Source organism: Haliotis rufescens, unplaced genomic scaffold (assembly GCF_023055435.1).
Source record: "Haliotis rufescens isolate VD_foot unplaced genomic scaffold, xgHalRufe1.0.p SCAF_3, whole genome shotgun sequence".
NCBI lineage: Eukaryota > Metazoa > Mollusca > Gastropoda > Lepetellida > Haliotidae > Haliotis > Haliotis rufescens.
In genome coordinates, this window is record NW_025964001.1 from 65,809,345 (window position 1) to 65,953,523 (window position 144,179).

Below are 144,179 nucleotides of genomic sequence, written 5' to 3' on the forward strand. Positions count from 1 at the left end.
GTATGCGGCAATGAAAAGAAAAAAATTTCATTTACTGCCCTACCCTAACCAACATCTCAGAAAACTCGTCATTAAATGGATTCAGATGTTTGGAAGAAAACAAGTATTACGAGGCCCAATGTTCTTACAGGCTGTTTTGCCTGGATTAAATCATCCAGAACTAACAGATGGATATGGAGGGGATGAGAGGGGCAGAATATATGGGGAGGAAAATCATTTATAAGAGGGGAGCAGAGCTAGCACAAGACAGCACAAGAAATTATTATCTCAGGAAGATTCTAGGACCTTTAAGAATAATCTTCAAAGAATCTCCAGTTAGTCTGTTCACTTGAATGGCTTTGTAGAAATAACAAATTTAAAAAGATTTAAGAATTAATGGGCAGAGTCAGTGATCGTTTATGACTTTAGCAGAGCCCAGCTGTAAGGCCTACTTGATGTGGAGGGCTCTGAGCACATTGGGGGCTGGTTGAGAACGCTGATAATTATCTTAAGCAAGGGTAATCATTATCTGAAAAGGCCATCATCTTTAAGGGTTTCAGTATGGCCGCAATTTTGAAGACGCATATTAAATTATTTCATGAATATTTGCTTCTTTTTCATGATGATTTTATAACTTGTCACAAATTGAATGTTTGAGAATATTTGACGCTGCTCTTTTATGCCGTAATTACATCACTTTGAATTAACAGCTGATACCGATAGACAGACAACAGAACAGAGATATCATCAACTCACAAATGATGAACAGGCCAAAGTGTACGATAAAGTTCTTTTCTAGTCAAATGCCATGTTTATCTCATCATGCAAATTAGGAGAAAATATTCCTCACTGCCAATGTTGTGCGCATTATCATACTGGGGCCCCCGCTAATATGGAGATTTATAACTGACAAAATAAAAACACTCTATCTATTTATCAGGTGCTTGTGTCACTCAAATAAAGAGAAAACAGCACAATATAAACTTCAAAATAACACTGTATACACTCATTTGTGTATAGTAGCAATTTTAAATTTGTTTAAATGTAGTCTGGATTGTCTGGTCCAGATCAAATATTGACAGAACACAGTCATTTAGCTGGAATATTGCTGAGTGCAGCGATAAACAACAACAAACAAACAAAAAATGAAATACTAAAAACTACTTGTGATAAAGTGCAAATGATAACATGATAATTGACACAGCATACGAATATTAAGAAATTACAAATTTACAAATGAAACAAAATATGCTTTGTTACACTGATGAAATAAGAAATGAAAAAACACCATTAACATATTTTTCAAAAATACAACTAATAATTAATCAACATTTAATTTCAACAGAGAAGCAAGACATTAAATATGGGCTGGAGGTGGAACTCGAATATGCCATTAACAATTTCCGGAAAAAAATACCAGAATTTACGAGGATCCTGAATTCCGCAACTGTGAGGAAAGCACTTAAAACTTCCACAAGGATATCTGGAATACCAAGATGTGACCCTTTTACAAAGCCTGGTCAAAGGGAGACAACTCTCTGAAGCCACTTTTTCAAGCCCAATGCCTATCTCTATGGATAAGCTGCCAGATGTCCTCGTCACTTGGGCTGTCTGTATCATCTGGTATCGCATCCTTGTGTGATGATATCACTGTTATCGCCCAGGAACAATGGGAGCCGGCTACTCACACAAGAGAGGTGTCTCGTCAATCACTCATCCTATATACACCGAGCGTGGTCAATACTGCTCTTGTTTGTAACCTCCATCCGAATCTGTTATCACTGAACTGGGATATGTATGTAGATAAATCTGGCATACACAAGAAGATTGTAGAAGGTGGAAATGATTGTCACGGAGATGGAGAGAAACAGTTTAGAAACGCGATTAGTTTCAGCAACAGTGATTGGATGAAGCTGGTTTTAGGGCAACTGAAATGGGGTTTAACATTGCTGTTGTAGTTTATGGCACTTATATAGCGACATGCATATAGCTGTTTGTATTAATCTGGAGTAATGCTATAGTGCTCTCCCAATGAGATACCATGCCGCTGTTTAACATGGATATCCCGCTCACACACAGTATACTGACTCTGATTGACCAGTCCTTGTTTTAGCCCCTTAAGGCAGAGCGCCAGGCAGGGTAACAACAAGTACCATCTTTTGATGTCTTTTGACATGGCGTGCCTGGGGATTGAACCCGGACCTTCTGCTCTCTGGGCAGACGCTCTAGTAGACACTAGACAAAGCCCAAAGATTTTTTGCAAAGAGCATCCTATATTTGAGACAGATTGCAAAATTTGCTGCATGACATGGAAACAAAAACAATAACAAACGAAGAACAAGCATTTAATACTCACATCCCCCGCCAGTTATGTGCAAGACATTAGCTCTCCGGAAACGAGAACTACCGCCATTTTCAGTCTAAGTCAGAGTTGTTGCCATGGAAAATCAAAAAAGAAATTCACAAATCCCAAACTATCAAAAGGCACCAGTTTACAACTGGACTTATCTGTGTGCCAAGTTTGGTGAAGAAATATTCTACAGTTTTCAAGACCTGCTCCAAAGTCAAAGTCATAGCCATGGAAACTCAAAAGAGACATTTTTCAAAAATTCTAAATTATCAAAAGGCACCAGTTCACTACTTGACCTATCTATGTGCCAAGTTTGGTTAAGATATCTCTCATGGTTTTTGAATTCTGCTCCGGAAACGAAACATGACGGACGGATGGACAAACGGAAGGATAGACTGACAGCACCCATTCCTATATTGCCCTTCCACTTTGTGGTGGGGGATAACAATGGAACTAATATTGAAAGTCGATGTACACGATATGGTCAAAATACTAACATTGTAGACCCGTGAAGATGCGGGGTAGAATAGGTCTTCAGCAACCCATGCTTGCCGTAAAAGGTGACTATACTTGTCGTAAGAGGCGACTAATGGGATCGGGTGGTCAGACTCACTGACTTGGTTTGATGCATGTCATCGTATCTCAGTTGTGTAGATCGATGCTCATGATGTCCATCACTGCATTGTCTGGTCCAGATTCACTTATGTACAGACCGCTGTCATATAGCTGGAATATTGGTGAGTGCGGCGTTAAACAACAAACCAACCAACTAACCAACATTGTAGACGTATCATATCATGCAAAATTGAATAAACAGTACAGATAACGTTGGTGCAGTTTGGAACATTATTTGACATTGTGAAAAGGAATTTACTTCAATTGGCATATTTTTGAAAGGACCATAGTCATTATTTAGCTTTTCAAATACTTAATTTCTGTCAATTCCAATTTTTTTTCGACGTAAAACATAATATATTTCATCATCTATAGTGGCACATCCTGTACATAAATGTTCATTTTGTGTGTTTGTGATCCGCTTTAAGAGAAAGTCTTCTGTTCTCGTCTGTATGTGGGCCCTAACATTGCATGAATCTGCCATACTGGCCCAGGAAAACTGATGGTGGGACACCTGTAAGTCAAAGATCTAGCACAAGCAAGGCCAAACATTTTCCTTTAATAAACTTACTTCTAAAGTCTTTTGTCATGAAGTCAATTTTCCATCTTCTGTCGTTCACAACATTTGGAATATTTAGTAGCGGCATGTTTATTGTATTCTGGAATTAGAGAATGTGGCCGTGTTGTACAATGTTGATAGTTGTATAGCCTTGCTCCAAGGCTGTACTGAAAGAAAAGTCCATGGATGTGTAGTAATTCTATCCTCCTAATAGGCCAGTCTAGATATGTGGACAGTCTAAGGATTCCAGTCTCTTATAGGGACAACATGTTCTTATTATTTACATAATCTAAAAACTTATGATTTAAACTAATAATTATTGCCTTAGAGACTTGTGCAAGTCTAACAGTTGTAAACAAATTGGAAGAAGGTGTTGATGAAAGTAAACGACGTTGTTTTTGCAATCAGTTTTGATAATAGAACAGTTGCCATTTTCATCTGTTTTCTGGGACAGATCTTTTGGGTTGGACAAAGATGCAAGGATCTTTTGCAACATGTGAAACAAATTTATCAGTAATCTGAGTTGAAGGAAATTACAATTTTACCAGTTATCTGAAATTATGGCCTTGTGTGCCCCCAAATGCCATAAAACAGTTTCCTGCTTCCAGAAGAGCAGTCATCAGTCAATCAGGCTGCTGTGACAGATAGTTCTCTCCACAACTCCAACATGGGGGATTCCAGCTAGAAGGGGATTCCCCAACAACCATCCCTGTCTGACAACTTCCCGAATCACTCTCTTGAAGACAACCTTCAGCTTCATGTCACTTATCAAATCTGTACAAGTTTATATCTTGTCTTCCAGGTTCAACCTGTTCACCAGGGCAAAGCCAGCATGATTCTGGGCCAGGAATACTAGCATACCCCCCCAAACCAAACATCTCCCCCCCAAAATCCATCCCTACTCCTGTATCTGTTCCTATCCCCCTTACCTTACCACCCCCTTTTCAATCCGTGGCTTATCTCACACAAGACATTTTTATAGACATTTTCATGGAGTGATTCACCACTGCCCTCACAAACTGCCTTCCCCCCACCAAACCCAGCGCCTATTTATGCTGGCTGAGAGTACGGGACTCTCCACGTTCTACGGTTCAGAGCTATGGCAGTTCTAAACAGGCAGGTAATTGAAGATAATCTGCCCAACTTGACACCTGGAGCACACCGAGTACCCACAGCTTCATAAATATTCATAAACATTGGTCGTAAAGATTGAAAAGCCTCTTTTAAGACTGAGTTAATCAAGAACGACTTGATAAATATGTTTTTGATGAAAACAAGACTTCTAGGTGTAAGTGTGCACGTCTTGTCAAATTAGGAGTGAAATGAAAAGCCCTAAGAACTGTTCTGGTTAATTTATACATGTACATCTAATGTTCAATTAAACATACATGTATGTAAGTCAAGTTGTTCCATCAAAAGATCTGATTATATAAACAAAGTATTGACATTAATAAAGTCCAACTTAACCGACTAAAAGTAAATTGTAATTACCAACTTGCTTCAAGGGTTCATTGAGTGGAAACTGTCAGTTTCTGAAAAATACTGGATGAACGACTGTACATACCAAGGCTCCAAGGGAGATGGAAGCTACACATAAAGGCTCCAAGGGAGATGGGAAGCTACATACCAAGGCTCCAAGGGAGATGGAAGCTACATACCAAGGCTCCAAGGGAGATGGAAGCTACATACCAAGGCTCCAAGGGAGGTGGAAGCTACACACCAAGGCTCCAAGGGAGATGGAAGCTACAGACCAAGGCTCCAAGGTAGATGGAAGCTACACACCAAGGATCCAAGGGAGGTGGAAGCTACACACCAAGGCTCCAAGGAAGATGGAAGCTACATACCTAGGCTCCAAGGGAGGTGGAAGCTACATATCAAGGCTCCAAGGGAGATGGAAGCTACATATCAAGGCTCCAAGGGAGATGGGAAGCTACATTTCAAGGCTCCAAGGGAGATGGAAGCTACAGACCTAGGCTCCAAGGGAGATGGGAAGCTACATTTCAAGGCTCCAAGGGAGATGGAAGCTACACACCAAGGCTCCAAGGGAGATGGAAGCTACATACCTAGGCTCCAAGGGAGGTGGAAGCTACACACCAAGGCTCCAAGGGAGATGGAAGCTACACACCAAGGCTCCAAGGGAGATGGGAAGCTACATTTCAAGGCTCCAAGGGAGATGGAAGCTACATACCTAGGCTCCAAGGGAGGTGGAAGCTACACACCAAGGCTCCAAGGGAGATGGAAGCTACATACAAAGGCTCCAAGGGAGGTGGAAGCTACATACCAAGGCTCCAAGGGAGATGAAAGCTACAGACCTAGGCTCCAAGGTAGTTGGAAGCTACAGACATAGGCTCCAAGGGAGATTGGAAGCTACAGACCTAGGCTCCAAGGGAGATGGGAAGCTACAGACCTAGGCTCCAAGACAGATGGAAGCTACAGACCAAAACTCCAAGGTAGATGGAAGCTACAGACATAGGCTCCAAGGTAGATGGAAGCTACAGACCTAGGCTCCAAGAGAGATGGAAGCTACATACCTAGGCTCCAAGAGAGATGGAAGCTACAGACCAAGGCTCCAAGGTAGATGGAAGCTACAGACCAAGGCTCCAAGGGAGATGGAAGCTACAGACCAAGGCTCCATGGTAGATGGGAAGCTACAGACCTAGGCTCCAAGGGAGATGGAAGCTACAGACCTAGGCTCCAAGGTAGATGGAAGCTACAGACATAGGCTCCAAGGTAGATGGAAGCTACAGACCAAGGCTCCAAGGTAGATGGGAAGCTACAGACCTAGGCTCCAAGGGAGATGTATGCATCATACCAAGGCTCCACGGGAGATGGAAGCTACAGACCTAGGCTCCAAGGTAGATGGAAGCTACAGACATAGGCTCCAAGGTAGATGGAAGCTACAGACCAAGGCTCCAAGGTAGATGGGAAGCTACAGACCTAGGCTCCAAGGGAGATGGATGCATCATACCAAGGCTCCAAGGGAGATGGAAGCTACAGACCTATGCGCCAAGGGAGATGGAAGCTACATACAAAGGCTCCAAGGTAGATGGAAGCTATATACCAAGGCTCCAAGGTAGATGGAAGCTACACACCAAGGCTCCAAGGTAGATGGGAAGCTACAGACCTAGGCTCCAAGGGAGATGGAAGCTACAGACCTAGGCTCCAAGGGAGATGGAAGCTACAGACATAGGCTCCAAGGGAGATGGAAGCTACATACCAAGGCTCCAAGGTAGATGGAAGCTACAGACATAGGCTCCAAGGTAGATGGAAACTACAGACCAAGGTTCCAAGGTAGATGGGAAGCTACAGACCTAGGCTCCAAGGGAGATGGAAGCTACATACCAAGGCTCCAAGGGAGATGGAAGCTACAGACCTGTGCGCCAAGGTAGATGGAAGCTACATACAAAGGCTCCAAGGGAGATGAAAGCTACAGACCTAGGCTCCAAGGGAGATGGAAGCTACAGACCAAGGCTCCAAGGTAGATGGGAAGCTACAGACCTAGGCTCCAAGGGAGATGGAAGCTACATACCAAGGCTCCAAGGGAGATGGAAGCTACACACCAAGGCTCCAAGGGAGATGGAAGCTACACACCAAGGCTCCAAGGGAGATGGAAGCTACAGTCTATGCTCCAAGGGAGATGGAAGCTACAGTATATGCTCCAAGGTAGATGGGAAGCTACAGACCTAGGCTCCAGGGGGATGGCGGGTACAGTCTATGCTCCAAGGGAGGTGGAAGCTACAGTCTATGCTCCAAGGGAGATGGAAGCTACAGTCTATGCTCAAAGGGAGATGGAAGCTTCAGTCTATGCTCCAAGGGAGATGGGAAGCTCAGTCTATGCTCCAAGGGAGATGGAAGCTACAGACCAAGGTTCCAAGAGAGATGGAAGCTACAGTCTATGCTCCAAGGGAGATGGAAAGCTATACTCCTGTGCTCTGGCACAAGAGAATATATGATTAATGTTCTCATTAACGCTTCTGTGGCCGGCCTTATGTTTAAAACTGTAGCACATGTCACTGACTGACGTCTCTTGGGGAAAATGTGCAATATTCACAAACAATATTTTCGTTAATAAGTACCAACTTTCTTGCAGAATGACTAACAACAGTGTCTTTAATTTGCCAACGGAATGTTACATTGATACTTTTAGGTTATTAACACTCGCTCACCGTTCACCGTTCACCGTACAGCCTGTGTTACCGCCAAGAATGTGGTTGCGCATGCTGCGCACGACTTGCACGTGCAGCATACTTAAAGCGTCACAAGTCAGTCGATTGGAATGTGTTAATTCAACAACCACTTTGCACTCACGTTTATTGCGTGCCTACCTTGTTTACACATCAGCGTAAATAATTCTGACTTTTTACTGTAAACTGCCCTCGACTGTCGAACTTCTTGAAAGCGTTTGTTCACAACTACTCCGCATAGAATATATGAAATAAGTTTATCGAAGCATTTTACATGTTCCATTCACACTTCTACTCAAACACTGTCTTACTTTGAGTTCCCGAGAGGAATCAAGGTGGCCCGACATCAAGCGAAAAAAAACCCACAAAATACGTTTTCATTCTAAAAGATTTTCCATGCAACTAGTTCTATCTTCTGAATGCCTGAACACGGCTCCGTGGCTTACAAAAGGGCACAGCTGATAAATTGCCGTTTTAATTCACTCAATCATAGACCAACATCTGAAAAGAACAAATCTTACAGAAAAAAAACCAACAGTTGTTAAAGTATCTTATTAAATATAATAAACTGGAGCCCAGAAACTCTTGTTATTTTCAGATACTGCAGTAATCTAGACATGCCCATAATAATTGACTTGCATGGGTTGTTTTGGATATATGTATTTCAGGGTCTGTATGAAGATTAACTCATTCACAAGGAATCAGTCGGTCGCGGCATGCACTTTCAAAGTTGCTTTAATTTTCCTCCAAAATTCAATTTGAGCCATTTCGAACACGAAGTCGGAATAATTCCGCAAACCGGAGGAAAATGCAGACTGTACGTTTCAGAATGTTGCCTATTTCTTAAATACTACAGTCAAAGGAGGAACAGACGGCATCAATACCTACTTAAAGAGGGGCTGTGATCCAAGGTCATGTTAACGGTTGCCGAACCATTGCGGTGCGTCTGTCGAGAGCGGTAGGTCGATGGATCGGCTCCGGTCGCGTCATGTCAAAAGGCGTTAAAAGATGATACTTGTTGTCACCTAGTCTGTATCCCAGAGCCAAGAGAAGAAAACAAGAAAGGAATCCAACTCAAGTCTAGCATTGTTCTCGGCTCCATTTGGATTTGATTTTATACTTTGTTGATGTATATTTTAAAATATGATAACTTGTTTTTCAGGGACCAAATGCTTGTATAGTTGCTTCACTGCCTGGTGTTACAAGCATGAAAGGCATAACGGGGCTAAAACAAGGCGTGGTCGGCTCAGAGTCAGAATACTGCGTCTGGGTAGGGTATATATGTTAAACTGACACAGAGTATATCAGTGGCGAGCAGAAAAACCCCGCATAAGTCCAGACAGGTGTACAACAAACACACGCACAGGAACACGTTTGGGGGATTGCCGACCCGTGAAGATCCGGGGTAGAAGAGGTCTTCAGCAACCCATGCTTGCCGTAAAAGGCGACTATGTTTTTCATAAGAGGCGACTTACGGGATCGGGTGGTCAGGCTCGCTGACGTTGTTGATGCATGTCATCGTATCCCAATTACGTAGATCGATGCTCATGATGTCAATCACTGGATTGTCTGGTCCAGACTTGATGATTTACAGACCGCCGTCATATAGCTGGAATATTGCCGAGTGAGGCGTTAAACAACAAACAATAATCAAATCCCAAGAAAACCTATAACAGATCTGACCGTGGTTGGTGACTCACAACGACAGATTTAATCAAATATGAGTCACACGTAGGAAAACACATGCCCCGTAAAGAAGGAACAAGGAGTGAGTGAGTGAGTTGGGTTTAACGCCGCTTTGAACAGTATTCCAGTTATATCACGGCGTGTCAGCTTAATGTGGGAGGAAAGCTCGAAGTGATGCAGGTCTAAGACGTTTACCACTTCCGTGAAACCCACGAGCACGGGTATGGTGCTGACAAACCTAGAAACATAATTGGGGCGAACCGGGATTCGAACCCACAATCATAGGTTTCTGGCGTGCCCAAGGGACGCAACTCTGCACAGCGAATCGCGGCGCCTTAGACGACTGGGCCACCCGTGCTCCCAGGAACAAGGACAGGGGTCAAATTAATCGCGTGGAAACGTGTAGTTACGTAGAGTGAAATAACGTGTGCGTTTTTTTGGTTTAACGCGGTAGTCAGAAATACTGGATGGCGGCGCCTGGAAATAATCGAGTCTAGACCAGACAATCCAGTGGGTGATATTATGAGCAACGATCTACGTTGGCACGCCATCAACCAAGTCATCCTGCCTGACCACCCGATCCATTAATTTTCCCTGCGTCCATCAAAGGCTTGGAAGAACCAGGGTGCCCTTGAACAAAACAACCTTAGCGCTACGACTGTCGTAAGTCTGTTAAGGTATGGGAGTTACGATCACCTTAGAGCTAAGATCCCTTTGTACAACGGCATCCTGTTTTAATCCAGAATCCCGCCTGGTTCAGTGAAATAATAGACAGATAAGCAGCAATGTGTTAATTCGTAGTTAATCTTCTAATATATATGTCAGGGGGTATATTGCACAAATACTATTGTTCTCTCTGTACTAAACTGTCCTAAAACAATTTATGAACCGTCCAAAAGAATGGTCAGGTCTTGTTGCCAGGACTGTATTTCGCATGTTTAAGCTGAGACCAGCATAAGGGCCCAAATTAGATGAGATAAATTCATGCATTTATGTTGTGTATATATACCATGTTCTCATCTCTGTACCACATAAATGCTTTATTTTTGTACCAGGTCCTAAGTGGACGTTTTTGTACGATAAAAAAAGAAGAAGAAAAATAATCAATACAATATCAACACTAAGTGTACCCTGCCAGCCACCTCATGATATACATAAATGTTTCTATACTGTAAATGAGTGAGTGAGTATGGTTTTGCGCCGCTTTTAGCAATATTCCAGCAATATCAGGGCGGGGGACACAAGAAATGGGCTTCACACATTGTACCCATGTCGGGAATCGAACCCGGGTCTTCGGCGTGACGATCGAACGCTCTAATCGCTAGGCTACCTGACCGCCCCCTATACTGTAAATGAAAATGATATGTAATACCTCTATATAAACTGGGCGGCAAAAGAAAGTATAGGTCGAGTTCCATGATCGATAAAAAAAATAACAAGAAGAGGTTTTGTTGTTAATTATAATATAATCTAGGGAGGGGTAACAAATGATTGATCAATCACAGTTTGAATGAAATTGTGCAATCACAGGTAATGTAAGCTCAAGGTAAACACGGGTGGGGTAAGAAATTTCATTTTCGAAAGTTATCTGAAATGTCACCAAAAAATTGTCAGACACACAACAAGTTCATTGTCGACACAGTTGCCTTCAATAGCGTGTATAACCTCCAGCTGCCTCAATGCATGCTGTGATACGCCGCCTCATCGATGACGTCAGTCTTCTGATGACGTGGACTGGAATCCGTTGCCACTCGTCTCTCAGGGCCTGCTGCAATTCTTGTCTGTTGATGGGAGGCTGATGGCGTGCTCTAATCTGTCTGTCAAGATGGTCCCACAGATGTTCAATTGGATTCATATCGGGTGAGTGGGCAGGCCAGGGCAAAACGTCAACGTTCGGTTAAGAAAGATCCGAGTCAGTCTTGCAGTATGGGGCCTGGCATTGTCGTGTTGAAACAATGTCCCCTGCTGTTGGTTTTGTAAGAACGGAAGCAAAACTGGCTGCAAAACTTGGTCTCTGTACTGCACAGCGTTCAGGTTTCCCTGTATAATCACCAAATCAGTCTTCTGATCTCCACAAATACCGCTCCACGACATGACACCTCTCCCGCCGAATGGATGGACCTCTCGAATACACGCCGGAGCCCAACGTTCCCCTCTGCGTCGATAAACTCGTTCTCTGCCGTCATTTCGAAACAAGTTAAACCGACTTTCATCAGTAAACAGCACTCGACGCCGATTTCTCACTTGCCAGCGTCGAACCTGCCTCGCCCATCGCAGTCTCAGGCGTCGATGTTGAGCAGTCAGTACCATTCCTCGGAAAGGATGATACGCTCGGATTCCAGCAGCACAAAGTCGTCGTAGTTCTGTACGTTGGCTAATGGGATGTCCCAACGCTGTTGCTGCCGTCGCCGTCGCCGTTACGAATCTGTTTCGCAGGTGAATGAGCCGCATCTGACCGTCTTCCAGTGGTGTTGTCACTCGGGGTCGTCCGGATCTAGGCCTGTCCTGTGTCCTCCCTGTCTGCTTGTACCGTTGAATCAGCCTGGCTACTGTCAATGGTGTACAACCAAACCTTCTGGCAATTTGGACCTGTGTTGCCCCCATTTCGGCCATACCGATGGCTCTCTCTCTGCTCCTGTGACAGTCGGGGCATTTCTTTTGTGTGCTTTCATCACGTGTGGGGTGGTTATACCCTGCAGACGAACGCATTTATACAGCTAACATGCACGTGCAGTTTATGGCGGGAAACCTGTTTCACCATTGTTTTTGTCACCGCACGAGTTCGGGTGAGTTGTTTTTTGGCACCTGTCCCTGGGCAGTCATATTCCCAATACCCACTTTCCACTAGTCATCGCTGTTTTTAGGAAAATTACAAATTGCAAACCTATACTTTCTTTTCCCGCTTAGTTTATAATGTACATTATGTATATCTACGGATGTCCATAGTTATGTTTCTTCCCAAATGCAGATAGTTTGTACCCTGCCCTACGAGGCTGTTCTGTACATTAAAAATTCCTGTTTCTTGATTCTTGTCCAGTGCTTTTTCGTTTTTCGTGGAACAGCCCCTCTTGAAACTGGGAAGGATGGGTTTGGGGGCGCACCTACCGCCGGTGACTGGATAGGCTGACATTTAGTCCCAGAAATAAAGTTATCTTATTTAAAAATATAAATCTACAAAATAAGACCCTGGGTCGTGGTTGTGAAGATTGTGGGATTTTCCCACTCATCCTAATAATGTCCTTCCTTTTAAGCAATTTTGATTGTCACATCTTCATACATTTGCTACTTCTGAGAATATTTCACAATACCCGACTGTTTATCAGGAGTGAAATTATTTATCAGGCCATACTGCGAGGCATTATCTGTGATGGGTCCTGTAGCCAATGTTGGGTCATCTGGCCTGGCTACCCTGTGCCGGCCATTGTTTGTGTTGGGTCATCTGGCCTGGCTACCCTGTGCCGGCTATTGTTTGTGTTGGGTCGTGTGGCCTGGCTACCCTGTGCCAGCCATTGTTTGTGTTGGGTCATGTGGCCTGGCTACCCTGTGCCGGCTATTGTTTGTGTTGGGTCGTGTGGCCTGGCTACCCTGTGCCAGCCATTGTTTGTGTTGGGTCGTGTGGCCTGGCTACCCTGTGCCAGCCATTGTTTGTGTTGGGTCATCTGGCCTGGCTACCCTGTGCCGGCTATTGTTTGTGTTGGGTCGTGTGGCCTGGCTACCCTGTGCCAGCCATTGTTTGTGTTGGGTCGTGTGGCCTGGCTACCCTGTGCCAGCCATTGTTTGTGTTGGGTCATGTGGCCAGGCCTCCCTGTGCCGGCTATTGTTTGTGTTGGGTCATCTGGCCTGGCTACCCTGTGCTGGACATTGTTTGTGTTGGGTCATCTGGCCAGGCTACCCTGTGCTGGCCATTGTTTGTGTTGGGTCATGTGGCCTGGCTACCCTGTGCCGGCCATTGTTTGTGTTGGGTCATCTGGCCAGGCCTCCCTGTGCCAGCCATTGTTTGTGTTGGGTCATGTGGCCTGGCTACCCTGTGCCGGCTATTGTTTGTGTTGGGTCATCTGGCCTGGCTACCCTGTGATGGACATTGTTTGTGTTGGGTCATCTGGCCAGGCCTCCCTGTGCCGGCCATTGTTTGTGTTGGGTCGTGTGGCCTGGCTACCCTGTGCCGGCCATTGTTTGTGTTGGGTCATCTGGCCTGGCTACCCTGTGCCGGCCATTGTTTGTGTTGGGTCATGTGGCCAGGCCTCCCTGTGCCGGCCATTGTTTGTGTTGGGTCGTGTGGCCTGGCTACCCTGTGCTGGACATTGTTTGTGTTGGGTCATGTGGCCTGGCTACCCTGTGCCAGCCATTGTTTGTGTTGGGTCATGTGGCCAGGCCTCCCTGTGCTGGACATTGTTTGTGTTGGGTCGTGTGGCCTGGCTACCCTGTGCCGGCCATTGTTTGTGTTGGGTCGTGTGGCCTGGCTACCCTGTGCCAGCCATTGTTTGTGTTGGGTCATGTGGCCAGGCTACCCTGTGCTGGACATTGTTTGTGTTGGGTCATCTGGCCTGGCTACCCTGTGCTGGACATTGTTTGTGTTGGGTCATCTGGCCTGGCTACCCTGTGCTGGACATTGTTTGTGTTGGGTCATCTGGCCTGGCTACCCTGTGCCGGCCATTGTTTGTGTTGGGTCATGTGGCCAGGCTACCCTGTGCTGGACATTGTTTGTGTTGGGTCATCTGGCCTGGCTACCCTGTGCCGGCCATTGTTTGTGTTGGGTCATCTGGCCTGGCTACCCTGTGCTGGACATTGTTTGTGTTGGGTCATGTGGCCTGGCTACCCTGTGCCAGCCATTGTTTGTGTTGGGTCGTGTGGCCTGGCTACCCTGTGCCAGCCATTGTTTGTGTTGGGTCGTGTGGCCTGGCTACCCTGTGCCAGCCATTGTTTGTGTTGGGTCGTGTGGCCTGGCTACCCTGTGCCAGCCATTGTTTGTGTTGGGTCATGTGGCCAGGCTACCCTGTGCTGGACATTGTTTGTGTTGGGTCATCTGGCCTGGCTACCCTGTGCTGGACATTGTTTGTGTTGGGTCATCTGGCCTGGCTACCCTGTGCTGGACATTGTTTGTGTTGGGTCATCTGGCCTGGCTACCCTGTGCCGGCTATTGTTTGTGTTGGGTCATCTGGCCTGGCTACCCTGTGCTGGACATTGTTTGTGTTGGGTCATCTGGCCTGGCTACCCTGTGCTGGACATTGTTTGTGTTGGGTCATCTGGCCTGGCTACCCTGTGCCGGCCATTGTTTGTGTTGGGTCATGTGGCCTGGCTACCCTGTGCCGGCCATTGTTTGTGTTGGGTCATCTGGCCTGGCTACCCTGTGCTGGACATTGTTTGTGTTGGGTCATCTGGCCTGGCTACCCTGTGCCGGCTATTGTTTGTGTTGGGTCTTGTGGCCTGGCTACCCTGTGCCGGCTATTGTTTGTGTTGGGTCATGTGGCCTGGCTACCCTGTGCTGGACATTGTTTGTGTTGGGTCATGTGGCCTGGCTACCCTGTGCCAGCCATTGTTTGTGTTGGGTCATGTGGCCAGGCCTCCCTGTGCTGGACATTGTTTGTGTTGGGTCATCTGGCCTGGCTACCCTGTGCTGGACATTGTTTGTGTTGGGTCATGTGGCCAGGCCTCCCTGTGCTGGACATTGTTTGTGTTGGGTCATGTGGCCAGGCCTCCCTGTGCTGGACATTGTTTGTGTTGGGTCGTGTGGCCTGGCTACCCTGTGCTGGACATTGTTTGTGTTGGGTCATGTGGCCAGGCCTCCCTGTGCTGGACATTGTTTGTGTTGGGTCGTGTGGCCTGGCTACCCTGTGCCGGCTATTGTTTGTGTTGGGTCTTGTGGCCTGGCTACCCTGTGCCAGCCATTGTTTGTGTTGGGTCATCTGGCCTGGCTACCCTGTGCCGGCCATTGTTTGTGTTGGGTCATGTGGCCAGGCTACCCTGTGCTGGACATTGTTTGTGTTGGGTCGTGTGGCCTGGCTACCCTGTGCCGGCCATTGTTTGTGTTGGGTCATGTGGCCAGGCCTCCCTGTGCCAGCCATTGTTTGTGTTGGGTCATCTGGCCTGGCTACCCTGTGCTGGACATTGTTTGTGTTGGGTCGTGTGGCCTGGCTACCCTGTGCCGGCCATTGTTTGTGTTGGGTCATGTGGCCAGGCCTCCCTGTGCCAGCCATTGTTTGTGTTGGGTCATCTGGCCTGGCTACCCTGTGCCGGACATTGTTTGTGTTGGGTCATGTGGCCAGGCTACCCTGTGCCGGCCATTGTTTGTGTTGGGTCATGTGGCCAGGCCTCCCTGTGCTGGCCACTGTGTTGGGTCATGTGGCCTGGCTACCCTGTGCCGGCCATTGTTTGTGTTGGGTCATGTGGCCAGGCCTCCCTGTGCTGGCCACTGTGTTGGGTCATCTGGCCTGGCTACCCTGTGCTGGCCACTGTGTTGGGTCATGTGGCCTGGCTACCCTGTGCCGGCCATTGTTTGTGTTGGGTCTTGTGGCCTGGCTACCCTGTGCCGGCTATTGTTTGTGTTGGGTCATGTGGCCAGGCCTCCCTGTGCCAGCCATTGTTTGTGTTGGGTCATGTGGCCTGGCTACCCTGTGCTGGACATTGTTTGTGTTGGGTCATGTGGCCTGGCTACCCTGTGCCAGCCATTGTTTGTGTTGGGTCATGTGGCCTGGCTACCCTGTGCCGGCCATTGTTTGTGTTGGGTCTTGTGGCCTGGCTACCCTGTGCCGGCTATTGTTTGTGTTGGGTCATGTGGCCAGGCCTCCCTGTGCCAGCCATTGTTTGTGTTGGGTCATGTGGCCTGGCTACCCTGTGCCGGCCATTGTTTGTGTTGGGTCTTGTGGCCTGGCTACCCTGTGCCGGCTATTGTTTGTGTTGGGTCATGTGGCCAGGCCTCCCTGTGCCAGCCATTGTTTGTGTTGGGTCATGTGGCCTGGCTACCCTGTGCTGGACATTGTTTGTGTTGGGTCATGTGGCCTGGCTACCCTGTGCCAGCCATTGTTTGTGTTGGGTCATGTGGCCTGGCTACCCTGTGCCGGCCATTGTTTGTGTTGGGTCTTGTGGCCTGGCTACCCTGTGCCGGCTATTGTTTGTGTTGGGTCATGTGGCCAGGCCTCCCTGTGCCAGCCATTGTTTGTGTTGGGTCATGTGGCCTGGCTACCCTGTGCCAGCCATTGTTTGTGTTGGGTCATGTGGCCTGGCTACCCTGTGCCCGCTATTGTTTGTGTTGGGTCATGTGGCCTGGCTACCCTGTGCCGGCCATTGTTTGTGTTGGGTCTTGTGGCCTGGCTACCCTGTGCCGGCTATTGTTTGTGTTGGGTCATGTGGCCAGGCCTCCCTGTGCCAGCCATTGTTTGTGTTGGGTCATGTGGCCTGGCTACCCTGTGCCGGACATTGTTTGTGTTGGGTCATGTGGCCAGGCTACCCTGTGCTGGACATTGTTTGTGTTGGGTCATGTGGCCTGGCTACCCTGTGCCGGCCATTGTTTGTGTTGGGTCATGTGGCCTGGCTACCCTGTGCCGGCTATTGTTTGTGTTGGGTCGTGTGGCCTGGCTACCCTGTGCCGGCCATTGTTTGTGTTGGGTCGTGTGGCCTGGCTACCCTGTGCCAGCCATTGTTTGTGTTGGGTCGTGTGGCCTGGCTACCCTGTGCCCGCTATTGTTTGTGTTGGGTCGTGTGGCCTGGCTACCCTGTGCCGGCCATTGTTTGTGTTGGGTCGTGTGGCCTGGCTACCCTGTGCCGGCCATTGTTTGTGTTGGGTCTTGTGGCCTGGCTACCCTGTGCCGGCTATTGTTTGTGTTGGGTCATGTGGCCAGGCCTCCCTGTGCCAGCCATTGTTTGTGTTGGGTCGTGTGGCCTGGCTACCCTGTGCCGGCTATTGTCATATTGATTCGTGTAGCCAAGCTGGATGTCTTGTCCGATTGGTTGACAAGGTACCTGATAGTAGAATATTACATGCTCATTACATCAGTCACTGGTTAATCTGGTCCACACTCCATTATCTACCAGTACATCATTCCTGTATTTGTAGGAATGAGTTAATCTGAGTTACCACTTTATCTATGTAACAGACACAAAACAGTCTGTTTCTTGTTCAACGCTGAAATCATCAATATTCCAGCCATTTGATGGCTGCCTTTAAACAATTGAGTCTGGATCAGACAATCCAGTGATTGATATTATGAGCAACAATCCATGTCATTAGTGTACTCTGACACACCATAACCAAGTCACAAAAGCATGACAACCTCATCCATTCAGTTGCCTCTTGTTACCAGCATATGGTGCTGGGACTTTAATAACCTGCAATCCTTCTGCAGTTGTGGACATGCTTGTCGGTCTTGTCAGTGACAAATGCATAAACAGTTGGAAAAAATAATTTAATCTCAAAACACTGAAGTACAATATTGAAACACACCATACTATTACGACACCACTTTTCAACACCAACAGTTCACAGTGAGTTCTGAAGCCATGGCTATCATGGACATCCGGGTCTGTCCAACTTTCTGATAACATGTTGCTTCACGAAAGCCCTGACAAGGTTGTACTTGCGCTCATCTGGAAAATGTGTAGCTAAACCATTTTTATTTCTTGTTCCAATATGTTTCTAGGCCAATTTGCCCAAGTGCAGGGCCTCAAACAGTACAGTAGTCCGATCCCAAGACCAGATAGGGCAACCAACCTGTTGCATGCCTGTGAGTGGGATGTATTGCATTGTCAATGTGGCAGTTTCAGACTTGAGACGCCTGTATGGGAAGTGAGGATCTGACTCGGATGTGTTGCATGCTGGGATCTGTTCCATGGTAGTGGCCGGCACCATCATCTGTAAACACAAGCATTTGTATCAGTGTGGACAAAGTCCCGACTCCCTGTACACTGTCCCACCTCCCTGTACAATGTCCCACCTCCCTGTACAATGTCCTACCTCCCTGTACAATGTCCTACCTCTTTGTACAATGTCCCACTGTGCTGTACAATGTCCCACCTGCCTGTACAATGTCCTACCTCCCTGTACAATGTCCTACCTCCCTGTACAATGTCCCACCTCCCTGTACACTGTCCTAACTCCCTGTACAATGTCCTACCTCCCTGTACAATGTCCTAACTCCCTGTACAATGTCCCACCTCCCTGTACAATGTCCTAACTCCCTGTACACTGTCCTAACTCCCTGTACAATGTCCTACCTCCCTGTACAATGTCCTACCTCCCTGTACACTGTCCTAACTCCCTGTACAATGTCCTACCTGCCTGTACAATGTCCTACCTCCCTGTACAATGTCCTACCTGCCTGTACAATGTCCTACCTCCCTGTACAATGTCCTACCTGCCTGTACAATGTCCTACCTCCCTGTACAATGTCCTACCTCCCTGTACAATGTCCTACCTGCCTGTACAATGTCCTACCTCCCTGTACAATGTCCTAACTCCCTGTACAATGTCCTACCTCCCTGTACAATGTCCTACCTCCCTGTACAATGTCCTACCTCTTTGTACAATATGTCACTGTGCTGTACAATGTCTTACCTCCCTGTACAATGTCCTACCTCCCTGTACAATGTCCTACCTCCCTGTACAATGTCCTAACTCCCTGTACAATGTCCTACCTGCCTGTACAATGTCCTACCTCCCTGTACACTGTCCCACCTCCCTGTACAATGTCCTACCTCCCTGTACAATGTCCTACCTGCCTGTACAATGTCCTACCTCCCTGTACAATGTCCTACCTCCCTGTACACTGTCCTACCTCCCTGTACAATGTCCTACCTCCCTGTACAATGTCCTACCTCCCTGTACAATGTCCTACCTCCCTGTACACTGTCCCACCTCCCTGTACACTGTCCTACCTCCCTGTACAATGTCCTACCTCTTTGTACAATATGTCACTGTGCTGTACAATGTCCTACCTCCCTGTACAATGTCCTACCTCCCTGTACAATGTCCTACCTCCCTGTACAATGTCCTACCTCCCTGTACACTGTCCCACCTCCCTGTACACTGTCCTACCTCCCTGTACAATGTCCTACCTCTTTGTACAATGTGTCACTGTGCTGTACAATGTCCTACCTCCCTGTACAATGTCCTACCTCCCTGTACAATGTCCTACCTCCCTGTACAATGTCCTAACTCCCTGTACAATGTCCTACCTGCCTGTACAATGTCCTACCTCCCTGTACACTGTCCCACCTCCCTGTACAATGTCCCACCTCCCTGTACAATGTCCTACCTCCCTGTACAATGTCCTAACTCCCTGTACAATGTCCTACCTCCCTGTACAATGTCCTACCTCCCTGTACAATGTCCTACCTCCCTGTACACTGTCCCACCTCCCTGTACAATGTCCTACCTCCCTGTACAATGTCCTAACTCCCTGTACAATGTCCTACCTCCCTGTACAATGTCCTACCTCCCTGTACACTGTCCTACCTCCCTGTACAATGTCCTACCTCCCTGTACAATGTCCTACCTCCCTGTACACTGTCCTAACTCCCTGTACAATGTCCTACCTCCCTGTACACTGTCCCACCTCCCTGTACAATGTCCTACCTGCCTGTACAATGTCCCACCTCCCTGTACAATGTCCTACCTGCCTGTACAATGTCCTACCTCCCTGTACAATGTCCCACCTCCCTGTACAATGTCCTACCTCCCTGTACAATGTCCTACCTCTTTGTACAATGTGTCACTGTGCTGTACAATGTCCCACCTCCCTGTACAATGTCCTACCTCTTTGTACAATGTGTCACTGTGCTGTACAATGTCCTACCTCCCTGTACAATGCCCTACCTCTTTGTACAATGTGTCACTGTGCTGTACAATGTCCTACCTCCCTGTACAATGTCCTACCTGCCTGTACAATGTCCCACCTCCCTGTACAATGTCCTACCTCCCTGTACAATGTCCCACCTCCCTGTACAATGTCCTACCTCCCTGTACAATGTCCTACCTGCCTGTACAATGTCCTACCTCCCTGTACACTGTCCTACCTCCCTGTACACTGTCCCACCTCCCTGTACAATGTCCTACCTCCCTGTACAATGTCCTACCTCTTTGTACAATGTGTCACTGTGCTGTACAATGTCCTACCTCCCTGTACAATGTCCTACCTCCCTGTACAATGTCCTACCTCCCTGTACACTGTCCCACCTCCCTGTACACTGTCCTAACTCCCTGTACAATGTCCTACCTCCCTGTACAATGTCCTACCTCCCTGTACAATGTCCTACCTCTTTGTACAATGTGTCACTGTGCTGTACAATGTCCTACCTCCCTGTACAATGTCCTACCTCCCTGTACAATGTCCCACCTCCCTGTACAATGTCCTACCTCCCTGTACAATGTCCTACCTCTTTGTACAATGTGTCACTGTGCTGTACAATGTCCTACCTCCCTGTACAATGTCCTACCTCCCTGTACAATGTCCTACCTCCCTGTACAATGTCCCACCTCCCTGTACAATGTCCTACCTCCCTGTACAATGTCCTACCTGCCTGTACAATGTCCTACCTCCCTGTACACTGTCCTACCTCCCTGTACACTGTCCCACCTCCCTGTACAATGTCCTACCTCCCTGTACAATGTCCTACCTCTTTGTACAATGTGTCACTGTGCTGTACAATGTCCTACCTCCCTGTACAATGTCCTACCTCCCTGTACAATGTCCTACCTCCCTGTACACTGTCCCACCTCCCTGTACACTGTCCTAACTCCCTGTACAATGTCCTACCTCCCTGTACAATGTCCTACCTCCCTGTACAATGTCCTACCTCTTTGTACAATGTGTCACTGTGCTGTACAATGTCCTACCTCCCTGTACAATGTCCTACCTCCCTGTACAATGTCCCACCTCCCTGTACAATGTCCTACCTCCCTGTACAATGTCCTACCTCTTTGTACAATGTGTCACTGTGCTGTACAATGTCCTACCTCCCTGTACAATGTCCTACCTCCCTGTACAATGTCCTACCTCTTTGTACAATGTGTCACTGTGTTGTACAATGTCCTACCTTCCTGTACGATGCCCTGCTTCTGCACTGTGTAGGTGAAAGATGTGAAGGGGGCAACAGGCGACTTGGCTACCAGCACCTGCAACATACATCAGCAGTGCTTCACAGGAATCACAGTACTTGAATGTTACTTGTTTGTATGCTGCCACAAACATACACTACATAGAATTATAGAAAATAAGTATATGCTATTTTTCAGTGGTTATTGTTTTAAGATATCCATGAAACAAAATGTCTGACGTACCTGTCTCCTGTCAGCATCTAGGTACTGCAGGATGAGTCTGGTGTTGACGCTGTGACTCCAGGTGTTGCCAAGTGCGGCCGTCACGTAGCCTCCATCTCCCTCGGCTGTCACGCTGCTACTGCCATCTGGAAGAAAACAGGAGCTTAACTTACAAAACCAATCATATTTTAATTTTCAGCCATTTCAAACTTCACTAGGTTGCTGACACAACTTAGATATTTCAGTTAACAAAGATACTCTGAAATAACGAAACGCAAAAGTTGAAGAATCGTTTTTATCTGACAGTGTTGCTGACATCCATACAAAATTAATAGCAAAAATGAATTGAGTTGGTTATTTCTGCATGGATTGGGATCTATTTATGTGGAAAGAACGAGGTACTGCAGAAATTTGTGAAAAGATGGAAAAACGCAAAAACACAACCACATGAGTGCCTTGAGCCGAAACACATCAACATGACACGCACATGTAACATCACTTGTAGGGCTATTAAAATGATGGGTTTTCATTTGTATGCCATTACAATCTAACGCCATCGCCTGACTGTAAACTGGAGAATCTGCTTCGCCTGTAGCCAGGTTTTTCCATGTAGCACCAAGCACCATCACATGGTTATCAGACATACGGGACAACACGTGACCTTTCCCGATCCGGGCAACCAGGTATCACGACTAGAGCACAGGACAGATAAATACGGCTTCTTCACTTATGTGAAAGAACCACCACGGCCACCTCTACAGTTATGACAATACTAGGATTGTGTAGGATATCAGCCCAGACTGTGAGGGACCATTTACCTGCGGAAGGTATTCTCGCTACACGACCAGTTCGAGGTGTCATTTTGATGGGTCTGCATCGTCGGCTGCGACGTCTATGGTGTCAATTATGGCCAGATTTGAGATGGAGAGTTTGGTCCTGGTGACAAGTTGCGTTTTATGCTTTGTTGTGTGGATGGTAGACGTCCTTTCTATTATGCAACAAACGAACCTCATTTTCCGATGCCTGACCTCACAAGGCAAAACTAACAACGCCTGTTTCAGGAATCACAACATCCAGGTCCTGCCATGATTCTCCAGGTCATGAAAGCTTTTACTCTATTAAGAGTGAAGGCCATTTTACCACCTTAAGGTGAGGTGAGGTGAGGTGAGGTGAGGTGAGGTGAGGTGAGGTGAGGTGAGGTGAGGTGTAACACTGCGTCCAAGATTATTGCACTAATATGCACACTTGTGTGTGTGGCTGCTTGTACTAGTTGCTGATGCTCATTTATAGTGCTAGCCCACTGAGATACCATGCCGCAGTTTAACATGAATACCCCACTCAGACACAGTATACTGACTCCGAGCCGACCAGTCCTTGTTTAAGCCCCTTAATGCCAAGTGCCAGACAGGGTAACAACAAGTACCATCTTTTAACATCTTTGGTATGACGCGGTCGGAGATTGAAACCCGGACCTTCCGCTCTCCGGGTGGTTGCTCTACCACTAGACCACGAAGCGGTCACCACCTTAAGGCAAGCATTGAGTACTAGAATCACCTCAGGATTCTACCCTATTCCTCCAGAGCCCTTGTTTAGAAAAGATCATATTCTACCTGTAATACTTACCATTATCACAGTCCCCCACTGCATCTGGTCGGCCGTATCGTGTTGTAATCTGATTGGTGACCACAATCTGAAAACACCAATTAAGTAAACTTATTATTGAGTTACGTGACCTTGTGAAACTGTACACAGTAGAACCTCACTTGTACAGACCCTGTGAAACTGTACACAGTAGAACCTCACTTGTACAGACCCTGTAAGCCTGTACACAGTACAACCTCACTTGTACAGACCCTGTGAAACTGTACACAGTAGAACCTCACTTGTACAGACCCTGTGAAACTGTACACAGTAGAACCTCACATGTACAGACCCTGTAAGCCTGTACACAGTACAACCTCACTTGTACAGACCCTGTGAAACTTTACACAGTAGAACCTCACTTGTACAGACCCTGTGAAACTGTACACAGTAGAACCTCACATGTACAGACCCTGTTAAACTGTACACAGTAGAACCTCACTTGTACAGACCCTGTAAGCCTGTACACAGTAGAACCTCACATGTACAGACTGTGAAACTGTACACAGTACAACCTCACTTGTACAGACCCTGTGAAACTGTACACAGTAGAACCTCACTTGTACAGACTGTGAGAAACTGTACACAGTAGAACCTCACTTGTACAGACCCTGTCAAACTGTACACAGAACCTCACTTGTACAGACCCTCTGAAACTGTACACAGTAGAACCTCACATGTACAGACCCTGTGAAACTGTACACAGTAGAACCTCACATGTACAGACCCTGTGAAACTGTACACAGTAGAACCTCACTTGTACAGACCCTGTAAGCCTGTACACAGTAGAACCTCACATGTACAGACCGTGAAACTGTACACAGTAGAACCTCACTTGTACAGACCCTGTGAAACTGGCAACAACCATGTCTCATAAAGACTTCTAATACATCTATTCTGATCAGATACTTCTTTGCTTTTTCTGGAAAGTACATTGTGATACTCTCTACAGGATGGAAACCAATGAAATTATTGTCTGCAGTTTTAGCTCCAAAAGCTTGACAAGTGAATTCACTATGGTTACCAAATAAAATTCAAAGAGCTCATTCAAAGATTGAATCAAATAAAATTCATCAAATTTTAATGATATATATACTACTCAAGTTAAAGAAGAACCACAAATGGGAGGCTGTGTGTTGCAACACCCACCAGCCACTACGGATTAACTGACAAAAATCAGGTCTTCTTAGCTTCTTTGGAATATCATATGTGTAGTATATACAGAGCTCCAGATAACTTTTTGAGCATTTCAGTTCTTACTCTAGGGTTTCGATTTTAATTGGGTAATTACATTTTTCATTGGGTAACCAATATTTTTTCATAACTCTTTTGGGTTTTTTCCTAAAATTAGTGAACATTTTAAGATTTAAAAACAAATGAAATAATGTTTTAGATGTATATAACTGTTCTAAATATACAGGCTTGACTCGCAAAGTAAATTAGCTCTTAACTGTGTTTTGGAAATTAGCATGCTGAAAAAGCTTCATTGGGTATTTACGCAAGCTGTTTTTATACATTTGATTTTTTCATTTAATGCATGCATTTCTGTACGCAAGTTAATTGAAAGTAATCAGGTTTTGAATATTTGGGGGGGTGGGGGGGGTGGGGGGAGTATTTTAAGCAAATATGCTGCTTATCTGTAGCTCTGATATATGTCCATGACAGAAGCAGAGGATTTTGTCTGACTACACAGGACCTGGTCAGATCAACTCACTGTTACCTGGATCGTGACCAAATAGATTTTAACATCATAATTTTCAGGCAACTGAGGTTGAACGTTAGGCAAGTCATTTGCTACTTTTGAGTAAACCTTTTCAGGATTCTGTAATCTGTTTCCAGAAATAATGATGGAGACAAGTAATGATATGTAGGGATAATTACATCAGGTGTGTCAGACAGGTTTTATGAAACAAGTGTTAAAATGTTATTTTCATAATGAGTTCCCTTCATAAACTGACTTATTATACCTCCATGTCAGAATGATGAGATCTGAGAATAAAACCCTTATACCCCTCCATGAACAAGACAGGCTGCATGTGGATTTTTGATAGGCAGAATAAATCCCTTATACCCCGCCATGAATAAGTCAGGCTGCACATGAATTTTTTAGAGGCAGAAGAAATCCCTTATAACCGCACTTGTACAGACCCTGTGAAACTGTACACAGTAGAACCTCACTTGTACAGACCCTGTGAAACTGGCAACAACCATGACGCATAAAGGCTTCTAATACTTCTATTCTGATCAGATACTTCTTTGCTATACCCCGCCATGAATAAGTCAGGCTGCACATGAATTTTTTTACATGCGAGTCAATGAAAGTCATGTGACATAGCATGTGATGTCGGTAAGATAAAATTTGTTGCAGCAGAATCACTTGGGGTACTTGGGGTTTTACTTGCCCCCTGCTCGTAGTATAAAACCTAACATGGGTGGCATACCCCGAGTGATCCTGCTACATCTAATAATATCTACCACGTCAAAAATATAAATATATTTAAAAAATTTCAAAACCTCCAGGAAACTGTTAATAAAGCTGATGTGAAGACAATAAACATAGATCTCCGCACAGCTCCAGCTATCTTGAAACAAACACCAGCCATAATTTTATCTCTGAAAATCCAAGATAATACATCCTTCAAGAGTTTCCGATTTCATCATAATTCCCACATAAACCTTGCAATCACTCTGCGATAATGTCCTTCAACAAACACACCAGTGAAAGCCCTAATGGGGGATTCTCTCAAGCCCTGACAAAATCTTCTGTGACTGTGAGTTCAATTAAAGATGTAATATGATGCTAGAAAAACTAACACAAGTTCTCCCCGAGAGGTGATAAATACTGGATCTAGTGATTGGGGAATCTTTTGTTTCCAATAAAAGAAGGCAAACTCCTATCCGAAATGCCAGTGATTGCGTTAACCAGAGATGACATAAATATTTATCTCACAGCTTTGAATTTCCACCCTTTTATTTGAAGCAGATGGGGAATTTAAATGTAACACAGCTACACATTCTTAATAGGTTTGGTTTCTTTCTTTTGTGTTTCTGTAGATACCGCCAGACTTTTAGTTTTTTCTATTCTTTTCTTTTTTTCACCTTTTAAAGAAATATGACTGTGAGGCTATGGTGAATGGTCAACATTATTCCATCTATATGGCAGTCGGTAAATAATCAAGTTTGGACATGACAATCCAGTGATTAACATCATGAGCATCGACCTATGCAATTGGGACTACATGACATGCATTAACCAAGTCAGGGAGCCTGACCACCCGACCCCGCTAGTCGCCTCTTACCAAAATGATGTTGAAAGATGTTGAAAGAACCAATTTTAACCCTTGGTGGTGTTGGGGCTTGTGTGTGTGTGATAAATGGAACATCTACCATACTAAGTGTAAATCAGTGCCCCAGCTGGTTTAAACTTCATCAAAACGCTGACAAATATAAAGTATTTCTTCACTATTATAGCTGGCAGTCTCCATTTCAATAACATATGCAAAGAATGAATCCAATAACTCGCACCTCCCGAACACACACACAAGAGGGAAAGAAATGTACCTTGGATTTTTAAAATTACTTTCTCAATTCATATTGGAAACAGGGCGTGCCACCAGTCTAAATGGTATTCAGATCACAAATGAGTTGAGACTGGTGGTTTAGATGGGGGTGCTTAGAGGAAGGCAGTTTAGATGCAAGTGCTTTAGAGGGAGGCAGTTTAGATGGAGGTGCTTAGAGGAAGGCAGTTTAGATAGAGGTGCTTAAGAGGAAGGCATTTTAGATGGAGGTGTTTTAGATGAAGGCAGTTTAGATAGGGGTGCTAAAAAGGAAGGTGGTTTAGGTGGAAGGGCTTTCAAGGAAGATGGTTTAGATGGAGGTGCTGAAGAGGGAGGCAGTTCAGTGTTAGAAATTGGCACTAGTACTGTAGTCCTTGCCAAACTGCCCAATAGTTGAGCTATCATAAGGAATGTAGACATTTGCCCTTTTTAACGGTTTTGCTATATGTTATCATTATAAGGACCTGTGGACTAAAATTGTTTGTTTCTAACGCTAGATGGAGGTGCTTTCAAGGAAGACGGTTAGGAAAGGTGCTTCAGAAGAAGGTGGTAAGAGGGAGGTGCATTAGAGGAAGGCAGTTTAGAGGGAGGTGCATCAGAGGAAGGCAGTTTAGATATAGGTGCATCAGAGGAAGACCGTTTAGAGGGAGGTGCTCAAGAGGAAGACCGTTTAGATGGAGGTGCTCAAGAGGAAGACCGTTTAGATGGAGGTGCATCAGAGGAAGACCGTTTAGAGGGAGGTGCTCAAGAGGAAGACCGTTTAGATCGAGGTGCTCAAGAGGAAGACCGTTTAGGTGGAGGTGCTCAAGAGGAAGACCGTTTAGATGGAGGTGCTCAAGAGGAAGACCGTTTAGATAGAGGTGCTTTTGAGAAAGGTGACATGGATAATAATCTAATGATTATTGTCACTGGCATAACCCATTTTCTTATTTTCAAAAGCAAATTTTGAACCACACTTCAACCTCCTGTTGCCGTGACATGGTCTCAAGCCTCCTCCCCCAGAAGCATCCCACTTCAGTAGAAGACGTGGGACACACTACAAAGGCTGCTCGGATGCAGAACATGTGGCCCTGTCTCCCACGCTATAAATGTGCTCACAAGCCACCACAGGTTCCTACTTGAAACCGTTTGAAACAGAAGTCGTCTTCACAGAGTGAAGGCGAAGACTTCCAAAACACTGGAAACATGGACATACTTGATGTTTATTTAAAACCAACCTTTGAGATGGTATGTAACTATCTGCAAACAGAAGTATCCCATTCCGGAATCAGCAAGAGGTGTCGGGAAAAGGATTTTAATGAAGGTGATGTTGACAGGCAATCTACAATACCACGCCCTTGTTTCCTTAGGATCTAAACATTTAACTATTGCTCCTTTCATCATATGTAACAAGTGCCTTTGAGAAAAACACTATTGAATTTTGTATGGTTTTATCTCCAAATTGCATGTCCTCACAAAAATGTGAAGAGGTCTTTTAATGATAAGAAGACCTTTGAGAGTATTAAATCTTACGATATCTTGTTTCTCCTATGTTTGGATAGAAGTAGTTTTCAAGAACATACTTTACATTTCAAGTCGCCTCATAAGGATATGGGTTAAACACAAAAAAACAATAGTTCATTTAGCTAAGAAAGCAATAATAGTTTGTTTGTTGATACAAAATACATCTACACTTAAAAAAACAATGACAAATAATTCAAAGTTTTTTGCTCCATTTGTGTGACCTAGTATTTAAAAAGCAACCAACTTCTATCGCCCAATACTGTCACCACCTTCTACCATCAAGTACTGCCACCACCTACCACCATCCAGTACTGCCACCAACTTCTACCACCCAGTACTGCCACCACCATCTACCACCCAGTACTGCCACCACCATCTACCACCCAGTACTGCCACCACCCAGTACTGCCACCACCTTCTACCACCCAGTACTGCCACCACCATCTACCACCCAGTACTGCCACCACCATCTACCACCCATGCCAGTACTGCCACATCCATCTACCACCCAGTACTGCCACCACCTACCACCACCACCTTCTACCACCCAGTACTGCCACCACCTACCACCAAGTACTGCCACCATCTTCTACCACCCAGTACTGCTACCACCATCTACCACCAAGTACTGCCACCACCATCTACCACCAAGTACTGCCACCACCCAGTACTGCCACCACCTACCACCAAGTACTGCCACCACCTACCACCAAGTACTGCCACCACCTACCACCACCCAGTACTGCTACCACCATCTACCACAAAGTACTGCCACCACCTTCTACCACCCAGTACTGCCACCACCTACCACCAAGTACTGCCACCATCTTCTACCACCCAGTACTGCTACCACCATCTACCACCCAGTACTGCTACCACCCAGTACTGCCACCACCATCTACCACCCAGTACTGCCACACCATCTACCACCCAGTACTGCCACCACCATCTACCACCAAGTACTGCCACACCATCTACCACCCAGTACTGCCACCACCATCTACCACCCAGTACTGCCACCACCATCTACCACCCAGTACTGCCACACCATCTACCACCCAGTACTGCCACCACCATCTACCACCAAGTACTGCCACCACCATCTACCACCCAGTACTGCCACCACCATCTACCACCCAGTACTGCCACCACCTACCACCACCCAGTACTGGCACCACCTTCTACCACCCAGTACTGCCACCACCTACCACCACCTTCTACCATCCAGTACTGCCACCACCTTCTACCACCCAGAACTGCCACCACCTTCTACCACCCAGTACTGCCACCACCTTCTACCAAAAGTACTACTACTCAGTACTGCCACCACCTTCTACCACCCAGCACTGCACCACCTTCTACCACCCAGTACTGCCACCACCATCTACCATCCAGTACTGCCACCACCTTCTACCACCCAGTACTGGCACCGCCTTCTACCACCCAGTACTGCCACCACCATCTACCATCCAGTACTGCCACCACCTTCTACCACCCAGTACTGGCACCACCTTCTACCACCCAGTACTGCCACCACCTTCTACCACCCAGCACTGCACCACCTTCTACCACCCAGTACTGCCACCACCATCTACCATCCAGTACTGCCACCACCTTCTACCACCCAGTACTGCCACCACCTTCTACCAAAAGTACTACTACTCAGTACTGCCACCACCTTCTACCACCCAGCACTGCACCACTTTCTACCACCCAGTACTGCCACCACCATCTACCATCCAGTACTGCCACCACCTTCTACCACCCTGTGCTGCCACCACCTACCACCACCTTCTACCATCCAGTACTGCCACCACCTTCTACCATCCAGTACTGCCACCACCTTCTACCATCCAGTACTGCCACCACCTTCTACCACCCAGTACTGCCACCACCATCTACCATCCAGTACTGCCACCACCTTCTACCACCCTGTGCTGCCACCACCTACCACCACCTTCTACCATCCAGTACTGCCACCACCTTCTACCACCCAGTACTGCCACCACCTACCACCACCTTCTACCACCCAGTACTGCCACCACCTTCTACCACCCAGTACTGCCACCACCTACCACCACCTTCTACCACCCAGTACTGCCACCACCTACCACCACCATCTACCACCCAGTACCACCACCACCTTCTTCTTCCACCATTACACCACCTCTACCGCCCCCCACCCTGAGAACAACAGTACAACTGAAGGAGCCATATCTCACAAGCATGCCTTTGATACTGGATATGTCAAACATTCAGGTGTTGGCATTCATCACCAATGGCTGGTGTCTGTCAAGACCTCCACCTCCGGGGACTGTACTAATTTGTTAGTAAACACACAAGCCTGGTCCCTTGTCCCTGTCTTGGAGGAACCACAACCTGCTTGGGCTCCCTGTAACACAGACAGCTACTCATAGGAAGTCATCTGTGTGGTGGTGGTCGCCTGGACTCAAATTAATCCACAGGCCAAACACATGTGCTACACACTTGAAGGATCTAAACACTCCCTCCAACATGGCACATTAGCAAAAAGGACTTTACATTCGACAATCAGTGTACCACTTCTTTGTCAAGAGTCAAGAAGATTGTCAAGAAGAGAATACAAATTTTAATGTACAGAGCACCTTTGTTGGGCAGGGTACAAACTATCTACATTCAGGATTAATATAATTACAGACATGAAAGGTAGATATACGTAATGTACATTATATATAGAGATATTACATATCATTTTAATTCACGGCACATGAACATTTATACATATATCATAAGGTGGCTGGCAGCGTAAACTTTGTGTAGATACTGTATTGATAGAGCTGAGGAACATTTGAAAGCAATGGTGACTGATATTCAATTACAATCTCATTAAAATCAGACCTTAGTTCTTACTGCCGCTAAACAAAGATCTGAGGACATCCCATTATGGGTCACGTCAGACCGACCGACAAATTCTCACTTAAAAATTTAAAACCCGAACAAAAAAACATTCTGGAATGGCTAATACATGGTCTAGATTGTATAGATTCAGTCGTTTACCCCGTAATTATCGTTCAGAATACCACATTTTAAAGTTTTTCGAGGTTTCATGATTAGAAATCACATTCCGAATGTCACTTTCATGATCTGGTAAGCGACGCTCTGATTGGTCGGATGAAAATTTGGAAGACGTAGAAATACCTTTGTGATTGAGTGATTGATTGATTAGCTAGGGAAATCTTTAGCTCTATCATACTCTCATTACCAAATAACAACTTAAAAGTAAAATCTAACTTTGAACCCATCTTTCAAATGATGTACAAAGAACACGTATGTATGTTTTGCTGTCCATAAGTTTGCTTAACATGCCTTAATGCCATGTATACCGTATTTTCTTGAGTATAGTGCGCACCCCCTCTAGCAGTTTCAGTATCTTGGAAAAATAATAATCAAATATTATGTGCAGAAAAAATTACACCATACCCCTTCAGCGAATTCCGGTAAACGAACGGGTGATAAGAAACTTGCATGGTCAGTACAAATTTGAAATCTGAGATAAAAAATCACCAGATATGAATCCATTCATATTTGTAGGTGTTGCACTCACTATCACCATATCACACATGTGGCCATCTTGAGGAACAGCTTTCTTGTACCAGCTTGTCAGCAGGTCGAGTGAAATGATCATAACATGCAGATATTTCCAAAAGATACATGGAACGTACTTCCAGGTTGAGCTCGAGATAAGCTTGTATTTGCATTAAATATGCATTAAATAAACTGAATTATACAGACAAATCAAATCCTAGAATATCAAATATGCAACAAAAACTATGAACAGGCTATTCAAATAAAATTAAAGCACAGATTACAACTACATGTATTAGATAAAACGACTGTATATTACAAGTGTTAGATTAAATGATCGTGTATCAGCCGATCGCCAATTCACTTACCGACAGTAACATTCGGAAAAGCTTCTGCGACAAACATACTGACAGATGCCACATTGAAAACCACACCATGCCTAGTCAATTTACATGTATCTAAAAAATTAACTGATTGGTAATAAAAACAATAGCACCTTTCTTACAATGTTAGGTTTTGAAAACAAAAAATGGCTTCCCGAGAGGGAGCCGCAAGCAGAAGCAGACGGGTATACTTCTATTCACATAGTTTTAAATGATTTACAGGGATTGTTACGAACAGGTTTTAAGTTAAAATACCCAAATGTCAAGAAACAGGTGGGTAAAAAATAAATAAATACCCTCTAAAACTTGTGGATACCCATTCAAAATCAAACCCCTGGGTAAGATACCCAAATAACCAAAAGCTTATCTATAGCTCTGTCCAGGAGTATACTGTTGTCTTGAACACCTCACCTGGTCTCCATCATCAAATATATACAATTTCTTCAAAACATATTTGTTTAAAAGTATAAAGGGTGAACAGTATTTGAGTTGCATCCCATCAGCTTTATACAAGCTGATAACCAATCACACTATCTATTTTGCAACAGTATGGCTCATTAAGAAATATAATTTAACAAAAAACGTATTGCAATGATGTTGATGTCAACTACAAAACTAAAAAAACATAAATTTGACAAACTTAAATTCAAAGCAAACAAAAATACAGGAATTGTCTGAAGAATGGGACAATGATTAATCATTTACGGACAATGATTAATAATTTTCGGACAATGATTAATAATTTTCGGACAATGATTAATAATTTACGGACAATGGTTAATAATTTACGGACAATGATTAATAATTTACAGACAATGATTAATAATTTTCGGACAATTATTAATAATTTTCAAAACTCAAGAATAACAAAACATGTTTGAAAAAATTATCTTGACATACAAAATGCCTATTTTCAGTTCAAGAAGATAAATAGCACACGATTTGACAAAGAATTTAAAATCTCTCCCAAAGCTCTTCAGCAAGACTTGTAATTAAGCGTGAATGATTAAAAGATTGATGTATGTGCATCTGTAACCGAGTTCGACACAGGTGCGGAGGATAACGATAGTGTGTTTACATGGGAGTACTGATTTATTTAGCATAAAATAAAGCTGTTTTTTCCCTCTTCAAATGATCAACCACAGTCTAAATCTTTTTACACATTTTAAATTTGCTAAGGAGCATATGTTGTGAGGCTAATTGGTAACGCAACATACAGATCTTCTTGTAAGTACTTCATCATCTTGAAAACATTTTCTTCTTGAAACCAAACTCTTTGAATTACAAAATCATGATTTTTTTGTTGGTCATTTCAACAACCCCTGTGAAGATCCAGGTTAGAATTGGTCTTCAGGGACCCATGCTTGATGTAAGAGGGCTTTAACAGGATCATGGTCTGCCTCGATGACTTAGTTGATTGCGTAGATCGATGCTCATGATGTCAATCACTGGATTGTCTGGTCTAGATTGTATTTTTTACATACCATTGTCATATAGCTGGAATATAGCTGAGTGCCGTGTTAAACAAAAATCATCATTTCCAAAGCAGTTTTCCAAAGGGATTTTGTTTTTTTTAAATCAAATCTAACTTCAATATCAAACAAAATGATGTGCTAGATTTGAGGAAGTCCAGCAAGTGACTTGAACCCAGTCCTAATAATTTAACTTAAATAAAGTTCATTCAATCAATCATTATAAGTACTGAGTCCCTATTTGCCCATTGCCTAGGGAGACATGGGACAATTTTAGTTAGTGACTGGTAATTTTAGTAATGAAATACGCCCAAATCTTCAAAATTGGCCAGCATGGAAAGAGACATAGAACTCTGAACTGTCAATAAAAAAATTAAACTTTGTATGTCCCTTATTTTGTATTTTTCACCCAACTAACAATACATTTCACCTTTATGAACCATTTTTTTTAAATTAATTTTTTTCTACCATTTATGATTTTGCGTAAAAACATCCAAGGTAATTAAACAAAAAGCCTAAACATGATTCAATGTCAAAAGAAAAACGTGTCTTTCGATCCAACCTGCTTCCCAGACTACATAATTACAATTGTCAGCAAACAAATTTTGACAAACGTTCCACAAAAAACATGCTGCATGTCTAATTTGTCAATATAGCAAAGCAACTGTTGCTAAAACTCAAATAAGTTCAAGATGACAAAAACAGCTGTCACTCTCAATCTTTGTAGTCTATCAGAGCCAAATGATTGCTCCCCAGCCCAGTGAGACATTGTAGCCCATTCAAGTGAATCTTTAATGCACTGATAGGCATCTATGGCTAATCTTCCTTGCTAACAGTTGTCTTCGGGGATCGCATGACTCGTGAAAAAAACGGCAATAACAATCACAAGCCAAGTCAACATCTGCTAACGTTACATTTAACACGGGACTTTGTTTTTCACCTCTACATTTAAAGATTGGTTGATAACTTCAAAAACAAAGACAGGACTTTGTTCCAAAATTTTAACTGTTAAAGTGACAAAATAGATTTGCTGAAATTTGACCCAAAGGCAACAGTCTGGCTCAGACTGATGGTTTTAGGAGGAAACATGATTAATAGGGTGCTCCAATGCCAGCATTCTAACATTTCATAATATTGAAGAAAGATTGGTGACTTTTCATCAAAAGCACATGAGGTCTCAATGTTAAGCATTGTTGAATGTGATCAAATCTGAGATTTTGAGAATTTGATCATGTTTTGAAAATGTAGGGCTCATTAATAAACATCATGGGGACCTTTTGATGTGTCAAACTTGCACATGCCAACCTCCACGAACAGGTAATACCGTATTCGATGTAATAAGCACCCAGGGCGCTCTCAAAATTAGAAATAGGGGGCTCTTATTATCATTTTGGTGAAGAAAAAAAACAGAGTTAAAAGATAAATTTCATGGTTTATGCTGACAGCCTGAAATGTTTATATACGACAGATATATTTTTCCAGAATTCAATTGCCCATGATTAAGGGTGCATATAACACACGAGTGCGTATTATACGCGAAAAAATAAGTCTTGTGTACATTGATCAATCGGAAGGGGTGCCAATTGGGATTGTTCACTAGCGAATATATTAGCAAATATCGCCGTGGGCGCTTATTAGAGGGGGGCGCTTATTACGTCGAATACGGTACTGGGAGTTTCACATTTCATCATCGGATGGATGGTCGTGGATTTATGATCGATTGCAGCTTTAAAATCCTGTCTGCTATGGGACGTTTGTGTTTCTAGAAAGTAATATTCAATAATATTACCATAAGGCCCTGGATGTAGGTGAAATTATTGTCAGTAATTCTCACTGAGTATTATAACAACTGTTTCATTGACTTCACTGTTTGTGAAGAGGTCCACAGCAAGGAGACATCACATGAACCCCTCTGTTGCAAATAATGGAAGATGACGTCCTCCATTGCACACGGACTCATGAAAGACGATATATGTGACGGCGTTACAAAATAGAGTAACTGACTTCATGTCAACATTGAGATCAGGAAACCTACATGTTTTTAATTTTCTAAAAAAAAGGGTATGGCTAACAGTCAAGTCTCAAGTACAACATAAATAATGTTAATTAATCAATCAATTCATGATTGATTCAATCATTGGAGGTGCAGTTATTCGTATGTATCATTTGTTAAAACTGTCTGGCTTGCAAGAACCCTTCTATTTTGGGGATGTAAGGCACACATAAGACTTCTGATTCCCAATATGTTTTACAGATCAACGTGCCACTCTTTATCCCCAAAGTGACATAGATCGATATTCTCTTACTTGATAAAAATTTGCCGGTATATTTTTTTTTCCAACAGAAAAAGGCAAGTGTTCCTGCCATGAGAGCTTTAAACATACCTGGCACATCTTTCTAAAGTTATTGATAAGCAGTGTCAAAATTATAACAAGAAAATCAGTGCAAATTCAAAGGTAACTATTTCGTGATTTGATACCTCTGAAAAAAGAATTAATTTTTCTAAAGTAGGAGGGAGATTGCAAATGTAAAACAGTACCGAATCCCCCTGGTTTATTAACATTTTTTGCCATATTTGTATTTATCAGAATATTCCCAGTCCCCCACACAAAGATAAAACAGGAAACAACACCCTAAAAAAATATATAACATTTCCACCAAATGCTGTCACTCCTGCCTGTCGTTTGATACCTTTCACATAGGTAGTAAACTAACCGCAGCTATCAGGCTAATGGTGAATCCTGTTGCAGAATGTACAGAGATACAACTCACATATCTTAAAGAACTTAAGTTTTCAAACCAGCATGCCGTCTTCAAAACGATACCCCATATACACCAGATCCTCCATACAGCCCTCTGTTGAAACAATCACTGGAATAACTAAGCTAATCACAATAACTACACTTACCACAATATTTTTATCAGATAATGCAAAATGGAATTCTGTACCCTTGACATTTACATAGCAAGGTGTTACACTCAACAATATCTAAGGTTACATCGTATAAAATAAGAGTGTTTCCGATAAGAGCAATGTAAACACTTAAATGGACAATTCCACAGAAAAGTGCTCGCAAGCTGAATGATCGCATCTTTGATAGAAGCATCAGTTTAGCACCGTTTCTTTTCTCTCATTTTATCTGTTGTTTATCTATTTACATTTTATTCCCCTATATACAACAACACCCTCTAAGAAAATATAAATTGCAAAGCTGAAAAAATGTGGAATGGGATCCAAGGCCTACACCCTAGCACTTGATTTAAGATTGATAAGAACAGATTGAAGCTCTTATCACAAAAGAAGCGTTGGAATCACACGGAAATAATAAACATTTCCATTACCCACTATCCTGGGGTTATTTCCACGGAGATTGTTAAGGTACCGGAGACAATACATCAGCTCCTTATCCTTCCGAGAGGTATCTCATGTTAGATGGCTGTAGATTCGGCCCCCATGCTGATATTTTCAATAATATTTGGCTAGATTAGCCTGTAGGTGGTGTGCCAAGTTTCAACTTGTTGAGTGATTAACAGATGTCTCCTTAAATGGCGGATGGGAAGAAATTATCCATCGGTTTGAAGTTACTCCATGGCACGTTTAGGAAGTTTAATTGGACTCTATGTTCCTCGGTAAACAAACACACATTAGCCTATGATGCTGCTCATAATGAACTCTTTTGGAGTTACTGCTTCAACACGATGTCCTCTCTTGGAGTTATGCCTCAACACGATGTCGTCTTGAGAGATTCCTTAAAATGTAGAATAAATATGAACTCCAAAATAATGGTCAGGTCTTGTTGCCATTTTAAGGCGACCCCCCAGCCCCCTCCCACATGGATTGTACATTTCTACTTTGACTAACGAACAAACATGGATTGTACATTTCTACTTAAACTAGCGAACAAACATGGATTGTACATTTCTACTTTGACTAACGAACAAACATGGATTGTACATTTCTACTTAAACTAGCGAACAAACATGGATTGTACATTTCTACTTTGACTAACGAACAAACATGGATTGTACATTTCTACTTAAACTAGCGAACAAACATGGATCGTACATTTCTACTTTCACTAACGAACAAACATGGATCGTACATTTCTACTTTAACAAGCGAACAAACATGGATTGTACATTTCTACTTTAACTAACGAACAAACATGGATCTACATTTCTACTTTAACAAGCGAACAAACATGGATTGTACATTTCTACTTAAACTAGCGAACAAACATGGATTATACATTTTTACTTTAACTAACGAACAAACATGGATCGTACATTTCTACTTTAACTAGCTAACAAACATGGATTGTACATTTCTACTTTAACTAACGAACAAACATGGATCTACATTTCTACTTTAACAAGCGAACAAACATGGATTGTACATTTCTACTTAAACTAGCGAACAAACATGGATCGTACATTTCTACTTTAACTAACGAACAAACATGGATCGTACATTTCTACTTTAACTAGCGAACAAACATGGATTGTATATTTCTACTTTAACAAACGAACAAACATGGATCGTACATTTCTACTTTAACTAACGAACAAACATGTATTGTACATTTCTACTTTAACAAACGAACAAACATGGATTGTACATTTCTACTTTAACAAACGAACAAACATGGATCGTACATTTCTACTTAAACTAACGAACAAACATGTATTGTATATTTCTACTTTAACAAACGAACAAACATGGATCGTACATTTCTCCTTTAACAAACGAACAAACATGGATTGTACATTTCTACTTTAACTAACGAACAAACATGGATTGTACATTTCTACTTTAACAAGCGAACAAACATGGATCTACATTTCTACGTTAACTAACGAGCAAACATGGATCGTACATTTCTACTTTGACTAACGAACAAACATGGATCGTACATTTCTACTTTAACTAACGAACAAACATGGATCGTACATTTCTACGTTAACAAACGAACAAACCTGGATCTACATTTCTCCTTTAACTAACAAACAAACCTGGATCTACATTTCTACTTTAACTAACTAACGAACAAACCTGGATCTACATTTCTCCTTTAACAAGCGAACAAACATGGATCTACATTTCTACTTTAACTAACAAACAAACCTGGATCTACATTTTTACTTTAACTAACGAACAAACATGGATCTACATTTCTACTTTAACTAACAAACTAACCTGGATCTACATTTTTACTTTAACTAGCGAACAAACATGGATCTACATTTCTACTTTAACTGGCAAACAAACATGGATTGTACATTTCTACTTTAACTAACTAACGAACAAACCTGGATCTACATTTCTCCTTTAACAAGCGAACAAACATGGATCTACATTTCTACTTTAACTAACAAACAAACCTGGATCTCCTTTTTTACTTTAACTAACAAACAAACCTGGATCTACATTTCTACTTTGACTAACAAACAAACCTGGATCTACATTTTTACTTTAACTAGCAAACAAACATGGATTGTACATTTCTACTTTAACTAACTAACGAACAAACCTGGATCTACATTTCTCCTTTAACAAGCGAACAAACATGGATCTACATTTCTACTTTAACTAACAAACAAACCTGGATCTCCTTTTTTACTTTAACTAACAAACAAACCTGGATCTACATTTCTACTTTGACTAACAAACAAACCTGGATCTACATTTCTCCTTTAACTAGCAAACAAACATGGATCTACATTTCTACTTTAACTAACAAACAAACCTGGATCTACATTTCTACTTTCACTAACGAACAAACATGGATTGTACATTTCTCCTTTAACAAGCGAACAAACATGGATCTACATTTCTACTTTAACTAACAAACAAACCTGGATCTACATTTCTACTTTAACTAACGAACAAACCTGGATCTACATTTCTACTTTAACTAACAAACAAACATGGATCTACATTTCTACTTTAACTAACAAACAAACCTGGATCTACATTTCTACTTTCACTAACAAACAAACATGGATCTACATTTCTACTTTAACTAACGAACAAACCTGGATCTACATTTCTACTTTAACTAACGAACAAACATGGATCGTACATATCTACTTTAACTAACAAACAAACATGGATTGTACATTTCTACTTTAACTAGCGAACAAACATGGATCGTACATTTCTACTTTAACTAACAAACAAACCTGGATCTACATTTCTACTTTCACTAACGAACAAACATGGATCTACATTTCTCCTTTAACAAGCGAACAAACATGGATCTACATTTCTACTTTAACTAACAAACAAACCTGGATCTACATTTCTACTTTAACTAACGAACAAACATGGATCTACATTTCTACTTTAACTAACAAACAAACATGGATTGTACATTTCTACTTTAACTAGCAAACAAACATGGATCGTACATTTCTACTTTAACTAACGAACAAACCTGGATCTACATTTCTACTTTAACTAACAAACAAACCTGGATCTACATTTCTACTTTAACTAACAAACAAACATGGATCTACATTTCTACTTTAACTAACAAACAAACCTGGATTGTACATTTCTACTTTAACAAACGAACAAACATGGATTGTACATTTCTACTTTAACTAACGAACAAACATGGATTGTACATTTCTACTTTAACAAACGAACAAACATGGATTGTACATTTCTACTTTAACTAACGAACAAATATGGATTGTACATTTCTACTTTAACAAACAAACAAACATGGATTGTACATTTCTCCTTTAACTAACGAACAAACATGGATCTACATTTCTACTTTAACTAGCGAACAAACATGGATCATACACTTCTACTTTAACGAAAAAACATGCATTGTACATTTCTACTTTAACTAACAAACAAACATGGATCTACATTTCTCCTTTAACTAACGAACAAACATGGATCTACATTTCTACTTTAACTAACAAACAAACATGGATCGTACATTTCTACTTTAACTAACAAACAAACATGGATCTACATTTCTACTTTAACTAACAAACAAACATGGATCTACATTTCTACTTTAACTAACAAACAAACATGGATCTACATTTCAACTTTAACTATCGAACAAACATGGATCATGTTGTCATTCATTATGTTATGTATTCAGTATTCAGACCCTCTGGAATGTGACAGCCTACCCTTGACAATGTCTATTCTATTTTCCTGTCCAGAGAGAACTGCAGCCTAGATGTGTTTGTGAGACTGAACCCAGTGACTACATCGTGTTAACAAAGGCGCTAACAGCATCTAATAGACGGCACATTCTGCACTGGCAAAGCATACACTGATCCCTCTTCATGATCAAAACCTGCATGCATGCTAAAATCCTCAACAAAACGCCTCATTTAGCCTAAATGTCCCTCCTTTTCCAAGCCAGCCCTTGCAGAGGTTCTTCCTTTCCTATCGCCATCAGTGCTAATTATCTCGTTAGCGGGCTGAGCTGGCCGAAGATGCTGTGGCTGGTGTAGTCAGTAGACCTCTTGCCCTCACAAGTGCTGGCATTTTTTCCCACACTTTGATGCGTTAGGCGAGGAGCATGTTTACACTGCTGCTTTAAAGTGGTGTGCAGGAAAACAGTGGAGCAAGCACATGGACAGTGGGGAGGAAGAACAGGAGGGGAAGGAGGAAGAGAGGAGAGGAAGAAGATTGGGAAGAAAGGAGAGAATGAGGGGTACGTGAAGAAGAGCAGGAGAGGAATGAGGAAGAAGATTGGGAAGAAAGAAGAGAATGAGGGGTATGTGAGGAAGAACGGGAGAGTAAGGAGGAAGAGAGGCGAGGAGAGGATGAGGTGTGAGTGAGAAAAGAAGAGATAATAAGGGAAGGTTGGTTGTTTGGTTTGTTTGGTAGTTTAACGCCGCACTCAGCAATATTCCAGCTATAAGACGGCAGTCTGTAAATAATGGAGTCTGGACCAGACAACCAGTGATTGACATCATGAGCATCGATCAACGCTATTGGGATCGATGACATGCTTCAACCAAGTCAGCAAGCCTGACCACCCGATCCTGTATTAGGGAAGGAGATAGAGAGAAGAGGAATGGACAAAATGAAGGAGAAAAAAGCTGACAGAGGAATGAGATCTACGAGGGGATGGCAAGAGGAAACAAAGGAAGGGAAAGAGGAAAAGCTTAAGGAAAGGATGATAAGAGGACAAAGAAGAAACGTTATGAAAGGAAGAAGAGAGGATGAGAAAATATGGAGAAACGAGAGGGTTAAGGAAATGAGAAAAGAGATGAACAGAGAAACTGAAGGAGAAAAGAGGAAGAGCAAAAATGGGAGGAAGAATAGAGCAAATGAAGAAGGGGGATGTCAAGAGTCTCTGAAACTAATGTAAATCTTGAAATTAACGCAAGCGTGAATTAAATGCGAAAAATGAGAATGGTCTTTGCTTGCATTATTAAACATCGCATTTATATCAACAATAAGACAGTTTGGGTAGCAGAAATACCAACTTAGACATACGTTGAAAAGAAACAACTATGTATTCCACATCACTGTTTATTGAGCAGCACTTGTAACAAGTATATAAACAATGTCATTCAAACACTGATTACATCCTGTGAATTGTCACTGCTGGGGTCAAGACAAAAGTTCTACTCACTTATGTCATCACTGATCACACCTGCAAGTCCAGACAGATGCCATCCACGCACACAGTGCGTCAAAGGCCGACACGAGCCAGCACGAATGTATTGTTTTAGCAGAAGTACTCTACTCAGCACTAAGAAGCGGTGCTATTTGGTGTGTGATTGGATTAATGTAAGATTGGATTAAGGTGAGGATTCGCCTGTAAACCTGACACAGGACATTGTCTTTAGATATAAATCCACTGATGCTTGAGAGGAGGGGGTGCCGCATTCATATTGAGTCGCATTTTTGGCTAGGGGCAAGCGGAGACGCATTAATTTCACGATTTACAGTATATAAGTTGGATAGAAATGAATAACTGAAACAAATAAATCGAAAAGGAGCCCAAGTCAGATGGGAGATTCAGAACCTGAACCTGAGGAAATTCCAGACTTGCTTTACTCTGGGTTTTTGCATTACAGAAAGGGCTGGGCAGAAGGGAAAATAATATGGTTCAGGGACTGTGCGACAGGCTATGTCAGGAGGAGCCAGGAGATATAGCTCAGTTGGTTGCAAAGGGTGGAGAAGGTTTGGGGGAGTCAGAGGTGTGTTATAAGGACGAGGATGAGGCCATCAATGACTGCAGTATGGAGCGCACAGAGTTGTATGATCCCTGAAAACTCACTTGTACCCAGATGACGTCAATCAGTGCTCACACAATCAACCACAGTCCCTGGCCCAGATCACATCTAGCAACCAGCTTGTCCTCTCCCATATTGCCACATTCATGATTTTTCTTACACTATTTCAGGGCACCGAAAACCTTTTAGTTGCAAATAAACTCTTGACATTGGTAGAATGATCATTATCTCTAAAGTTCATATTTCCCAAAAGAAAAGCTGGAACATATTTTGATAAATTGGAACAAGACAAAGAAATAACCTTTTTCATATTTAACTCAATATATGTGTCCTCCTCAGGCTTCTGCTATGACAACAAACATCTCCACACTTCTCTGACTAAGCCTCTTGGCGTCATAAGGGGCACCACAAAAACAACCCAATCCAACATCTCGCATATTTAAAGAATTTTGCTCACCAATGCCAAATGACAAAACAAGTGATACTGCCTAATTAAAAAGTCAAACCACCAATGCATCACAGTCAAATAATCGAAGGAAAGAGCAATTTTTTCATTAAGCTTGTTTCAAATATTTCGGAAGAATGTTGTCGGAACAAAGACCTTGGAGAAAATGACATAAAACGATATTTCCCTAACTTTTCAGACATGTTTTTCCCTAATATCTCAAATTCATCACTATTTTTTTTATTCTCTTTCAAATTCTTTCACTCCCTAAATGATAATTTCTTTATGCTATTACTAACATTTTTTTGGTATCACCCAGGGCAATAAATAAGTTTTTAGTTTCTCCCAAATTCCTCTAATTTGGAGTGGAACATTTGACAGGCTTCACAGCTGTTCTAGCAGTAACACTGCAGGAAAGAAATAGGTATGCTTTGGGGGGGGGGGGAGAGGGAAAAGGTGGGTATTCCCACAGCCTCAACCATTGTAGAATTCAACTAAAGGTTCCACCCTTTGATAGCTATTTTGTCAGTTTGTCATTTATATCAATAGAAATATTCTGAAAATTTATAGGTTTTTTTACAGCACATGTACATTTGACATTTTGACTCCACAATAATGACTGTGTTTGTTAAAACAAAGAACAAAGCTATCTACGCCAGCGACATTCTGGAACAATGCCAGTATCCCACGCGAAGGAGAGACCTGTAGAATTGTCCTCTAATGTCTCTGTTAAAGCAAGACATAGGACTTTGAGAATACTACTTTCATATTTGCTGCAGTGAAAATTTATCAAAATATTATGGGTAGGTAGCGCCAGACAGCGCCATCTTTAACGTCTTTTGGTTCTACTGTTTGTCTTTAGAGGCAACTAAACTGGATAGGATGTCTGGTTGGGTGACTTGCTGTGTCATCGTATCCTGATAGTGTGGGACAAAGCTCATAATATCAACCATTGGTTTGTCTGATCCAGGTTCTTATTGCAAATTGTCTTGATTGCGCAAAATGGCAAACAAATAAACTCAAAGACTGTCAATCTCTACAGCTGTCCTCCAAGTCATAATTCTGCATGTTCCCGAGGCAAGAGAGTTAACTGACTATAAATCCAGTTTCCACCCTTGCCGAACTAGGCTGGTATTATGGAGCTACATAGTCCTATGCATAGTCCTATGCATAGTCCAATCAAAATCGCGCAACGAAATCAAAATTCAGTCAGTAAACTACTGTGCAGATTTCAGTCGATTCAGTCGACCGCCAACTCGTTGTCAACAGATATTTTCCAATTCTTTTCATGTTTTTTATCAAGGTGCTCACGTGATTTTGATGCACTTTGCGACGCAAGTAAGACTATCGAGTGAGTGAGTGAGTGAGTGAGTGAGTGAGTGAGTGAGTGAGTGAGTGAGTGAGGACAATAGCATGAGCAATGATCCGCGCCGTAAGGGTATAATGACCCGCAATCTGCCAGGTCACACATCTTAACCATCCATTCCTCCAATTACTCCCAGCACTGGTTACTCAGGAGCTAGTATTCTGCCATCAATTTTTACACATTGTGTGTGACCATGTTTGTTTGATTGTTGTTTAACGCTGCACTCAGCAATATTCCAGCTGTATGGCGGCAGTTAAATAATTGAATCTGAACCAGGCCATCCAGTGATTAATATCACGAGCATCGATCCACGCAATTTGGATCGATGAAATGCATCAACCAAGTCAGCGAGCCTGACCACCCGATCCCGTTAGTCGCCTCTTACGACAAGCATAGTCGCCTTTTACAGCAAGAATGGGTTGCTGAAGATCTATTGTACTCCGGATATTCACGGGTCGTGTGTGACCATGTGTGACCGACCATGTAATGGATTTACTTAATGTTTTTTACATAAAAGGCACAAACATATTGAAGTCCATTCTTATACATAAAATGTCAACAATAATAACTTCACAGATTACTTATGTAATCATTAACACAAAAAAAACCTGAAGACAACAACACAAAATCAGTGACAATGTACAGAACAATAATGCCCCACCCATTCTATCATCAGTATCTCAGAAAGCAGCAGTCGGCTTGGCTTAAATCTTTTTTCAGTTAATGGAATCATAGCTTCACAGTCAATTGCTTGAATAGCCAATCAAACGCCACGGAATCACTTGCAAGTTATTTATTTTCATGTGGTCTCAAATATAACATTAAAAAATATTTCAAAGTTACAAACTGAGAAATGTTTACTGCTGCTGAAATAAATGTGCCGACCATGCACAAAATAGCATCTTTAGCGACATGAATTCAATTAAGAACGCACTGAAATATTCAATTTTTTATCATGATACCATGTCACACCATTTACACAAACCAATCTTAATTTTTTTTAGTATTGTGGATTCACTGGAACCCCTGTCAAAAGTTGAGAGGTATACACATAAATCTATCAAACATTGAGTCATGTGGATATAAATCTAAGTTCTGAGACAGCCACGTACACGTTTTATGCGGCACCATTTAGCTAATGCAACCCTTCAATTATTGCCAATAAAAGCTCGCCGTGTTCCCACCCTCAGTAACCTACACCGCACCACTGGCAGCACACTGCTCGCAACAGCAGCGACAACTGCACTGCGCACCTACATGTGGGAGTAATCGACAAGCTCTGTTGTATGTCACAGTGCAAGTGCACCGGGCGGGAGTCTGTGGGTCCCCTTGGTGTAAACCCAACACCGGGCAGAGGCACACACATAAACAAGACCCCCAGAAACTTAATCACCAGGTTTGAAGAGCCTCCTGAGAATTAGGAAAGGGAATTATGAGAGATTTGGTACAGTGTCAGTTGCACTCTTTTTTGGGGTATGGGAATGGGGTTGGGGATTGGGTGGGGTGATGGTGTGGGGTGGGGTGGGGGTTTAGGGTGGGATCATGGAGGGAGGAGGTGATGGGGTGGGGTCCTAGAGGGTGGAGGTGAAGGGGTGGGGTGATGGAGGGTGGAGGTGAAGGGGTGGGGTCCTGGAGGGTGGAGGTGCTGGTGTGGGGTCCTGGAGGGTGGAGGTGCTGGGGTGGGGTGATGGAGGGTGGAGGTGCTGGTGTGGGGTCCTGGAGGGTGGAGGTGAAGGGGTGGGGTCCTGGAGGGTGGAGGTGAAGGGGTGGGGTCCTGGAGGGTGGAGGCTCTGGTGTGGGGTCCTGGAGGGTGGAGGTGCTGGGGTGGGGTGATGGAGGGTGGAGGTGAAGGGGTGGGGTGATGGAGGGTGGAGGTGAAGGGGTGGGGTGATGGAGGGTGGAGGTGAAGGGGTGAGGTGATGGAGGGTGGAGGTGCTGGGGTGGGGACATGGAGGGTGGAGGTGAAGTGGTGGGGACATGGAGGGTGGAGGTGAAGGGGTGGGGTCCTGGAGGGTGAAGGTGCTGGGGTGGGGTCCTGGAGGGTGGAGGTGCTGGGGTGGGGACATGGAGGGTGGAGGTGCTGGGGTGGGGCCATGGTGGGTGGAGGTGCTGGGGTGGGGTCCTGGAGGGTGGAGGTGCTGGTGTGGGGTCCTGGAGGGTGGAGGTGCTGGTGTGGGGTCCTGGAGGGTGGAGGTGCTGGGGTGGGGCCATGGTGGGTGGAGGTGCTGGGGTGGGGTCATGGAGGGTGGAGGTGCTGGTGTGGGGTCCTGGAGGGTGGAGGTGGGGTCCTGGAGGGTGGAGGTGCTGGGGTGGGGTCCTGGAGGGTGGAGGTGCTGGGGTGGGGTCCTGGAGGGTTGAGCTGCTGGGGTGGGGTGATGGAGGGTGTAGGTGCTGGGGTGGGGTCCTGGAGGGTGGAGGTGCTGGGGTGGGGTCCTGGAGGGTGGAGGTGCTGGGGTGGGGTCCTGGAGGGTGGAGGTGCTAGGGTGGGGTCCTGGAGGGTGGAGGTGCTGGGAGGGGTAACGAAGGGTGGCGGTGCTGGGGTGGGGCCCTGGAGGGTGGAGGTGCTTGGGTGGGGTCCTGGAGGGTGGCGGTGCTGGGGTGGGGTCCTGGAGGGTGGAGGTGCTGGGAGCGGTCACGAAGGGTAGAGGTGCTGGGAGGGGTCACGAAGGGTGGAGATGCTGGGTCGGGGTTCTTGAGGGTGGAGATGCTAGGGTGGAGTGATGAAGGGTGGAGGTGAAGGGGTGGGGTCCTGGAGGGTGGAGATGCTAGGGTGGAGTGATGGAGGGTGGAGGTGAAGGGGTGGGGTCACGAAGGGTGGAGGTGCTGGGGTGGGGCCGTGGTGGTGAGAGATAGGTTGATGGGATGAAACTTGCTTCAAAGTGCACTGACCTGATTCTCCACTGCAATATTCAAGAAGATAATTAACTTTGTGCTTTAAGTGCTTAATGTGTGCATCCAATGATAAAAACCATCCAAGAAAATAATTTTGATTCCCCCTTGCAATATGGTTTGATATTTAAACAAAGGTCCCTTTCATATTCCACAATTAAAGATCATTGGACTCTTAATACATTAATTACCATAAACACCACAACAAAAAATTCAATGAGTGTGTGAAAATGGAGGAACTGGAGAAGTAAAGATTTCAGTCAAAAAGAAATTCCACGAACTAACAATGTACAACTGGAAATATTTTAATATAAGAATTATAATGTTTGGGGGGAGAGAAGGAGACTTACAAAATGAAACGTCTGATACCCCTGATGGTAATCAATGATCCTCCTCATTAATGGCAATTACTGATTCTTTTAACACCAATGCTTAAAAGACACGAGTGAAGGGTATTGGCCAGAGTTTCGTGATAATGATTCATGTATTGCAATAAGTACAACACATTGCAGCATTATTTCATCTGGAACTTTGTGACGACTTGAACTGGACTGCATTTTCAGAGGATCATTAAATTTATGCCCTCCCCCCACTAATTTCATAAAAGAGTGACAGTGTTTTTGCACACACGCAATTGGGATACGATGACATGCATCAACCAACTCAGCAAGCCTGACCACCCGATCCAGCTAGTCGCCTCTTACGACAAGCTTTGTCGCCTTTTATGGCAAGCATGGGTTACGGAAGACCTATTCTACCCAAGATCTTCACGGGTCCCCCTCAAATAAAGTTAATGTGGTATAACTGAAATACTGTTCAAAGCAGCGTATAACCAAACTCACTCACTCATTCAATCACTCAAAGAACTTCACATTCCTGTGGTGTTTCTTGTTCTGAACTTAGCCGAGGAAATATTTTCAAACTCTTGATGTTTGTTTTCTGCCCGAGTTCGTACTACAGACAAGAGGGATGACATGAGAGAAAACCACTTGTGTGACATTCAGTCAGGTGACTTGAGAATAACCAGAAAACAAAACATGTCTGAATATATTTGTTCTTGAAAGGGCTGAGGTGTGTACAACAGGTAAAAAGGGGAAGTTACCTGGTGCAAGTTAATTATAGGTATTACGCCTGCAATGTCTAACTACCGCCATCGCTACAAGTAGTCCCAGATTCACCTGCACCGCAGTCGGTGGGGACAGCCTGCGTCATTACAATCACAATCAGCAGTTGAAGTTACAAATGTAGGTCAATGGTCCTTGACAGAAACCTACTGTTAAAAATAGTTCCATGCACTGTAGCGCACCTGGCTGTAGTCAACAGTTTGAACTGTCAACAAGATGGCCACTTCAAAGTTCCTCTCAGCATTAATATTAAAATATTTTCTAAATCTAAAGCATCAACCAAGTCAGCGAGCCTGACCACCCGATCCCGTCAGTCGCCTCTTACGACAAGCATAGTCGCCTTTTACAGCAAGCATGGGTTGCTGAAGACCGATTCTACACCGGATCTTCACAGGTCTTTGGTGTGCTTGGTGTTTTTTAGTGTGAAATAAATCCATACATTTTTTAGTCACCTGCCACTTTGCTATGGTCACAATACATGCATAATGGACATTACGTACAGGAAGTTGGTCATGGATAGTTTCACATTTTCAATCACAGGAATCAGTTGCTAATTTCTGAATTCATAATTTCAACTTGTCAATTACTGTATGAAAACTTTGCCAACAAGATGAAAAGATGCATGATTTTGAAAATGTAATATGCTGGTATTTTCCAAAGGTACCAGTATTGTGATACGTACTCATTAATTTGTGTCAAATTGTCGCATTCCAGTAATACCGCGCATCTCCAAAAGATACACAGTGTTACTTCATGCCAAAATAACTGTCAATAGATATATCTGAAACTGATTGTCTATTTCATCTCAGCAATTATTTTTCAGTACTATCACCCCAGAAAACAAAAACAACCATTAAACTCAAAACAAATTTACTTAATCCACACTTGACAAATGTCACGCGTAAAATGATCCAGCCAAATCGTGACCTTATCACTGAGTGATGTTATTACAGGGGAAAAATGTCTACCTGATAAAAATACATATGTTGAACATGATCAGAACTCTTCCTAATTAGCAATCAAGGAAACAGTCTTTGTTGTTATGGGGTAAATTCTGTTGTCACATATCTTGGTATTCAACAGACACAGGTGGAGGGGTTGTGTCAACAGTGTTTTGGTGATATTTTGTATGTGAATAAAGTTTCATCTAAATTCAATCCAAATCCTGAAAACTTTCCAGTTTGAATTACATCTGAGCATTGTCTGAACAGTTTCTTAAAATTGTATTTTATTTTTAAAAATTCAAATTTTAATATTTATTTATCAATGAGGATTGATTATTGCAAAAACTGGGAAAATATTTTTTTGAGTTAGTGAATTTCTTCCCACCCAATCCACCCAATCATGCAGGGGACACACTGTACCACACAATCCTCAATAGCAGCCTTTACATCAGCCATTGGGAACCTATTCTGCCTCACAAAAGGAGTCATGTACAAAACATTCTCAGAAAATAAATAAACCAAAAATAAATCAGGTACACAAAGTTAGTTGTTGTTTTTACCCAACCCGTCAGAAAACCTCTGTTCACGATACATTTTCTGGCTTCACATAATTTACGAAAATCAGCAAACAAAACGAATATTGCAAAGGAAATAACATTTAATTTATGACACATTCCCCTTACATATAAAATCAGTTTTTCTCAAAATATCAGCAGCTTGTGTCACCTTCATTTTCCATTGGTTTCTAATTAGAAGACCTTATCACATCCCTGTTCAGCAATCTGCGGCAGAAGGCTAAAGGGGAGATAACTCTTTACTGTCAATGCTTTGAAATCCACACCACTCCCGCCAACCAGTCACAACTTCCACGTAATTGCCTTCTTCTCACAGACAAACGAATGATAACTGATTGTTAATGACTACAAGATCTGGAAGTAATCTTTCCAAAACCACTTGACTTTCAAAAAAAAAGGCCGACAATTACTAAAACCAAACCTTGGATCCACTTAATGATAGTGTGCCACCAATTACAGCCTGCAGGGACATTCATTGGTGAGATTTATATATTTCAAATTGGGCATAAGATTTCATTTACCAGTTTCAGAAGAAAGCCATATTGAGTTACAGTTCTCATTAGATTTTTTCATGAAGCTTATTTTCTGGCATTTAAGTCTGATTAATGTTTTCTTTTGTAAAATATCTGTTCTGTGTGGCCACTAAGGAAACTCAGACTGTGGATGTGCCTGACAATATGTCAAACCTGAGGAAATCAGAGCGACTGATTCAGAAGCTCACCTTTATTCTGTGGAAAAAATAAGTCCAGGTTCCTGATGTTCAATCAAGCTCAACTCACAGAACAAAATGAGGCTACATGTACTGATCAGGGTTGGTTGGTTGGTTGGTAGGTTTGTTGTTTAATGCCGCACTCAGTAATATTCCAGCTATATGACGGTGGTCCGTAAAATAATCGAGTCTGGACCAGACAATCCAGTGATTGACATCATGAGTATCGATCCACGCAATTGGGTTAGAAGACATGTTTCAACCAAGTCAGCGAGCCTGACCACCCGATCCAGTTAGTCGCCTTTCACGACAAGCATTGTCACCTTTTACGGCAAGTATTGGTTGCTGAAGACCTATTCTACCCCGGAATCTACACGGGTTGTACTTATCAGGGAGATTTTTGTTTGGGCTCGATCTCAGCATGCCCCAATCACATGGCTGGAGACAGACGTTTTGTTTTTGTTTGTTTGTTTGTTGTTTAACGCCGCACTCGGCAATATTCCTGCTTCATGACAGCGGTCTGTAAATAATCATGTCTTAGCCAGACAATCCAGTGATTGACATCATGAGCATCAGTCTACGCAATTGGGATACGATGACATGCATCAACCAAGTCAGCGAGCCTGACCCCTCGATCCCGTTAGTCACCTCTTATCAGGGAGTTGTAAAGGAACATGCATCGAGAGGGAAAAAGTATGGCAGTGATTTGGTCTTTGAATTCAAACAATTCTGAATAATTCCAACTGATCAAAGAATGCCAGTCATCCCACACCTGAATGTAGTAGTGGTGGGAGCTGGTTGGCCGCTTCACATCAATCATTGGTCATTACCCATGCTATCAGTGTGTTCACAGCAGTCATTCATTGATCGACCCGTGAAGATTCCGGGGTAAAATTAGTCTTCAGCAACCATTGCTTGTCGTAAAAGATGACTAACGGGATCGGGTGGTCAGGCTTGCCGACTTGGTTGATGCATGTCATCGGTTCCAATTGCGTGGACCAATGCTCATGATATCAATCACTGGATTGTCTGGTCCAGACTCAATTATTTACAGACCGCCGTCATATAGCTGGAATATTGCTGAGTGCGGTGTAAAACAACAAAGAAACAAACAAACATTCATTGATCACAAATGTTTCTGTCAAATGATTGGAGTTGATATTATAAGAATCTTACCGAATATCGCTGTGTATAAGGCAAGTTTTTCGTACCTAGAACTAAGGGGATTTCAAGGGGGGTTGTCTTATACACAGGGTTGAAGAGTTTTGATGTTTTTCCCCCCAACACCAAAGACATTACTGTGAGCACGTAACCCCGGAACTACCATGTCAATTAACAAATCTGTACTGAATTGAAGTACGCAAACTAATCTTGTAATTACAATATCTGGTTATAAAAAGTGTTCACCTGGATTTATTTTTGCAATCTATTTCCTTAATTTTATTCAAAATTTTATTCAATATTGTTTACATTCATTTTGGCGAAATCGTGTGTGAAGTGATCGGTTGACAGCAACCACGGTCAGATTACCGCTATTTGATGCCTAATAATAATCTTTAGTAGATAGAGAATGGACATCTATATAATAAATGCCATACATTGACTTGTTGAAAGTGAGATTTGTTGTAGTTTGACTATTATATGTCAACATAAAGTTTTTGCTAACACGAGCGCGGGAGCATCGACGGTGATTGGTCAAATTGTTCCATACGAAAAAAAAATCTGGCAACAGAGATCATCTGTGCCAAAGTGCTAAGCTTATGGTTATTAATAATTTCAAATAAATATTGTAAAGCTGCAATTAAAATAACATGATATTGGAATACATTATTCCTGATAAGTTAATAGTTTCAGATACAATTCTTCCAATCATTGTATCAAAATTCTTTGAAGTTATATTATTGGGTAATTTTTAACTGAATCAACAGTAGATTACGAGAAATAGTATGCACAGGTGATGGCTTAGTTTATGAGACTATAAACACAGTAATCTTAATCTCTGCATATAAAACAATACCTAGCAGAACAGGAAATACAATTAAATTGGTAAATCATCATGTCTAGTGATGTTTTATCTCAAATTTCAAATTTGTATTGACCAATTTCAATTGCTATGATCTGTTCCTTTCCCTGAATTCACTGAAGTGATACAATGTAATTTTTTCTGCGGATGACATTCTTATTGCAAATATAGAGATTGTGTATCAGTTGCAACTAGTCTATGAGGACTACCGTGATTGGATTTTTATTTGTCCTCAGCACAATTAAGTAGTCTCGGGCTAGCAGACTAGCATGAATTTGGAAGGCTGGTATAATGTGGTAGAGTAGTGACATCAGTTTCAACGTAATGTTGGAGAAAAGGTTGGGGAATGTGACAAGAGACTCTAAGACCAGGGCCCACTTGCAAAAAGCGATCTTAGCGCAATGACTATTGTAAGCCTATGTTAAAGTATGGGAGTTACGATCATCTTAGCGCTAAGATCCCTTTGTGCAAGTGGGCCCAGGGATCATTATAAGGGAATATCTAAGAGGCAAACCTGAAAGTGAATCCTGTCACAAACAAGGGAAGCAACTCATCTCAGCGTCTTACCAATGGGCTTATTCTTAATTTCAGGGATATTCATGCACAAATCCACGACCACACTGGAAGTTACTGCAGCTTGTTTCACCTGGTCACATGGTACCTCAAATGATGCCTAACCATAAGCTCCCTTGTCTGACAACAGGCAGGAAGCCAGCATTTACACTTGTATGGTCAAAGGGACACAACTCTGCCTCAGACAAGTGCAGCGGCAGTTATCACACACAAGCTACAGACAAGTGTAGGCCATGTGATTGTATTCCGGAATTGTGACACCAGATAAAATAAAACCCACACTAAATGATTCATCTCCGCCTCTTCGTCATCACATGATGTCACACATCCCAGCTTCTATCAGCATGTCACAGTTATTAGAGAAAACATTCAATGTCCCAGTTAATGACCCAGTTGTTTTCCTGATTATGACCAAATTTAAAAAAGAATTTCCTAATCAGCACCTTGAAACATAGTGACAGGTTTGGAAGGATATATATCAAATTGTTGTTTTATTCTGCTTTGGAAACCTTTGGATTGTATTGCGATGTGTATCATTTTATGACTCCTGTATGTGATATATATTATATCATGACTTGTATATATGTGATATTTATTATACCATGACTCGTGTATGTGATATATATTATACCATGACTCGTGTATGTGATATATATTATACCATGACTCGTGTATGTGATATATATTATACCATGACTCATGTATGTGATATATATTTTACCATGACTCATGTATATGTGATATATCATATCGTGAATCTTATATGTGATGTGTATCATATCATGACTCGTTTGTGTGATATGGATCACATAACTGAGCACGTCCCTCAGCGATATGAAATCTTGTGCCATCGTTATTAACATTGAAATATTGGTGTGAAAATTATCACACATGTTCAAACGGCTGACATCAAACCTTTATTTTTATCTAACAATTTCAAGATTTGGAGGTCTGACATTATAAAATACAGAAGTATAGCTAAAATGAGTGAAAAATGCAGATTTTTAGTGTTGACATAAGTCCTAATTATAATTTTAAAGACTGACTGTGTATTTTTTTCGGTTCATTGAGGTAGCAGATTCTTACAAAAGTTTGCACATTGGTTTTTCGATTCGTACCTCAAAGAACCGAAAAAAATACACAGTCAATGCTTATAATGAAATTTGACAACGAAAACATTTTTTATTTACAATAGTTTAACAAAAAACAGTTGTATATAATAAAACAGACAAAAATGCCGAGATTAACAAACATTCCAGGTGTAGGAATACATACTGTGGTGTGACATGAATCAGGTGATCGTTTAATTTATCCACATAACTTTCACAGTCAGTTGCCAATCAACGGAGAGTAGGATAACAACAAAGTTCATAGGACCTGTCAGTCAAGGCAAGAGGTGAGAAGAACTGCAACAGTCAGACTGTAACAAACCGGAACAAATATGTCCGGGAGAAGGCGGCTGTTTCAAATGACATGCTTAGTTACCGCCAGATTCAAACATTAGTTCCCTGAGAATGGGAAGACACAGTCGGAAAAATGCAAGTTAGATATGAAACCTGAAGACATGAACGTTGTGGAACTGGGGCAAAGGGGGAAAAAACAGTCGAGCGAGCCCCCACCTTTACTGTTTCATTCCTTCTCGGCCTTCAGTCTCTAAGAGTTCTTTGGACACTGAATATGCATGGATTTTGCTTAATGTCCTGTGCATGACGATACACATGAGCAGAGAGGGAATTCCCTCGATTGTAATATTCAGATTCCCCGACATTCCGCGGTAATAAAGTAGTCCGCCTTGGTTGGCGTGGCTTAATTTCTTTGCATTCAATAGGAAATAACTGCAATAACCCGTGACCAATTCAGCTCATCAGAATACAGGAATTTCAATGAACACAACAAAATTTTAATTATATAAATATAATTGTTGAAATAAACAAAGTCTAATTATCATTCATATAAACACATATGACAACTTTAATAACTATTTGTTGGTCAATTTTTAGTTATCAGTCTATTAACATCGGGATCTGTAGATTTTAGTGGTATTGTATGAACTATCATTAGATGAGTTTATTAGACCAAACAGACTTTTACTAGACACAGGCGTCATACTAGTGACTGAAATTGCAGACTTATGCAGATCCTGAGGGCATAAAGGGCCTTAACCCTACGTCATCCTTTGCAACAAGCATACCAAACTTTCTTAGTCATACACCATCCTAATTACAAATAACATTTCCTATCAGTTGTCTCTATTGTCTGCATTATCTATCGGCCGGTTTATCATCTGCCATTGTCTCGTCATGTCTGCATGATGTCGTGAGATTATGGCTGATAGTTCAACAGTTCTGATTGGATCACCAGCAGACAGTCTAGAATGTGGACATCACACCACACAATCATTCACGAACTGTTGTGAAATATATACCAGCAATTGTATCAGTGTATGAGACAGAGGTCAGCCCAGGTGCTTGATGAACCAACTGAACACAGTTCTTACACATTCACCTCCACCTTAATCGCTAGGACCAGCAGTATCCTTTCAGTCATACAGATACAGGTGATACGTAATTAAAACATCACTTAAAAATGGAGACTGTCATGGTAATCTTTTCTGATTATTTCCTTTTCCCATTGGCCCCGTGAAGATTCCGGGGTAGAATAAATCTTCAGTAACCCATGCTTGCAGTAAAAGGCGACTAACCGGATCGGGTGGTCAGGCTCGCTGACTTGGTTGATGCATGTCATTGATCCCAATTATGTGGATCGATGCTCATGATATCAACCACTGGATTGTCTGGTCCAGACTCGATTATTTACAGACCGCCATCATATAGCTGGAATATTGCTGAGTGCGGCGTTAAACAACATACCAACCAATTACCAACCAACCTTTTCCCATTGACAGTGTTCAAAACTAAAGGCTCTCCTTGGGTTTATTGTAGTATTTGAATCTAGGAATCTCCTAAATCTTGACTAAAAGACAAGTGCGGTGTTGTCAATCATATATGTCTTCTCCCTGAAACAATGAAGCTGACATTTCACATACTTGTTCCCTCCAATGATGACACCTCAATTTGTTCTAGAGGTTTGAATCAGATTTTCAATTGAAAAATCTATTAATGCCCATTACTAGGTCATTTTTTTTTTATCAAATGGAATATATTTTGAACAAGTGTAGTTAGTGGTGGGGTACGTTCAACGTATATGTTCCCTTTTTTGCGTTATTATAATTTTGAGCTTTGACCATGCTGCATAATTATCTTCAAATTCACCGTAAACATCATCTCCTCAGAAACTACTGGACCAGTGAAACGTGAAATGATCATTCTCACAAAAGATGTCACAGCAGCCATACGGAAAAATATATTTATGGCTATTACTTGGCAATGTTTGTCTCAAATGTAATTTGGCATTTGTTTTGATAATTGTGTACATTTTGTTTTTTTCAATATATAAAATATGGACCATGTTATTTCCATGCTCTTGTATTATGGAAAAATATGCATTTTGTGAACGTCTTCTCTAAAATTGGGGAGCTGAACTTCAGCATGTATGTTTGTTTCTTCTTATTATGACATCATATTTTATTGAAATCATAAAATTTTAGTGTTTTTTTTTAGTTTAGATTTAGAAAATATTTTAATATTAATGCTGAGAGGAACTTTGAAGTGGCCATCTTGTTGACAGTTCAAACTGTTGACTACAGCCAGGTGCGCTACAGTGCATGGAACTATTTTTAACAGTAGGTTTCTGTCAAGGACCATTGACTTACATTTGTAACTTCAACTGCTGATTGTGATTGTAATGACGCAGGCTGTCTCCACCGACTGCGGTGCAGGTGAATCTGGGACTACTTGTAGCGATGGCGGTAGTTAGACATTGCAGGCGTAATACCTATAATTAACTTGCACCAGGTAACTTCCCCTTTTTACCTGTTGTACACACCTCAGCCCTTTCAAGAACAAATATATTCAGACATGTTTTGTTTTCTGGTTATTCTCAAGTCACCTGACTGAATGTCACACAAGTGGTTTTCTCTCATGTCATCCCTCTTGTCTGTAGTACGAACTCGGGCAGAAAACAAACATCAAGAGTTTGAAAATATTTCCTCGGCTAAGTTCAGAACAAGAAACACCACAGGAATGTGAAGTTCTTTGAGTGATTGAGTGAGTGAGTGAGTTTGGTTATACGCTGCTTTGAACAGTATTTCAGTCATACCACATTAACTTCATTTGAGGGGACCTGTGAAGATCTTGGGTAGAATAGGTCTTCAGTAACCCATGCTTGCTGTAAAAGGTGACTAACGGGATCGGGGGGTCTGGCTCGCTGACTTGGTTGATGCATGTCATTGTAGCCAAATTGCGTGGATCGATGCTCATGATGTCAATCACCGGATCGTATGGTCCAGGCTCGATTATTTACAGAGCTAAGCCATACAGCTGGAATATTGCTGAGTGTGGCGTTAAACAAACAAACAAACAAACAAACAAACAAACAAATCATTTGAGAGGAAATCCCAAATTCATGTAGGTCATATTTGTTTACAACTCTCAGCCAAGCTGACACCATGGATCTTTAAGTTGGGCAAATTTTGGATTAGGACCTGTGATCAGGAGATCCTGGCACATCCAAGGGATGCAACTCTGCATAGGACATAGATATGAAGTGTGGATACCCTTAAAATGCAAAAATGCCGGCACATAATTCTGGAAAAGAACTTGTAATTGCGAGTCAAAAAATTGTCAACGGGCTAGACATGACTTCATCTTATATCACAGAACATAGAGATATAGAAAAAATGGTTTGGTATTTCAAGAATCTGGCATGACAATGTAATTTGAACTGTGACCATTTTAAAACGAAATCAATATGAAATTCTACTTGTTTTACCATAGGACATAAAAAATATGTAGTCAGTTCACTACTTTGGAAAGCTTAAATTCTGTGCTACCAGACAGATGCACTACAGACTAACATCATAACATCACTGACATTGACAACAAACCGAGTTAACAGGACAAAACCTGAAGAATTTGTTCACCCCAAAACAGCAGATCTGGTTTTGAGACAGCCCCTACCATAACGCACGGAGTACAATGGTTGCAAGTATTCGGTCACATATCAGATATATTGTACACTTGAAACAGGAAGACGGTCACAGAGTGACCAGACGGACTGTATAAGGTGATATCCTCCACTCAGACAGCGTGTAAACATCGTACGTTGGTGGCGGCTACGTAGCGGGGCTGATTACCACAGTATATAGATCCATATGTAGGTAGGTCTGGGCCAGAGGGTGCAACACAGATAACACAACCATGTCTGTCCCACCAACACGCTGATTATGTCTGCAGCACAAACATTATTTATAAAGAACCCCAAACGTAAAATACATCTGTTATTAGGTGAATGAAAGTTGTTTTGCCAAACTGAACAAAAACGTTCCTAATGCTTTAGCTTTGCAACGAAAACTTGTAATGTCCGTGATAACACGACCAACACAGAGAAAATAAAAATACCTTCATATGTTAAAGCATTGCATGAAATGTTAAATTGCCTCTGAATTAAAGATATAAACGAATATAATATCCTTAACTTAATCATCTGAATGATATCCCACACTGGTTCACCTTGTTCTTACAGACATCATCATCATCATCATCATATTCTTAACTAATTCATATGAATGATATCATCATCATCATCATCATCATCATCATCACCACCATCATATTCTAAACTAATTCATATGAATATCATCATCATCATATTCTTAACTAATTCATATGAATGATATCATCATCATCATATTCTTAACTAATTCATATGAATGATATCATCATCATCATCATATTCTTAACTAATTCATATGAATGATATCATCATCATCATCATATTCTTAACTAATTCATATGAATGATATCATCATCATCATCATATTCTTAACTAATTCATATGAATGATATCATCATCATCATATTCTTAACTAATTCATATGAATGATATCATCATCATCATCATATTCTTAACTAATTCATATGAATGATATCATCATCATCATCATATTCTTAACTAATTCATATGAATGATATCATCATCATCATCATATTCTTAACTAATTCATATGAATGATATCATCATCATCATATTCTTAACTAATTCATATGAATGATATCATCATCATCATCATCACCACCACCATCATATTCTTAACTTATTCATATGAATGATATCATCATCATCATCATCACAGTTCGGCCACTGAATATTTACTCACATGGATTCATTCTCATTGGGGATTTATATTTTTCTTTGGGTATTCAATACAATTTACTCCCATGGGTCCAGTCTTCTGGGTATTTTAAACCAATAAGTATACAAAAAACATAAATTATTATCAATATGCGTTTATGGGTGATTCTTATTTGCATTGGTTTGTGACAGTTGGAGGGAGAGGGTCACCGTGGTCCAGACATCATTGACACGTATCATTGACACAACATGCAGATATACCATACGGGTTAACAACACTCAGGACATGTTAGTATCTCTGACAGACATTAGCATCAATGATAAAATCTTGATTGACAGTGTCACTCATTGCTACAGGTGGAGCTAGGCTTGTGAATGACAGGCTCTGTGATTACAGAGACTAATGCACATTTACGATGGAATCAGTTCAAGGAAATATAAATGGCTAGTTTTCAATTGTTTCTTTAAAAAAATGAATCAAGTTTCCCAATCAACAGAAGGAATTCCATGCAAGTCCTTTATGTTCATGACAGTATTGGATTTGTGGAAAAAAGTCAAAACATTACTAGTCTGAAAAAATCTCATTAAAATCAAATCTTAGTTCTCGCTACCGCTAAACAAGATCTGAGGACATCCCATTAGTGTCACGTCAGACCGACCTTGCACAAAATTTGACCGACCAATGGAATGACCAATCAGACGGCAGCTTTCTCGTGCTTTACGGCACTAATTTCAAATTGGCTACTACGCTTCGAAACATATTTTGACAAATTCTCGATTACAAATTTGAAACCTGAACAAAAAACCATTCTGGAATGGCTAATAGATGGTCTAGATTGTAAGGATTCAGTCATTAAACCTGTAACTATCGTTCGGAATACCCCATGTTAAAGTTTTCGAGATTGCATGATTAGAAATCACATTCCGACTGTCACTTTAATAATCTGGTAAGCGACGCTCTGATTGGTTGGATGAAAGGTTGTTCTGACGTGACCCCTAATGGGATGTCCTCAGATCTTTGTTTTGGGGTAGTGAGAACTAAGATCTGATTTTAATGAGATTGAGTCTGAAAAGTCGCTGAAACACTGCAGATCCAAAACAGATCCAACTTAGGATCCAAAACACTAAGATATCCATATGAAATATATCACACTCGAATAACCATTCCTTGTTCCTTTTATTTTTAGTCACCATGAAATATATGTGTATACTTTCTTTTGCCCGGCAGTTTTGATCTGGAATGTTTGTCTGTTACAAGCCAGGGCCCTGTTCCACAAAGCGATCTTTGAGCTACGTTGATCGTTAGCCTATGGTAAAGTATGGGAGTTACGACCAACTTAGCACTAATGTTGCTTTGTGGAACAGGGCCCAGGAGATCATAGGCGAAAAAAACAAAACCTGACAAATTGTTTCTGACACAAAACAGACTCAAGGTACCAGTTATGACCTTGACCTTTTTGCCACATATACAAGTAATTTTAAAATATATTATTATGGAATAAAACTTTCAAAAAATTCCACCTTCCTATAGACCACAATATGTCAAGCACTTAAATAATTATTTTGACTTTTATTCAGGAGTGGCTGACACAGTTCATAAAGTCTTGTGTCACCTGTTTCCTTGTAAACATGGTGTTTCAGCCATGACAATAATATTGTGTCACTGTCCTGCACAGGAGAAACATTGTACAACATGTGACTCACTGGTCAAGGTAAAGCTGGAATGTAATTCCAGAGATCATAATGGACTGTCAACAAGCACAGATTTTCCGCTACATACTCTGTTGTGGAGAAAAAAAACCAAACAAAAAACCAAACATCGTTTCGGTTCATGTAACATGAACATTTAGCATAAACGCCACATGCTTCATTGAAATCAGATCGTGGCATTCATTTCACGTGCAGAAAATGAATGCTGACATGTGATGCATTGCAATCGTCAGTGCAGGCTTTTCGTTCGTTGGGGCAAGACACACTTTACGGTCGTTGACCAATATTCGTGGTCTTTATAGGAACTAGTTATCGTTGGACCAATATTCGTGGTCTTGGTATAAATTAGATGGGACAATATTCGTGGTCTTGGTATAAACTAGATGGGACAATATTCGTGGTCTTGGTATAAACTAGATGGGACAATATTCGTGGCCCTTAGAAACGTAAAGTGTGTACTTGCTCCTATAGTCAATTATTCATTCCTGCATTCGTGGTCATGGACCTTGCATAGTTTCTGTATTTTACATTAAGAAGAGAATCAAGTTTAGCTCCCCACATGTCATAAAAAGAGAATCACGTTTAGTTCCCCATTAATCGTATAATTTCCAGTGGAGTAGACAAGACGAAAGGTAGACACGTGAACGTCACCTTCCACTGCGCAACATTCTCAATGATCGAACCTCCCACCCACCCCACACTCCCAGGCAACAAGTGTGCTTCCAGTTAGACCTACAGAAGCAAGGGTACTTTGCTATTGGGCTGAAATAGTCCCAAATTAAACACGAAACACTTCTTGTTTGTACAACTAGCAAAGCATCCTCCAGCAAGGGTGACAGCAACTTCAACAAAATAAGATCCAGATCATTCCTATCTACTCACTGGGATGGAGAAAACCTCGGCAACATATTTCAAGATGGCGGCCTCCTGGGACAGGAAGTTGGTGCGGTCTGTCAGATTCTGTCCAATGGATGTACTGAATTCTTTCCGTACAAGGGAGGCGATCGAGTCCACCACAATTAACTTGACCTTCTTAGTGATGATGTCTTCCTCTAAACTCTTCAACCTGCAGCAACAAATAATACAATACATCTATTGACAGACAAGTACATTTTACTGTCCTGTTGATATTGTTCATGGAGTAAGTGAATGACAGAGCGAGTGAGGGTGAGTGAGTGAGTGAGTGAGTGAGTGAGTGAGTGAGTGAGTGAGTGAGTGAGTGAGTGAGTGAGTGAGTGAGTGAGTGAGTGAGTGTTTTGAGCAATATTCACAGCAGGGAACACAATGATGGAGCATGCAGTGTTTCCAAACTCATGGAGGGGCGGTCGGGTAGCCTAGTGGTTAAAGCGTTCGCTCGTCACGCCGAAGACCTGGGTTCGATTCCCGACATGGGTACAATGTGTGAAGCCAATTTCTGGTGTCCCCGCCGTGATATTGCTGGAATATTGCTAAAAGCGGCGTAAAACCATACTCACTCACTCACTCACTCCAAACTCACAGCTTCAGATCAATACTGAGTATTTTCTCACATGTTAGGCCACACTTTTTTAATTTCATGTTTCACAGATTTAATCCAGCTTTTCCACATAAGGTTGGTCGAAATATAACTAAAACTAAAAATAAATAGCCATGTCATTTATTTATTTATTTATTTATTTATTTATCAAAGTCATTCAATCGTGTGGTTAAAACTGCAGCCAGCTTCTTGAATCAACGATAGTGATGTAGATATGGAATATATATATAATATTTGTTATTGTATAAGAGGGTCTATATTACAAGCGGGAGACATAATAAAAATAATTTTTTTATAATTAATTTATTTTTTGGACCGTCTGCTTTCAGTAGGGGCGGTTGGTCCATGAAGTGAAAAACAAAAAATGTGTGGCCTTAGGTATTTACACAGTACAGTTTTCTTTGTGCACTCAATATATTTTTACTCCCGTGGCTCAAGTCTTTTGGGCATTTTTAAACCAACAACCAATTCATAAAATAATTTCAAAATGCTACTTCAGGTGACAATTTGTGCATTTTTCACTGCCGCGGAATTCATTTAAATGTGATGCCTGCATCAATTGGCCAATAAAGATAATGATATAATAATTTGGGACCTAATAATTAAATCAAAACCAAAAACAAAAATAAATTTACTTTAGTAAAAATTGTAACAGATTCCACCAGACAAATAAATAATTTCTGGTGGCCTATTTCTTATCTCACAGCCATGGTCAAAATAGCAACACCAACTTTGAAGGAAACACACTCGAAACTGCCATGTCCCGGCAACCATGTAGTAGCCATGACAACCAACTGTTTATATTTTGTCAGCCTAATAAACACAACAACACGAGCACAACATGGCCAAAGGAGTTACATAATTCTCTCCATCTTCGTTTACATTAAACCACATGGACCTTCTCAAGGGGAATGTTTATAAATCAGATTCAAACACGGCATAAAAGCAGTAAATACAGATATGAATGCTCTCTCAAGATTACATACTCCCAGAGCAGGTAATTAAAGCATTAAGGAAAAATGGTTCATAAGATCAGTTTTGCAAAGCTTCACTCATCACTCCAAGGTGGTCTGCCCGAGGCCTCTGGGCGATACCTGTCTGATACTGAGAGCGGTACCTGTAGAATACCACTCGTCTTCCACACTAGCCCCCTTGTGGTAGGGGCCAAAATAGCAGCTTATCGGGAGGCAGGTACACACCAGGGCGTGGAGGGTAAACATAGGTAAGTGCTGTAGAGATGCTACTGTGCTGAATCTTGGGTTATCACCCAGTAGATTGGAGAGAGGGGAGTATAGACATTTAATACACCTTCCTGATTAGGGGTGCTGTCAAAGACTAATCCTTTTTTATCGGTGATAAATTGGTATTTCATGTGTGATTTAATGCAGAATGTGTACTTCCAGTACAGAATGCTGTTAAAGGTGTATATATTGATTGTATACTTCTCTAGTTGTATGTCTTGAATTAATCTATCACTGTCTTTATGAATACAACACTGAAACACTTTGAAAATGCAAAATCAACTTTAACTCAAAATCAGAAAAGATGTGTCCATCTCCAAACATCAAATGAGAATTGAACAAGTACGACGACATTGTTGTTTTCGATTATCGATTCCGAAGACACCTCAAGTAGATTTATGTGGCCATTTTGCCAAAATATTACAAAAAATCAAATGCATTTTCAAAGTTTCAGTATTTACCAAAAATAAATAGAGTTTGTGGAGTTTGTGATCTTCTTTCTTGAATTAAATCAACACAGTTTCCATGCATAGTGATTGCTTGATTGATTGATTGCTTGATGATTGATGATTGATTGTTGTTTAACACCACACTCAGCAATATTCTCGCTATATGATGGCAGTCTGTGAATAATCAAGTTTGGACCAGACAATCCAGTGATTGATATCATGAGCATCGACCCACGTATTTGGGATATGATGAAATGCATCAACTAAGTCAGCGAGTCTGACCACCCGACAAGCATAGTCGCCTTTTACGGCAAGCCTGGGTTGCTGAAGACCTGGACTAACCCGGATCTTCACGGGTCTCTTGCTATACAACTGCTATACTGCAGACAGTTGTTATATTGCAGACAAAAGCATAACCAACATTCACTCACTCACTCACTCACTGTTGCTTGATTTCTTTTGAAAGATGGAAAACTCACTAAAAGTATGACCCAAGTTTTTGTGCCATGTTTTATCTTAAACAGCCTTGCAAGGCATTATCAATGTAGGTACAAATACTAGGTTATACAGACCGCCATCATATAGCTGTAATATTGCTGAGTGCGGCATTTAACAACAAACAAACCAGGTAATAACCCTTAACAATCTGTTGGTGAGTGAGTGAGTGAGTGAGTGAGTGAGTGAGTGAGTGAGTGAGTGAGTGAGTGAGAGACGACATGGGGGGAGACATTGCTACTTTGTCTGGCCCAGCTTCGACCAAGGGCTATTAAAGAGAAATACGATTCTAAATCAGTGAACCAACTCATAACAACATATATTCCACACATTAGATTCTTCTTTCATTCAACCACTACTTTCCCCAGCACTTTCACAAGCCAAATTTATTCAAAGCTCTATGGTAAAAATGTGGGTTAGATTGAGCTTATGATAAGAAAGCAAATCGGAGAATAAAATGCCTCATTTCAGAAAAATCATAACAAACCAGGTCTTGAACTCATCCTGGAAGATGAGGGTTGATCTTTCACATCAGGAGACATAGCTTCTAGAATTCATCAAGTCTGACCATGTGTAGAACGCGTCAACTCCTCTCTTAAAGTTACCATGTATGAGTTTAACACAAATTCATCACCGCTTATCAGTGAGAGGTGAGGTGGAAAATTAATGGTTTGTTCCGGATCGGTGGCAAGCGATTGCACAGTCATGGCAACTGTATCACCCAACGCAGGAGATGGGCAATAATGTTGGTGATTGTTTACACAGCGTACATTTCTCTCAACCCACTGTTTGTACAACTGTTGCAGAAAGTTGATATACATGAACACTTTTTAAAAAGTATTATCATATCTCAGACATCACATGAGCAAGTCTTCATACCAAAAAAAGTTTCGAGATGGAATCATTGTTTTGATGGACAGGAGTTGCGACGAGTTGTGGTTAGTCGATGGGGCCAAAACTGTGTGATATCTTCACATGATTGCTTTCCGAAATGATTTTAAAAAGTATGTAGATCAAACAAAATCATGGCGGCCATATTAAAAATCAGATTTACACTTCTCAAACAAATTTGGGTCATGTCAAGGTAAAAATTATTGCTAAAAAACAGAATATATATTTTGAGGGCCATTACTAAAAACATGTACCAAATTTCAGTCAGGTAACCTAAGATCAAAATATGCCATCAAAGTTTCTATATGTTTCCATTACATCTGATGGGAATGCTGAAAATACACACCTGGCGACATTAATATATGAGCCCTAATGGTATTCATAATATGGCTGGTGCAATAGCGATAGTGACAGAAAATATCAGATTTGTTGACAAGTCCATACTGTTGTAATTGATTATCAAAGACACAACAAAGAAATCCTCCACATCCCTAAACATCTACCAGCATCTTATGACTATCATAAATTGGTCCCTCAAAAGCTCTGAGCAATATTACGAAACTGTTTGTTTGCTGCGTAAAGCCCCACCACAATATTCCAGCTATAGGACTGCTGTCTGTAAATAATCGAGTCTGGACCAGACAATCCAGTGATTGACTTCATGAGCAATGATCTACGCAATTGGGATACGATGCCATGCATCAACCAAGTCAGCGAGCCTGACCACCCGATCCGTTAGTCGCCTCTTACAACAAGCATAGTCGCCTTTACGGCAAGCATGGGTTGCTGAAGACCTATTCTACCCCGGGTCTTCACAGGTCATCTTTACTGAGTGAAGGCTTGTGGGAGCCACAAGGGAAACAATCCCCCACTTGTACAGAGTCAAGCAGATGTAACCCAACACTAACAGGGAGTTTTAAGACAGATATAAACAAGCAATTTTCTGGTAAAACAAGACCGTAAATATCTAAACTGTAGAGGAAATGTGTCTGGTGTGGCAGTGTGTTGAACGCTGTGCAAGCAAGAGGGCACCTGCAGAACACCTGCCACCTAAATGTAATCTCTGCCCTCTCCTCACATGGTAAAATAAATACTCCAATACATTAATCAGAGGCTTTCATGCAGACAGGAACACAACAGTAGAAACAATGCTAATATTTGTGTCTGCAGAAAACCCTAGAGGCACAATGCCTGATTGACATATATAATATCATTTTTGAACATTGTCTGCTGTGGGAAAAGTCTAGTGGAGCACAGCAGAGCATATAAGAACAAACTGAAACAACGCAAAGGGTAGCAGAGTAGACACATGGGATTGGAGAAAAGCACAGTGGAGAAGAGCAGAGCACAGTGGAGAAGAGAAGAGCACTGTCAAGAAGAGCATAGCACAGTGGAGAAGAACAGAGTACAGTGGAGAAGAGCAGAACACAGTGGAGAAGAGCAGAGCACAGTGGAGAAGAGCAGGGCACAGTGGAGAAGAGCAGAGCACAGTGGAGAAGAGCACAGTGGTGAGGACAGAGCACAGTGGAGAAGAGAAGAGCACTGTCAAGAAGAAAATAGCAGAGTGGAGAAGAGCAGAGCAGAGTGGAGAAGAGCAGAGCACAGTGGAGAAGAGCAGAGCACAGTGGAGAAGAGCAGAGCACAGTGGAGAAGAGCAGAACAGTGGAGAAGAGCAGAGCACAGTGGAGAACAGTGCACAGTGGAGAAGAGCACAGTGGTGAGGACAGAGCACAGTGGAGAAGAGAAGAGCACTGTCAAGAAGAGAATAGCAGAGTGGAGAAGAGCAGAGCACAGTCAAGAAAGCATAACAGAACACAGTGGAGAAGAGCAGAGTACAGTAGAGAAGAGCAGAGTACAGTGGAGAAGAGCAGAGCACAGTGGAGAAGAGCAGAGCACGATGGAGAAGAAAGATCACAGTAGAGAAGAGCAGAGCACAGTAGAGAAGAGCAGAGCACAGTAGAGAAGAGCAGAGTACAGTAGAGAAGAGCAGAGTACAGTGGAGAAGAGCAGAGCTCGATGGGGAAGACAGATCACAGTAGAGAAGAGCAGAACACAGTGGAGAAGAGCAGAGTACAGTAGAGAAGAGCAGAGCACAGTGGAGAAGAGCAGAGTACAGTAGAGAAGAGCAGAGTACAGTGGAGAAGAGCAGTGCACAGTGGAGAAGAGCAGAGCACGATGGAGAAGACAGATCACAGTAGAGAAGAGCAGAGTACAGTAGAGAAGAGCACAGCACAGTAGAGAAGAGCAGAGTACAGTAGAGAAGAGCAGAGCACAGTGGAGAAGAGCAGAGCACAGTGGAGAAGAGCAGAGTACAGTAGAGAAGAGCAGAGTACAGTAGAGAAGAGCAGAGCACAGTGGAGAAGAGCAGAGCACAGTGGAGAAGAGCAGAGCACAGTGGAGAAGAGCAGAGCACAGTGGAGAAGAGCAGAGCACGATGGAGAAGACAGATCACAGTAGAGAAGAGCAGAGCACAGTAGAGAAGAGCAGAGCACAGTGGAGGACAGAACACAGTGGAGAAGAACATACACCCTTCTGCCACTACAGCGGAAGGTTGGTTGTTTGATTCCAAAACACATCAAAAGATTGCACTTGTTGTTACCCTGCCTGGTGCTTGGCATTAAAGGGTTAAAACAAGGACTGGTCGGCTCGGAGTCAGTATACAGTGTCTGAGTGGGGTATTCATGTTAAACTGCGGAATGGTATCTTAGAGGGCTAGTAATATGAAACCAGACTGGTGCATGCAGCCACACACACTCACTCACTCACTCACTCACACACACACACACACACACACACACACACACACACACACACACACACGTGCATGCATAAATCTCATTTTCAAAATTATATCATGTCATGGAGACAAATAGCATCACAAAATTGTTTATGAAACATATCACATATTGTGTCATTGATGAATTAGATGAAACATCTTCATGAATACAGATTACTTTGAAAAAGAGTGAACAGCAAGGACAAAGGGAGACCACTCTTTCAATGCATCATTACAAATGGATGCAAATAGGCTTTCTGTTTCATGTTCCTCTAAAAGTTACTCTCTCTGTTACTCCTGTTGAAACTTTCAAACACATTGTTTCATTGATAACTCATAGTAACACTTCCAAATATGGGACATGTTTCCTGGAAACTGAATGACGGACCGTGGACTACTATTTTCTTGGAATTTGTAATGCAAGGTAGGCCTAGTGCCGACTTTTGAAGCTTCGTTAGACCTAGCTTTGATGAAATACTTTATTTGAATACACAAGTCACCTTCAAGGCTCAGGCGCTCTCAATCGCGAAAACTTTGTTGACACATAAGTCAAACTACAACAAATATGACTTTTAACGAGTCAAAGTAAGGCATTTATGATAAATGTATCCATTCTCTGGCAACTCAAGTTCGTTTCAAGGTGTAAATTGCGGTAATCTGACAAATAATGAATGAAATTTTGAATAAAATATATAAAATATATTACAAAAATAAGTCCAGATATACAGAGAACACATTTTTATACCCAGATAGAATAATAATGGGATTTAATTGCGTATTTCAGTTCGGATTTGTTGACTGGTATTTCCAGTGTTAGTGCTTGCGGTGATAAGCTGTTAATGTGAGATGGAAAGTGTTGAGTTTATAAAATATGTTTACAAGCAAATTTTGGAAGCCATGCGTTATTGCGGGCTATAACAGAGTTAGCACGATATTCAGGGGCGCATTCTCAGGTCTGTAGATGTAACATTTTATTGAATATATTAGCTTGATTTTGGGCAAGTCCATTTTATAATATGTCAAGTAAGAATGTCTGTCGGTCATACTTGCCCAAAATCAAGTCAAGTCAAGTAACATTTTTTGTAAATTTTCAACCCCTGAGCGATAGTTTTATCTAATTAACAATGATTGCCTTGCATGTATTATTCACAGCAGAGTATGTGTGCCACAATACACAATATTTACTGTGTATTGGATCAGTAAATAAAGATCTGTGAAGAAATATAGGTACAACATTTGAGTGAATGAGTGAGTTGAGTTTAACGCTGCTTTTAACAGTATGGATTTTCAACTTGATGTGGGAGGAAAACCAGAAGTGATGCAGGTCTTAGACGTTTACCACTCCGGTGAAACCCACGAGCACGGGTATGGTGCTGACAAACCTAGAAACATTATCAGGGAGAACCATGATTCGAACCTACAATCATAGGGACGCAACTCTGCACAGTGAATTGCGGCGCCTTAGACGACTGGGCCACCCTTGCCCCCTACAAAATTTGAAACGGATACATTGGCTAATTATGCAGGGTGCTACACTATTAGGTTTTTGTGATTTTTCACACATACCAATGATTATTGAAAAACTAGACGTAACTTTTAAGACAACTGCATATATTGTCTTCAGAAAATGTTAATAAATTACGTTCAGGTGGGTAGTTGTAATATTTTCACACCAAAGCTGGATATATCCATTGATCAACTGATGACATTTCATGGCCAGCAGTGTAGCTGAGAGAATTGACAACAAACATAGAGAAGGAATATTTCAAATTAATTTTACAAATGAGTAGCTGAAACAAATAAGGGGTTATAAACATTAAATATTTCATTATTATCACAGAAAAACAAAGGTAAGTGTTGTGATTTATGCTTATACATCAGGAGATTTAACCTGTAAAATGTGGTAAAAAAGTTCCGTTGGATGTCTTCCGTAGTGTGGCTGGGGAAAAGGGGTAACATTTGGTTATCGTGTATAATACGCACCCCTATGTTTGGAGTCCCACAAGCACGGGTATGGATCTGGCGCAACTCTGCACAGCGAATTGTAGCACCTTAGACGACTGGGCCACCCGTGACCCCAAATTAACAGAGTTGACATGGATTCAGTTATTCTTGCAATGTGACATTTTGGTACACATGCACTGAAAGATTAAAACAAGACAAAATCCATAACATCAAGGCCCCTCAAAACCGGAATCCATAAGTTAACTCTGTGTTCAACGTATTTGTGATTTAGCGACCAAGGCAGTCCCTATTAGATATACATTTCTAAATGGGGTTGAAATATAGCGTAATTTCAATGCCATTGATGCAACACAGCAACTATAAAAGGGTCTATAAAAGAAAAAACTATGTTAGCAGTATCAAATCACTGAACCTACCTTTTCATCAAACTGCTGCATGACTGTATTGAGTCAACATACACCCGATTTGCAAGATCCACAATGTCACGCTCATTTTGGAAATGTGTTGGGAATTTTGATCTTGCTACTTCTACGAGTCTGAAATGAAAACAATTATACTAAATATACTTCCGATTTTTATGAACGACCTTGCAAAATTTACACAATGAACTTGTGTTGGGCCTCTGTTAGCCTTTTGTAAGTGGAGACATCAGCTCCATTAATGTTGGAACAACATCACAGAACACAGTCAAACGTCAGTAAAAATGGACAACAGTCATCACTTCATCTTTAATAGTTTGAAGTGAAACGGTGATGTGACGTCACGTAGCCATGGGTTACCTTGCAAACAATATAACCAGTCAAATCATAGGGGTTAACTACCTAACCGTCATCATGCGAACATTGCTATGCTCAGTGAAAAGTAAAGAAAATTATGTGTTCGCTTGTTTCAGAGTATACAGTATCGCTTCTGTTTTGTCTGAATTGTATGAAATAAGCCAAGTTTTAGCCCAACCGTATATGTAGTCAAAATTTCAGTTCAAAATGTAAATGTAATAACCCAATAAATTGGAAACCTTTGAGTAAAACCTCAATTGCTCAAACAGTTATCTGGAGCTCTGCACTCATATCACCTCCATTTCTGAAAAATTCCATTCCCTGATCCTATATTTCCGATACATTCCCAAATATTTTCACAGCTCTCTCATCAATCTGGCATCTGCATCTTCAATCTCTATGCCGTTTGAGGAAAGACGCTGATGTATCTATCAACATAACATATCACAGCAATGTGACACTGCTTGAACAGTAAGCAGAAACTACAGGCCTATTCAGAGCAATATATATATATTAAAAGGCTGTTTGAGACTGGAATCGTTCATGGTCTTAGTTAGCCTTGTGAATCTACGTTGACTAACATTTGATGCGAGAAACAAACCTCTCTGCACTAAAAGCCCCTTCAGTATCGATGTAGATCACTGCTGAATGGGAACCTTCCGACATGGCCGACAGGACGCTCAACATGATGCTGAACTGGGTCTTCCCACAGCCTGAAGGTCCCGCTATCTGCAACAGTAAGAGTCACTCATTAGATGTAGCCGATAGGATGCTCAACATGATCATTGATGATACTGAACTCAATCTCATTAAAATCAGATCTTAGTTCTCGCTACCGCTAAACAAAGATCTGAGGACATCCCATTACGGGTCACGTCAGAACGACCTTTTGCGAATTTTGACCGACCAATGAAATGACTGACAAGAAATCGACATTAGCCAATCAGAAGGCACCTTTCTCGAGCTTTACGACACTAGTTTCAAACTGGCGACTACGCTTCGAAACATATTTTGACGTATTCTCGATTTAAAAAAAATTAAACTGATAAGAAGAACATTCTGGAATGGCTTATCGATGGCCTAGATTGTATGGATATAATCATAAAACCCGTAACTGTCGTTCAGAAAACCCCGTGTTAAATATTTCGTGGTTGCATGATTAGAAAACACATTCCGACAGTCACTTTCATGATCTGGTAAGCGGCGCTCTGATTGGTTGGATGAAAGGTCGTTCTGACGTGACCCTTAATGGGATGTCCTCAGATCTTTGTTTAGCGATAGCGAGAACTAAGATCTGATTTTAATGAGATTGATACTGAACTCAACTTCCCACAGCCTGAAGGTCCCGCAATCTGGAATAATAATTCACTCAGTAGACATAGCGGACAGTACGTTCAACAGGATTTTAGAACTGGATCTTGCCACAGCCTGAAGCCAACCTCACATACCGGAAGTTATTTACACGAAATTAAATGCCTCTTTCATCTAGAAATCCGGTTTCCAGATCTGGACAATGAATTTCAATTACCAACAGTGCAAAATACACACAATTGTGTCCCAGACAGCGAAATGACCGACCTAAATGAAAAGAAGTGGTAACATCCCCCATATCCCCCTCTACTTCCACAAAGTAGATGATACCTTAGTCATCCTACAATGACCCCAGAGCCAGACTGGACCATGTCAACTCCCAAAACCCCATGTATACAGTTCACCATGGAAGAAGAATCTGATCCTCAACCACCCTTCCTTGATGTACTTGGACAGAAAGACAAAAACAAGCTCCAGACCACTGTATACTGCACGCCAGCCCACTCAGATCATTATATTCACTGTGCCTCAAACCATCCACCTCAAGTCAAGAAAGGAATTATCTATCTCAACCCTAGCAAGACGAGCTCACAACATCCGTTGAGCCAAGAAACATCTTACCACTGAACTAAATCATCTCAAACATGTTGTCACACAGTACAACCACTACCCCGCACAGCTAGTGCAACAGACAATACAGAACATCTCCTTCAACAATCTGCACCCTTTGTGATGAGCCTCCCCTACTTTGGAAGCAGTAAAATCCAGAGACTTAGAGAAACAGGCCAACAGTGATTTAATTATCAAGCAAAGTAACAGTATTTAAAACACCACTGAAGCCACAGCAAAAGCATAATCCAGCCAATAGCATGAACCATCGGGAAAAGTGTACCATCGGGAACAGTGTACATTGTACCATTGAGAACAGTGTACCATCGGGAACAGTGTACCATTGGGAACAGTGTACCACAGGGAACAGTGTACCATTGAGAACAGTGCACCATCGGGAACAGTGAACCATTGGGAACAGTGAACCATTGGGAACAGTGAACCATCGGGAACAGTGTACCATTGGGAACAGTGCACCATCGGGAACAGTGAACCATTGGGAACAGTGCACCATCGGGAGCAGTGAACCATCGGGAACAGTGTACCATTGGGAACAGTGAACCATTGGGAACAGTGTACCATTGGGAACAGTGAACCATTGGGAACAGTGTACCATTGGGAACAGTGTACCATTGAGAACAGTGCACCATCGGGAACAGTGAACCATCGGGAACAGTGTACCATTGGGAACAGTGAACCATCAGAAACAGTGTAACATCGGAAACAGTGAACCATCGGGAACAATGTACCATGGGGAACAGTGTACCATCGGGAAAACAATGAACCATCCGGAACAGTTAAGATATCTCTCATGGTTTTAAAGTTCTACTCTGGTAAATGAAATGTGACGGATGGACAGAAAGCACCCATTCCTGTGTCCCCCTCCCACATCGTGGCGGTGAATAATAAAGTTCAAAAGGCAATATGACATGCTCATGACATATCTGTATTAAATGTCTGTTAATCTGTTCATCCATGAATCTTATCCTTACCAAACCCGTGAAGATCCGGGGTAAAATTAGTCTTCAGCAACCCATGCCTGCCGTAAAAAGCGACTATGCTTGTCGTGAGAGGCGACTAACGGGATCGGGTGGTCAAACTCGCCGACTTGGTTGATGCATGTCATCTTATCCCACTTGCGTAGATCGATGCTCATGATGTCCATCACTGGATTGTCTGGTCCAGACTCGATTAATTACAGACCGCCTTCATATAGCTGGATACTGCTGAGTGCGGCATTAAACAAACAAACAAAAAACCAGAAGAGTTATCTCCCCTTGACCACATCTCACCTCTGTGATCGTCCCAACAGGCAGCCCTCCATGGAGAACCATGTCCAGGTCAGGTAGAGTTGTGGGAAGGAAGGCAGACCTGCTCTCACTGCGGCCACGCCATAGTTGCAGGGCCTGTTGGACATCATCAAAATTAAATCAGGTCGTTTGGACATTCAGATCAATAACGGACTAATTAATCTGAACACCACTACCTTTTCCTCTGATCTATACCTCTCTGCATTTGGATCTGTGGGCACCTCCACAGGAGGTTGCATCAGGCGAACTCTCTAAACAGCATCAAGGCTTCCTAATTCTCAGTATAACAGAGCAAAGCCTTCTGACTAAGGGTGGATCCAGCATTTTTGAATAAGAGGGGTTCACAATTACAAAAATATGAAAATCCTCTCTCGGGGAAACAATTGACTACATTTGGTTTTCAGTGAATGAGTGAGTGAGTGAGTGAGTATGGTTTTACGCCGCTTTTAGCAATATTCCAACAATATCACGGCGGGGGACACCAGAAATGGGCTTCACACATTGTACCCATGTCGGGAATCCAACCCGGGTCTTCGGCGTGACGAGCCAACGCTTTAACCACTAGGCTACCCGACCGACCCACATTTGGTTTTCAAAGGGGGGGGGGGGGGGGTCCTGACACCCACCTCTGGACACAGACCAACATATCTGATTTCTGTATCTCGAAAAGGTTCTATGATGACATTCATTGTTAAGCAGATGTCTCAGCAAGAGTGAGTGAGGTTTTATGCCACTTTTAGCAATGTTCCAGCAATATCAAGTGGGGGACACCACAAATGGGCTTCACACATTGTACCCATGTTGGGAATAGAACCCAGGTCTTCGGCGGGACGAGCGAACGCTTCAACCACTAGGCTACCTGACTGCCCCGTCTCAGCAAGAATATTTGTGTTCTGTGTGGGTTTTCACTAGAAGAATCCAAAATATTTTAACTGAGAGGGTAACAAAACTTTGCCGAATCGTCTCAGAAAGCTGACATCTGATTGTCTCAAGAACCCATCCATCCTTCATTTAGACTGGTTGGTCAAAGTTTGCTAATGCTTCACCGGTTGCTACCTCCTAGGGAGCAGGGGTTAAGACTGGAACGAGTCCAAATTTACTACCCGGGGTACCCATCCCCTTATTACCCGACCCTACCTGGCTACCCACTGTAGGTCTAAGGATATGTCTTAAAATGTCCAATTGGGAACATTTTTAGCATAGCCCTGGCAAAACGTATTTAGATACATGTATTAAACAACCTGGTCATTCATACACTGATGTTGAATTAAGTTTAATTCAATTTAAGTTTTCAACCATATGAAAAGTCAGAAGGAATGGGTGCATAGTCAGAAAGAAATGCGAACATTAGTGACTTGTAGTGTAACCATAGATGTCTAGATAATTTTTTGTCATTAAACAATATATAACGTGACTAACCACAGGTACCCGAGTTACCCGTCCCAGCCCTAGTAGGGGTGAAATGATACATCAAGGTAACAATATGATACATGTAACAATACATAGGTCTCGATACGGTACATACATAGGTCTCGATACGGTACGTATAGCATATTCAAATTAAATCGTGTTGAAACTTCTAGATAAATATTTCAGAGCATGTTCAAAAGGAAAAGCTAGCTGTCAACACGTTTGTCGCGGCTATTTTCTGCAGTGAACTTGAAACCCTAATTACAACACATTTAGCAATATCAGACGGACAAAAACTCTGGGAGGTCTTTAAACGAGGAGTCAGTAAATTATTTTAGCAACTGTATCATCTTGACATGTATTGATACAGAAAAAAAAGTGTCGTATCGTTGCATGAAAACTCACGATGCACCGGTGCAACAATGGATCATTTCTCCCCAACAACATAGATGTCCTCAGATCTTTACAAGGTGAGGTATCATATTTGAGCAACAGATCTGATTTAAATAAGATCTCTCTTTACAGCATATACAGTTTCTCTCTATTTGATGGGTTTGATATACAATTTTTTCAAGCAGCCAGTATCACTAGTAGTCCTACAGAAACCATGATACAACTACAACACATTGAGTAAATTTTACACCTTTCCATAACAATTATTCCAGCAATGTCTTTCATTCTGTCAAATCTATGCAAAATATGCAAACTGACATACTTCACACAAGGCGCTAAATTCATCTCAATTTGCATTACCGTATTCGACGTAATAAGTGCCCACGGAGATACTTGCCAATATATTGGCTAGTGAACAATCCCAATTAGCACCCCTTCCGATTGATCAATGTACACAAGACTTATTTATTTGTGTATGATACGCAATCGTGTGTCATATGCACCCTTAATTATGGGCAATTAAATTCTGGAAAATATATCTGTCATGTATAATAAGCGCTGACTATTCTTTGTTTCATTTCAGGCTGTCAGCATAAATTACAAAATTTACAATCTTTCAACTGTTTTTTCTCTCACCAGAATTATATTCTAATAAGAGCCCCCTATTTCTAATTTTGAGACCGCCCAAGGCACTTAATACGTCGAATACAGTTTTCCTACTGACTGTTTCAGAGCACATGTGAATTTGATACTTCGTTTTCATGAGAACGGAGAAATATCTGGTAATGAGGTGCAAAATTGCCTCTAGTTTGAAAACATAAAAAATACACCAAATAAGCATTTTGCTTAAATAAAGAATGACATGATGGGCTGTCACGTGACTAGTCAATGTAAACAATCCATGCAACAATAAAATTATGCAAATTTAATACAACCATTGCTTACAAGGTTCGGACACAACACCAGATTTCAAGGTGTACGCAAATTTCGATGCTGGTCTCAGATTTCTGGGCGTTTAGAGGTTTATTTGGCATGTGCGAAAAGAATGGTAGCTCTTCCTTAAAGGGACACAATTTTTCATTGGCACCTTTGCCTTGAGATTTCAGTGATGCCTTCAAATTACAAGGTATGTTATTATGACACTCAAATCACCACGCACCTTGTAATCACAAGGCAAGGGAGGTAACCCAAGGTGTATTTTCAAAATGGCGGTAATATTGTAGTTGGGAATGTCCAAATAACTCTCCGTTCCTTAAAAATAATGGGGGCATCGGCTACATATGTTTACCTGATTTTTTTTAATTGGATTTATCTAACTGCTTCAAATATAAACTTTGTTATGGGTAACCCGCTGCATTTCGACATTTGTTATCAAGTCATATGACATAATGTTACTCAATAAATAACAAAAGTGTGCACTGTACATATATACAATATATCCACTTCAATCACTGTTACTATTGTTAATTGAGGGTGTAATTTGAGGACAAGGTGTCAGTGTTTAAGAGTAAATCAATTGCCTCCAGTTGTTTATTGATTCTTTGAACAGCCGCGCCTGGCCGCGGATGTATTGATAGGTAGATTGGTGACACGTGAGGAGCTTAGCTCAGGGATTAACAGTTCGTTATACAGTTAAACATTATCGTTGACAAGTACACACGGGAACACAAGGAGAGCTCGCTATATCCGTTATATTGTTATGAGCATGTTCATTATATCCACCAAACTTATATGATAAAATATATGGTAAATGTCCGGGACCAAAGGAAAAGTTTGTTATCCGTCAGTTTGTTATAAGCTGTTCGTTATAAACATAGTTTACTGTTAGTGGTTCAATAAACTTTAATTTCTGGACATTTCAGAAATAAAACTTAAAAATGAATTTAAGGAGGCCCATATGTTTGAAGAGCCCCCATTTGAGAAACCCTATGTTTGAGAAGCCCCTTGTTTGAGGAACCCTATCTTCCTGAGGCAAGGGAGCTAGTTAACTGACTATTAAAGTCCAGTTTCCACCCTTGCTGAATCAGGCTGGAATTATGGAGTTATATTTTGGCTGGACTAACAAGTCTATGCATAGTACAATCAAATTCGTGAAACCAATTCGACACCCGGTTCGTAAACTGCTGTGCAGATTTCGGTCAATTTAGGATTTTTTTGCCAAAAGCTTGTGTACGACGTCAAGACATATTTTCCAAATCTTTTCATATTTTTAATAAAGGTGCTCAAGTGATTTGATGCACTTCGTGATTTATCACAACATAGAGTTTGATTATCGATAAGATCGTCTTGACCGTGTGCCGCCATTTTGTTTGAGGCAAATGTAAGTGATATGGGAGACGGAATCTGATTGGTCAATAGGAGGGACATATAAGGGACATAACTCGTAATAGCCACTGGTAGCTCTACGACCTAGCCTTGTTCAGCAAGGGTGGAAACTGGACTTTTACAGTCAGTTAACTCCCTTACCTTGGGAAGATGGGGGAACCCTTTTTAGAGCCCTGTGTTTGACTTACTGTGACAGCTGGAGGAATGCAAGAGTGGCAGCACTGGTCGATGATGTCTGTGACTGTGAGGTAGCCACACCCCGTCAGCTTCAACAACTCCAGTGTCGACCGTGATAAGACGCCCTGAAAAATTTCAAAATCCTTGTACAACCCTGAACACTGTACAACACGAAACACTGTACAACACGGAAAACTATAGGCCTACAACCCTGAACAGCATCTTATTTTGAAAATGTTCTCTAGTAGGGCTGGATCGAGTCCAAATTTACTACCCGGGTACCCACCACCCTATTACCCGACCCTACCCGGGTATCCGCTGTAGGTCTCAGGTGATGTCTCAAAATGTCCGATTGGGAACATTTTTAGCACAGCCCTGGCAAAACGTATTTAGATACATGTATCAAACAATATGGTCATTCATACACTGAAGCTGAATAAAGTTATATCTTTATTCAACCATATGAAAAATGAGAAGAAATGCGAACATTAGTGACTTGTAGTGTAACCATAGAGTTCTTGATAATTTTTGTTATTAAACAATAGGCCTATATCACGTGACTAACCACGAATCCGGGTAGTCCTGTGGGTACCCGGGTCCTACTCAGTACGCACCCGACCCGGGTACCCGTCCCAGCCCTATTCTCTAGTGGTAATAGAGAGGTCGACACGACCGCTTTGAGACAGTGTGACGAGTCTTGAAGGACGGACGTCTGCTCCAGAATTGAGTCATTTCACCATTACTCATACTGTCTTAAAGCTGGAGGCAGGCAAAAAATGAATCCATAAAATAACAAACTATGGCTTCACAAAGAAACTGATCACGAAGAAAGTGGTTACTAACGATTAACATTTTTTAAAGCACCATAAAATCCTTCATTCATGTCAATCGCCAGGGCAGTTTCACCACTGGTTTAATTCACGTGTCATTGGGCTTGTCATCAGCTGACAGATGTTGTACTTACACGACATGATCCAATATTATGCTGTGTGAGTCTTTCAAGCGCTTCCCTCGGTACATTAAGCCGCTTCAGTCTTTTAGAAGACATCGGTAGCACTGCATCTTCGAATCAAGCGGGAACCCTCCAAGGGACATAACTCTAACATTTGTTTATCACGACATTTGACTTTTTTAAAGTTCAGAATCGATGAACAATGTTCGAACCAGCATTAAATCATATGAATGTTTTTTTCTCATTTTCACATTAACATTATATTTCAGAAAATAAACAAAATGTTAATTAAATTTAGACGAAAGCCCATTGATAGAAAACAATTTAATGTGTATAATTCAGCCCTCGATATAAAAACAACAACCAAACAACATCGTGTACATCAGCCTGAAACACTATCGTATCATGGCTGTACCAGCCGAAACCTCACCAGATTTCGTTGGTGGAAACGACAGCAGCTATATGTTGCAATAAAGAGAAAGGAAAATAAACAATAATCTATCTTTTGGCATGCAGTTATACCACACAGAGGGGCACGGCTGGCGCCGCGATTCGCTGTGCAGAGTTCCGTCCCTTGGGCACGCCAAAAACCTATGATTGTGAGTTCGAATCCCAGTTCGCCCCGATTATGTTTCTAGGTTTTCAGCACCATACCCGTGCTCGTGGGTTTCACCAAAGTGGTAAACGTCTGAGACCTGCATCACTTCGGGCTTTCCTCCCACATTAAGCTGACACGCAGTGATATAACTGGAATAATGTTAAAAGCGGCGTAAAACCCAACTCGCTCGCTATACCACACAGACACATAGTACATGAACATGTCGCCCGTCAAGGATGCCCGTTTTGGAGTAGCGGCCAAACCTTAAAAGGGGGCTTATTCAAGGAGTAACCCCTCCCCACAGTAGAACAAAGCACAACCACATTTTCTTCACAAGATGTCATTTATGCATGAAAAAACGCTGGTTGTTGTGATTTCGTTTGGTGACAGACGTGTTTTTTGGTGGTAAGCTGCACATTTATGTCTCAATATCAAGTAAATCAAATAAATGGCCCTAAACAAGTCAATTTCCATATTGGAATGCTCATTTTATTTTTAAAAATCAGTGTGCTGACTTAGGAAACCTACAATACAACAAATATATAATAAATTGTTTAAATGTCGAAAAACATGAAGAAATCACTCCATTTTCATTTTGAATTATTACGAAACTGAAGATAATGTAACATCTATATTGACAAGCATGTCGTTTGATATCTCAAAATCTGCCTGAATGCTTTAGGAGCTTATAAAAAAATGCTAAATTTATGTAGGTATAATATAATGTATGAAAGTTTAGTAAATGTGATCCCACCACCCCCATCCTGTTACAAAAAACAAACAAATATATAATTACATATTTTAAAAAATCACAACACTAACATTCTTGTACACCAAATTGCTCTGGTTGAACTCATGAATCGTTTAAGTATCTACATATGTGAGCTTCAGAACCTGGATTTTCCAAAATGGTGAGCAAAATGGCCTCCAAGATGGCCGTCAATACAGTGAGTGAGTGAGTTGGGTTTAACGCCGCTTTTAACAGTATTCTAATTATATCACAGCAGTTCAGCATAATGTGGGAGGAAAGCCCGAAGTGATGCAGGTCTCAGACGTTTACCACTTCGGTGAAACCCACGAGCAGGGTAATATGCTGACAAACCTAAAAACATAATCGGAGCGAACAGGGATTCGAACCCACAATCATAGGTTTCTGGCATGCCCAAGGGACGCAACTCTGCACAGCAAAAAGCGGCGCCTTAGACGACTGGGCCACCCGTTGGTTGAAAGTATCTTCTGTAGGTGGGAACATGGTAGCTGCCTTTTCAGTGCCAACTTCTTCAAATTTTCAAGATGTGTCAACCATGTTGAGATCGCTTCTTTGGATTTATAACCAGACATCATCATAAGAATATCACGTTTCACAATGTTTCCTCCAGATCACAACTGCCTTTCCGGATTCACTTACAAATAGATAACAGAATACCCAGTCTCAATTATCTCAGCTCAGTACAAGTACGCTACAGAAGCAAGTCAAAATAGGGAACAAGTCGGACATAATTTTTTAACTGGTGCGTCAAAATGTCCCCCGCTTGTCCACTAGAACACTTTTTGAAAGCATTACTGAGGCGTTGAATTTTGATAGAAAGAGCATGCCCGAACTGTACCTCTAAAGTTGTGAAATGTAAACACCAAAGGCTGGAGCTGCAAGAATATTGCTCGACTTTAAGGGAAAGTTGAAGTCATCTCTCTTCAGATACAGTCTTGCGCCTTGTCACTCTGAATCTTTATTCATAGGTCTAAACATGAAACAGATGAGGCGGTCTCATTGGTCTCTTTTATTTCTAGCTCAGGTGGGTAAATCAATTGAAGGGAATTGGCTATTTGATCATGATTGAATAATATCAGATCATGGATGTACCTGAAGCTTAAGATAAACTTCTTGGCCAAATTACCTTGTTTTCACTCTTCCAATCCGAACAGAAATTCCGATTCATATGCATAAAGAAACAGATCCGCAAGAAGGGGAGCACAATTGGTGCCTATGGGGATGCCTACCTCTTGCCTAAATGTCTTACCCCAAAATCTTATGTAGATGTTATCAATGAGGAAGTCCAGCATTTCACATATTTTCTCAGTAAACTTCAGATGGTATTTGCTTTCATTTTTCACAAATTGTCTTGAACCTCTGAAAAGAGATAGTAACTGTATCTGTGTTCAGCACGTTTTGTAACAAAAGCCCCATGGATCAGGGAATGAAGTTTTTCTTTAAGTTTGATAGTGGTGTACGAAGTTGAAAAATCAAATGTTTTGACGGAATGGAACTTGGTTGCGGTAAGACAGTCTACCTGAAGCGGAAGAGCAGCCACATCGAAACGCGCTCATTCACGTAAGAGTGAGTGAGTGAGTTGGATTTAACGCCGCTCTTTACAGTATTCCAGTTATATCACGGCGTGTCAGCTTAATGTTTTCCACTTCGGTGAAACCCACGAGCACGGGTATGGTGCTGACAAACCCAGAAACATAATCGGGGCGAACCGGGATTCGAACCCACAATCATAGGTTTCTGGCGTGCCCAAGGAACGCAACTCGGCACAGCGAATCGAGGCGCCTTAGACGACTGGGCCACCCGTGCCCCCTTCACGCAAGATGCACCACACGCTGAACAATATACTTCGGGAATGTATAGCGGTTACCTAGGTGACGACCTTTAATGAATGCTCTATGGACGGTTGCAAAGCAGCATGGAAGACGTGCTATCGCTGCAGCGAACCTGTGTAAGTAACCCGAATTTTGCAATAGATACAATACGGCTGTCAAGTCCACCTTTGGTATCTGCACTGAGATACCTGAGTAAACACTAGTGGGGCATTAAAAGATGACTAAACAGCAGCATGGCGCACAATATGAAATGATGTCAGCTCTTACTCTGCTTCTAAAAAATCCAACAAAAAAATCGTCAGACGCTGGAAGGTGGACTGGCCCGCACTATCCCATCTTCCCGAGGCGGGCGGTCGGGTAGCCTAGTGGTCACGCCGAAGACCCGGGTTCGATTCCCGACATGGGTACAATGTGTGAAGCCCATTTCTGGTGTCCCCCGCCGTGATATTGCTGGAATATTGCTAAAAGCGGCGTAAAACAATACTCACTCACTCACTCTTCCCGAGGCAAGGGAGTTAACTGACTATAAAACTCCAGTTAACCGTTTCGTAAACTGTCATGCAGATTTCGGTCGAATGCAGGATTTGCAAAGCATGAGCACTGCCAACTCGATCCACTGTTCCATCACAATATAGATGTTTATTATCGATCAGATCGTTTTGACTTGGCGCCGCAATTTTGTTTGAAGCACAAGTGCGAGAGGTGGAATCTGATTGGTCCACAGGAGAGGCATAGAAGGGACATAACTTGTAATAGCCACTGGTGGCGCTACGACCAAGCCCGGGAATTCCAGCCTAGTTCGGCAAGGGCGGAAACTGGACTTAGTCAGTTAACTCTCTTGCCTCGGGAAGATGGCGTTATCCATGCTCCCATGGTGCGAAATTGGGTCTGTCTGGACAATGCTGGCCGCGCATAGACGACGAAAAGGTACTTGGCACTGACATATTCCGCCAATACTGTTACTTGTCCTTACCCGGCATCTCCACCATGTCGTAACTGCGTTAGGGCGTCAAGGGGGGGCCCTACTACAGTTACTTAAACGTATTGTCGTTCCGTGTCGTCATGGACATCGGAGTTTCTCTTAGTCAAGGAATGAGGAGTCATTCGACTTCCGTTACTCCTAATTATCCCAGAGACATTCATGTGCCGGCATACTCACATACAAGAAGTAACGCAACACCAGGCTTTTACTCACATAACTTTACTACCTTAAGAACATCTATCAATACACAACAGGATCAGACCGGCCAGGCCCGCCTCAGAGGGGAAAACTTAGAACGATCGGGTTCGACTCCATCGACTGTAAAACCACGCTCTCCTCTTCTAATGTCGACGGTATAACTTCAAAGTGTTCCAGCCTGACACGTCTTTGCCACATGACCTCATAGATGATTTTAATTGGTTAACAACAATATCACACAAGGAGCTCCTATTTGTGTCGTGATCGGAAAACTACCAGATTCTACTAACCAATTAAAGATCTGTCTTAAATGGTGACAACAACGACACCATCCCGAAAATATACTGCAAATGTCATCGCCATAATGATTTCCTCCTTGTTTGGGGGGCATGGGTGGCCAAGTCGTCTAATCGAATCCCGATTATGTTTCTAGGTTTGTCAGCACCATACCCGTGCTCGTGGGTTTCACCAAAGTGGTACACGTCTGAGACCTGCATCACTTCGGGTTACCTCCCACATTAAGCTGACACGCCGCGATATAACTGGAATACTGTTAAAAGCAGCGTTAAACCCAACTCACTCACTCACCCCTACTTGTTTGCGCCAAATCGGGGACTTTCTGTCTCCCTCGTGTTAAAACTATTACCATCAATATTACACCAAAGGTCGACTTTGTTATAAATTTCTAACGTTTTGAGGATGCATTTTTACCTTACACATTATAATTGATTCTTGGTTTGAACAACTATTTAACCATACCACTATGTCATGTTTTTCACCGTACATTATTTTTTAAAAATGCATGGTTTTATTGTATATTATGGTTATTTTATCCACTGGCCAAAACATTATAGAGATACAACCTAAGCTTGATTTTCTGTTAAAGAGGAAGCAAATCTGTCAGTCATCTGGAGGAAATACAGTTGATAAGTGACTTCCTGAAACATGAATGACGCCAACTTCGAGTTTTGATGACAACGTGCTGTTTATCAACTAAACAGCACAAAAGGCGTGTTATCAGCACGAGGCTAAGTCTGTATTTGCCTCTTCATTGTTCTCTATACAACATACATTTAAAACCGCTTATTTCAAAATGTGGAAATTCTGTGTTTAATTATTTGGTCGGAAGAACAATTTGAAATTCTGTCGAAAAATCTTCCCAAATGAGCAATAGAATATGAAATTTGTGGAACAGTTGATGGTAATCAAAAGTACAGAAATCTGTATGAAGTCAGCAGTTGTTGTACCCGAGTCTATTTCCCATAAGAGCAGATCTACTGCACTGACAACATGGGTGACCACAGACATGGTTGTAATAGCCATCACCAACGCCGTGAACCCTTTGTTCCATGTCTGGCCATTTCCACTGTTTTGTCTTCGTCTGGAGATGGTCAAAATTATATTACACGTTATCAATATTGTCAAAGGAATTACGCATCGAAACACCAAGACAATAGGACCAATATACACTTTGAAACCATCCTTTCCAAGAAATCCTCCATGCTGATCTTGATTAAACAACTGCATGTTCAAATCCGGATTCCAATAGGGCCTCGGCCAAAATGCAAGCCACAGTGGAACATTGAATGCAACTGTGAACACGGCTATGGCCCCTAGCGCCTTGTTGATGACACGCAAGAAAGACCCAGACTTGAAAGGTAAAGCGATCGCTATGCATCGTTGGATCGCTATGAGGACTGTGAGGTAAATTTCAAATGTATATAGAGTCATTGCAAATAGATATGCAAAGGGGTCGAAAATTGCACATACCGCCCTTGCAACATGACTATTACAGAGTTGTGATGTGAGCGACAAGAAGACAAGAACAAGAAGGATCACGTCTACGAGTGAGAGATACTTCAAGAGACGCACACCACTGTTTGTCTTTTGCATACGATGAAGAACAACCGCTCCGAGAATGTTCCCAAACACACCACATATGGCTATAACTGTCGACATCCATGCTATAGTTTCATGTCCGGATTGTTGACTGTTTGGATTTAAGTCATTGCTGTCGTTATATCTAATTTCTGTTCTTGAAATGTTTGCCATGGTAGTTCCAAGGGTGTAAATGGTGTGACTGTTTATGAAGTTGATATCCTCTTCCTTATTTCAGCTACGAACAAATCACGTACGAACAAATCACGTTCAGTCAACAATAGATGATAAAGTTCAGTTCCTGGTATTAACTGCCAACAGTGAAATCTTGTAGCCACGTTCACATCTATACTGGAGGTTATTATTTAAACTTTCATCTCCATACGTCGAGTTTTCCGTACGTCCTCTTGAGATACAGAGACACGTGACCAGCTTCAACGCCCTCAACACACAGCAATAGCTTGTTCGCACTGAAAATACACGTAACGTCTCTGTTGAAAAAATATAACTGAAAGAACATAGTGTGTCCTGAAGACACCTCTACATACGCCAGCAGACATACTACCGCACTTCACTGTCAGGATCGACCCGTAAAAGGCGACTAACGGAATCGGGTGGTCAGGCTCGCTGACTTGGTTGATGCATGTCATCGATCCCAATTGCGTGGATCGATGTTCATGATGTCAGTCACTAGATGGTCTGGTACAGACACGATTATTTACAGACCGCCGTCATATAGCTGGAATATTGCTGAGTGCGGCGCAAAACAACAACCAACCAACCACTATCAGGACCAGTGACACACGAAACTCAGAACGCATTCATAACATTCATCTATAAATTATTATGTCTTGCTGATTCATGCAGCTTCAGACCTAAAATATAACAAGCAGCACGATCCAAGTATAAAGACAAACCATAGAGTAGATACTCGTCCTAAATCAGGATATGACAAACAGGTGCTGATAATACAAATGAAGAACCAAGGAAAGAGCATATGTTACTCACAGGAACGTCGTCCTTGGGTGTTGCCTTCTGAAATGGAACAGGATGACAAATGTGTCCTATTTAACAGTAAGAGGGGAGGTTATTCGTACCAAATTAATTTAATTATATTTCTCCAATGATATTACAACTGCTCCAAGCGTATGGGTTCACTTGATACGACCAGTCTTATGTTAGTTCATTCCATGACCCGAGGAAACGATGGGCGTGATGACTGTGTCTGAATTGTCAGTTTATATCCTGGTGAAGGGTTACTCACGTGACAAAGCTCATGACCTGGCTGCTTACGAACTGCGGACATGTGCTCTCAGCTATCGAGTATCTACAAAGTAAAGAGGTGTGAGTGAGTGAGTGAGTTGGGTTTAATGCCGTTTTAACAGTATTACAGTTATATCACTGCGTGTCAGCTTAATGTGGGAAGAAAGCCCGAAGTGATGCATGTCTTAGATGTTTACCACTGCGGTGAAACCCGGGTATGGCGCTGACAAACCCGGAAACATAATTGGGGCGAACCAGGATTCGAACCCACAATCATAGGTTTCTGGCGTGTCCAAGGAACGCAACTCTGTACAGCGAATCGCGGCGCCTCAGACGACTGGGCCACCCGTGCCCCCAATAATATAATATAATATAATATAATATAATATAATATAATATAATATAATATAATATAATATAATATAATATAATATAATATAATATAATATAATATAATATAATATAATAATAATCATCATCTCACTAGATAATTCCCATTTACATTTGCGTTCAGTTTGCGACAAAGGAAGGAACTTGATATTCCTATAAAAGAAAGAGACTCTTAAGAGGACAAGCACAGGATCAACTTGTGGCGAATTTTACACGTTTGAAACAAACACAGATACAGTAGGAAATTCATGCAATGGCCAGATTGCCCAAAGGAAATAGTGGGTGAGCGGATATGGTTTTACGCCACTTTTAGCAATATTCGGCTTCACACATTGTACCTATGTGGGGAATCGAACCCGGGTCTTCGGCGTGACGAGCCAACGCTTTAACCACTAGACTACCCCCATCGCCCCAAAAGGAAATAACTTTGGACGAGGATTTCATATGAAGCTAAACATGTGACACATATGATCCCCCCTTATGTTAGTGTATGCACAAGCACGATGGTCGGATTTGAAGAGATTTCCAAGCATGACCACTGAAGTTCTAACCCCAGTATATACCTGCTCGTAGCGTATTTCAAATGCATTTCATTTTATTGTCATAGGCTTGAAAGTTTTTTTCCAATTTTACAAGGTTCTGAAATATGGGCATGCTAAATGTAAATTTTCATATGTTTACGTTTTAGAAAGTTATGTATTCATTTTGGTTATCATGGACATGCTCATATTACTGGAAGTAAAAAATATCATATGCACACATAATATGCATGTAAATAATATTTGAAAATGATCTTTTGAAACTCTATTTCTGTGGCTTTGCATTTTAATTGACGGCTGGCATTTTGTTAACTAGCCACAGGAGGGTTAGCAACCACTCAGATATGATATAACTACCCGTAGCCGAAACGATATCTTACCACTCTTCTGTACGTTCGTTAACAGAAAACTGTCCAATAATATTAATCTTGTTTCTCTGTTACTTTTGCATATGGTATCTCAGTTACCAATCTTGAATTAATTATTATAATATTTTCAAGGATGTTAACTCAAAGTGTGTGATATATTCTATCCGTTTTCACATGTTTCCATACCGATTAAAAGTATTTATTCCATGTCCTTGTATATGAGTCATTTTCAAAAGATGTCACTTTTTGAGTTTCCAAAATTACAAAATCCAATGGTTGATATAATATCTTTTTTTGGTTTAAATGGAGTAACAAATATCTGAAGCTGTCAGTAACATCAAATGGAAGTCTTAATAATGCTTTTAAGAAAGAGGAATAACCAGTTACCATGGCAACTGAAACTTGGCTTGTCTTTCCCATAACAATGTTTGTGTGAATTATTTTGGTTTGAAATTCATGAAAATGCAAAAAGCACATACGAAACATTTATTTCTTCATATTTTTGTATATTAAACTTGAAGTGAGGATGAAGGGCATTTATTTAGTCTCTTAATGACCAATATGTACTCAGTGTCAGTTCTATGAAATACTGTTGCCCCTTCAACATAAATATTATGATTTCTAAATTTTCAAGATTTTTTGGAGGTTTTTTATTTGATAAACAAAGATAAACTGTGATAAATTTATGTCTCATTTCAGAAACTAAAGACATATTAAGATATATATAGTTTAAATGAGTGCGTTATAGGAAAGACATGCATGTTACAGGATTGACTATATTTGTTACAGAAAAGACATTGCAAATTCATATCATCAGTATGAAAAGAGTGGTAAAGATTATCTTAAATGTTTCTCATGTATATAATAATGCTTGCAAAAGTAATACCAGTCAATATCTTTTTCAGTGATATTGATAAATTTATTCCAACTTTTTAAAGGATAAATTCTAAAATCTGTTACAGTAAGGACAAAAGTGTGTTACATGACAGAACAAATTACCATACAATGACATTTTAGATCACAAAGCAGTTTCCGCATTTTTACTGTTATAGAAAATGTGTTACTTTGAATAAAAATGCACATGTTTGTGATATTTATATTTTTAAATGATTAATATGAAGAATGTTACCTATGACCTACATTATAACTGTTACAGGAAAGACCTTCAGACGTTACAGTACTGACTATGTGAAACAAAGTTTTGGTCAGCCTAGTTAGTTCACCATCATAAGTAAACAAAGGTTTACCAAACAGGGGTACCACCAGATGTAGTTACAGTTATATTTCCATCTCATTGTGAAATCTCCAGATTGATAGAAGACAGTTATGGTGAAGACAACATTTTGTTACATGAAAGACATTTAGAGAATAATTTTCATTTCTTTTTATGGTTTCTATGATCAACAATCAAATCCAAAGTTTTTGAGGTTGAGTATTAGTTTTACTTGTATTGTGAAACACTGAAAGTATTTGGTAAACGAATCGTGGTATACTGAAAACCAAGAAAGACTTGGTCAACTTGTAGAATGAACAATTCAGAAAATGTCAGAAAACACATGACCTACAATTAGAACACAACTTTCAACTGCAAGTAAGAATCTAAACTACAACCTGGAATGCAACACTTGAAACATCAAGCCATCTAGGAAGAAAGTTGAAAGATTATAGCTGACTTCCCAAGACATTATACGCCTTCATAGTGGCTTTTAACTGTAGACCAAATGTTATTGTCAACCTCACAATGAGATGATTCTGGAGTCTTCTGTAACTTTGGGATGATTGTCTCAATCACTAGCCCCCTCATCTTCAGCCTTCACCTTCTCTCTATCACTAGCCTCATCTTCAACATACACTTTCTCTCCATCACTAGCCTCCTCATCTTCAGCCTTCACCTTCTTTCCAGCACTAGCCTCTCCATCTTCAGCCTTCACCTTCTTTCCATCACTATAGTTTCCTCATCTTCAGCCTTCACCTTCTCTCCATCACTAGCCTCATCTTCAGACTTCACCTTCTTTCCATCACTAGCCTCATCTTCAGCCTTCACCTTCTTTCCATCACTAGCCTCATCTTCAGCCTTCACCTTCTCTCCATCACTAGCCTCATCTTCAGACTTCACCTTCTCTCCATCACTAGCCTCATCTTCAGACTTCACCTTCTCTCCATCACTAGCCTCATCTTCAGACTTCACCTTCTCTCCATCACTAGCCTCATCTTCAACCTACACTTTCTCTCCATCACTAGCCTCATCTTCAGACTTCACCTTCTTTCCAGCACTAGCCTCCCCATCTTCAGCCTTCACCTTCTTTCCATCACTATAGTTTCCTCATCTTCAGCCTTCACCTTCTCTCCATCACTAGCCTCATCTTCAGACTTCACCTTCTCTCCATCACTAGCCTCATCTTCAGACTTCACCTTCTTTCCAGCACTAGCCTCCCCATCTTCAGCCTTCACCTTCTCTCCATCACTAGCCTCATCTTCAGACTTCACCTTCTCTCCATCACTAGCCTCATCTTCAGACTTCACCTTCTCTCCATCACTAGCCTCATCTTCAGACTTCACCTTCTCTCCATCACTAGCCTCATCTTCAGACTTCACCTTCTCTCCATCACTAGCCTCATCTTCAGACTTCACCTTCTCTCCATCACTAGCCTCATCTTCAGACTTCACCTTCTCTCCATCACTAGCCTCATCTTCAGACTTCACCTTCTCTCCATCACTAGCCTCATCTTCAGCCTTCACCTTCTTTCCATCAATAGCCTCATCTTCAGCCTTCACCTTCTTTCCATCAATAGCCTCATCTTCAGACTTCACCTTCTCTCCATCACTAGCCCCCTCATCTTCAGCCTTCACCTTCTCTCCATCACTAGCCTCATCTTCAGCCTTCACCTTCTTTCCTTAACTAGCCTCCTCATCTTCAGACTTCACCTTCTCTCCATCACTAGCCTCCTCATCTTCAGCCTTCACCTTCTCTCCTTCACTAGCCTCCTCATCTTCAGCCTTCACCATCTTTCCTTCACTAGCCCCTTCATCTTCAGCCTTCACCTTCTCTCCATCACTAGCCCCCTCATCTTCAGCCTTCACCTTCTCTCAATCACTAGCCTCATCTTCAGCCTTCACATCTTTCCATCACTAGCCCCCTCATCTTCAGCCTTCACCTTCTCTCCATCACTAGCCTCATCTTCAGACTTCACCTTCTCTCCATCACTAGCCCCCTCATCTTCAGCCTTCACCTTCTCTCCATCACTAGCCTCATCTTCAGACTTCACCTTCTCTCCATCACTAGCCTCATCTTCAGCCTTCACCTTCTCTCCATCACTAGCCTCATCTTCAGACTTCACCTTCTCTCCATCACTATAGTTTCCTCATCTTCAGCCTTCACCTTCTCTCCATCACTAGCCTCATCTTCAGACTTCACCTTCTCTCCATCACTAGCCTCATCTTCAGACTTCACCTTCTCTCCATCACTAGCCTCATCTTCAGACTTCACCTTCTCTCCATCACTAGCCTCATCTTCAACCTACACTTTCTCTCCATCACTAGCCTCATCTTCAGACTTCACCTTCTTTCCAGCACTAGCCTCCCCATCTTCAGCCTTCACCTTCTTTCCATCACTATAGTTTCCTCATCTTCAGCCTTCACCTTCTCTCCATCACTAGCCTCATCTTCAGACTTCACCTTCTCTCCATCACTAGCCTCATCTTCAGACTTCACCTTCTTTCCAGCACTAGCCTCCCCATCTTCAGCCTTCACCTTCTTTCCATCACTATAGTTTCCTCATCTTCAGCCTTCACCTTCTCTCCATCACTAGCCTCATCTTCAGACTTCACCTTCTCTCCATCACTAGCCTCATCTTCAGCCTTCACCTTCTCTCCATCACTAGCCTCATCTTCAGACTTCACCTTCTCTCCATCACTAGCCTCATCTTCAGACTTCACCTTCTCTCCATCACTAGCCTCATCTTCAGACTTCACCTTCTCTCCATCACTGGCCTCATCTTCAGACTTCACCTTCTCTCCATCACTAGCCTCATCTTCAGACTTCACCTTCTCTCCATCACTAGCCTCATCTTCAGACTTCACCTTCTCTCCATCACTAGCCTCATCTTCAGACTTCACCTTCTTTCCATCACTAGCCTCATCTTCAGACTTCACCTTCTCTCCATCACTAGCCTCATCTTCAGCCTTCACCTTCTTTCCATCAATAGCCTCATCTTCAGCCTTCACCTTCTTTCCATCAATAGCCTCATCTTCAGACTTCACCTTCTCTCCATCACTAGCCCCCTCATCTTCAGCCTTCACCTTCTCTCCATCACTAGCCTCATCTTCAGCCTTCACCTTCTTTCCTTAACTAGCCTCCTCATCTTCAGACTTCACCTTCTCTCCATCACTAGCCTCCTCATCTTCAGCCTTCACCTTCTCTCCTTCACTAGCCTCCTCATCTTCAGCCTTCACCATCTTTCCTTCACTAGCCCCCTCATCTTCAGCCTTCACCTTCTCTCCATCACTAGCCCCCTCATCTTCAGCCTTCACCTTCTCTCAATCACTAGCCTCATCTTCAGCCTTCACATCTTTCCATCACTAGCCCCCTCATCTTCAGCCTTCACCTTCTCTCCATCACTAGCCCCCTCATCTTCAGCCTTCACCTTCTCTCCATCACTAGCTTCTTCACTCTTCACTTTCCCTCTATCTCTAACAGCATCTTCAGCTTTCACCTTCTCCCCTTCACTAACCACATTTGGGGTAGATTGTGTATAGTGGTCAGTTCAAAACATTGGCCAAAGTGTGATTTTCCAGATTCCCATAAAAGACTTGTCCCTCTTCACTTTGAGGGTTTTGAGTCGAAATGTGCTTTGGACTATGTTGTCTGTGAGACAAGTTCCTAGAACATATATGTCAGAATACTGAGCATAATGACGTGGCAAGTTATGTCTCTTTACACTGACATCCTTCCTTTATGCCTTGAGACGGGAAATTTCCATCAAGATCTTTGGCTTCATTGGCAACAAGTTCAGAGACTACTCTCACTGTCATTCCTGCTGCTCTGTCAATTGTCCCAAAAGCAAGTACACTGCCACATGATGGTGAGCAGTTACCATTTGATAACATAGTACAAGGATACAGCTCACCATTTGTCATTGCCATGGTTAATTTAGTTCTACAGTTCCACTGTGAAATTCCACTTTGGTGTTGCTTTGTATTCCAGTCAAGCACACATTGCTATTCAGTAAACCTTCATGAAATCAGCATTAGTGAATTTCAAATTATTTTGATGATGTAATGAAATCTATACATTATCATACTTGAGTGTTTGTCTTTGCCACAATGATTGAAAATAACCGTTTTACTAGATGCATTACTGTGCAGGTGATAATCTGAACAAATTGCAATGTCAATATATATTTTTTTAAATTTTGTAATGGGTTCGGACAGAAATAGTGACATCTTTTGAAAATGACTCATATACGTTTCCGTTTTGCTTGCTGCGAAATCCAACGCAGAGGCAGTTTACAGAGGCAGTCTACAAGATAACACAAGGAAATCTTAAACATAGAACAAGGAAGGACATTGTCACAGTTTATTGTAATTTGATTGGTGTGAGTTTCAAGCAAACACCGGTACGAAACAGCGGTCCAGGGGGCGCTGCGGAATTTCCGTCCTTGTTGCTAGCTCCGTATCCTATTGTTTACATACAAAATGCCTTCGCGCTGTTGCGTACCGCGATGTGACAGTCGTTCTGACGGCCACGGGTTTCCTCAAAATCCGGATATTTGCATAAAATGGCGTTTGGCGTTTAGAAGAGAGGATCCGGCATCCAAGAAATTATGGAAACCAAGTCCATACTCAGTCTTGAGTAGGCTTATATATGCAAAACTGTTGAAGTTGATGTTCGATCTATTTAGGAGTAGACCAAATATAGTTCTATTACTATTATAGAGTTCTATACTATTAAATGAAGTTATCTTAATAATAATAGATGTTCTAGCTTAGATTTCATTCCCATAAATTTGTCCCAACTAAAATAAACACCTTTTTTTAAAATTTTGCTCATTCTTTTTGAATAATTTGCTTGTGTCCTCATTGATAATATTTGTTCATGGATTTACCATGTTTATTGTTATTGTGTGAACAATAACTAAATTCCTTATTACAATAAAACCTTAATTGATGATATTTTGAAATAATTCTATATATTTTATTTTCAGGAAAGAAAAGACGATGGAAGAGGGGTGCAATACCAACAGTGTTCTCCTTTAAGAAAGTGAATGAACCAAGGAAACCTAGACACTATGCTATAGATGTGGAAGATGTTCCTGATCTGGGAAGTGAGGTTGAAATTTGTTCACCAGGATGCGATGAAATTATTTGTCAGTCAGATGCTGTTGATCATACAGAAGATGTGGCCATACAGTGCAGCTTGTTGTCGGAATCAAGCTCCAGATTCTCGATTCATCACATAACTGATATAGTCAGTTGGCCAGGGGTGAAAAACAAGATTTTCGTTCCCACATTTTTCTGTATACCTTTAACCTTTTCTATTGCATAAAGGAGGTATCTGTACACAATTTCCATTGGGTAGTAAGCTTGCAAGTGTGTGCAGGAATTTTCAGGGGGTCAAAATTGCATAAATTGAAGGAAAAATGTATAATTTGACAAAATTGGCTGTAACATTTTTATTAAGTCATTAAACTATCCAAATTATGTCTTTGATTACAGGTAATATGTTCGGTTATCTGAATTTGGCAAACATTTTGTTTCATTTAACTGTTATTCTAAATCTCAGTGAAAACATTGGTAAAAATCATGTTTTTTTACTTTATTTCCAAATCTTGTGAGTAGGTAAAACACTAATTCCATTGAATTGTGACAATAAAACCACTATAACTGGGTATTAAAATCTGCCTTAACCATTGTACTATCCTATACAAAAAACAAAATGAAAATGTATTACATAGGGGTTGAGATATTGTATACAATGTTACCCAACCCCCCAAAGACCAATTTTGACGAAAATTGCTTATTGAGATATGGTGGTAGATGATGCTGCTGTAGTCGACGTATGGGATAATTGCAACAATGCTTAAAAACACCAAAATAGTAAACTCATAAAGAAAAATGATGTTTCAAGTTTTTCTGTGAGCATTTATGGTGGCCATCTTGAATTTCAAGATGGCCACCATTTTGACCTGTTTTCAAAATCAAGATCTTATATAGTTCTTCAACATGGTCATGTAATATATCATATGAAAGCTTTTCACATTGTCTTTTCAATGATGTACATTATTCACTGACTCCTGTGGTAAATTGATCCCTATCAATGAAAAAAGGAAATATTGAAATCTAATTTCTCTCGCGACTTCAACCCATACCCAAATTTAGATTTAAATTAAAATGAATATATTTTCACTCAAAATTGTAGATATACTGCACTTTTGTCTGAGCATTTCACTAGTATCTAATTTGAGTGAAGAAGCAAACATGAGAATACTTGTAGTATTATGAAGTATTAAAAATAAAATGTGAAATAATGTCATCTCTAGTCACCGAGTCATCTAGAGGTAAGTTGTTTCTGTTTAGGCATGACATAGCACAACTGCATCCAAAGGAACATCCGACGATGTTCTCGGCGCAGCTACACCTGAATGAGGAGCATCTACATGTTGTGCATTTACATGTGAGCAATTCTAGACACAGTGCTGGCATTCGTTTCTGGGTCATTGGGATGGGTTCTATGACATCCTCAGTAGACGTCCACCTATACCCTTTTGGTGGTGGAATGTCAGCCCCTCCTTTGTGTGCAGAACACCACGTGATGCACTGGTGCTGACATCTGAGTAGAGGTTGTGTGGTGGGAGTTCCTGTAGGTCTCAAACTCTGTGGAACATGTCAGCTGTAAGTGTATTAATGCTAGTTGTAGTCGATGCTGGATTGTACACTTTGATGACAAGTGAGTCTGTCTCTTTCATGTTATAGGCACCAGTTTCTTCTGTTGGTTGCAACAAATCTGGTTGTGCGATAAATATGTTCCCGGTCCACAACCTGTGACCGCATGGAATTCTGGTAGAGCTGCTACAACATCTGAGAGAATGCGAGATTGATGTACATCATCAACTGATATGCACCCATTCATATCTGAGCAGAAAACCGATGTTTATGATGTTTCAACTGTACTAACACATCAGTGTCTCGGCTGTGAATGACACTGTGGTCGTATCCATTGCAGGTGGCATCCATGACATTGATCACCATTCGTGTATCTGCCTCTTCATGTGTTGACAGTAGATTTGGCATTGCTTCAGATTGATCTATGGAAGATACTGCTGTATCTGGGCTGCTTAATCCACCAGCAATGATGATGATTTGATGTTTATGATGGAGATGCTGTGCCTGTGTGTGCAATTCTGTGGTCAAGAATTGTATCAAATTTTGCTTGTTCATTTCAATAAAACTGGACAATGAAGCCAGCAGAAGGATGACTCATTTATCTATTATTCTTCGAATTTTCATTGATTCTTATTTGATTTGATTTTACTGACTTTGCAAGATATTGGTCAAAGACATCATCGACTTAAGTACAAGATTCACTGAAGTTCTTCAGCACATTCCAATTGAAAATATCAGCCAAATCTCCAAAGGTCCTAGCTTTGCTTGGTTTGCCTATAGCCTGTACAAGAGCCATGCCAAAAACAACAATGATTGTTGAGTCATCAGTTGATGGTAGCATGAGAATCTGCAAGTAAATGTGATAATGCAGCTTTGTTGTACAAAGTAGGCCATCTGTTGTTGCCAGGGAAGGTGGGGTCTGGGACAGCTCATGTGTTAGAAGATGTGGTACGTTTACTTCTCTTCCACTGTGGGTGGCACTCAGCAACCTTCTGAAAAGTTTTCTTCCTTGCTTAAAGGTATTGGTTTGAGTTGACTTCTTTGATACCTGCATGGTGTACAGTGCGGAACATCTACTGTTGGACATTTTTATCTGATATTTTGTCATGAATACTCTTAGCATTATCCCCCAATCGATTGTCAATGAACTCTGACAAAAGCTTGTCACCTCGATTCATACCATGATGATGTAATATCTTCCTTAGATCAATTTGCAGCAATACCAAATCTACTATAAACACATGAAGAGGCAGATACACGAATGATGATGCATGTCATGGATGCCTCCTGCAATGTATACGACCACATTGTCATTCACAACCGAGACACTGATGTGTTAGTACCGTTGATACATCATAAACATCGGTTTTCTGCTCAGATATAGATGGGTGAAGGTACTGCAAAGGACCCTCTATTCAAGTTGATGATGTACATTAATCTCTCACTCCAGATGTTGTAGCAACTCTACCAGCATTCCATGCGGTCATGGTTGTGACACAACAAGCCAGTTCAGTGGTTATGGCAAGAAGTCGACCTGGAACATATTAATCGCACAACCAAATTTGTTGCAACCAACAGAAGAAACTGGTGCCTTCAACATGAAAAAGACTCACTTGTCATCCAAGTGTACAATCCAGCATCAACTGCAACTAGCATTAACCTCTACTCAGATGTCAGCACCAGTGCATCACGTGGTGTTCTGCACACAAAGGAAAGGCTGACATACCACCACCAGAAGAGTATAGGTGGTCGTCTATTGAGGATGTCATAGAACCCATCCCAATGACCCAGAAACGAATGCCAGCACTGTGTCTAGAATTGCTCACATGTAAATGCACAACAGGCAGATGCTCCTCATCCAGGTGTAGCTGCGCCGAGAACATCATGGGATGTTCCCTTGGATGCAGTTGTGCTATGTCATGCCTAAACAGAAACAACTTACCTACCTTTCCAGAAGAGATGGACTCTGATGACATTATTTCACAGCCCTTGACTCTGTGATGTAATTTTTAATACTTCACAATACTACAAGTATTCTCATGGTTTTTTTTCACTCAAACGATAAACTAGTGAAATGCTCAGTATATCTACAATTATGAGTGAAACGATGTCCATTTTATTAAAATACGACTTTGGAGGTTAGTTGGTGTGACTAGAGAAATTAGCTTTCGATATATCATTTGTTGTATTATTGGGGGATAAGATTACCACAGAAGTCAGTGAATAAAGTTTATCATTGAAAAGACATTGTAAAAAAGCTTTCATATGATATATTACATGACCATGTTGAAGAACTAAAGTGCAGTATATCTACAATTGTGAGTGAAAATATATTCATTTTAATTTAAATCTAAATTTGGGTATGGGTTGAAGTCGCGAGAGAAATTAGATTTCAATATTTCCTTTTTTCATTGATAGGGATCAATTTACCACAGGAGTCAGTGAATAATGTACATCATTGAAAAGACAATGTGAAAAGCTTTCATATGATATATTACATGACCATGTTGAAGAACTATATAAGATCTTGATTTTGAAAACAGGTCAAAATGGTGGCCATCTTGAAATTCAAGATGGCCACCATAAATGCTCACAGAAAAACTTGAAACATCATTTTTCTTTATGAGTTTACTATTTTGGTGTTTTTAAGCATTGTTGCAATTATCCCATACGTCGACTACAGCAGCATCATCTACCACCATATCTCAATAAGCAATTTTCGTCAAAATTGGTCTTTGGGGGGTTGGGTAACATTGTATACAATATCTCAACCCCTATGTAATACATTTTCATTTTGTTTTTTGTATAGGATAGTACAATGGTTAAGGCAGATTTTAATACCCAGTTATAGTGGTTTTATTGTCACAATTCAATGGAATTAGTGTTTTACCTACTCACAAGATTTGGAAATAAAGTAAAAAAACATGATTTTTACCAATGTTTTCACTGAGATTTAGAATAACAGTTAAATGAAACAAAATGTTTGCCAAATTCAGATAACCGAACATATTACCTGTAATCAAAGACATAATTTGGATAGTTTAATGACTTAATAAAAATGTTACAGCCAATTTTGTCAAATTATACATTTTTCCTTCAATTTATGCAATTTTGACCCCCTGAAAATTCCTGCACACACTTGCAAGCTTACTACCCAATGGAAATTGTGTACAGATACCTCCTTTATGCAATAGAAAAGGTTTAAGGTATACAGGAAAATGTGGGAACGAAAATCTAAACTAAGCCTCTTTTCCGCTGGTGGCCAACTGACTAATAATGACAAAGCAGTTTCGTATTACACTGGCTTTGACAATTATGATCATTTTATGTATTTCTTTCATGTACTTGGCCCCTCTGTCAATCATCTTTCATATCAGTGTTCTTTGATACCACCAGAAGATCAGCTTTTTATGACTTTGTTAAAATTCAGACAGGCAAGAGATGATTTTGACCTTTCCATGTTGTTTCATATCAGTGAAAGTACTGTATCAACATTAATTCTCACATGGACAAACTTTTTGTACTTCCAACTGACTGAGCTAAACATATGGGCATCACATGACACCATTCAAGATACAATGCCAGAAAATTTCAAGGAGCGCTTCCCATCAACAAGGGTCATTCTAGATGCAACTGAGACTCCGATTTGTAAGCCAGGCAATGTAGATTACCAGGGGGCCACTTTCTCAAGGTACAAGAACAGGAACACTCTGAAAACTATGATTGGTTGTTCTCCTCGAGGTCTTGTTACCTATGTTAGTGACAGTTATGGTGGATCAACAAGTGACAGGCAGATTATTGAGAGGTCAGATTTGTGCATGCCAGGTGTGTTTTGTGCAGGAGACAGTATTATGGCGGACAGAGGCATTATGGTGCAGGACATATTTTCATCTTCAGATGTAAAAGTCAACACTCCAACAATGCTCAAGGGTCGAAGTCAGCTTGAACCCCAAGAGGTAGTCCACGACCACAGTGTATCATCCAAGAGAATTCATATTGAGCGTGTTATTGGACTTGGCAAAACTTACAAAATTCTTAAGAGGGAGTTTCATCCATCAAAAGTTCCACTAGGCACTAGAATTGTTCGAATTTGCTATATGTTGTCAAACTTTCGCCCAAGCATTGTAAACCGACTTGCATGAATAAATGTCCATTCTAAACATACTTCACACATTCATGTATGTTTGTATGACCTAGTGTTGTCTGTTCATAGCATTGAAAGTACAACAGTTTACTGCTAGTAGACAGGTGTGATTGTCTACTGTGACTGTATGGTAGGTATTAGACACGGCTCACTGCTGTATGATTACTGTTTACTCTGTTTCTTAATGATCTTGTTCAACAAATACAATCCGGAAACTGCAAAGGTATGTTTGTGAATGAGTTAGTTGATAAAATTAGCACATTGATGTTTGCTGATGGCATTTTGAATGCAAGTGACGCTATTGTCAAATTGTAGAAATCAGATGTAGCAAGCTTTTGTGGCAAATATGTTATGAATGTAAATTTAGATGAAACAATTATGATTGTATTTTGCAGAGGAGGACTTTTCAAACAAATTGAAAAATAGTGGTTCAAAGGTGAAATACTTTAAATTGTATCAGCAAACAAGTGCTTGTGGATATTTGACACCACAAAGTCTTCATGGGGTTTATTGTTGACAGAATGATTGTGCCAGTCATTGGTTATGGACCAGGTATGTGGGGTTATTCACAAGTTCAGACAGTTTAAAGTGTACAAAGAAAAACATTGTCTGTTAACACAAGTACAAATAAAGCGGTTGTTATAGTACAAGGATGTTTGTGGATTATGCACACAAAGTAAGCATATTTATGTAGAAATGTTTATAGATTGTGGATCAATATTTAGCGACAAACATGTAACCGTACTTTGGGTTGAATTCTGAATACAAGCTTGAACTTGAAAGTACAACTGGAATGTGTGAAAAATGTTCAAATATAACAACTTTATTGTGTTTTAACAATTGAAATGATGAATATATGTACATAACACTGTACCCATGATATTACATAATGAAAAAATACCATTGAATGTCTCACATTTGTTTGTTGATCTGTGCTTAGGATCTCTCTCTCTTACCACTTTAACAATGAATGCAATAGTACAACACCATCACACGGTTGTCAGACAGACATTCAGTCGTGTAATTTCATTGCAAAGGAGCTCCACCACATTCCCAAGGTCAGTGTTCGAAATATACATCGGTCAGTATACCCATAGATGACAGATTTGTTCAAAGATGTTTTACAAGCTGATAATTTCCTTGATAAATGTATCACCATCTATTACCACTGAGTCTCTGGGAACTCGGTGTGATAGCAGTCATAGCTTCTGGATGACTGGTTGTATTTTGTAATTTTATATTGCAAGAGTATATCTCACTGCTTCAGATAACATGTTTGGGCCTACAGTTTTTCCATTAGGCCTACAGCTAAGAATAGAAGTAAGTACTTTACACATGGTGTCAATCAGGGATATACCACCCGGTACTCATTTGTATCATTCTCATCACCAGATTTCAATAGTTGAAAAGAACAAACTTTTATTCCTTAACTGTGAAAAGTCACTGATTTCAAATAATGTTTGAAAAGCGGGGCAAAAGTAAGTTTGATAAGACTCTTAGTACTTTTTAGATACACAGTCTTCACATGGATGTATTAATCCACAAAAGGATGTCTGTTCGTGAATCTTAACAAATGCAGTGAGTAGCAATGTAAGGCTTGAGGAAAGACTCAAAGAATTATCAACGCGTGTCGGTCTGAAGTTGATTAATGAACAATTTGCATACTCGTATATGCAAGAGGCTGACGTATGGTTCTCAGTAGGAAGTGACAACTTGGAGACGATGGCTTGCGGTATATACAGTTTTACTTTATACATGTAGATAGATACATACAAATGACACTATGTGCCAAGTCAGCACATAGTGGTAGTGCTTGTTGTCTTGGTGCCCCGGAGCACCCAGCCTAACCCTAGCTAGGCTAAGGGTAAGACCTTTCTTTCTTCTTTTTCTCTCCTTTCTTCTCCTCCTCTCTCTCTCCCTGGATGGATGGATACTAGGAGATTTTACGTGCGCTTTCCGACTCTTTGCGTATTTCGCACACGGGGAAGCACTTTATACTATTGGGTGAAAAAAAGCGTAATAAATAAATAAAGAAGTGCGACCCCAAAAAATGTAACTTTTACAGCACCAATCTAATAAAGCTAAGGGGGGCAGTGGCTTTGGCTGGGGGGGGTGTGGGTGGTAATAAAATACTCAATAATATGGAAAAGTTTGGGCGTGGGTTGGAGGGGAGGGGGTCAAGCGTGGGAAGGCACGGAGTCGGCGGGCGAGCTTGTGTGGCGACCAGGGCGTTTACTGGGAAACGCCAGCGAGGAGGAGGTTGGCGAGCTTGCTTTCTTCATTAGAGATGTCTTGAAAGGATCCCTTGATGAGGCGAGCTGCCATGGCGGCGATGAAGTGGTCTGGGCAGGCGAGTTCGCTCTGCTCCAGAAACTCCTTCAGGACCGTAAAGTTGTGGATATAATGTTCAAACCGTTCGCCCTCTATGGTCTGAACCATAACCAGGGAAGGTAAGGGGCGACTGCTTGGCTTTATCCAGTTTGTGCGAGTTCCGCAGGCCGGTGGAGGTAGGCTCTTGTGGGCTTCCAATAGACTGGCCGCTTCCCGGGAGAGAAATAACCGCTGGTCCTCAGGTTTCTCCTTTGGCACTCGGACCGGGCTGGTCTGAGTGTGGCTGTCTTGGAGAATCGGGACTGGTGGTGTGGCGGTCTGGGTGTGGCTGTCTTGGAGCTCAGGGCCTGGGGGCTCGATGGTCAGGTACTCCATGGATTGGTTGGGAGGAGTGGGTGGGATGGAGTCGGGGGAAAATAGGCTTTTCCTCTTCCTCTTCTTCCTCCCATGCCCTGTCCCCTCGGGAGAGCGGAAGGGCTCCTCCCCCCTGGAGTCGACGGGAGCTGCTGTGGGTGGAGGGGTAATCTGGCAACTTGAGTGAGTTTCCATTCTACTCCCGTTCCCCTTTCCCTCGGGCGAGCGGAAGGGCTCCTCCCCCCTGGAGTCGAGGGGAGCGAGTTCCTTTGCTATTGTTGGGGGTGGAGGGGTGGAGGGAAGACTCCTCTTGGTGTCCTTGGTGGAGACTGAAGGGGTCTTCTTCGCCTTTGGCGGCCTTTTCCTTTTCACCGGGAGTGGTGCAGCGGGGGTGGGGGCCGGGGCGGGTTTCTCCTTTGGCTTGGTCTTGGCCGGGGCCGTGACCAGAGGCCTCTTCTTCTGATCGAGATCAAAGATGATGGAGAGGGTGGAGGTTGTGGACTTATAGGAAGTCCTGAGGGAGTAGTCCCCAACCCGGTAAGCCAGCAAGGCCCCAGGATGGAGACATGCTCCCTCGGTAGTGACCGGGAGATATCTCTCATGGTCGATTGGAGTGTTGAGAGATTGGATGGACGTGTTCGCAGGGCGAGTGTCCAAGGCTTATATAGCCAAGGTCACCTGACATTTAGTAAGTAATAAATATAAATGTAAACAGTAATGCTCAGGATGGCAGATGTACACAAAACTGGGGATTAACAATTAGGATTAGCATCTTATAAATAACAGCAATTAAATGTTTCAAGGCATATAGATGTCATGGCTCCAGGGTAATGAGCCTTTGCAATCAAATGTTCTTCAGACAATGGGTGTCGTAAATAAGTCACCATGACAACTTCCCTCCGTTACGTGAAGCTTGGACCCCAAGCTTATATGAGTCCAAATTGATATGTGTGAGTTTTTTTCACCAACGAAAACAACCATGCAAATGTGAACAAAATCAGTTACATGAAATCCTTATGCAACAAATATATCTATGCAATGGCGGTATGAAAGTGATCATCTAGCCAATTTGAATTAGTGCCAGTTTGAAAACTAACCAAGTGATCTTTGTAATGTGCAATTTCACTACAAGGTAATTACTGCTTTGCACAGATTCAATAAATATATCACTGAAGGTTCTTTGAATTCAGGAGTCTGGCTTGGCGGTACAACTCAGTACCGAATAATGATAATGAGTAATGTCATAAAAAGTACAAATTAAACATCTCAGCAAATATTTCGCATAAAGAAATTTGACACCAGGAGTCTAGCTTTACCGCGTGACTAAAAACGGTACTTGTGGGAACTATTGCCCTTTTAAGTACAATGGGTGTTCTTCCCGTGTCTTTGACGGAGCTTGCCCAGATATTGTGGGTGCGATGCCCAAGAAAAAAAATCCTTAATTCCGACATCAAAACTCTGAAATGCTGAATACTGCTGTGCTGTTAATTACTTAATACTGACATACAATAAACATATGTGTGGGGGTGGCTGACTCAAGAATATCCCTAATCTGAATTCAAAGTCCTATACATTTTAATTTTGTACCAAACTGTGCACATTAATTACTTGTAACAAATGACAAATTTTGTCTTCTAGATTTTTGAAATTACGAGTCGAGCTTAGAGGTGTGACTCGATAACCCTACAGCTTAGGTTTGTCTGGGCCCTAGCTGCAACTATATGTCTGGCATGGCCTGGAGACATTTAAAAGATTCCCTACACAATAACTTCAAAGATCTAGCTTGACTAAAGATGTAATTTGGAGTATATTGCACACATACAAAACTGAATTTTGGAAAGACACATTTTGGCATTAATATACTGGCTTTGATTAAACATACCTGGTTGCACTTTTCAACAGTCACACAATATATATCCTTGATTGAGTCCATGTAAGTAAACACAAATTAGTAAGTCCCAATGAGATATCTTGTACACAGTGTCCATTTTGTAGGTGCCCGTGAGGCGGTTTCTGTATTGTGCAGGGTCTGCATGAAGATGGCTGGGGTTGGGTCTCTGTGGGATAGGCGTGTATACTTCTTTTCTTAGGTCATGTGCAGGAACGACATCTTGAAGGGGAAGTCTTAGCAGTGTTGCTAAGATATTCGAGCAGGGAAGGTTTGGGATCGGAGAACTTGTTCTTGATCGGAGAGGTTCTTGTTCTTTCTTCAATCTTGTTAAAGGCCATTTCTTCGTTCTTGGTGATTGGCCCCCAGGAAGGTAGTATATCCTTTTAATAAGAGACTGTCACTTCCTACAGTTTTGTGAACCATATGCCGTGCTGCAAAGAGGTACAGGAAAGGACAGACTAAGAAGTCTGTCATACCCGATAGCTCCACCAAATTATCATGGAACTGTTCTGGGTGAACAATACCTTCCAAATGACGTGCTGGTTTTCTTGGGGAATTAGTCAGCAAAGAGCCAGAGTCACAGGAGACTAATCACAATTTTATTTACAAGAACAATTAACAATTTACAATATACTTAGATAATAACTTAGGGTGCCACAGAGAGTCGGTACACACTCTGGGCTGTGGGAGAGAGGTCTGCTTGGTAAGAGAGTCAAACCCCTTCTCTCTGCCTAAAACCTGCCTACAGTATGTATTTAACTAAAATTTAAACAATAAAATGGAATGTGATTGGTTGATACACGATTGGTTGTGTCCTAAGCTAAATGGATGGCTAGACATCCCCTACACCTGCGGAGGCGCACAACACCTCCGACAGGGCAACACCCTCACTCATTCCCACAGGCTACGGCGATCAAGACCCTCAAGCCTCCTACATGGAAACTCAACCCAGCACCCCACCTCCCCAAGCATGCAACACAAAAAAACGCAAACTAGACGCATCGGCATCACCTACCTCACACACCCTCTCACCCGCAGCCCTCATCACCACGTGGGCCCTCTACTTTTTTTCGGCCACCCCCTCAGTACAACTAGCTCCAACACTAACCATAAATAAAATAGGCATGTGGCTAAGGCAACAAAAAATCAATTACCTAAACATCAAACGTAGCTTCAAAGGATATCAGATAATCTTCCCAAATCAGGAATCCTACATAGCAGCAACTAAAATTAAACAAATATTCCAATTCACCGTAAATAGCTCTAAACCTAACTGGCAAATATACACTAGGGGAGTTATTCGAGTGCACCCAAGGGAAACCGACGAGGACCTCGACATATACGCCAAAGAAGCTAACACTATCCAAACCCAACCACAAATAACTAGCCTCCGCAGGATAAAATCAAACAGAAACGGGAAAACCACCCCCACACCTATTGTAATAATAAACTTAAAAAAAACAGCTAAACACCCTGAAGCCCCCAAACATATCACTTTCGGCGCTAAACATAACTTAGAGGTCAAACCCTACATCAAGCAAGTAAGGCAATGTTCAAATTGCCTACAATATAATCACACCGCTAACCAATGTACTTTCAAAAAAACTAAATGCAAAAACTGTGCCCAAACGGACTGCCCAGGGATATGCACACCCTGGTGCATCCACTGCAAATCCATAAAACACTCATCACTCTCCAACCAATGCCCCCACAGACTATCACTCACCCAACAGGCCAACAAACATATAGACATAAACACGGCCAAAATCCAAACCAAAAAACCCACACCGCAAGCATACAAACAACTACTACCAACACCACCCCCAAACAACAACACTCACGCACGCAAAACAGTATACCCAGTCTCCGTATGGGACCAAAATCAGCGAGACGCATACATCGCAAACGAAACAAACACCCCACACATCCCACAAACTCACACTCTCACCCTCCCCGCCTCTCACCCTACAATTACCACATCTACACCCGCAAGCAAAACCCAACGCACAACGACCACCACACAACCAGCACCAACACAAGCCATCACAGCCACAAGGGCAACAACACTCCAAAACCTACAGGCACCCCCCGAACACCCAGTCAACAGGGAAACTACAGAAACCACTCAGACTCTCGCACCCAAACCCAGCATGCAACCCACCACCGAAGAGAGTGACCAAACTAAAGATAACTTAACCGAAGAGGACGAGTACACATCCTCAGAGGAAATAAACGATCTTACCTTGTCAGCCCCAAAAACCAAAAGCTATAGAAAAAAACTCACCCAAAACGTAGCAAGCAAAAAACTAAACAACTTAGTCCTCCTACTAGCTTACATGTTAAAGCAGTCTAATCCAGAAGCCAGCTCCAAAGCCTTCTTTGGTGTAGCACATAAACTACAACTCGTCACCACCTCTTTCGACCGTTTCAGCAGCAACCTTAATAACCTACTAAAGTAAATACCTAAACCAAGCCTAAACCAAACATAAATCCACCCAGTTTCCCAATGGAAGGCCTAAACATTTTTCAATGGAATGCCAATGGCCTCGCTGGCCATGGTTCTGAACTTAAAGCTAAATTCAAAATAGATAAAGGTCCCCATGTAGCTTGTATTCAAGAAACCAAATTCTCACATAAAACTAAATTCAAGCTACCAAATTATAACGCAGTGAGAACCGACAGGTCCAAAACCATCCCAGGCAGAACAGGAGGAGGTCTAATCATCTACGTTAGAGAGGATATAAACTACGAGGAAGTTAAAGTAAACACTCCTAATCTAGAAGCTAATGGAATCCAAGTCACCATCAATAACCAAAAAATAAAAATCATTAACATCTATCACTCAACACTAAAACCAATTAAAGATACAGACCTAGATATCCTTTACCAATTAGGAAACAAATCAACCATCTTCCTAGGAGACTTCAATGCCCATCATCCTACCTGGGGCATTGCAGATAAACTAGACAACCATGGACAACTAATATCAGAGTGGATCGAAAAAAATGACCTAATACTATTAAACAATAACCAACCAACTAGATACGACAAAATCCACCACACCATGTCGGCTATCGACTTAACAATATGTACGCCAGACTTAGCACAAAGTCTGATGTGGGACGTCCACCCAGTACCTCTAGGCAGCGACCACTTTCCCATAAATATAACCCTAGGAAATATAAAAATACCAAATCAAACCCCTAAACAGGAACCTAAATTTCAGTACAAAAACGCCAACTGGGACCAATTCCAAGAATTATGCAACGAAGCTAATCTAAACGATTTAGAAACAACAGACCCCGAAACATTCTGTCAAAACCTAACTAACTTCATAATCAACGCAGCCAAATCCGCAATCCCCTTCAAATCATCCAACCCAGGAAAACCCACTGTCCCTTGGTGGAATGAGGAAATAGAGCTAACTAGACTAAAACGCAAATCAGCTTTCAACAGAGCTAAACGAGACCCCTCTCATCTCAAAACAGCTCATGAACTAAACCACCAAGTCCAAAATCTAGTTAAAACTGCTAAAACCAAAAACTGGAAAAAATTCTGTGAGGAGCTAAACCACCACACCGACGCTAGGAAGGTGTGGCGCAAAATTCACGCCATTCGAGGCATCAAACGGCACAAAAAAAGCCCCAATATAAACAACTCAACAAACCCCACCCAAAAGGCCAACAACCTAGCCAAACACTTCTCTAAAGTTAGTAGCAACAGTAACTTCAGTAAGAAATTCCAAGATAAACTAAATAAAGAAATAAAATTCTCCAAAGAAATCAGACAAGACAACCTAGAAATAAATCAACCTTACACCATAGAAGAACTAAATCACGTACTAAACAATAGAAAAAAAGGAACAGCCCCTGGCCTAGACCTCACCTCTTACCAAATAATCAAACACTTACCTACCAAACTACTCCAAACTTTACTTAAACTATACAACCTAGTTTACCTAAACGGACAGGTCCCATCCTCATGGAAGGAAGCTCTAGTAATCCCAATACCTAAACCAAATAAACCAGCAGATCAGGCAAACTCCTATAGGCCCATATCCCTAACCTCAAATCTCTGCAAAATAATGGAACTTATGACTAAAAATAGGCTACAGCACGCACTACCTAGACCAAAACAACATCATAAACCCCGACCAAAGCGGCTTCACTCCTGGCCGATCAACTCTCGATAACCTTGCCCGACTAGAACAGGATATAAAAACAGGACAGCTGAACAAGCAATACACCATAGGCATATTCCTCGACTTCTCTAAAGCTTTCGATATGGTATGGCACCACGGGTAATACAAAAACTAAAAAAAATAGGACTAAAAGGCCAAATAATAAACTTCATCCAAGATTTCCTAAACAATCGCAAAATTACCGTGGGTATAGACCATACGCTATCGGACCAGTGTCCCCTAGAAAATGGCACTCCCCAGGGCAGCATTCTCAGCCCAACCCTCTTCAATATAATGATAAATGATCTATTCGAGGGCTTATCCCCTAAACTAAACACTTCAAAATTCGCGGATGATGGAGCCCTATGGATCCGCACTAAAAGCATTAAAATGGCAGAAAACTTAATCCAAAAATCTCTAAATAAAATACAACAATGGGCTGACAAATGGGGCTTCTCCCTTAACTCAGATAAAACAACAGGAATAGTATTCAAACATAAAAACATGAAACCTGCCTACCCAATCCTCCAGCTAAACAACCAAACAATCAAATTCCAAAAACAAACCAAATTCTTAGGACTTATTTTCGATCAACACCTCACCTGGGAGGCTCACGTCCAAAACCTAAAAACTAGATGCAGCAAAGACCTTAACACATTAAGATGTCTCACCGGCTCTAACTGGGGAGCCTCCAAAGATACCCTCCTCTCACTATATACAACACTAATTAGATCAAAACTAGACTACGGCTGCGCCATATACAATACCCTAAACAACTCTCTATCTAAAAAACTTGACTCAATACAATACCAAGCCCTTAAACTAATTACACGCACCCAACATGGCACCTCCTACACCTCACTTCAGGCCTTAACAGGAGAAATGCCACTAAATCTACGCAGGGAACATCTAAGCCTTAATTTCTGGGCCGCGTCCCAAACAAACCCTCTCATCGAAAACCTAATTAACCAAAACATTAGCCCAAGAAACCAAGCTCTAGCTCGCAAACACCCCTTACTCACCCCAATATCCCAAAGAATAACTAACTACCTCAATGAACACCAAACTCAAAATCTTAAACAAAACTGCAAAAAATCAAATATCTTCACCCCTAAACTCAAAATACCCCAAATAGACACAACGCTAACTAACCAAATAAATAAACAAACCGACCCAAACATAGCTAAAACCACCACACTCTCTTACATACACGAAAATTGGCCAAATTGGTGTCACATATACACTGACGGATCTTCAGACCCGATCTCCAACCACACAGGTTTCGGAGTCCATACCACACAACCAATTATATCCACACAATCTTACCGACTCCCTAACAACCAATCTATATTCACGGCTGAACTTATGGGCATGGCCTCAGCCCTGCATAACCAACAATCAAAAAACAACAAAAAAATCCTAATTCTCACTGACTCGCTTAGTGGGCTACAAGCCCTCCAAAACAAAAATACCAAAAAACGACCTAAATTAATAAACCAAATACTTAAAAGCTCCAACGACCTAACAAAAGCAGGCAAAGAAATAACCTTCTTGTGGATCCCCGCCCACGTAGGAATTTACGGCAACGAAAACGCCGATAAAGCAGCTAATTATCTCTCAAAATACCAGAAATAAGCCTAAACCTACCCATCTCAAAATCAGAAATTAAAAGTGTAAACAAACAAAAAATAACCAAAAAATGGCATAATCAATATCAAAACTCAAATAGCCAAATCAAAAAAGTGCTCAGAAAACCACTAGCCAAACCTAAAATCCTACACCCCTCTAAAAAAATTGACAGATTAATTACAAAACTCCAAACAGGACACACGAACCTAAATAACCACCTAAAACAACTTAAAAGACACACCACGGGCAACTGCCCCCACTGCAAACAACCCGAAACCACAGAACACGCACTCATCCACTGCACCCACTACCAAACACACAGAACCACACTACAAACCAACCTCAATCTAAATAAGGTTCCTACTCTAGATGATATACTAAACCCTCAAAATAAACTAGAAAACTTCAAGGCCCTAGGCGTATTCCTAATCAAAACAGGCCTAATTAAGCGCATCTAAAAACTAATTAATCTACCAATCCAAAATCCAATAAACATACAAACACCCACCTCACCCACCTCGGCATTTATTCCAAATTTTAGAATTTCAAAAAAATCGATATAAGCAACCCCTAAAAGCCCCCTCTTGGGTTGCACACACCACTTTCACCCTTCTCGGAATACACTAAATGGCCTGGCCAGGCCCGTGTGCGAAATACGCTGCAGTCGGAAAGCGCACGTTAAATCTTCTATATCAGTCAGTCAGTAGACAGAGGGGAATACTAAATCCTGTTTATCCTGTTGGACTGGCACTAATCTTGTTGCCCTTTTTACTGGATGCTTTGAAAGAGATTAGGGTGTCACTATAGATGAGCTTGTGTGGGGGCTAATCCTTAATGCCCTATAGATGAGCTGGTATGGGGGCTAATCCTTAATGCACTATAGACGAGCTTGTATGGGGGCTAATCCTTAATGAGTCTTAATTGAAGTAATGTTATTCTAATATACCCTGGTAGGTGGTGACAGATATACTTAAATAAATATCCTTTGTCTGGGAGATAGGATCTTGATACCTTAGGCTAGCATTTATCTAAAAGCTTCAAATCAATTAAACTATGTAGACGTAACTCTTGTCTTATTGAATAGCATGTCTAGAAGACGCGCTCCCATTACCTTAGGCTAGCAACCATCTAAAAAAAGCTTTAACTGAAACTACTGATATTTTATATATGCATTTTACCTAATGATAATTATTATAAGATAATTATAAGATAACTTAGTATAAATGTTATCCCATGATAGAATAATGAGAGTCTGGGAATCAAACTTCCTGTACAGTATTCCTCATCGAGTGATATTTTCTGAACAAAGAAGTCTTTGAACGTACAAACAGCAAATAAGCAGTATTTTCGCTTTGATAGATACATCTGACCCTGCACCTGAAAGTAGTAATGACAGTTTCCTTTCAGTTGCATGAGGCCATTTCTCTCACAAATATAAGGAAAGAGTTTCCCAGGAGCAATGACCTCATTTCTAGCACTGTAAGGACATTTAACCTCAACAATGGTGTTAGAATCAATGACACCGTCTGGGGTTGCTGCAAGGAAAGGGAGTTCAGAGTCAACAAACATTCCACAACTGTGAACATGAACATTACAGGCTATCTCAAGTTTGACAATAGCTTTGGGTTCCTTCTGTAACCCATGCCTCACAGAGTTACAAACTAGTTTTCTTCCAGAGACAATTTGTTCACATAATTTAGTTTTGTTTCTCCTTGTAGTACATTTGCAAATTGTCCCAAACTAAGATGCTGTCAACCTCCATCTCCTCTCTTCATGCCACGAGCTACACTTGGCCTGCTTTCTTGTCTTTGTCTGCAGCCTGGTCATCTGTAATCTGTCAAACACACAAAAACTTATCAATAACAATTCTTGAAACTCCTTTACAAATCAGAACAAAACAATTCAATCAGATAACATGGCTAAAACAGTTTAACCATATCAAAAGGTTAATATATACGGTACTATTTATTTTGATATATTTTAGTCTGATACATTGAGTGAATGCATACACCACTGGCTTTGCTAGAGACCATATGCCGGTATATGGTCTTTGCTTTTGCATACATGTAGTCATTATAGCTCTGTAGACGATTGACATAGCATAATGGGTAAAAGATATTTACGCATGCTTTATTTACGATTTCACCAACATGCACGGGTTTTCATTCAATAAAATGAAATTTGCACACCCCTGAAGTTTCGTTTATCGATAACAACAATTTTCATTCAAAGACTGTTCGAAGATTCAAAGCAAACTGACACAGAATTGGCAAGTCTCTTGTACAATTACATACCTTTCAATCAAATCGATCTTCTTCCCGCGTGTAGTTGCTCCACGGCATCGCAACTCTGTCTTCAGCTTCTCAACTGTCAAACCGCTGTAGTGCGACATGTTGTACCGGTGTTTGCCATTCGAACTTGCTTTAGGATTTGCTTCACCTTTTTATATTCAGTGTGAGTGAGTGAGTTGGGTTTAACGCCGCTTTTAACAATATTCCAGTTATATCACGGCGTGTCAGCTTAATATGGGAGGAAAGCCCGAAGTGATGCAGGTCTCAGACGTTTACCACTTCGGTGAAACCCACGAGCAGGGGTCTGGTGCTGACAAACCTAGAAACATAATCGGGGCGAACCGGGTTTCGAACCCACAATCATAGGTTTCTGGTGTGCCCAACTCTGTACAGCGAATCGCGGTGCCCTAGACGACTGGGCTACCCGTGCCCCCCTTTAGATGCTCAGAAGACATGCACAAATAACCCCTTTTCTATGTTAAAAAATCAGTATGGCTACGAATATTTAATCGACAAGCATAATTTCCCTGGCTTTGTACTTGGCAATGCCCTATAGACACAGGTTTCGGGATAGCACGGTTATCAGACGCTGCAGTCTGAAATAATATCAAGAACAATATGGCTTCAGACACCTTCAGTTAGAAAAAGTTGTTTGACAGGCATTACGAGGAAGTTGACGGATGACAAAGTAGACACAATTTATGGATAACAACCCGTCTTGCTTGACAACGGTATAAGGATCTATACAGAAACGTGGCCTTTACAGTATTAAAGAAGTTGTTATCCATAATTTGTGTCAATTCTTTTAGCTAAACATTGTTCTTTTCGAAGCAGGGTACTCCTATCGCCATTCCTTTGTTTAAAAGAAGTCGGACATATTGCTAGTTGCAATTATCTTTTGAAACCGAATGAGAACGTTGCAAAATTTGCGACCCCGTTCAAATGGTCAAGAGATTTATACAATCAGTCTTGACGGAGTCCATGCCCGGAATACAGATACTGATACTTATTATCTGCTATATGCTATGTACTCAGCATCTCTAGTCCTCATTTCACATATGTCCAATGATAATTTTCATAAAAATATGTATAAAAGTCTTGTTCTTGACGTATATTTATATATAAAAAAACATACAAATGAACACGAGCTTATTATTATTCCGCCGGTATCCAGGTACTAGTACCAGCTCAAATGCGGATTATTTGTTCCCCGACCAGTGGATCCGTTCCACTGGGGAGTATACAACCCCCTCGGCCCATAATAGGACAGTCCATGTTGCGATGATCCTCATTGTCAGGGTATATGGCAGGGATAAGGGCAGTAATAACTGCAATGTCCTTTGTTGGTTTGAAGGAGGTGTAGTTATCACGGTGCGGCCACTGTTGTTTGCTGCATGCTTCTGCAATGACAATGACCTTGAACACAACACGCTCTGCGGGTAACCATTGGACGATACAGATAAATATAGTCATTGGTATACAGATGTGAGGAAAGCTATAGTTTGCTCGACAACAATTTATTCCGATATGAATAAACACATTACAACGTTTATTTGCTGTCATAATATAAGTAAACAAACACTGTAATTAAAGTTACACGCTGTTAAAATGTCAACTTGGAGGCATACCGATAGAACACCAATGATTAAGAAATGGAAGACTTCAGGAATTGTTTCTAAAATCTGAGGGGCACAACTTCTTCTTTTTTCATTTTGGTGGGAGACGTCAGTCAGAACATGCCTGTACAGTTCCCACAAACCTTTCATTACATTTTTTGTTTCCACCAAACACCTTTCTCACAACACAAAGCCAACTGTCCAGTCTACAACATCTTCTACAACATCCTCTACACAATACACAGACAACTGTCCAGTCTACAACATCCTCTACACAATACAAAGCCAAATGTCCAGTCTACAACATCCTCTACACAATACTCAGACAACTGTCCAATCTACAACATCCTCTACACAATACACAGACAACTGTCCAGTCTACAACATCCTCTACAACATCCTCTACACAATACACAGACAACTGTCCAGTCTTCAACATCCTCTACACAGTATACAGACAACTGTCCAGTCTACAACATCCTCTACACAATACACAGACAACTGTCCAGTCTTCAACATCCTCTACACAATACACAGACAAATGTCCAGTCTACAACATCCTCTACACAATACTCAGACAACTGTCCAGTCTACAACATCCTCTACACAATACACAGACAACTGTCCAGTCTACAACATCCTCTACACAATACTCAGACAACTGTCCAGTCTACAACATCCTCTACACAACACAAAGCCAAATGTCCAGTCTACAACATCCTCTACACAATACTCAGACAACTGTCCAATCTACAACATCCTCTACACAATACACAGACAACTGTCCAGTCTACAACATCCTCTACACAATACACAGACAACTGTCCAGTCTACAACATCCTCTACAACATCCTCTACACAATACTCAGACAACTGTCCAATCTACAACATCCTCTACACAATACACAGACAACTGTCCAGTCTACAACATCCTCTACACAATACTCAGACAACTGTCCAGTCTACAACATCCTCTACACAACACAAAGCCAAATGTCCAGTCTACAACATCCTCTACACAATACTCAGACAACTGTCCAATCTACAACATCCTCTACACAATACTCAGACAACTGTCCAATCTACAACATCCTCTACACAATACTCAGACAACTGTCCAGTCTACAACATCCTCTACAACATCCTCTACACAATACTCAGACAACTGTCCAATCTACAACATCCTCTACACAATACACAGACAACTGTCCAGTCTACAACATCCTCTACACAATACACAGACAACTTTCCAGTCTACAACATCCTCTACACAATACACAGACAACTTTCCAGTCTACAACATCCTCTACACAATACACAGACAACTTTCCAGTCTACAACATCCTCTACACAATACACAGACAACTGTCCAATCTACAACATCCTCTACACAATACACAGACAACTGTCCAGTCTACAACATCCTCTACACAATACACAGACAACTGTCCAGTCTACAACATCCTCTACACAACATAAAGCCAAATGTCCAGTCTACAACATCCTCTACACAATACACAGACAAATGTCCAGACTACAACATCCTCTACACAATACTCAGACAACTGTCCAGTCTACAACATCCTCTACACAATACATAGACAACTGTCCAGTCTACAACATCCTCTACACAATACACAGACAACTGTCCAGTCTACAACATCCTCTACACAATACTCAGACAACTGTCAAGTCTACAACATCCTCTACACAATACACAGACAACTGTCCAGTCTACAACATCCTCTACACAATACACAGACAACTTTCCAGTCTACAACATCCTCTACACAACATAAAGCCAAATGTCCAGTCTACAACATCCTCTACACAATACACAGACAAATGTCCAGTCTACAACATCCTCTACACAATACACAGACAACTGTCCAGGCTACAACATCCTCTACACAATACTCAGACAACTGTCCAGTCTACAACATCCTCTACACAACACAAAGCCAAATGTCCAGTCTACAACATCCTCTACACAATACACAGACAACTGTCCAGTCTACAACATCCTCTACACAATACACAGACAACTGTCCAGGCTACAACATCCTCTACACAATACATAGACAACTGTCCAGTCTACAACATCCTCTACATAATACACAGACAACTGTCCAGTCTACAACATCCTCTACACAATACACAGACAACTGTCCAGGCTACAACATCCTCTACACAATACTCAGACAACTGTCCAGTCTACAACATCCTCTAAACAACACAAAGCCAAATGTCCAGTCTACAACATCCTCTACACAATACACAGACAACTGTCCAGTCTACAACATCCTCTACACAATACACAGACAACTGTCCAGTCTACAACATCCTCTGCACAGTACATAGACAACTGTCAAGTCTACAACATCCTCTACACAATACTCAGACAACTTTCCAGTCTACAACATCCTCTGCACAATACACAGACAACTGTCAAGTCTACAACATCCTCTACACAATACACAGACAACTGTCAAGTCTACAACATCCTCTACACAATACACAGACAACTGTCCAGTCTACAACATCCTCTACACAATACACAGACAACTGTCAAGTCTACAACATCCTCTACACAATACATAGAAACATGTCCGGTCTACAACATCATCTACACAATACATAGAAACATGTCCGGTCTACAACATCATCTACACAATACATAGAAACATGTCCGGTCTACAACATCCTCTACACAATACATAGAAACATGTCCGGTCGTCAACATCCTCTACACAATACACAGACAACTGTCCAGTCTACAACATCATCTACACAATACATAGAAACATGTCCGGTCTACAACACCTGCCTCATCTTCGATATCCTTTACACGAAACACAGACGGTCTTTCAGCCTTCAACATATATTTACCCCTTTTATGTTCGACCTGAAGCATCATTTGTAACCCTCAATGAGATTCTTTCCAAATGAACACTAGAATATATATGATCAGTCTCGATTAACTGCTGAAGCAAGTTCCGAAATTGAGCGAAAAAGACAATATAGTGGTGAAAATTGTATGAATGGATCGCTGAAAATTAGTGACGGCACAAGGTGTTTGCGAATGAATATGTTTGCTGTAATCTTTACGAATTCTTAGACACAATCCAAATATGATAAACAGTTGTATTCAAACGATTTAACAATAAAATCACCATCAAATAGTAATGATACAAGGTATTCATATCGTTCTCACCTGCGGCACAAAGGCAAGTCAATTGTTCATCTGGAAAGAACAACACGGGGACATATGGTACAAGTCAAAGGAAGGAACTGCATCGGACATCGTTATTGTCACCGGTGCGTCAAAATGACCTGTACATGTCTACCATAAAACGTTTTGAAGGCTTTACTGATGCGTTGAATGTTGGTAGAAAGAGCAGGTTGTGAAATGTAAACACCAAATGCTAAAGCTGCAGGAACATTGCCCCACATTAAAGGGAAGGTGACAATTGGAAACAGACTAAAATAACAGAACACGAAACTGAACATTGCCCCACATTAAAGGGAAGGTGACAATTGGAAACAGACTAAAATAACAGAACACGAAACTGAACATTGCCCCACATTAAAGGGAAGGTGACAATTGGAAACAGACTAAAATAACAGAACACGAAACTGCTCATTGCCCCACATTAAAGGGAAGGTGACAATTGGAAACAGACTAAAATAACAGAACACGAAACTGCTCATTGGCACACGTGTCTGCGAGATCACCCTGAATTAAACAGATTTATTAAAATTCACAGTAAGCTTGTACCTCAAAGACTGTGGAATATGCGTATTTTGTACAATATACCAACTAGACCTATGTATGCACTTGTGAAGCTAGGAACACTACCAATAACACCTGTTTAATGTGTGATGACGAGTGCGATGACATAATAAAGCACCAACTGCTCTGTTGTACAGCTTTAGCTGATGCAAGGAACACCCTCTATGAGCATCTATTTGACACTTTAAACCTCAAACAATACATGTGTATTGAGGACTGTGCAGATGACGAAGTAAAACTTGTGACATTACTAGGTGGTATAACCCCTATTGTAGAGGATATGAGCTTTGGCAGCTGGGCTGAATCCATATCTTCTGTATCACGAGATATAAGCTCCTGGAATCAATGCTCTATCTGTAGACAGTATATCTCATACCAGGACCACGACATGTAAATATTCAGTATTGCCAATTTCTCTGCATAATGTTCTTGTAAATATGGTGTTAACATGATTCCAAATGTATATCACTCTCCGAAATTATTGGAGGAAATAAAGATCATTTATTCATTATACTTGAAGCTAAAGTTAAAGTTTTTGGCCAAATTACCTCATTAACTAATTCCTTAAACATGTGTGAATGTTGTGCTTAATCCTTTGATCGGAAGATTCGTCACGATATGGCTGAAATATTCCCGATGTGACGTAAAGCATTAATTCACTCACCCATTTGATCGGAAGAATGATTTCAAATTCTGTCGAAAAGTCGTCCCAAATGCGTAATAGAATATGAAATTTGTCGAACAGTTGATGATGATCAAAAGTGATGCGATCTCGCTCAAGTAAACATTGGTTTTTTTGGAGACTATTGCCAATAAGGACAGATCAACTGCAGTGACAACATGGGTAACCACAGACATGGTGGTAATAGCCATGACCAACACAGTCAACTGGACACTTCCTCTGTCCGATGACAGCCGATTTCCATTGTTCATTCTACATCTTGAAATCATCACGATACCAGTAGGATCAAAGGAATAACACGTCAAAACACCAAGATCATAGGACCGCGATACACATTAAAACCATATTCTCAAAGAAATCTAGATTAGTACTTTGTGTACCCCTCTGACAAGTGTAAATTGGCACGGATCCATGGCAAAAAGCTATCAACACACAATGCCTTTTAGAAAGTGGTCAAATGTCACAAATGTTATATTTGGGATAACACTTTCCGAGTAAAGTACAGATTCTCGTATTTTTGGGGTTGAATCTCGTCCTGGATTCAAACCCACACTGCCAGAGTGAGGCACCTAATCGCCAGCACAAAAAAGCGATCTAACCCACTCAGCCTCCGAGGCTTCCACAAAACTGAAAGTCCGGCATCTGGTAAAGTACGAGAATCTTTACTCAGAAAGTGTCATCCCAGATACAACATTTGTTACATTTGACCACTTTCTAAAAGGCATTGTATGTTCATTCGTATGAAAAGGGATAGACAATTGCATGAATTGTCCATACCACATGTCTATTAGAGAATAGTAATGTTCACGACAAGAAAACAAGAACAAGGACCATGTCTGCAAGTGTGAGATACGCACGCCACTGTTTGTCTTTCCCATAGGATGAATAACAGCTCCTCCGAGAATGATTCCAAAAACACCACATGTGGCTATAACTGTCGACACCTTTGCAATAATTTCGAATCTTTATTTTTTAATTGTATCAGCGCAAATGGTGGTCATACCCGATATTGACATCATAATTTAGTTATGACACCAACCCCCTTTTACAGGTTTTATTTTGTTACGATAAACCATTGATCTGACGCATGACCAAATATGATCTTCACGGGTCGAATACCTTTAGAACCACCCATTTTAACATGTGTGAATGCTGTCTTTATTCATGTGGCAATAACCTCGCATTTAAACCACTTTATATGAAGAACAATTAATTTTATCCATTGGTATACATTTATAACCACGTGTGAATGCTGTGTTTAATCGTGTGATCGGAAGCATGATTTGAAATTCTGTCGAAAAGTTTTCCCAAATGAGTAGTAGAATATGAAATTTGTCGAACAGTTGATGACAACCAAAAGTGATGCGATCTTGTTCAAGTAAAGACTGGTTGTACTCGAGACCATGTATACTAAGGACAGTTGTACTGCAGTGACAACATGGGTGACCACAGACATGGTTGTAATAGCCATGACCAACACCGTCAACTGGATACTCCCTCTGTCCAATGACAGCCGATTTACAGAGTTCATTCTTCGTCTTGAGATGACCAAAATTATATTACTCATTGACAGTAGTATTAAAGGAATAACACATCGAAATACCAAGAGCACAGGACCAATATACACATTAAAACCATATTCTCCAAGAAATCCTCCTTGTGGAGCTGAATAAAACAACTGCATGTTCAAATCCGAATCCCAATAGGGTTGCGGCCAATTTGCAAGCCACAGTGGAACATTGAATGCAACGGTGAACACGGCTATGGTTCCTAGCGCCTTGTTGATGACACGCAAGAAAGACCCAGACTTGAAAGGTAAAGTGATCGCTATGCATCGTTGGATCGCTATGAGGACTGTGAGGTAAATTTCAAATGTATATAGAGTCATTGCAAATAGATATGCAAAGGGGTGGAAAATTCTATGTATTGTCCGTGCAACATATCTGTTTAGGAATGGTAATACAAATGTCATGAAGGCAAGAACAAGCAGAATGATGTCTACGAGTGAGAGATACTTCAAGAGACGCGCACCACTGTTTGTTCTTTGCATACGATGAAGAACAACCGCTCCGAGAATGTTCCCAAACACACCACATATGGCTATAACTGTCGACACCCATGCTATAATTTCAGACGCGCGTTGAAGACTATTTGAATTGAATTCGTTGATGGTAGTGTTTCTGATTTCCGTGCTTGAGCTGTTTGCCATTGTTATTTCAGTGGGGTAAATAGTATTACTGTTTGTGAAGTTTGTGATATTTCCTAATACCTCATATGTATCCATGACAACTGGAACCTCCTCTGTATCTGTTTAGTCATCCAGCGATGAAACAGATTATTTAATTACCTGGTATGGAAAGCCAACAGTGCCATCTTGTACCCACGTTTACATCTACACTGGAGGTCCATAGACGATTGATGAGAAATGAGATATACCTGGTAGATCTAACACGTCTGGAAGTCCACGTCAGTACCTGTTGAACATTCAACTCCTTAGATCCAGCTCTCCCGAGATACATAAACACATGTCCAGATTCAACGCAATGAGATATACCTGGTAGATCTAACACGTCTGGAAATCCACATCAGTACCTGTTGAACATTCAACTCCTTAGATCCAGCTCTCCCGAGATACATAAACACATGTCCAGATTCAACGCCTTGAACAGACAGAAGAAACTTGTTGACCTCGTTAGCACTGGTCAATACATATTATGTATCTTGTCAAAGCAAAAAAACTATAATAACATAGCATGTCCTGAAGACCTACCGGTGTGCGCCAGCATAGATACCACCACACTTCTCTGTCAGAGGATATGTTATATATTTGACATTGATCGATTCCACTGCCGTGTGTCTACTTACACTAATGAAAACACTCATTACGGATATTAGCTTCTGACGTTGACGTTTCGTTTTCGAATGACATTTGCATTCTATATCCAGTGCTAGTTTAGGCCTTGAGTATGTATTTCTTGACCGAAAGGCCGCCCGAAGTTGACAAAAATACACAATATTAGTCAAATGTTATACAAGTAAAGAACGAATGTAACAAATTAAGGTAATTGTTTACATACGAATAATAAACTTAAAATACAAAACAATGAACAACTCGCAAACAAAAGACATCACATGTAAAGAAAGAACAATGTGTTCTAAAGAACGTCAGTGCACAAAAAGACACAATACTGCTAAAGGACAACGTTGAGAATAAAGAGGGCGCTGCCATCAGTAACACATTTCGAGTTTGATCGGCTTGCTGGGAGGTAATCACCATGGGATATTCTGAACTTTGTAATCCTTGATTTGGCATTTCAACTCACTGTCAAATATATTGACAATATTATTAACATGATGCTGCCTCGGTGACACTGTTTTGTCAATACATATTTAATGAACACATCATATTTGCCGTCGGTTGAGACCCTGTGTCGGCAGAGGTAGAGAGTGTGGTGGTTGAGGGCGCCGGACCCGGCAATAGTGTTCCGTTGTCCAACACACAACCTCGACCATAACGTTGCCTAAATTTTTGAAATTGGTCTTGGCCAAACAAAACGTTGTAGTTCAGATGTCACGGGCCACTTTGGTGCTGCTGACTTCCGAATTCTGTCTCCAATTGATTGTCATGGGCCAATCCAGTCTGACTTATGTTTGGTAGATAGCTACAGCTATACTACCTCTATTTCCTAAGTCTTGGCAGCTTGGAGATCTGCTACAGCTAAGACAGTCCTTGTTGACATTCCGTGGTGGGTAGGGAAAAGGGGTGCTTAATCATACCCAACAACCTGGTTCAAGAAGATGACATACAAATTCTGACAATCCCTCGTCTGACGACCATTCACCAATTCGATGTGACGATTGCCAACGTTTTGGGGTTATTGAAGCTTGTGACAAAGAACCAATCAAACCAAATCCATTTGCAATCTCCGCAATCTCTGTATTGCTGGTGTCTGCAGAGAGGTTACACATGTCACAAAGCTCTGATACGGCTCTCTCTTTGTAGACTGTGCAGAGTGACTGCAATCTGTCAATCTGCTCAAATTTAAAAAAAGTTTGCCAATATCAAGATTGCCATCTCAGTGCACAAGACACTGAAATCGTGAAGGACGTTGTCCATGACAGAGCGCACTGCCTTTCTGGCATGACTGAATATCAAATAGCCAAGGAACCTGAACAATAGTGTGTCACAAACGATTTGCTGTAAGGCTGTAGGATCAAGTCTCTGTAACGCACACATGTCAATACACCTGCCACATGCACGAGAGGCGTCCTACCACCGTGATGAATTCCGGCCCATACCATGACACTCCCGCCGCCAAATGGGACAACCTGCTGCACACAGTTGGGGGCGTTACGTTCACCCAGACGTCTGTAGACACGTGCGCGCCCATCAGCACGTGTGAGTAGGAAACGGGACTCGTCAGTAAACAGTACATTTCTCCACCTTGCACGTGCCCATCTACCCTCTGTTGGCATCAAAGCAGACGGTCCGCCAGATGACGTGGGGTCAATACATGACGCCGAACAGGTCTTCGTGCAAAAAGTCCAGCCTCCCTCAGTCTGTTGCGTACCGTTTGATCTGATATTCTGCGTACCTCAGGGATCTGTGTGGTTGTAGGCGTGGCTGTGGTAGTGCGGTCTCGGAGGTGTCGCCGCCGGATGTATCGATATTGTGCTTGGGTTGTCACGCTTGGTCTTCCTGACCTTGGTCTGTCGTCAACTCTGTTGGTGTTGTTGTATCGGGTCCACAGTGCGGAGATTGTCTGTCTGGATACGCCAAAGTGCCTGGCCACTTCTTGCTGAGTTGCTCCAGCTTGTAATCTCCCAATGGCGTTGTTCCTTTGAGCTGCATTCAGTCTCATTCTGTCACCGCATCTACTGCCGTTATAAGGACTGTATGAACAGCCGTTGTTGTGGATTTTTATACCCATTTAGCAGGGGGCCTGCATGCCTAAATGCAGTATCCTGTGCTGCACGTTTTTTTACAGGCGGTTGCGTTTGAATGAAGCTGTAAAATTGATCCCCAAACGCTACGTTTATGTGCTTTGCATGTGTTTTCGCGAATTATAGACACATCATCTTTCTGTTTGACTTATTTGGTTCTCATTTAATGTAATTATTTAAGATAATTGGCAAAAAGTGTTTTTTCATCTATGTCAAGTTTTTTGTGCCTCTTCTAAACATTGTTCTGTGTGGCAACGTGAAGCAAATCCTGAAGCATGAACAAAATATTTCCCTCACAGAAGCTAAGAAGAGGGTTTGTAAGTCTGACTGCAACCCCTTCATAAACTATGTCTTACTCTGCTGCAATGTCCCGCCCCGATCTTACTACTGCCTCTATTGTCTGCCAGACTGATCTGACGTGGGTCAAGTCACTTCAACTAGTTGACGGGTGGTCAGGCTCGCTTACTTGGTTGATGCATGTCGTCGTATCCCAATTGCGTGGATCGATACTCATGATGACAATCACTGGATTGTCTGGTCCAGACTTGATTATTTACAGACCGCCGTCATATAGCTGGAATATTGCTGAGTGAGGCGTTAAACAACAAACAAACAAACATCAACCTGGTAACGGTTGTACTTGCGCATTGAAACGTTCTGGCAATGACGGCGTGCGTCGCTCCCTGTTGGGACATTTCAACGGCACTCTCCCTCTCTACCGCAGTTAAACGTGCCATTTCTTTGGTGTATGTTTTGGTGCTGTGTTCCTAACGGGTCGGGGCAGCAGTCTGCACGTGCATTTCGTTCTACGGCACCTGACATCGTTTTTGCAACTGATTTCCTACTGATAACATTTGGCTTGGTACGTGGGATATGTTTAAGTATGTTTTCATATCAATCAACTATGTCTCTAGTAAGAAAAATATTTAAAAAATATTTGGCATGATTTCTTTTGGAAATTAGTTTGTAAAGAATCCGGAACTTTCCTGAAATTGTCAGGGAATTATCAAGCAGTAAATCTGACAGAGATGTTTTCCCGTGTGAACAGGGATGTCATCCTAAACTACTCAAAAGAAATTGCTCTGTTTGATGCTTTTATGAACAGAGATTATTGAAGGAGATTGAAATATAACTTTGTATTTATTTGTATTTTGTATTTATGACACACTTTTATATATACTTGTTCATGTCAATATATGGCTGAAATAATGCAGATGTGACTCACTCACTACCCAGTTAGCCGTGTTGCCAGCACAATACATGTATAGAGTGGGCGGAGTGTTCAGCTCACACATACATGAGCTATATAATCCTAATGATATATAGGTCCGCCTCCGTGGTCAAGTGGTAGAGCGTCCGCCCGGGCGCGTCATACTTGTTGTTATCCTGTCCGGCGCTCGGCATTAAGGGGCTAAAACAAGGACTGGTCGGCTCAGAGTCAGTATACTGTGTCTGAGTGGGGTATTCATGTTAAACTGCGGTATGGTATCTCAGTGAGCTGGCACTATAAATCGGCATCAGTCCGGACTAGTACAAGCAGCTACACAAACAGACACACATGCACACACATGCACGTCGCTATATAAGTGCAATAATCTTGGACGCGACGTTGAACCCCATTTCATCTCACCTCACCCAGAAGTTCAGTTTGTAAGGCAGCGTCGATGTCCCGAACGTATCCACGCTGCAAATATCAAGACAAATAGCAAGAGATGTTTCTTACATCCTAAAGTAACCAGTATCATGTACAATATGATGGCCGATAAAGAGAGAGGCAAACTGAAACTGAAGTATGCATTTTTAGGTTTGTATTTGTGACAACCCAAAGGAAGTTTAAAAGCGCTAACGAGGAGGCGTGGCTTAATTAGCATGACCGGCTAGGCCTGCAAACTGATTGGGTTTTACCTCGCCACTAGTCAGGTACAGAATATACACGATCGTTTCATTGGTTGCTGGGAGTCCTGTGTTGTATATTTAATACCGGTATGGGATGTTTGTCAAGAACATGGCATTTTGCGTCCCAATCCCCATTAATTATACCAGCAGTCAGTCCAGATATAATAAATCACTCAGCCATGAACATAGTGTTACCTCTAGCTCCAGTGTGCCCGAGCCTAACACAAGGCTCAGCAGTCCCACATGTGCTCATTCGTGACCAAATCGTGTTATTCTGGGACAAGCCGAATAGCGACTCGTCCCCCTCTCATGACCATTTTGCAGGTTACGGAAAGGGGCGAGTGGTGACGAATGACATGTGCTGGGGTGAGAGGAGTGGATGTCTTGTTGTTCTTCAGGCCTTTAATCCTGTTGGATTTAGTCGATGCCTGATGGTGTTGAGGGACACTGTTGTAGGTATGCCAGTGATTACGAAGAACAGTTGGCAGCCGTTTTGCCTGACGTACCTGGGCCCTGTCCTTTCTGGCACTGGTCTTCTGGGACGTCCCGATCTCAGTACTTCCCTCACATGTCCAGTCAATGTGTGTTTTCTTATGAGTTGACTGATTACAGTATAATTAATGTTCAACACGGTGGCAATAGCCCGACGTGACGTCAGTGTCCACCTCGCAAAGTTTCATGGTGTCCTGGGAGAGGTTAATGAGATAGCGACAGTGCTGGTCCCTTCACTACTTGAAGATGGAGGCAACAGCCTACAAATGATTATCAATCAGAGGGACTCGGGTAGATGTGCATAGGCGACTGACTTCGAGAATGTGGCATTTTGCGACTCAGCACCAACAAACCTCCCAAACAAACAAAAACCCTGAAAACGTGTTTGTATCTTGCACTGTGTGTTCTGATCAGAAAATACTATTTTGGCCTCGCATTCCAATTACAGCTCGAGGCACGGGTGGTCCAGTCGTGTAAGGCGGCATAATTCACGGTGCAGAGTTGCGCTCCTTACGCACGCCAGAAACCCATGATCGTCGGTTCGACTCCCGGTTCACCACGATCATGTTTCTAGGTTTCTCAGCATCATATACCAGCTCGCTGGTTTCACCTAAGTGGTAAACGTCTGAAACATGCATCACTTCGGGCTTTCCTCCCACATTAAGCTGACATACTGTGGAAAACTGTTGAAATCGGCTTTAAACCCAAATCACTCACTCACTCACTTACTTCTATTATAGCTAATGTGAAAGATAGACAGTTAATTTGACAATATTCTTTAATTCTCACTTTGATAAAAACAATCACATATACGTAGGTACACACAATGTGAGGAACTATCCAGTTTCCTCGACAACCGTGTAACAATATGAATAAACACATCACAACGTTTATCAGCATGTAATTATAACAAGTGTAATAAAAGTGTTGGGGTAAGTGGTGGGGCAATATTTGTCACGTTATGAATCCCTACATTCGGTATGTCATAGGAATCATTTCACTTGTCACCTATACCTGTGTTGTTAAGTTATTTGCAAAAGAGGCGAGGTTTGAACACCCTGACGACAATCACCACCCACCCCTATACCACAAACTCCACCCACAAACACAACAGAAGTAATGTTACATTAGAATGGAATGGTCACATTAATTACTTAAAATTCTCAAAAGTGGTTCATATTTTAAAGATAAATATGTTTCAGGTCAAACACGTAAACAGTAGCATGCAGTAAGCAAATAGTACCTGAAACTGTAATAGTATGTGTTTTTCAGCCCTGGTTACAAAACCCACTGAACAAATATAACAGCGCCCTTAGACACAATCACGTATATTACAGCAGCTGCTAAAAACAACACTTATAATTTAGGATTATATACGAGTTAGCAATGCATGTCAGTGTCGTCATTTTGCCATATATTTCAACAAACAATACATAAACAACTTTCTAGCCAACATCGACCTCTACACAATACATAGACAACTGTCCAATCAACAACATCTTCTTCACAATACATAGAAAACAGTCCAGTCTGCAGCATCCTCTACACAAAACATACACAATTTTCCAGTCTACAACATCCTCTACACAATACATAGACACCTGTCAAGTCTTTATACAACGTCCTCTACACCAGACATAGACACCTGTCAAGTCTTTACACAACGTCCTCTACACCAGACATAGACACCTGTCAAGTCTTTATACAACGTCCTCTACACCAGACATAGACACCTGTCAAGTCTTTACACAACGTCCTCTACACAAGACATAGACACCTGTCAAGTCTTTACACAACGTCCTCTACACCAGACATAGACACCTGTCAAGTCTTTACACAACGTCCTCTACACCAGACATAGACACCTGTCAAGTCTTTATACAACGTCCTATACACCAGACATAGACACCTATCAGGTCTTTATACAACGTCCTCTACACCAGACATAGACACCTGTCAGGTCTTTACACAACGTCCTCTACACCGGACATAGACACCTTTCCAGTCTTTATACAACGTCCTCTACACCAGACATAGACACCTGTCCAGTCTTTATACAACGTCCTCTACACCAGACATAGACACCTGTTAAGTCTTTATACAACGTCCTCTACACCAGACATAGACACCTGTCAAGTCTTTATACAACGTCCTCTACACCAGACATAGACACCTGTCAAGTCTTTATACAACGTCCTCTACACAGAGATAGACACCTGTCAAGTCTTTACACAACGTCCTCTACACCAGACATAGACACCTGTCAGGTCTTTACACAACGTCCTGTACACAAGACATAGACACCTGTCAAGTCTTTATACAACGTCCTCTACACAGAGATAGACACCTGTCAAGTCTTTACACAACGTCCTCTACACCAGACATAGACACCTGTCCAGTCTTTATACAACGTCCTCTACACCAGACATAGACACCTGTTAAGTCTTTATACAACGTCCTCTACACCAGACATAGACACCTGTCAAGTCTTTATACAACGTCCTCTACACCAGACACAGACACATGTCAAGTCTTTATATAACGTCCTCTACACCAGACATAGACACCTGTCAAGTCTTTACACAACGTCCTCTACACCAGACATAGACACCTGTCAGGTCTTTACACAACGTCCTCTACACCGGACATAGACACCTGTCAAGTCTTTATACAACGTCCTGTACGGCAGACATAGACACATTTCAGGTCTTTACACAACGTCCTCTACACCAGACATAGACACCTGTCCAGTCTTTTTACAACGTCCTCTACACCGGACATAAACACCTGTTCAGTCTATATACTACGTCCTCTACACCGGACATAGACACCCATTAAGTCTTTACACAACGTCCTCCACACCAGACATAGACACATGTCAGGTCTTTATACAACGTCCTCTACACCAGACATAGACACCTGTTAAGTCTTTACGCAACGTCCTCTACACCAGACATAGACACCTGTCCAGTCTTTATACAACGTCCTCTACACCGGACATAGACACCTGTCCAGTCTTTACAACACGTCCTCTACACAAGACATAGACAAGTGTCCATTCTTTACACAACGTCCTCTACACAAGACATAGACACCTGTCCACTCTTTATACAACGTCCTCTACATCAGACATAGACACCTGTCAAGTCTTTACACAACGTCCTCTACACAAGACATAGACACCTGTCCACTCTTTATACAACGTCCGCTACACCAGACATAGACACCTGTCAAGTCTATATACAACGTTCTCTACACCAGACATAGACACCTGTCAAGTCTTTACACAACGTCCTGTACACAAGACAAGGACACCTGTCCACTCTTTATACAACGTTCTCTACACCGGACATAGACACCTGTCAAGTCTTTATATAACGTCCTCCACACCAGACATAGACACATGTCAGGTTTTTATACGACGTCCTCTATACCAGACATACACACCTGTCCAGTCTTTACACAACGTCCTCCACACCAGACATAGACACCTGTCCACTCTTTATACAAAGTCCTCTACACCGGACATAGACACCTGTTCAGTCTATATACAACGTCCTATACACAAGAGAAGGACACCTGTCCACTCTTTATACAACGTCCTCTACACCGGACATAGACACCTGTCAAGTCTTTATACAACGCCCTCCACACCAGACATAGACACATGTCAGGTCTTTATACGACGTCCTCTATACCAGACATACACACCTGTCCAGTCTTTACACAACGTCCTCTACACCAGACATAGACACCTGTCCACTCTTTATACAAAGTCCTCTACACCGGACATAGACACCTGTTCAGTCTATATACAACGTCCTCTACACAAGACATAGACCCCTGTCAAGTCTTTATACAACGTCCTCTACACCAGACATAGACACCTGTTAAGTCTTTACGCAACATCCTCTACACCAGACATAGACACCTGTCAAGTCTTTACACAACGTCCTCTACACCAGACATAGACACCTGTCCAGTCTTTATACAACGTCCTCTACACCAGACATAGACACCTGTCCAGTCTTTACAACACGTCCTCTACACAAGACATAGACACCTGTCCATTCTTTACACAACGTCCTCTACACAAGACATAGACACTTGTCCACTCTTTATACAACGTCCTCAACACAAGACATAGACACCTGTCCATTCTTTACACAACGTCCTCTACACAATACATAGACACCTGTCCACTCTTTATACAACGTCCTCTACACCAGACATAGACACCTGTCAAATCTATATACAACGTCCTCTACAAAAGACATAGACACCTGTCCAGTCTTTATACAACGTCCTCTACACCAGACATAGACACCTGTTAAGTCTTTACGCAACATCCTCTACACCAGACATAGACACCTGTCAAGTCTTTACACAACGTCCTCTATACCAGACATAGACACCTGTCCAGTCTTTATACAACGTCCTCTACACCAGACATAGACACCTGTCCAGTCTTTACAACACGTCCTCTACACAAGACATAGACACCTGTCCATTCTTTACACAACGTCCTCTACACAAGACATAGACACTTGTCCACTCTTTATACAACGTCCTCAACACAAGACATAGACACCTGTCCATTCTTTACACAACGTCCTCTACACAATACATAGACACCTGTCCACTCTTTATACAACGTCCTCTACACCAGACATAGACACCTGTCAAATCTATATACAACGTCCTCTACACCAGACATAGACACCTGTCAAGTCTTTACACAACGTCCTGTACACAAGACAAGGACACCTGTCCACTCTTTATACAACGACCTCTACACCGGACATAGACACCTGTCAAGTCTTTATATAACGTCCTCTACACCAGACATAGACACATGTCAAGTCTTTATACAACGTCCTCTACACCAGACATAGACACCTGTCAAGTCTTTACACAACGTCCTCTACACCGGACATAGACACCTGCCAGGTCTTTATACAACGTCCTCTATACCAGACATAGAAATCCTGTCAAGTCTTTACACAACGTCCTCTACACCAGACATAGACACCTTTCAAGTCTATACACAACGTCCTCTATACCAGACATAGACACCTGTCAAGTCTTTACACAACGTCCTCTACACAGAGATAGACACCTGTCAAGTCTTTATACAACGTCCTCTACACCAGACATAGACACCTGTCCAGTCTTTACAACACGTCCTCTACACAAGACATAGACACCTGTCCATTCTTTACACAACGTCCTCTACACAAGACATAGACACTTGTCCATTCTTTACACAACGTCCTCTACACAATACATAGACACCTGTCCACTCTTTATACAACGTCCTCTACACCAGACATAGACACCTGTCAAATCTATATACAACGTCCTCTACAAAAGACATAGACACCTGTCCAGTCTTTATACAACGTCCTCTACACCAGACATAGACACCTGTTAAGTCTTTACGCAACATCCTCTACACCAGACATAGACACCTGTCAAGTCTTTACACAACGTCCTCTATACCAGACATAGACACCTGTCCAGTCTTTATACAACGTCCTCTACACCAGACATAGACACCTGTCCAGTCTTTACAACACGTCCTCTACACAAGACATAGACACCTGTCCATTCTTTACACAACGTCCTCTACACAAGACATAGACACTTGTCCACTCTTTATACAACGTCCTCAACACAAGACATAGACACCTGTCCATTCTTTACACAACGTCCTCTACACAATACATAGACACCTGTCCACTCTTTATACAACGTCCTCTACACCAGACATAGACACCTGTCAAATCTATATACAACGTCCTCTACACCAGACATAGACACCTGTCAAGTCTTTACACAACGTCCTGTACACAAGACAAGGACACCTGTCCACTCTTTATACAACGACCTCTACACCGGACATAGACACCTGTCAAGTCTTTATATAACGTCCTCTACACCGGACATAGACACATGTCAAGTCTTTATACAACGTCCTCTACACCAGACATAGACACCTGTCAAGTCTTTACACAACGTCCTCTACACCGGACATAGACACCTGTCAGGTCTTTATACAACGTCCTCTATACCAGACATAGAAATCCTGTCAAGTCTTTACACAACGTCCTCTACACCAGACATAGACACCTGTCAAGTCTATACACAACGTCCTCTATACCAGACATAGACACCTGTCAAGTCTTTACACAACGTCCTCTACACAGAGATAGACACCTGTCAAGTCTTTACACAACGTCCTCTACACAGAGATAGACACCTGTCAAGTCTTTACAGAACGTCCTCTACACCAGACATAGACACCTGTCAAGTCTTTACACAACGTCCTCTACACCAGACATAGACACCTGTCCAGTCTTTATACAACGTCCTCTACACCAGACATAGACACCTGTCAAGTCTTTACATAACGTCCTCTACACCAGACATAGATACCTGTCAAGTCTTTACACAACGTCCTCTACACCAGACATAGACACCTGTCCAGTCTTTACACAACGTCCTGTACACAAGACATAGACACCTGTCAAGTATCTACACAAGACGTATGTGGTGTGATGATATCAGGCTTTCAAAAAAAGGTGAGCTTAACCTACAAAACAGGTGGCACCCGTCACAAATTCATGCAAGGGCTAATCAACTGTTCACCTGAAAATACACGGGAACATTTGGTAGTAGTCAAAATAAGGAATTGCATCGGACATCATTTTTGTCACTGATACGTCAAATTAAGGAATGTCATGAACATGTCTACCATAAAAAATCGAAAGCTTCACAAAGGCCATGAGTGTTGTCACTCTGATCGAACACATTTTGAGAAAGAATATGACGCTCTTTGAAATCTTCGTACAAAGGGCATGCTCGATTGTACCTCAAAAGTTGTGAAATCTCTGTTGTCATAGTTTCGGTGATAGTTTTTGTCACTCCGAATCTTTATGCTTAGATAAAAATAAAAAACGGATGTGTCTTTTATTTCTAGCTCTTTTGGATAATCAGTGGAAGGGAACTAGCTATTTCATTCTTGTTGAAGCAGTGGTGGAGTAACCTAGTGATTAAAACGTTCGCTTGTCACGCCGAAGACCCTTGTTCGACATGGGTACAATGTGTAAAGCCCATTTCTGGTGCTTTAGTTAAACTTCTTGGCCAATTCCGATTCAGTTGCATGAAGTAACAAATCAGCAAGAAAGGGGAACACAGCAATTGCCCCTGGGGATGCCTGCTTTTTGATTAACCCACGCTTTGAACATAGACGCTATTTCACATATTGTTTTCTCAGAAAACTTCAGATGGCAATTGCTTTCCTTTTTGACTGTAGACTTTAGAGAGGTAACTGTATCTATGGTCATCACGTTGATTCACAAAATGGCCCATCCATCGTGAAATGGAGATTTCCCTAAAAATTGTCATTTGGGTTAGTGGTGTAAAACGTGGAAAACTTGAATATGTTTGACATAATTGACCTTGGTTGTTTTCTGAGATTGCAAATTTACGTGCAAATGAGTTTTGAAGAATTCACATGAGTATTGATTTGACTTACCTCAAAACACTTCTGCGAATATAATGAAAGCCTAATAAAGGTTATGGTTCATCTAAGTCAATGATTTGGTGGTGCATTTGCTTGAGCCAGCAATGTATCTCTCTTTGTATGTGAATCAGCGTCCATAGAGCTTAGTCTGTATTTTTCTTCATCATAGTTCTCTGAATCATTTGATAGACATTACTTAGAAGTTGATGGATGATACAATTAAAAAGAGAAGTAAATTGTGTCTACTTTGTTCTCTGATTCGCAACCAGACAACATATTATTTCCTTCTACAAATTAACATGCTGTGCTTAATTGTTTGATCGGAAGCATGATTTGAAATTCCGTCGAAAATTATTTCCAAATGTGTAATAGAATATGAAATTTGTCGAACTGTTGATGATGATCAAAAGTGATGCGATCTTGCCCAAGTAAGCATCAGCTGTGTGCGGGACTATTTTCCATAAGAACAGATTAAATGCAGTGACAACATGGGTGACCACAGACATGGTTGTAATAGCCATGACCAACACCGTCAACTGGACACTTCCTCTGTCCGATGACAGCCGATTTACATAGTTCATTCTTCGTCTTGAGATGACCAAAATTATATTACTCATTAACAGTAGTATTAAAGGAATAACACATCGAAATACCAAGAGCACAGGACCAATATACACATAAAGACCATATTCTCCAAGAAATCCTCCTTGTGCTTTTGTATCAAACATATACATATTCATATCCGGATTCCAGTAGGGTTGAGGCCACAATGCAAGCCACAGTGGAACATTGAATGCAACTGTGAACACGGCTATGGCGCCTAGCGCCTTGTTGATGACACGCAAGAAAGACCCAGACTTGAAAGGTAAAGCGATCGCTATGCATCGTTGGATCGCTATGAGGACTGTGAGGTAAATTTCAAATGTATATAGAGTCATTGCAAATAGATATGCAAAGGGGTAGAAAATTGCATGTATGGTCCGTGCAACATATCTGTTTAGGGATGGTAATTCAAATGCCATGATGCCAAGAACAAGCAGAATGACATCTACGAGTGAGAGATACTTCAAGAGACGCACACCACTGTTTGTCCTTTGCATACGATGAAGAACAACCGCTCCGAGAATGTTCCCAAACACACCACATATGGCTATAACTGTCGACACCCATGCTATAATTTCAGACGCGTGTTGAAGACTATTTGAATTGAATTCATTGATGGTAGTATTTCTGATTTCCGTGCTTGAGCTGTTTGCCATTGTTATTCCAGTGGGGTAAATAGTATTACTGTTTGTGAAGTTTGTGATATTTGATAATACCTCATATGTATCCATGACAACTGGAACCTCCTCTGTATCTGTTGAGTCATCAAGCGATGAAACAGATTATTTAATTACCTGGTATGGAAAGCCAACAGTGTCATCTTGTACCCACGTTTACATCTAACGGTAGTGTTTCTGATTAACGTGCTTGACGTGTTTGCCATGGTAGTTTTAAGGATGTAAATAGCATCACTGTTTGTGAAGTTGTTCAATGTCCTCATCTCTTCGTCAAGAATGGTCGACAAAGATCATTTACTTGGTATGGAGAGCCAACAGGGACATCTTGTATCCACGTCCACTTCTGTATACCGGAGGTCCAAATCACGTTCAGTCTACCACACATGACAAAGATGATTTACCTGTTAGGAAGAGCTGAGAAGGTCATCTTGCACCCACGAGCACATCTATGCCGGAAGTTTCAATCACGTTCAGTCAACCATAGATGACATAAAAGATTTACTTGATATGGAGAGCCAACAGGGACATCTTGTATCCACGTCCACTTCTGTATACCTGATGTCCAAATCACGTTCAGTCTACCACACATGACAAAGATGATTTACCTGTTAGGAAGAGCTGAGAAGGTCATCTTGCACCCACGAGCACATCTATGCCGGAAGTTTCAATCACGTTCAGTCAACCATAGATGACATAAAAGATTTACTTGATATGGAGAGCCAACAGGGACATCTTGTATCCACGTCCACTTCTGTATACCTGATGTCCAAATCACGTTCAGTCTACCACACATGACAAAGATGAATTACCTGTTATGAAGAGCTGAGAAGGTCATCTTGTACCCACGACCACATCTATGCCGGAAGTTTCAATCACGTTCAGTCAACCATAGATGACATAAAAGATTTACTTGGTATGGAGAGCCAACAGGGTCATCTTGTATCCACGTTCACTTCTGTATACCTGAGGTCCAAATCACGTTCAGTCAACAATAGATGACACTGACGATTAACCTGGTATGGAGAGCCAACAGTGTCATCTCGTATCTCGTTTCCATCCGGAAGTCCAATCGTCTTCAGTCAACCGTAGATTATATTGCTGATTGATTTTGTATGGAGAGCCCACAAGTCCACATTATGTCCACGTTCACATCTATACTGGAGTTCCAAGTCATTATTTCTTCAATAATGTTTAACTCAGTATATCACGTATTACGTTTGGAGTCCCGACATCAACAGGCAGATCTCGTGCTTCAAAGCTCTGCACAGACACCAACAACTTGCTGTTCTCCGTTAGCACAGAAAATACACATTATGTTTCATGTCACGGAATAAAAATGTAAGAACATAGCATGTCCCAGAGAAACATCTGTGTGTGCCAGCAGAACGTACGACCACACATCACTGTTGGGATCAGATGAAACAACACTCAAAAAGAATTAATAATGAAGCGCATTCATTTATTCTAATTGGTAATATTTGACACTGATCAATACTACTGCCAAGGGTATGTAGGCAATTATGGAAACACCCATTGGGACTATCATTCTCTGGTGTTGACGTTGAAATCACATGACATTTGCATTCTATATGCAGGGATAGTTTCGGCGTTGATTTTTGGTTTGGTTTGTTGTTTAACGCCGCACTCAGCAATATTCCAGCTATATGACGGCGGTCTGTAAATAATCGAGTTTGGACCAGACAACCCAGTGATTTATATCATGAGCATTGATCCGCGCATTAACCAAGTCAGCGAGCCTGACCACCCGAACCCGTTAGTCGCCTTTTACGACAAGCATAGTCACCTTTTACGGCAAGTATGGGTTGCTGAAGGCCTATTCTACCCTGGATCTTCACGGGTCGTTTCGGCGTTGAGTCTGTTCGTATCTACAAATTCAACCAGGCATGACAACATTTGGTAATAGTTTACGGGTTTCTTTCATTATGACTGTAAATAATAGTGTTTGGACCATCATGAGCATCGATCTTCGCAAATTGGGATACGATGACATGCATCAACCAAGTCAGTGAGCCTAGCCACCTGATAACGTTAATCGTAAGCATGGGTTTGCAGCAGATGTCATCAGTGAGTAAGTGTGGTTTTTAAAGTGAATTCATTTATTCCATGAAGTGTCAGCTTTCCACGCCAGAAATGATGCAGGTATTAGGACATCCATAATTGTATGTGTTTCTCTTATCCAACCTCAACCAGGAAAATCGCGGGAGGGCTAAATAAACATTTTTTTAAATATATAATTTAAAAAAAGTGTTTCACTGATTGTGTAACTTATTTCATAACTTTTTTTAAATTTACAACAATTGGGACCAGTCTCTAAATATATTTAGGACGAAGATCGAGTCGCTCAGCCTCGAAATCGAGTTTTTAAAGGGCACGGTCACACGAAAATAAACCTATTTTTCTTGTACTTTTTCATCATGGAACGTAATCACTTAGAAGTTTCTGAGGCAAAACAATAAAAATATCATAAGTGTTTTATCAATTAAATCGGTTCATATTTCCATATTAAAGACACTATGGCTTATGCCCCTTGCAATGTGACGTTTCCTTTTCCTTGTATTTTTTATTGTTTTTATTTCAAAACCTCTCCGAGTTCAGCAAAGTGCATTGATTTTGCGAGCATATGTTGGTAATCATGTCGCTAAGGAAACGCTCTACGCTACCTTTGATCCCCTTTACAGTTCGAATTCTGAACCGTCTGTGTGATTTACCCTCATGGTGCCTGGACGTCAGTCAGACTGCATACCGCTCAGACGTAGCGGTTACAAAAACGTATAAAGAATACTGCCACAACGTTACAAAATTCTACGAAATAAGAGATCTTTATATTGTCTTTCGGAATCTCAAGTTGTTGCAAAATGAATTTGTTTACATTCTGATGCCATTATTCAAAGCGTGAGGATTCTTAATTTTCGTGTTTTTCTTTCCTTTAGATTTTGTGAACTAAGTTCATGTCAACTTGTCAAGTTCAGTCTTTTTCATTGTGTTTTCATTTTTAGTTGCAGTTACGATTCTTATCGATGTCATCGTCGTTCACAAAAGGCAAACCTGTCTGTACCAAGTCCGTTTTGGGATTCGGGTGGTCGCAAAATCCGTCAAACAGCAAGTCCTCTAACACAGACAAACCCGGACTTAATGGTGTTGATCTTGGCGCACTAGAAACAAGATTCTGGCAACACTCGCTATCTGAATCTTGGAACTTCTATCTGACCATATGCAGTTTTGACAACAAAGACATTAAATGTGTTTTGAGATTGAATTATACGAATAGCTCTTCATGTCAGTCACATCTCCGTCCGCTTTAACGAGGTCATTTACTTTCACAGGTGTCAAATGGTCATTGATGTTTGCTTCAAACGACGCAGACGTAGTTTTTGGTTTTACTGAAAAAAGAAAATCATGTGAAATAAAAAATAAAAATAATGTTGTTGTTGATATGAAACTGTTTCTTGTCTAAACAATCTCGAATCAGTGCGATTGTAGCACTAAAACATTTGATAAATGGCGTGGATTTGTGAATGAATGGAATGAGAGAAAAATAGTCCCGTTGTCCAATGAAAATTGATTTTTGTTCAACTGACCAATCAGCTTAAAGAATCAGTAATTGCACACTATGAAAACATAAAAAAATATATTTCACTGCATATTGTCGCCCATATGGGTTTTGTTTGTTTGTTGTTTAACGCTGCACTCAGCAATATTCCAGCTATATGACGGCGGTTTGTAAATAAACGAGTCTGGACCAGACAACCCAGTGATTGACATCATGAGCATCGATCCACGCAATTTGGATACGATGACATGCATTAACCAAGTCAGCCCATATGGGCAGTAAAATATAATAGGTTTATATTATTTTGACGATTTACGCCAGTTAGTACGCACAAGCATCCCATTTCATTTCCAAAGTGACATTTTCCTTTCCAAAGATGGACAATGCTGAGGAAAAAGAAGGTAAATTGATAAAATTCATTTCTAACATGTTGATATACATGTACCTAACATATATGCATGCAGCGTGATTTAGCATACATTCCGTGCCATGTCTAAGTTAGATGACAGGACAGTTTTTGTTTGGCATCTACAACAGAGTAGTAGTATTTTTGAACTTTTACAATGGCATGTTTATGAAATTTAGTACTGGTCTTCAGCAACCCATGCTTGTAGTCAGGCGACTAACCGGATGCATGTCATCGTATCCCATTTGCGTGATCGATGCTCGCCATGTCAATCACAGAATTGCCTGGTGCAGACTCGATAATTTACAGACCTGTGGTCATTACCTGGAATATTGCTGAGTGCGGCGTGGAAAAACAATCAAAAATGTTTCAATGGCCTTCAATATTGATGTCACCCTATGGGGATTTCGAAGTAGGCATTGCCTCAAGTTTAGGCGACTTACTTGGATTGGGTGGTCGGACTCAGTTGCTTGGTTGATTGCATGTCACAGTGACCCGAGTGTGTTAATGTTTGCTGGTGCCGTGGCTACTTGAAGCAAGTGTACCAAAAACACCTTTTCAATTACAGTGGATGTATCATATGTGTTTATTATTCTGTAATTATATACTTTTTTATTATGTGCCCCATAGTTTGAGTTCTGTGTGTGCACCAAATGCATGGGTATGGTGTTATACGCTTCGCGGCGGAGGACTGCAGGAATGGGCTTCCATTGAAACATTAGCCAGATGAAAGGAATCGAACTCGGCCGTTTCGGCGTGACGTGCCAAAACTTGATTGAGAAACTGGGCTACCTTACTGGTATTATGGACATATTTCCTTCACACATAGGCACTCGTGAAGAGCAACCTCCTCGTGGTGAGTGCTGGGTAGCGCTAATCGCTCTTCCCCCGTGTGGAATCGGGGCAGAATATTTCCACAGCCTCCCATTGCTGGTCGTATGAGGCGACTAAAATGGGCAACCTGTTTGCCGTGGGTTGCGTCCCTGTGTCGGCAGAGGACGGGAGTCTGGTAGTTGAGGGCACTGGTTCCTGGAACTGTGTTCCTTTGCCCAACACACTACTTCGACCCTTACTTCGCCTAGACGGGTGGTAAGATGGGCCCGGTCTTATCAATCGGCTGGTCATGCCAGGCCCTGTGCGTGAAATTGTATCTGCACACCTGTGTTGTATTTTAATGTATATTTTGGTCTTGGTCATGGTAAACTTGTATGTACTCACAATTTGTGATGGAATTAATTGCCTAGAGTCTTATGCCAGAAGGCGGTGGCTCATGGGCCAATCTGGTGATGTTGACCTCCGAGTAATGTATGTCTCCAATTTCTTGTCTAGGGCAGAACCAGTCTGACATTGAATTGGTAGATAAATATAGCTATTCGTGTCTTATTTGCTGGAGTATAACAACCAGGTATCCCTGGTGTTTGCATTCTGGATATCCGGTGCAATGTAACACTGTCCTTGTTGACACTCCATGGTGGGTGGGGAGCAGGGTTGCTGAATACTTTTCTTTCACCATGGCTTCTAATCATCCTGGTTCAAAGCGTAGACATATAGAATTAGGCTCATCTGATGAGACAGTTGCAAATATTGATTCTTGGGCTCGTTTCCTTGTGATCGAGGCTAAAGATCATGAACCCATCAAACTGAACCCCTTTGCCATTTCTAAAGCCATTCAAGGATATTGTGGAGAGGTTAAAAACGTGACACGACTTCGCTCTGGCTCCCTTCTTGTTGAATGTGTAAGGAAACAACAATCAATCAATCTGTTATCAATCAGTCAATTTGCCAATATTGAGGTTGTTGTTTCTGAACACAGGACACTCAACTCCTGCCGAGGCATTGTCCGTGACAGGACTCGTTCTTTGTCGGACATGTCTGAACAAGAAATTGCTGAAGAGCTCCAAACTCAAGGAGTATCTGCTGTTAAACGTTTCTCCCGCAAGAAGGACGATTCAACTTTTGAACCAACAAATACGTACTTGTTTACGTTTGCCAGATCTTCTATCCCACAATCAATTAAAGCTGGATACGTCAACATCGGAGTGGAGGTGTATGTCCCCAATCCAGTCCGATGCTTTAGATGTCAACATTTTGGCCATGGCTCTAAGTCCTGTAATCGTTCTGTGGTTTGTCAACGCTGTGGCGACAACCATGAGAGTACTGATTGCCAACAAGCCCTCAAATGTGCGAACTGTGATGGCAAACATATGGCTTCCTCCAAATTCTGCCCTATTTGGCAAAATGAATCAAAAATACTAAAGATAAAGTGTGAAAAAAACATTACTTTTGGAGAAGCAAGACAACTGTTTAAGTCTCAATCACCACCTCAGTCGACACTAAATTACTCTGCTGCTGTCTCTAAGCCAGTCCAATCTTCATCTGTCTCGTGTCAGACAGAGTTGACATGGGTCAAATCTGATCGACCCCTGGCAACTGCTCCTGCCATCGAGCATGACAAATCTGATGCAAAAACAACAGCACCACCTTCAACTTCTCAGGCAGCGAGTCAGACTCCACCTGAACCAACAACAACTGCAAATGTCAAGCGGTCAAATCGGGAAAGAAAAAAGTTGGGTAAAAAACAATTACCAAGGAATCCCTCTCCTTCAGAGGTACCTCTTCAAAACTCCTATAGTGCTCTGGACATGGAAGTAACACCATCGTCTGAGAATTCTGGTAGGAGTTCTTCCTCCTCACTTTCGCGTGAGAGATCCCCTATTGAACCACCATGATTCATTCGCCTAATATACTTCAATGGAATTGCAGAGGACTAAGAAAGAATTTTAATGACTTACAATTGTTAGTTCAAGATTATAACCCGTCAGCATTATGTCTCCAAGAGACATATCTTAAGCACACTGATACGTTTGATCTCAGGCAGTACAACTGTCATCATTCATTTTTTCCTCCAGGTGATAAAGCGACCGGAGGCTCTACTATTTTAGTCCGACAGAATGTCATTCACAGTCCTGTACATTTAAATACTAATCTTCAAGCTGTAGCTATCCGTATTACTTTGCACATTGCATTTACTTTGTGCTCTTTGTATATCCCACCTTCATCTGCTCTTCGACAGTCTGATCTACAGAATCTCTGTGATCAGCTCCCTAGGCCCTGCATCATCATGGGCAATTTAAACGGGCATAACCCTCTGTGGGGAAGTGCAAGTACAAACAACAAGGGGAGAGTTATTGAAGATTTTGTTTCTGATAATGGTTTATGTCTATTTAATGATGATTCAAACACCTACTTACATCCTGCTACTGGAACCTATTCTGCCCTTGATCTGTCCCTCACAGATTCAAACATTTACAATGAATTTGAATGGTCTGTGCATGACGACCTGTGTGGAAGTGATCACTTCCCTACTGTCTTAAAAACTGTAACATCGGATGATGACCTGACTTCATCACGATGGAATTTTAGCAAGGCCAACTGGTCCTTGTATGAAAATTTATGTGTTGATATATTACAACCTGACAACTTCATACATGTACCTGATCCCCTCCAGTTATTTTCGAATCAACTCAATGATATTGCTGACAAAACAATTCCTAAGTCCTCTGCAACTCCTCATCTTCGTAAACCATGGTTTAACTATGATTGCAAACAAGCAAGAAAGTGTAGGAAGAAAGCGGAAAAATATTTTCGCCGACATCCAACAGTTCACAACTTGAATACTGTTAAAATTACTAATGCCAAGGCACGACGTGCTTATAAACAAAATAAGCGTCAATCTTGGAGGAACTATGTCTCAAAACTTAATTCACGTACACCCATTTCCAAGGTGTGGAACATGGTTCAAAGAATAAAAGGCAAGGGTTCACAATCTTCTGTACATCATCTAAAAGAAGGTGACAGATTAATAACTGATAAAATAGATATTGCAAATAAACTTGGCGAAACTCTTGCCAAAAATTCTTCATCAACAAATTATGTCCCTGAGTTTCAGAAATATCAGAAACAACAGGAAAAGAAAAAAGTTAATTTTGATTCTACTAATGGTGAAGATTACAATGAAGTATTTTCATTGCATGAGCTACATACCGCTCTTGAGCAAGCTCATGATACTGCAGCGGGTGCTGATAATATCCATTATCAGTTATTGAAGCATTTGCCTGAATCATGTCTTGAGACACTTTTAAATATCTTTGACCAAATATGGACTTCAGGGCATTTTCCTCCTTCGTGGCATAATGCCATTGTAGTCCCCATCCCAAAACCTGGCCGGGATCATACAGATCCCTCAAATTATCGCCCTATATCGTTAACCAGTTGTG

General features: G+C 41.6%; 2 protein-coding genes across 2 annotated transcripts; both read right to left on the reverse strand.

The window, feature by feature from the left end:
- Positions 1 to 17,758: 17,758 nt before the first annotated feature.
- Positions 17,759 to 80,319, reverse strand: LOC124152838 (DNA repair protein RAD51 homolog 2-like). The gene is made up of 10 exons (XM_046525885.2): positions 80,190 to 80,319; positions 79,237 to 79,350; positions 74,903 to 75,016; positions 72,292 to 72,419; positions 71,331 to 71,450; positions 62,464 to 62,647; positions 23,247 to 23,313; positions 21,645 to 21,769; positions 21,401 to 21,479; positions 17,759 to 18,218 (listed from the first exon to the last, which is right to left on the reverse strand). Exons 1-10 carry the CDS (start codon positions 80,271 to 80,273, stop codon positions 18,127 to 18,129), a joined length of 1,107 nt encoding a protein of 368 aa, XP_046381841.2. The 5' UTR covers positions 80,274 to 80,319; the 3' UTR covers positions 17,759 to 18,126.
- Positions 80,320 to 84,572: 4,253 nt separating this feature from the next.
- LOC124124097 (FMRFamide receptor-like) lies at positions 84,573 to 87,610 on the reverse strand. The gene is made up of 2 exons (XM_046487216.2): positions 87,443 to 87,610; positions 84,573 to 86,904 (listed from the first exon to the last, which is right to left on the reverse strand). Exon 2 carries the CDS (start codon positions 86,606 to 86,608, stop codon positions 85,667 to 85,669), a length of 942 nt encoding a protein of 313 aa, XP_046343172.2. The 5' UTR covers positions 86,609 to 86,904; positions 87,443 to 87,610; the 3' UTR covers positions 84,573 to 85,666.
- Positions 87,611 to 144,179: the final 56,569 nt, after the last annotated feature.

What these genes read in the sequence shown, in the direction of transcription:
- LOC124152838 (XM_046525885.2), bottom strand. Translation starts at nt 80,273, where the DNA reads ATGTCTTCTAAAAGACTGAAGCGGCTTAATGTACCGAGGGAAGCGCTT. An exon ending in GGGGCTTTTAGTGCAGAGAG is followed by an intron (nt 71,451 to 72,291) that starts GTTTGTTTCTCG and finishes TTTTCATTTCAG; the next exon opens with ACTCGTAGAAGTAGCAAGAT. An exon ending in CCGAGGTTTTCTCCATCCCA is followed by an intron (nt 23,314 to 62,463) that starts GTGAGTAGATAG and finishes TGGTGTTTTCAG; the next exon opens with ATTGTGGTCACCAATCAGAT.
- LOC124124097 (XM_046487216.2), bottom strand. Translation starts at nt 86,608, where the DNA reads ATGGCAAACATTTCAAGAACAGAAATTAGATATAACGACAGCAATGAC.